A 129,646-nucleotide genomic window follows, 5' to 3' on the forward strand; every position below is an offset into this window, starting at 1 on the left:
TGTCCTTTAAACCGCAATCATTAGGATTGATATGCCTGCTAAGGCTAGGTGACAGCCTCAGGACTTATCCTCACCTTTGGCTTGCGCCTCTGGATATCTGTGGGCCCGCACAGTTGTGTCCACAGGGGCCTCTGCAAGGTACCCACATGACTAGTCTTTACACATCTCCTCCTCCTGCATAAGGATGGAGCCAGGCAATTGTGGCTGGGGGACCCTTGAAGTATCACAATCTTGCCCCATACCTCTGGGGCTTCTTTTGGCCCAGAATTTCAGTGTGGGCCACCCCTGCCTGTCCATCCCTGCTTCTGTGCCGCTGCCCCCAAGCCTTCTGCACAGAGGCAACTGGAGCTGTGGGCTGGGACTCCTGCAGCCTACAGCCTGCCTGAGATCACCCCCCCCACACCCCTCACCCTCCTGCCATCACCACATCGGATCAGAAGAGGCCACTGCCTGGGAGGAGGCCTGGGCAAATGGGTGTCTGTTCTCTCCCTCTCCAGCTGGTCTATCTCCCTCTCTAATTCTGTCTTTCCTATCCTCTGTTCAGCTCTTCCAGCTCTGCCTGGGGCCCACCTCTCTATCTTTTGAAGATCAAAAACAAACTTTACTTAGCCTTGCAGACACACAGGGAACTTTAGATGCAATCCTGGAACATCTCTGCTCCAGCTAGCCAGTCCAGTCTCACCCCTAACCACAGCAAGTTCAGGAGAAGGGCAGCCACAGGCCAGTTACCCAGTGCTCGGGTGCCACCCCACTTCCAGGAGAGGACTTGGCTTTGCTAGAGCTGGGAGCAAAGAGGCTGCCACTTGCCAGGCATCACAGCAGGGTCCAGCAGCAGAGATGGCCCAGTCTTCATGCTTGTCTTTCACCAGGAACAAGGCCAAACTGAGGCCAGGAGTCCTCTGAGGCTGCTCAAGGGGCGTGGCCCAGGGCACATGGCCCCACCCAAGTTGATACCTTGCAGTGTTCCCTGGCTGTGTGGGAAAGAGGCCTTTTAGCAAGGATGGGGTGGGGTAGTGGGAAGTTGGCAAAGGCCAGCGCCCCAGTGTTGCTGACCGTGGCACACTCTCAGCTGCCCCATGGTAGGTGTGCATGTGTGTGTTACCAGGGATTGAATCCAAGGCCTTTGCACTGAGCTGCATCTTCAGCATTTAAAAAAAAAAAAGTTTTAAATTTTGAGACAGGGTTTCACTGTCACTAAAGTTGCCCAGGCTGGGATCATCGCCGTCCTTCTGCCGCAGCCTCCTAAAGTGCGGGGACTGCAGGCGTGCCAGACTGTCTGCGGCAGGTCTTCAGATTTTCTGCTGTACCAAACGACGCTCCAGGGAAACAAGAAATTAAGGCATCTCGAGGCTGCGCCCTGAGGCTCCTGGACGAGGGGCGTGGCCGGTGAGGTGCGGAAGGATGAACTCAGGCTGGAGCGTAGGGCTCCTTCCCCTCCCCTGCCCCGCCCCGCCCCAGAGTGGACCCCGGGACTTGGGGACCGCAGCCTTTGTCCTGCGCAGTCCGGGGAAGGACACCTGCTCGCCACAGGCCAGGGCCGCGGTGCGAGGGGCGGGCGGGCGACACCGTCCCGACTGCGGCTCCGCTCGCACGCGATCCGCGCCTTGCGTGACGACCTTGGCCACAGGAGGAAGCTGGCGGCACGCGATGGGGCTGGGGTGGGGGCAGGGCGGAGCGGGGCCCCTCCTCTGGGGCCACACAAGACGACCCCGGGCGGCTGTGTCCGACTTTGCACTCGGGTGGCCCGCCTGGGGGCACTGTTCTCTGCAGCCCGGGCATTGGGGTCGCAGCACCCGGTTCATCCAGATCCCTCCTAGCTCCCGGAGATACGCGGCGAGGCCGCCACCCATCCACTCCACGGGGCAGTGCAGCCCGGCCAGGGGCATCAGTCCTGCTCCCCTACCAGCGGCTTGTTTCTGCCCAACGGTAGTGGGGATCCATGGGTGGATGCCTCAGACTAAAGCTCCCCGGGGCTATGGGAAACTGGGGACCCTCCCTGGGGAGCTGTGGGGACCCCTGGTCTGTGCCTATTTTCAGGATGGCCCAGCCACAGAAACCCAGTCTCACCAGGGAGACCGGGGTGTGGGAGTGATGGCTCCTGGTGTGTGTGTGGGAAACCCCAGGGGGCAGCCCTCTGTGCCTCTAGTCCTTGTCTGCATTCTGTACTGTGGCAGTGGAGGCAGCAGCCCTGGAGAATGTCTAGAGTGTCCTGTGCACCTGAGGCAGCCCCAGTCCCAAAGGGAGGAGGGTTATACCTATCTGGACCCAGAATATGCAGAGAGGGCCCCCAAATGAGTTCTGCATGTCTGACAGGCTCTGCCAACGCCCAGCAGCGAGGTGTGGCCACCAGGGTGGCCCAAGGAGAATGCAGATCATGCTCAGTTCACATGGACAAGTTGACAGGTTATGGGAGGCCCCTCAGGACAGGAAAGCGTGGGGTCACAGTGAGGTGCAGGCTGCAGTTGTTCAGAAGGCTGCCCAGGTGATGCTGGGGACGCTCCTCCCGCCTGAGTGACTGTGAACTACAGAACTTTCATTCAAGTATTGCTTTTATTTCTTAATAATATGCTTAGCAGCCTCTTCCTCTCCAAAATGTGGTGGGCCATGAGTAGATGCTGAGAAGCTTCCTTAAGCACTCTGGTCCTCACTAGCTTGATTTCTCTGGGCAGTGGAGGTTCTGTGTGCAGCACATCTTGGTCAGGGTCAAGCTTAGTGGGGCAGTGAGGGGTCAGAGGATGCTGCCTTGGAAGCAAAGCTCTGTGACAGCCCTGATGCTTACGGGGACCCAAATCAGTGAAATTGACTACCTCAAGACAGCTGCTCTTGAGTGGAAAAGTTCATGACTAGCTCATTATCCAAAGAAAATGCAGAGTCATATCATATCCCAGGGTGAAAACAAGCAACCGGGGCATGTCTTCCTGAGTGGATGGAGACACTGGACTGGGGTTGCAAGTATCCACCTGCAGCTTTCCTCCATAGTTTGAGAAACAACGGAAACTACCAGGCTTCCTTGGAGGCAAAGCCATGAGGGGCCGTCTGAGCCACCCTGGGGCTCCTGGGTCAGGCCCTTGCTTGGACCCTCTCTTGCCTGGATGGTCCCCACCATTCCACATGCCAATTTGGGTACTCACTGTGGAATCAGGCACCCAGCTGGGTCCAGAAACCAGCACTCAGCAGCTGGGATGGGAACGATGTCTATCTGGACCCTGAGCTCTTCAATGCAGAGTGATCCGGCCATGCAGGGTGGGGAACTCACACTAGGAATCTCCTGTCCTCCAGGGAGTGGATGTCCTTGGGCACCTCCAGCCTGGGAGGGGACTATGGGCAGCTCACACACAGAGGCTGACAGCAGTGGCATGTTGGGTCCAGGTGACTGGGTCTTGCAGGGTGCTGTAAGACCCTAGGGCCCTTGTCATACAGGGGGACTTGGCAGTGCTGGGGAAGATGAGTACCAAGGGTGGTTTCCTCAAGGGAAGGCCCACTTCTGAATTCTGGTCACTCACCTGCTGCCCCTTGCTGACCTGGGAGCTGGGCCTGGCTCCTCCTGCCCCCTCTGTGGAACCACAGGCCCTTTGTGCAGGACAGCACCATGGCCATAAGTACAGCAGTACCTGTGGTGGAGCTGGAAAAATTTTAAGAACTGTACCCTTGCTCACCAGTCTGTTTCTCTCTGACAGCTGTGCAGGAGACGTGTACCCTCTCACCTGGAGACAGCCTGCGAGGAGGGACCCCTGTGCAGGAGGGGAGGCTGCTGCTGGAGGTAAGTGCCACTCACCACTGGGCTCTTACCCCAGCCCTCCAGTTTGCCAGAAGCCAGGACTCCAAGACATGCATGGATACTACAAAGGTGTCCTGAGGCTTTAGCTAGGGACAACAGGCTGCGGTCAGATTCCTGGTACAAAGCCTAGGTGAACAAGGCTGTCCATGACCTCAGCCAGGTCTGTCAGCCTGCATTCTGCATCCTCTAGTTTTACTCCCCCCAATGAGAGAAAACCTGATGAAACATCAAGGCATTTCTCTTCCATTATACCCTGCCTACAATCCACCCTCCTGTGCCCTACCCTCCACCCTCCTTACCTCCACCCTACTGTCTATCCTCCTCACCTCCACCCCCTACACTTTACTCTCCATGTCTCCATCCTTCACTCTCTACCCTTGAGGAAGCAGACCTCATACCCTGCAATGCTCCTGATATTTCTACTTACCAGTCCATTTTCTGAAACCCTGTATGTGCCGGCTAAGGCCATGTCTCTTCCTGAGGCCTCTCCTACAGGCCTCAGGCCTGGAGAAATACCATGCTGGTCCCAGCTGAGCCATAGCGAAGCTTTTCTGGCCTCCCTCAGCAGCTCCTTGGGGCCTGGGAAACCAGAACCTGGAAGTGGGGGATAGGTCAACTGGATTTCCATATCCTGCTGCCCTGCAGCATAAGGATGCTTCTGTAACTTCTCACTTATGGTACTTTCTGGGGAAGTCTTTAGAAGAGGCCCTGGCCTTAAGGTCCCCTGGAGCCTACACCCTCAATTGGGTCCTCAGCCAGCCTAGAACTGTGGTCACCCAACTCGGCTGGAGTTGCTTGGTTCCCATAGAAGTGAAGAAACAAGTTCCAGATCTACCAAATGGGTTCATGGCCCTGTGGTGTTCAGAAGTTTCTAGAAGTTTGCTTACTCATATTTCAGGGCAGAGATTCTCAGACTTCAGGGATCCACATTCTTTCTGAAGTTTAAAAATATCCCCCAACAACAAAATAATTCAGGCAACCCAAACAATCAAATATGGCTTTTACTCCTAGTTTTCAGTCTCTTTAGGACAAACTGGGAAAGGAGAGGTTCATGGCCGGCATCATAAGTTCATAAGAAACTCAGAGCTGGTGTAGGGCCTGAGGGCAAATGTCTGTTATTTTTACATCAAGACAAGAAATTGGACCAGGAAGATAGTTTAGTGGCACAGCACTTGACTGGCAAGTACAAGATCCTGAGTTTGATTCCCTATACCAAAAAAAAAAAAAAAAAAGACCATAAATTGGAGCCTTCAAGATCAAATGAAGGCCGTGGGCCTAGCCTTTCTGTTCTTGATCATCAGGCTCACTGGGCTCCACCTGAGGCCACTACCCTGAGGCTGCCTTGGTGCACACTTGGATACAGGTGCTGGCTGGTGGCAGAAGAGTGACAGATGGGAGGTTGGGAGGGGAGGGAAGGTTCTGGAAACACCCATGGATAGCACTGTGCCATGTACAGCTCTGTCACTCAGCAGAGTGCATCTGAGGTCCATCTGCATCCCTAACAGGGAAGGTTTTATGACGTGGACAAACTGTGTGTGTCCATTCACCTCAGAGGGACATTTGGGTGGTCTCCAGTTCTAGGGTTTCTGGACAGACCTGTGAGGAGCACTCACATGCAGGTTTTCCTGTACACACAGATCTCACTTCCCTTGAGACATTCACCCAAGGCTGTTGCACCCTGTAGCAGGTTTTTCACTGCGTAAGGAATGACCCAACTGTTTTCAGAACTGGTCTACCAATCGTCCTGCACCCTCACAGTGACAGTAGTGGCTCAGCACCTGTGGCATTGCACTTGGTTTTATCTTTTGCCAAAGCCACTGTACTACCAGTAGGTGTGTCCTGAAATTGCATAGTGTCAGCCTGTGTTTCCCCATGACCAAGTATGTCAAGAGTCTTTTCTTCTGTGTTTTTGCCATCCATATGTTATCTTTGCTAAACTGTTTGCATATTTTCCTAACATAAGACATCAGGCTATTTGCCATTTTACTGTTCAGTTTAGAAAATTCTTTATGGATTCTGACACATGTCTTTTTTTAAATGTGTGGTTTATAAAAGTTTTCTCCCAGTCTGTGGCTTATGTTTTCATCATCTTGACTGGGTGATAGGAAAAATGAAAGTGTTTAATTTTGATGAAGTCCAGTTTATCTGTTTCTTTTTTTGTAGGTCATAATTTTGATGACGTGTCTAGAAGCTCTTTACCTAACCTATGTTTACAAAGATTCTTCTTTTGTTTTTTTCTAGTTTAACCTTTTATATTCTCTGTATTCTCTGGGTTGACACTTTCACCAGTATCAAACTGCCAAACTTAAGCAAGTGTAATTAATTTTCACATCAGATAGTTTGAGTCTTATAGTTTTTTCTTTTTCAGAATTGTCTTGGCTACTCTAGCTCCTTTGTCTTTCCACATATATTTTAGAATTAGCTTACTGATATCTACAGAAACTCCCAAGGGGGTTTTCCTGGAATTGTTAAACCAGTGATTTAGGAGATCCACCCACAACATTACGGCCTCAGGATGGTGGTCTGTCCTTTTAGTTAGGTCTTTAGCTATTTTCATTAGTGTTTCTTAGTTTTCCACACATAGATTCTGCATGTTTGTGTTAGATTTGTACCTAAATATTTTATATTTTTGTTTTTTGTATAAATGGAACCTTAAAATTTTTCAGTGTTTCGTTGCTAATATATAGAAATACAGGCTGGGGATATAGCTCAGCGGCATAAGCGCCTGCCTGGCAAGCACAAGGTCCTGAGTTCTACTCCTGGTACCAAAAAAAAAAAAAAGAAAATATATGGAAATACAACTAGTTTTTCTAGGTTTACCATTTATCTTGTGACATTACTAAACTTATTAGTAGTTCTTGGAGCTTTTTTATAGAATCTATGGGATTTTTTACATTGATTAACATGTCATCTAAGATTAGAGAGAGTTTTTTCTTTGTCCTACCCATTGCATCTCTATGACTTCCAGGGCCATCTCAGATTGGTGAAGAGGACATCTTTGTCTTGTTCCTGATCTTAGGGTGAAAACTTTAGTCATTTAATGTTAAGTGTGGTACCAGCTTAGGTTTTTGGTTTGCTTGCTTGTAGATGACTTATCAAATTTTCCTCTATTCCTTATTCTGAGAGTTTATATGAATACTTTATGAATTGGTTTTACTGAATCTGTTGAGCTGATCATGGTTTTTCTTCTTTAGTCTGATAATATTGCAAATTACACTGATTTTCAATTGTTAACCAATCTTGCATTATTAACATAGGTCTCATTTACATGCTGCTGGATTCAATTTGCTGATATTTATGGAATGTTTATGTCGGTGTTCATGAGAAATACTTCTTGTAGTCTTGCTGTAGTATCTCTCTGCTCTTGGTGTAATGGCGGGGCTGGTTTCCCAGAATTGGTCCAGGATGTTTCCTTCTCCTTCTTCAGGAGAGGATTGTACAGAATTGGCATTATTACCTCTTGAAGTGTGTTTGGCTAGTCTTGGTGTTTTTTAAAGAAGATTTTTCAAACTGAATTCAATTACTTTAGCAAGTATAAAACTTTTATAGTGATTTTTGTGTTACTTTTATGAGTTATGTCTTTTGGGGAATGGATCATTTTCGAAAATCTGCCTTGTTGAATGTGTAGGTGCACAGTTAGTCCTGATGTCCTGTGTTAATCTTGGTTTTTTATTTTTTTCTGGGTTAATCTTTGAATGTCTGTAGTTTCTGATTTCTCTCAGTTTTTCTTGGTCAGTTGGTTTCAAATTCTGTCCATTTTATTGATTTTTTTCTAAGAAGCAACTTGTTTTCGTTGAGTGTCTTCATTGCTTTTGTTTCCAGTTTTACTAATATCTGCTCTTATCTTTATTATTTCCTTCCTTTTGTTCAGTTTGGATTTAACTTCCTGTCCCCTTTCTAGTTTTTTTTTTGAAGGTAGCAGTTTAGGTTTTTACATTTGCCACACTTTTGCTTATTGCTTAATTTTGTCTGTTTGTTTTCTGTTTAATTAATTTCCATTCTTACATTTGTAATTTCTTTCCATTGCACTATGAACTTAATTATTTGATTTTCCTTTAGTTTCCTAAGATTGGAACTTAAATAGTTTATTTCAAATCACTTTGACTTTATAAGCATTTAATGCTATAAATTTCTGTCTAAGCCTTTAACTGCATTGCACAAATTTTGACATGTTGTATTTTCGTTTTCATTTAGTTCAAAATACAGGGTTCACCAAAAAATGTTTATGCACATCAGGAAAAGAAAATCTTGTATAAATATTTTAATACTGAATTTATTGAAAGATTATGAGATTAATACAAGCTGCCTTTGTAGGCCTCTGCAGTTACAAGAGGTGCTCAAAGTGGTGGCCAGGAGCTTCCAGATGTTTATTAGCACAGCGACCTGAAGTGTGGATACATGTTTTTGTTGGACTCTGTGTTTTCTAATTTTCTGGTTTTTTTTCTTGCGGTGGGGGCAGGGGCTGTTTCCGGGAATCAAACTCAGGACCTTGCACTTAGCAGACAGGCACTTACGCCACTGAGTTACATCCCCAGCCCTATTTTCTAATTTTCCTCTGGACTTTCTGTTTGACTTATGAGTTATTTAAAAGTATGTTGTTTAATTTACAAATATTTGGAGATTTTCCAGGTATTTTATGTTATTGAATTGTAATTGAACTTCATTATGGCCAGAGAACATACTTTTTCATGGTTTTTATTTTTTCAAGTTTGGGAAGGTGATTTTTTTTTTTTTTTTTATTTTAAAGAAAAAAACCCCCAGAATTTCAAAATAAAATAATGGGAGAGTAAACAATAGTAATATATTATGTATTGTTATCTTCAAAGTAGTTGTTATCTTCAGAGTACAAGATATAGGCATGAAAAATTGTCCAAATGATATTAGTACAAACGTTTCTTTTCAGTGAGCTAAGAGAAATTAGTAATATAACTATTTTATCTATCTTGTATTTTTTTCTTTTCCTGGGAAAGTGATTATATGACCTAGAACATAGTCTCTCTTGTTGGCTGTTTCTACTGCCCTGGAAGAGGCTACGGCTCAGAAGTATTCTGTAGACACCATTGACAGCAAGTTGCTGGCACTGTTCAAGTCTTTTGTATCATTATTAGTTTTTTTTGTCCAGTATCAACCTGATAGAGGATTGTTGACATTGTCAGGTATAATTGTATAGTTTTACATTTTTCCTTTCAGTTCTTTCAGTTTTTACTTTGTGTATTTTGGATTTCTGTTAGGGTGCATACTCATGTAGGTAGTGCTTGGCATTGTTTTCTTCAAGAAAACCTTCTTCAAGGCTATTATTGTTTTCTTCAAGAATTGATCCATGAAAGAAGGCAGGGGCCAAGAGATATGGCAGCCTCTAGCAGCTGGGACAGGCAAGAAAGCGGGTTTCCCTTCAGCCTCCAGCAGGGACACAGCCTGCTCGAACCTTGGTATTAGCCCATGCTGTGGTTTGAATGTGGTTTAGTTCTTCATTCATATCCCCCACAGGCCCTTTGTGCTTGAAGGCTGTGCCCCAATGGTGGCACCTTGGGAAGTGGGCACAGTGGGAGGTGCTAAGGTCAGGGGTGTGCCCTGTTGAGGGGACTGTAAACCCGCATCTCTCTCTGACTTCCTGTCTGGCAGTATTGCTTTCCCTCCACAGATTTGTGCTCCTGCTCACCAGGTGCCAAACCAGGGAGCCCCCATCCCCAGCCTTTCCTCTTTACAGATCAGCTCCACAGGTATCATCATGGTGATGGAAACTCATGAATGCACCTGCATTTCAACCTCTAGCCTGCAGAACTGTAAAAAAATATATTTGTGTTGTTTTAGGCCACTTAGTTTGTAGTGATTTGTTGGAGCAGCAGCAGCAAACTTGGTCAGGTCGTATCCTGGCTGTTCTTCCCAAGTGCTAGGTCATGACGCCTTTTGATCACTTTTTGTTTTGTTTACTGGAATAGCAAGTGCAGTCAGGCCCTTCGTGAGAGCCAGCTCCAGGTCCCATAGTGCCATGTGGGTATCCACACACAGTCTGTTGCATCTGGTGTTCAGCCCTCACTCTTTCACATGTGCAGAGGGGTGAACAGGACTCGTGGAGCTCACATGGGCTATGCACACAGTGAGGTTGGGGAAGGGGTTCCTCCAGTACAGTGGCCATGGGGATAAGGTGGTGGTGGCAGAATTCATGTTTTCCAGTGTCATCACGAATGTTGTCATCTCTGCAGAGGCCCAGGAGAATATGGTGCTGGCTTCCAGGGCTCCTTTCACTGGCCGCAGGCCAGGATGGGACTAAAGCCACAGTGAGATGGGCCCAGTGGGGCCTGAGAGGGAGTGACTCTGTCCCAGGTGGCCAGGAACTGAGCAGACTCAGGGTGAACAGTGTAAGGCATGGGTCAGCCAGGCCACCATCAGCCAGGGTGTGGACAGTGCTGGATGCCCACAGGGTTTGAGTGGCTTTGGTTTCAAATTTCAAGGCCTCTATGGGAGGCTGAGCTGATGGTTTGCATTAAATTGGGGGCCACAGTCATGGAGGAGGTTGAAACAGGAAGGAGCAGGAGGGTGCTATAGCCAGGGCAGAGCATAGACACAAACCCTTTCCTAGGGCCAGACCCAGGGTTTTCTTGGCTGTGCCACACCAAGCACAGTCAGCCACTGTGGAAGGGCAAGGGACCCATTGACTGTTGCCTAAACTAAGAGAGGAACATCCTGGGCACATCAGGCAGGATGTTCCCCACAGATCACATTGTACCAGGTGGCACTGGATCTGGCACATTGTGCTCCTCAGGATGCCAGGGCAGAGATCAGCTGCCTGGGAAGCCAGGGGCCAAGGCTGGCAAGGGCCAGGGCAGGAGACCCAAGGAGTGAGGACACAGGGCCAGCTTGTCTGAGCAGGGGTCGCCAGCAGATCAGGCCTAAGGTGTGCACTGATAGGAAGATGTATGGGTTCAGCTGGTGTCTACCGTGTCTTTGTGATTTTACACTGAGTCCCTAACAAAAGAGAAACAGCAACGGATATCACTGGGTCCTTAGGCAGCTGGGCATGGGAGCTAGATGCAGGTCACATTCTCAAAGGGGACAGAGGAAGCCAAGCATGGTGGTATGTACCTGTAATTTTAGCACTCAGGAGGCCAAGGCAGGAGAATTGCTCTGAGTTCAAGGCCAGCCTGAACTACATAGCAAGACCTTGTCTTAAAAAAAACCCTAAACAAATCAAAGGAAATGAACGAGATCAACATCAAATTATTTGCTGCAAGTACCTTACAGGACAGAGAGACCAGAGACAGTTCCAGCACTGGGACAGAAAAGGACAAAGCCACTAACCACACAGGCCCTGCCATTCTGGGGAGTGTGAGGGTCTGAGTGGCTGGGCAGGACCCTAGCCCTGCAGGACAGTGGACAGAACCCTGGATACAGGCCCAGACTGTCTATTGCCTGCTCCTGGGCACCGACCTGCACCCTGCAGTCCCCTGGGGAGTCTCACCATCCAAGAAGGGACAAAAGATACCCACACAGAGGCCTCTATCCAGGTCCAGTATCTAACCCCCAAGTGGAATGAGGGATCGTGTCACTGGACTTTTTGGAAAGAGGCCAATGTGAAAGACACAAAACCCACACCCAGGATAAAGGCAGCTTGGAGGATGCACAGAGTACTGAATGAAGGAAACAAGAAGACAGAACCATTTGTTGTGAGTACCCACAGAGACACTGAAGGTGTGGCAGTCAATAAGGTGAGGACAAGGTTGCACTGAAGAGGGGATGTTAGGCTGATACAGGCCAATATTCACAAACTGGAGAGCAAGACCCTATAACTCAGTGGAGGCTTTGGGTATTCAAGTCAGAGGAGTCTTTCCAGGAGTAAAGGAAAAAGAAGTGAACATAGAAGAAAGTCAGAAATTTCCAGCCCCAGAGACTGGAAGGCTTTCCTGGCCTCCACCTGTCTTCAGAGTACAAAAAAGTTCCAGAAATACCTAGAAATTTCCAGAGCTGAGGGAGGAGTTTCTGATTGAAAGGTCCTGGGGGATCTCTGAGATATCGTAACTCGGGCACAAGAGAGCCTTAAGTGCTCCCAGGGAATTCAGATGGCTGGATTCAGAGGGCCAGGTGAGAAGCTGGCAAAGCTAGAAGAGGGTGTCCTGCTTGGAGCTCCTATACATGACATCTCCCTCACAGGCGTTCCCATCAACACAGGCTCCTGTGGCTCCCTCCTCGTTCTTTCTCATGAGTTCTTCCCCAGATGCGGGACACAGAAAGGCAACTATGGAACTTAGAACAAGAGGCCCTACCTGGAGGAGACAGATAGGGCCACCAGCCAGGCAGGCATCTAGCAGCCAGAGGGCCCTGGGAAGGCAGAGTCAGCAGGGACCCTGTGGGGAAATTTGGGCAAGTCCTAGTACGTTCTCTGTTGCTGTAACTGAAGATCACAGACCACGTGATTATGAAGAATGAAGGTTCCAGAAGCAGGAGGCACAGGGCAGAACTGCATCGAGGCAGAGCCTTCTCACTGGTAGTGACTCTGCAGAGGTGGCAGGGTCATACACAGCACAGAGGTGCATCCTGGAGACTGAACCACTTCATCTTTCACCACAGACCACGCTGGAGCTAAGCCACAGGTCCCTGGGTGGACTGGTCCACCACCTCTCAGGCTCCCTGGCTCCATCTCTTTACCCTCATGGTAGGGATGCCGTTTAATGGGAGGAATGGGAGGATTTCCAGACCTTAGCAGAGTGACTAGGGTAGTCAGTGCACAGAAACCAGCTCCATATGCTCATTACTAACTACAGGCAGAAAAGGTTGTTCAGGGTTGTTCAGGTTGAGAAGGGCTCTGAGCATGCTCCATCTGCCTGTGCCAGGAAGAGCACAGCAGCACAGTGGTGACCCTGGAGATCAGGGAACAGATGTGCAGATGTGAGCCACCTGCCACAGGAGCATATGATGGTGAGTAGAGGTGACATCAGAAACTGTGAGGGGGCTGGGGCTGTGGGTGTGAGGGGCAGGAACCCTTGGGGCAGGGGACCAGGAGATGCTCATCTTTACTAGGCTTTGGGTAACATGTGACTTTTAACCTTAACTCCTTTGTCCCATGAGTTCATCTTGTCAGATAACAGAGTTGTCACCTGGTTTTCTTGGTTTTGTGCTGGGTGGATCTCTTTCCATCCTATCTAAGACTGCTCCTTTCAGACAATGAAGTGTCCCTGCCTGGCCGTCCCTGGCCACTATCCTGCAGGCCATCATGCCACATAGTGCTGGGGTACACGGCCACATTGTCATACTTGGTAACTCGTGTGGTTTGTCCATAACATTTTGGTCAAGTTTTACTTTGCTAATTTCTTCTGTATCTCCTTAGGCATATTTATCTAGAGTTACGCTGGCTCTGCTCGATGGTCTGGTCCAATACTCCCATGTATGGGATCTCCAAAGCTCCTGTCCAGTGGGCACCAGCTGCAGGAGCTCAGCAGTGGCCTGGGGCCCATGGCCTGGGGGTACAAGGCTGTCCTGGTCTCCACAGTGAGGGTTACCTCTGGAGAGAGGGCCATAGACAGAACCTGTGAGAGGGTGGCCCCTGGGCTGGGCCCATCCCTGTGGGCAGTAGCTCAGCAGCACTGGCTTCTCTCACCTCCAGATTTTTTTTAAGATAGCAGAAGTCAATGTATATATTTTAATTTTTTTCAATAAAAGTGCATTCACTCCTCAGAAGAGACTATACAATATTATCTTTTAAAGATTTAGTAAGTATATTTTCCATAAATGACTAGTAATATCTCTACAAATAGCTAAATACAGTTTGAAAGAAAAAAAAAAAAAACACAAAGAAGGAATGTTCCTTACCAGATGTGAAAACATATATTTCAATCACAATTATAAATCCAGTATGGTGGTGTTATAGAACAAATAAACCAATGGAATAGAACTGAGAGATTAAAAATAGTTCTCCATGCATACATGGGCACTTGTTATATAATTCCAAATGAAATGGAAAGATTTCTCTGGGACATTATGTTGGGAAAACCAGTTTACCAAATAATGAAATAAAGTTGGATAGCAGCCACCCATATACCATCCTGTATGAAATGGTGAATTACAGAAAAATTAAAGATATAAACAGGACAGGTAAAACTATAAAGTTAATAGAAACTAATATGTGTGACCTGTGAGGAAGAACCTGTTAAAACTCTATTCTTTTAACTGTTTTGGGAAGATACCAAGGAAGGGAATAACTGGGTCAAGTGGAACCTCCAGTTTTATACATATATAACACTCCAGGAAAAATTTTGACCATATGAGATTTAAAGGTTGATAGGCAAAAGACATAAATGACAAATTGAGAAAAAAATACTTGCAATATTTAAAGGTAATAAGGGAACTTAATCACCAAAAACTCCCTTAATCACCATGAAAAGAAATGGAAACCTAGTTTTTTTTAAAAAATCAACAAGTCATATATTTATAATAAAGATAAAAGGAAACAATGAAATGCTAGCTATCATTAGCTATCCCCATCAGATTAGAGAAAATTAAAGATCAGAAAATGCTACTGTTAGAACAGGGGAAACAGCAAACCCTATTTCTCTGCTGATGGGAAAGAAAACAAGTATACCTAAACTGGAAAGCAATCAGAATTTCTATACGTCATCAAATCTTTTTTCTCTATTATTTTTAAAATTAATTTTATTGGTACACTTTTGATTACATAATGATCACATTCATCATAGGGAATTTGTACCTGTACATAAATATACCTTGACTCTTTTTTTCCCATTTGCCCCCTCCTTATTTACAAAAGCTTTGTTTCATTTTTTTCCTTTTCCCTTCCTTTCCTCACCCTTCACCCCTTCCTTGTTCCCCTTCCCATTTGAATGTTTTCTTCCTGCTTCCCATTACCTATAATTTATTTGGGTCCTTATTTACCCTTTCAGGTTCTCATGTGAAGAAACAATGTGGTATTTAAACATGTGTGTCCGATTTATTTCACTTAAAAGTACGGTCTCAGGTGCATCTATTTACCTAGAAATATCTCAAGTTTATCTTTCTTAATGGCAGAGTAGTACTCAATTGTACATAAATACCACATCTTCTTTATCCATTCATCTGTTGATGGGCATCTGGGCCGTTTCCAAGATTTAGCTATTACAAATTGTGCTACTGTAAACATGGATGTGCATATATCACTGTGGTATGATGCTTTTAACTCTTTTGGGAAGATACCAAGAAGGGGAATAGCTGAGTCAAATGGAACCTCCAGTTTTATCTTTTGAGGAATCTCCATACTGATTTCCATACTGGTTGTATCAATTTACACTCCCACCAGCAATAGAGAGTTGCTTTCTCCCCACAACCTTACCAACATTTGTTATTGGTTGATTTCTTGATGATAGCCATTCTTTCTGGAATGAAATGGAATTTCAGTGTTGTTTAAATTTGCATTTCTTGAATGACCAGTAATGTTGAACATTTTTTCATATATCTATTTGCCATTTCTACTTCCTCATTTGAGAAGTGTCTGTTTGTTTCAGATGCTCATTTTTGGATGCTCATTTTAGGTCTTTAAATTTGGAAGGTCTGATTTTTTTGAGTTCTTTATATATTCTAAATATTAGTCCCTTGTCTGAGGAATAACTTGTAAAAATTTTTTCCCATTCTGTGGATTCTCTCTTCACTCTGTTGGTGGTTTCTTTTGCTGTGCAAAAGATTTTTAATGTGATGAGATCCTAGTTGTTGATCCTTTGTAATATTTCCTATGTGATCAGGATTTTGTTCATAAAGTCTTCGCCTACACCTATGTCTTCAAGAGTTCTACCTATTCCATCTTCCAGCAGATTTGGTGTTTTTGTTTTCATATTTATAGCTTTGATCCATTCTAGTTTTAGTGTAGTTCACAGTGAGAGATATGGGCCTAGATTCAATTATGGCATGTGCAGAGCCAGTTTTCCCTGCACCATTTATTAAAGTGGCTACTTTTCCTCCAGTGAGGGTGTTCAGCCCCTTTCTGAAAGATGAGGCAGCTGGGTGTGTCTGGAGCTGCTTCTGCATCATCCATTCTGTTCCCCTGATCCCCAAGTCTGTCTTTTGCCTGTACCTCCAGGTCTTGTCCAAGGTCCTGTCCCCATCTGGCTGGTCCTGCCCCACAGGGACAATGCCAGGACCCGGGAGGGACAGGAACAGAATGCTGACATTTCCTCCTTAGTTCTTTGACTGCTTCCCCAAAGTTCCATTCCAGACTATCCACACCTTAACCCCAGGCACTCTCAGATGCCCCAAATCCCTCAGGCTTTCTGGGGACAAACCAGTCATCCCCCAGGTGGCTGCCTCTGGAGGCCAGAGTCATGGTTCTGTGTCTAATGGAGCAACTGAAGCCTCATGTGGAAGTAGCAGAAGTCCTCTGGGTTGGGCCCCTTGCAAACAGGAACATTTGCTGAGTCACCACCCCTCCCTGATGAGGGGACTTTCTCCAGTTCCCAGAAAGAAGCATGCACAGTTTAGAGGGCCGAGTACAGGCTGCCAGCCTTCCTGCGTGGCCTGCCCAGTACACTCACACGAGAACACTTATTGTGTCAGGAGCCATGGCCACATGGCCACAGAGATGGCCACTAAGCTGCACTGAGCCCAACTCAGATTCCTGAGAGGTTTCCACAAGCCAAACGCCTCACATATGTGAGTCAGAGACCTTCTTCACCTTCAGGCTGTGGTTCTTCTAAAGAAAGATCTAGAAACTTCCCATTAGGATTTCAGGTCAGAAAGTTGGACTGACACCTGGTCATGTCCCGTGTGAGGGACAGTGTGTATTGGGTGCTTCCACATGGTGCTTGGTGGATAGTCAGGAGACCAGGGAGAGTAAGGACAAAACTGAGGAGGATGTAAAACCAACACCCAGGGCTCTAGAGTCAGAAAAGGGGATCAGAGGGGCAGAGCAGAGCTGTCAGCGTCAGAGAAACCCTGCAACCAGAAGCAGGGCATCCTGGCCTCCTGGGACAAGGCTGAGTACAGCACATGGAGACCCTGGGCCCTGAGATTAGGGCTGGTCCTTCTGGCTGGGACCAGGTGTGGGAATGGGCTCCTGCAGCCCACCCAGACATGGCACCTTTGGGCTCTTGTGAGGGTTATGGGGGTCACAGGTGGAAAGGGGACATTTCATACAACCTCCACTGTCTCTGACCTTCAGAGTGATGGGATTAGGGGAATGAAGCCCCACAGGCCAAGAACCTAGGCTAGCATCTGACGTGGCAGGGGTGTTTCTGGGGGGCCCTGCTCCTGGGTGACATAGCGTTGGTCAGTAGGTGGCCTTATAGGAGGGCTCTCAGGGGGAGGCACTGGCTGTTCCCAGGTCAGGGTGTCACCCTCCTCCTCACTGTTAGGTTTGATGTACTAGGCGTGAAGAAAGCACGTTGGTCTTGATGTGATCTAATGGACAGGAGCAGAGTGCCTCTTCAGGACCTTTCTGCACCAGCCTAGATCCTGTGTGACCGCTCTGGTGCTCCCAGCCCCATGGGAATCACCCTGCACGGCCCCGTATGCACTCCTACCCACCTCCCCACATTGGTGCTACAGCAGCTGTGAGTCACCCCACCTCCCACCCTCTGAGGAGGGTCACTGGTTCTAGTGCCAGCAACACTATTCTTCTGTGCCCTTGGCCAACCTTGACCCTCCTCATTCCCTCCTGGCCTAGCAGCTTGGGCAGACTGGGCACTGGGCTCTGCAGGGGGTCACCTAGGGCAGGAAAAGGCCCAAAGTGTCCAGCCAGATTCGACCCAAGAGGCCTGTGAGGCTGAGGCTGCCTGTCCAGTATACTCTGGAGAAGGGCCCTGGATTTCAGGGTCGGAATGGCCTGTGGCATTGTAGCTGGCTTCATACAGTGGAGCTGCACCCTGAACCATGTCTGCATTCAGAGCAAGACCCTGTTTTGTACAATTTTAAAGCACCGTTCTCTAGAAAACAGTTTAGCACTTTGGTTTGAAATTGCACTTCTGTTTCATGACAGCGGATGCTGATGCTGGCCCAGGACCAGCCCAGCCCATCCTCCGGGCTGTGGGGAGGAAAGAGGCACAGGGAGAATGACTGGCCAGGGCAACTGTCCTATGGGAACACAGTCTGGCTGGGCTTTTAGGCTGTGGATGGGTCCTGCAGCCATCAGGGATCCAGCTCTACATTCCACATGCCTGTGAGACAGCTGTGCTCTCACCGGGAGGGACCAGGCAGGTTAGCCACAGCGGGTCCACCTGTAGCAGGGAAAGGGAGAGAGCCAGGAAGAGTGAGGGTGTGGCCGAGGGGCTCATCACGGTGGTTCCCACCCCTGCTTGTCACTGAGATACAACTGCAGGGGCCTTTTCATAGTGATCCAGGCTGCCCCCACCTACCTATGGCCTCTCGGGAGCTGTTTTCAAGTGCTGTGGCTGCCTGTGGAAGAAAGTCAAGGCTGCGTTTACTGTTTGTGGGATCTATAAACAGCCAGTCATTCCACTCCCCACAAGAACACTGCTTGCACGCACGCAAGCCCCAAGCAGCGGCCTGTGAGTGATCTGGCTCCAGGAGGCTGGGCCAGCTGCCCTGCCGCCTGCCCGGTGCCGCCTGCTCGCGTGACAGCCGGCCTGTTGCTGCATGGTTGCCATAGCAACTGCTCTCAGGGGAGCCACTCACTCCCCACTTCCCCATGCCAAGGGGGAGTGAGGAGAGGGCTGTTGAGAATTGTTCCTTTTTCCCTCTTTTTTCCCTCTGCTGTGACCTTGACAAAAATAATCTTTGAAGTACTTGCTGGCTATTTTTCTGCCATAGGACTGGAAGAAATCAGGATATTCAAAGAGTTTGCCAAAGGAAGTCCAGCTCTGCAAAGCACTCACCTCCCTCACTGGAGAGGGCTAGTGGGGGCGGCGTTCCTGGGGCAGGGTAGAAAGGGACCTTGCCTCTGGAGATCCCTATCCCTCTAGACCCCTGTCTCTGAGTTCCTTGTCCCTGGAGACCCCCAGAACTGGAGACCCCTGTCCCTGAGGTCCCTGCCCCTGGAGATACCAACTCCTGTGGGCCACACCCCTGGAGACCTTCACCTCTGCAGATCCCCAGTCTAAGCAGCAGAGCTGAGCAGACCCTGGCCCCTGGGACCACTGAGCCCTCCTAAGTGGCAGGTGCAGAGTATCGTGACTTTCGGTAATTGAATGTAGACATGATTTTTCTTCTTTAAAAAAACTAAAGCCTAACCTTAGAGCCAAATCCATGTTTCCATTTGGAAAAGTGATCTCATTTTCCATGTACCATGTTAAAAGAAAATTGTAGGATTAAGCAGAGAGGGAGAGAAAACAAACAAACGTTCACGATGCATATTTTGAAAGATGGTCCCACATGTGTAAAAGTATTTGGCGTGACGATTCTGGACTAGAAAGTCAATCTGATATTGAATCCATATGATTCTACAAACAGCATTTTATGGTCTTAAAATTTTTTTTGCCTTGTGAGTTAAAATTAAGATTGTTTTTGCTTGTGACTAATCTCATAAAATCTTTTTTAAGAAGACATTTATATACTCAACCCTTGAAAATGTCTTTGGTCTTTTAACTATTATTAGCAGGACATCCTCAGTATGTGGCAGCCACTGAGGGGGAGGCCACGTAGGCTGGCCAGCAAGGCTGAGGGTGGCAGTGTTGCTCTGTAGTGCAAGATGAGCTCCGGTGAGGACCCTGGGGAGAGAGTCAAGGTGTAGCACTGGCCCATGCAGCAGCCTTCCTTCCGGTTGTACTTTACCTGTGCCACTGCCCCACTGTGTGACTAGGTTCTCAAATAACCACTGCTGTGTCCACCAGGTGAACACTGTCAGCAGCAGTGGTGTCTCATTTTCTGACTGCCCTTGGTGCACCCCAGCGTTACCCTGTCTGCCTGTGCCCACCAGCAGTGCCAGCCTGCAGGGTCCTGGGTTCTTGGTATCCCCATTCAAGAGCACAACACCAGCTCTTGGGCAAGCCATAGGCCTCCATGGAGATGGTAGCCCATCTCTGAGCCCTGTGGGCTGGGCGCCAGGCTGGGCTTTGTGGGCTGTCTGACCATGACCCCGTCACCTATAGAAGTGGGTGGCACTAGCCCGCTGCTCTCCCAGCCATGGTTCCAGAACCCTGGGCCCCCACTGGTTCCAGCCCAGGCCTCACACCCTGCTATGCCCATGTCCTGCAGAATGTAGGTCCAGGATGCAGGAGCTGTCACACTCTTGAGTGTTCCCCCACGCCGGGACTGAAGGCAAACAGGACTAGGACTCCCAATTCCAAGGAAGACGGAGGGAAGTGTGAGCATGTCTGTGGAAGGCAGGTCCAGGGTGCCAGTGTGCCGTCTTTATTTTTAAAAAGCTTGCCGGCTCTGAGGTGAGGAGAGTGGTATCCAAACTGCATCAGCTTCTAACTGTCGCCTGGGGTTTCAGGGAAGAGCAGTGTTCCGGGTGGCCCATGCTCCTCACCTCAGGTGCTCCCTCTTGAAGCAGGCTGGCAACACAGCTCTTCTCACCCCCAAGCCAGACAAGGGAGCCCCCAAGTGTCCACCACAGATGAATGAAAACCAAAACAGACAAATGGGATCAAACTGAAACTTCAGCACACAAAGGAAACAGCCACCTACAGGACGGGGAGCATGTTTGCCAGCCGTGCTCTTAATGAGTGATTGGTATCTAAAATAAGAGTCGACTCAGCAGCAAGAAAACACATGTTCAGACAACCTGGACAGACATTTCTTGGAAGATGTACACGTGGCCACAGATGCATGAACACTACATCACTCATCATTCAGAGACAGAGCCGCGGTGTGGTGATAGAAAGACCAAAGAAAGGTAACAAGTGAAGCCAGGCGTGATGGCGCACACCTGTAATCCCAGCACTCAGGAAGCTGAGGCAGGAGGATTGTTGCAAGTTCAAGACCAGCCTGGGCTACAAAGTGAGCTCAAGTCCAACCTGAACTGCATAGTGAGACCCTGTCTCAAAAAGACAAAACAAAACAAAACAAAACAAAAAGAACATAACTGCAAAGGTAACAGGTGCCATGAGGACAGGGAGAAAGGTAGCACTGGCACAATGGGTGGAAGATGAGTTGGTACCGCCACTGTGGAAAACAAGACAGAGGTTCCACAAAGAAAAAATACAGACCATATGAGCCAGTAATCCTGGGTGCACAGCAAAAAGAAATGAAATCAGTGTGTCAGGAGGACACCTGCAGCCCTGTCTCACTGTAGCATCATTCACTGAGGGTGAGAAATGGAAACAGCCTAAGTCTCCATCAATCGATGACAGGAGTTTGTTTAGTGGTGCTGGAGATTGGACCTGGAGCTTCGCACTGAACTATAGCCCCAGTTCTTTTAAAATCTTTTATTTTGAGACAGAGTGTTGCTAAATTGCCTGGACTGGGTCTGAACTGGTGATCCTCATGCCCCAACCTCTCAGATTACTGGGGTTATAAGCATGTGCCACTATGCCCAGCTTGACGAATTTATTATTTAAAAGTGGTATGTGTGTGCTCACTTCAGCAGCACATATACTAAAAGCAGTACATGTATACAATGGCATACTAGTCAGTCATAAAAGGGTGAAATCCTTTCATTTGCAGCAACATGGGTAGAACTGAAGAACATTATGCTATGTGAGATAAGCCAAAGAGGAAGGGAAAAGAACTGCATGATCTCACTGTGGAACCTGAACAGGTGGAACTAAGAGAGGTAGAGAGCAGAGGGTGTTGCTAGGGGCTGGTAGGGGTGTGAGAGGAATAGAACTGACACATGCCATACACCTTGGAGACAGGCCAGGTGAGGGCAGCCTGGGACCCAGGATACCCACAGCATGATCACCCTTCCTCAGGGCCCTGGAAGAGTCAGATCCATGGCACAGGTTGGATACATGCAGCGGCGCTGGCATGGGGACCAGTGTTCAGCCAGGGAGGAGTCTGTGTGTGACAATGAAGCATTCTGGAGATGGAGGTGGTGACAGCTGCCCAGCGCTGTGAATGTGCTTGTGCCACAGGGCTGTACATTTGAAAGTGGCTAAAATGGTGAATTTTATGTTTATGTACTTTTTTCTCATAACTTTAAAAACTTTTTAAAACGTTAAGAAACAAATTGTCATTTCTTAAAATGTTGTCTTGATCGGGTCAGTTCTGTGAGCAAGAGAAACGCGTGCTTGGGGTCCCAGCCTCAACTCATGTGCTAAACGAAATGTCCTGTAGAGACTCCTCTGAGGAAAACTGCTCTCAGCCAGGGAGGTTGGTGAGAAGGTCTTCAGTGTCTGGGTGAAATACCTCCACAGGAGGGCAGGAAGTGGTGGGAGACTGTTTTCCCAACTTGGTCAGGGCCTGGTGTCCTCCTCCAGGAAGCCTCTTCCTGCTGGGAAAGGCAAAGGTGGGCCAAGCTGAGGTGGGGGCTGTTGACCCCGTGCCATACTCTGCGGATCAGCCTCTGAGGAATTCGTTCAGTATCATCGAACAAATCTCACATGTTCCAGATCCTTTTCCCCTAAGAAATACAGTACATCTGAGAGTGTAGCCTCTTGGAGACTGGGGTGTAGTTTCATACCTATGGTGCCCTTTTGGATGGGGCCACTGTGGAGCCAGTGTGCAGACACAAGTCACATCAGTCCCTTCTTGCCACCTGGCACCAGTGTTATGTAGAACCAACTTACTATTAAAAACCTGTTGGTGGTGGGGGTAGACAACTGTAATGGACTATCTCTAGATGTAGGCATTATCCAGATGCCAGGCTATTCAGGAAGCTGGCCCATTCTATCTCCACAACCAGCGACCATTCCTGCCCACCCCTCTATTTGCTGTGAAGTGACCAAGGGCTCCCCCACTTCCTCACCCCAGCAGCAGGTGCTCAGATAGCACAAAATGTAGACCCTACTGTGACCTTGCAGACTGTCCAGCTCTAATTAGGAAACTAACACAAAGCAACAATAACAAAATCTCTTCACACAGCCCCATCTTTTTGAGCCCAGTTTTGTTCCTTGATACAAGATGGAACTTTGACCATGATGCTGCCGGGATCTATGTCTCTGCTTTCTCTCCAGCCCACTGCTTCTGCTCTCTGCTCAGGCCCAGGACCACCCTGCTGCAATCACAGAGGTTCCACAGACCTTTTGGTATGGAGTGATGCAATCTACTTTTTTAGCTTTTATGTTCTCTGTGTTTCTGTAGAGGGCACCTCATACTTGTCTTCCATGCCTCGCACAAACCTGCTAGCTCCTTCAAGCTTGGTGTTGTGTTTACCAGGATTGTGACAAGTTCCCAAGTTCACGCAGGGAATGGACTTCGCTGTGGTGCTAAGCCATCTTATCTGTGGTCAAGGGACGCCTTTCCATTTGTTCAAATAGAATTCTGTGTCTCTTGAGATGTTTTAAAGTTTTCTTGACATAGGTTACTGTGCTTTTTTGTCCAGTTTCTTTTTTTTTTTTTTTTTTTTTTCTGGTACCGGGAATCGAACTCACAATCTCACACTTGGCAGGCGCTGTGCCGCTGAGCTAAATCTCCAGCCCCTGTCCAGTTTATTTCTAAGCAGTTCAGCTTCTCTGTAAATAGTTTTTATCTGCTATAATGTACTCTGATTTGGCCATTTCCCTAGTGTATCGATGCTATTGATCTGGTCATTTCCTAGCGTGCCCATTTCTTAGTGAATTCTTTTATTTTATTGCAGATGCCCCATAGTTACCCAGATATACATTCATAACCTTTGCAACAAGAGATTCTTTTACCTTTGCTCACTTCCTATGCCTTCTGCTGGTCTCTCTTGTACAAACCTGTTATGCCTCTAATGCAGCATTAAATACTACAGGACAGGACAGGAGTCAGTAAATTTTTTAAGGGCTTGAGGGAATATATTTCAGGCTAGTGAGCACACTGTTTTTGTCCTGAGTCCCCAGCCCAGCTGTTGCAGGGAGAGAAAATATGAAGCTAAGTGGGTGGTGTGGAGTTCAGTGAAAGCCGAGTGGTGGCCGTGGCCTGCCCGGCTGGTGTGGGCAGTAGTGGGCACCCAGCCTTGCTCTTAGTCTTCCTGGGAACAGCTCAAATCCTTCCCCATTAAGTAAGTTGCTTCCTAAAGAATGAGACACTCACATTATCATGCTGAGAAAGTATTCAACAATTCTGTTTTCTTAACGTCATATCATAGCGATATATGTGCACCCATGTTCATAGCAGCACAATTTGTAATTGCTAAACTGTGGAAGCAACCCAATGTCCATCCACTGAGGATTGGATAAAAAATTGTGGTACTTTTATATAATGGAATATTACTCAGCTATAAAGAAAGATAAACTTGAGGCTTTTATAGGTAAATGGTCACAACTAGAGACCATACTCATAAGTGAAATAAATCAGACCTGCATGTGTAAGAATCATATTGTCTCACTAGTGTAAGACCTGAAAGAGTGAATATAAACTTGGAGGTATGATAGACATTGTGAAACAAAAGGAAAATGCTCAAAAGTAAAGGGCAACTGGGGTGTGGGAAATGAGAAGGGAAAGAAGGGGAAATTATGTAAGTATTTATATGCTTACCAGGCAGGTGCTTGTGCTGCTGAGCTATATCCCCAGCTGGATATTAATTTTAATAAAAGAAAATATTATGCATAAAATTTACCAAGAATGGATTTTCCAGGCCATGGAGTGAATGTGCATTTACTTGTACAAGGAACTGCAACCAGTTTCCTGCGTGACTAGTGTTTTATTCCCACCAGTTGTGCTTCTTGTGTCCCTTGTGCTCTGTTCCTCCAGCTGTGGCTGAGACCACCTTGGCGTGTGAGAAATGGCATCTTCATGTGGCTTTAGTTGGCATTCCCTGATGATAAGTGTTAGGGTGTATATCTAGATGTCCCCCTAAAGCCTCATGCACTCATAGGCAGGGCTTTGCAGGGATGATTGGATTGTGGGGTGCTATAGCTAAGTGTGATGTTAGAAAGTGAGGCCTGGTTGGAAGGGGAGGGTCACTGGGGCTGTGACCTGTGAATCTCCCTCCCTTCCTTCTCTCTCTGATTCCTGGCAGCCGAGAGGTGAGCGGCTTTCCTCTGCCAGCTCCTTCCACCGTGACACTTCTGCCTGGAGCTGGCCAACCATGTAAAAACTGAGGACCTTAAAACAGGATGTTGAGTATTGTGTCTCAGCAATGAGGAAAGTGCCTAAGACAACTAGATAACTGCTCAGAAAGTATCTCAGGTGTACTCCAGGCATGACTGGTGTATTTCATGTGTATTCCAGGCATTGCTCTTTCTCCTTTTGTAAAAAATATGTTTAAATGTTTTGCCCATTTAAAAAAATTGATTGTTCATCTTTTTACTGTTGTTCATGTTTCTATTGTTTGTGAAAGTTCTTTGTGCAGTATACAATAGATAATGTCCTTTGTCAGTATGCTATGATTATTTTTTCCCAGTCTATGCCTCATCTCCATTTTTTACTGGTGTCTTTTAATAAACCCTGATTTATCAAGTTTTTTTCTTTAAGGTTAGTGCTTTCTATCCTGCTTAAATCTGTCTTCCCCAAGCTCATGAAAAGCTCATTTTAGGAGCTCTGTGCTTCTGGGCTAATGTCTGGGTTTGTTGTGTGTCCCACATTGACGTGTGTGTGTGTGTGTGTGTGTGTGTGTGTGTGTGTGTGCATGCGTGCATGCGTGTGTACACTTGCGTGTAATGAGACAGGAGTTGGGGCTTATTTTTCCACACAGATATTCAGCTGTCCAAGCCACATCCCTATGATGCTCCTTCCCTAATGGGTTGACCTTGAACTTGGCTGGCCCTGTGCTCACTGTCCTGATGGCCATGGCTCTGTAGACAGGCATGAATTCAGCCAGCCCAAGTTCCACCACTCCGCTCTTCAGCCAGGCCAAGTCCTCTCCGTTTCCAGTTAGTTTCTACAATAAGAAAAATGAACACTGTGCGTGTGCTTGGGTTGGGTTGTACCTTCAGGTTAATTTGCAGAGCAGCACCAGTGCTGGCGGGTCTGCACCCAGAGTGTGGGGCACCCCAGGCTCATGGGACCTCCGCACTGTTCCATAGCTTCCCACGGGCAGTTCTTGTGTGTATGTTATGAGACTTACTCTAGGTATTTCATGTTTGTTGATATCAGCCTGGAGTTCTTTTTGTGGGAAGGTTTTGGTTAGAAATCCAGTTTGTTTAATAGATATTAAATATTGTTTAATAGATACATCTAGCATGTCTAATACTATTTTGTTTAATAGATATTAGGGTGCAACTCAGATGTAGACCACTGACCCAGTGTGGTGAAGGTCCTGTGGCCAATGCTCAGCACTACAGAAAATAGATATTATAAATTTAGATTTTGCAGTTTATTATTTTTATGTATTTCAAGGAATTTTCCTATTTTACTTAAAACTGTTTAATTTACTGAATATCATTTTTAATATTTTCTTATTGTATCTTTAAAATTTATATGATGTGTAAATTCCTGGCGTCAATAATTTATATTCTTCTTGAGGAAACTCTTTGAGGGGTTATCACTTTTTTTTGTCTCTTTGAGACAGGGCCTTGGTATGCAGTTCAGGCTGGCCTTGCGCTCACTTTGTAGCCCAGGCTGGCCTTGAACTTGCAACGATCCTCCTGCCTCAGCCTCCCAAGTGCTGGGATTACAGGCATGTGCCACCGCACCCAGCTGGTTTACTACCCTTTAATAAAAATAATAAAGAACCAAAGTTGGACTTTGTTCATGATCTCAGCCAATGTTTAGTAGAGAAACAGATCTAACACAAGATATACAAGTATATAAGAATTTCCAAGATTGGCTTACAATGACCACCCACAGAGTCAGACGAGGAAGAGTGCAGAAGCTCTGTCTGCACACTGGAGACCAAAGGGTTCAGTCAAAGGTCTGGAGCTTGCTTGCAGTGTCCTGTATGAATCTATATCAGGAGGCCAATGTGTCAGCAATGGAAGGCTGAAAAGTCTACACCAGAAGGCTGAAAGATCCAAGGAGGAAGCTGAAGAGTTTGCTCTGGAAGCCAGGAGATGATGTCCAAGGTGAAGGTGAAGACTGGAGCTCCCCTGAAGAAACAGAAGCTGATCTGTCCTTCCTCATTTCCCCTTTATACCATCCAGGTGACAAGCCACCCTAGGATGGGACTTCCACACCCTAGAGTGTGGAATTGCTGAACTGATTTAGTTAAACTGCTCTTACTCAAGGTGACACAGTTAATCAATCATCACATGGTCTAATCCATGCATTTCCATTGACTTTTTTCACTCTTACTTGTTCTTTTTGGTTTTTTTTTGTTTGTTTGTTTGTTTTTTGTTTTTTGTTTTGTTTTGTTTTGGTTTTGGTTTTGGTTTTTCTCCGGTACCGGGAACCGAACTCACGACCTTGTGCTTGCCAGGCAGATGCTTTGCCACTGAGCTAAATCCCCAGCCCCTCTTACTTGTTCTTGTACTAACACTAGATTCAGTTAGCTCTTTTTTCTTTAGTTCCTTGAGAACTATACAGTTTTCTTCTGTGCCAGTCTTTCTATGCTCATTGAGATTTGGTGCTGACACCATGCTCATGTGAGATTCCAAGACTGTTGTGCTTTTTGTGTTCCTGTGATAATGAAGGCTTGAGTTGGTGCAGCTTCACTTGTTCTTATTGTTCATTGTTTTTCAGAGTTATTGAGGGGGCTGGGTTTTTGTGGAGCCCTGACCATGGGCTGCCTACAGGTCTTCAAGCTCTTAGAAATTAATACATATGTATAAAGCTTGGTAAGGAAATTAGCACATGACACCTACAGTTAGCCAAAGAAGAAATTGGAGTTCCAATGAATGTGTGAAATGTTTTTCAATCTCAGTAGTAGTCAAAGAAATGAAAAATGTAATAGTAAAATAGTTTATCACTTAACAAATTGGTAAATTGTGGCAGGAGGAAGATGAGAGAGTGGGGGGGGCAGTAAAAATGACCATGGTGCGATAAGCACATGCACCAGCTCCCCAAGATTTTCATTATGTTTTGCAAACATATACTTGTAAAACAAAAAAAAACTGGTGAAGATTTCTAAAAAGGGACGGTGGGTATCTAGCATGTTCAAGAATTACAGAAATGACTGTTATGGTGCTTTGCCACTTGCACATGCTCATGGAAGTCACGGTCTCTGAACACCCTGCTTCAAGGGTACAAACTGAAACATGAATGCTGCTGTGCAACCGACCCCCTGACCCCAGCTTCCATACATCCTGGTGGTGTCCCGGGTTATCAGGGACCCCTGCAGTGAGTCCCCAGTTTCCTACACAGTGTTATGGCACACTGTGAAAAGAAAGAGCAAGAGACAAATAGCAGTGCAGTGGAGATCTGGGATGGCCAGTTATTCACGTGGAACACAGGAGTCATGACGCAGCCAGAACCTCGGTATTTATTGATCCCATTTACATTGAGGAAAACAGGGAGGGGATTATTGGATAAGTCAGAGGCAGTGGTGGTTTTATGCTGAGAAGGCTCTTACATTGACGAGGATCACTTCCAATGACTCAGAGTGTGGGCGGGGACCTTAAACTAATAAGGATCTTATGTTGATGAGGACAGTGGGGAGAGATGGCAGGTTAATAAGTTTGTCCTTTCTCCCAAGTGAAACCTTTTTTTGAACTACTCTATTCTCAAGGAACCAGGATATCTTCAGGTGGTGTAATCTTGCCCTGGGGTGTCACAGCCTCATAGGACCATTGAGGCCTCAACTGTGACCAGAGGCACATGGAGTTATGTTTCCATAGACCATAACTAGTCTGCATGGCAAGATACTAGGCCTTGGACAAGCCCTAATCACAATTTAATTATGAAATGATTTTCCCCCTCAATTATATAGAATGGCCCTCCACACCAGGTGATTTTAGATTGAGTGAGGTGCTATTATTATAATCACAATGATGCAAGAATGCATAGGTAGATGGAGAGATAGATAGAAAGGATATACACGAGATAGGTAGAGATAGGTGATAGATAAATGATAGGAGGGAGAGATAATGGGCAGGTGGAGGGCAGACCATGTAGCTAGGTGGCCCTGATATCTCATGCATCTTCATTGGTGGTGGTTCTGGGAGGCTACCACAATGGGGAGTGTGTTGGTTTGGGGTGGCTTATTTTGCAAGGGGAACAATATAATACAGGACACATACTTTATATGATTATTTATAAGTTACCCAAAGAACAGTATACAAAAGAGTGCAGGGAATCTGTCCACACACTAAGACCAAGGAATCCAGCTGAGGGCCTGGATCCCACAACAATGTCCTACATGAATCGAGCTGAATACCCAGAGCTCATAACAATGCCTCCCACGAATCCAACTGGAGGCCCAGAGCCCATGACAATATCTCATGCAGGCCTGTTTCACGGATCTGCTGGGAAGGCCCAAAGGTCAGTGGTAGAATCTACAAAGTCTATGCCAGCAGGATGAAGGACCTGTGCTAGCTGGCTGAGGGATCTGCACTGGATCCAGGAAGTGATGCTCAGAAGAACCAGAGCTCCCCCAAAAGGTACCACAGCCATTGTCGGCAACAGTGAGGTCCCGAGCTCCTCCGATGATCAGGATGGCTGAGTTCCCATTAGGGAGGCCAACGCAGCAAGCTTTTCCAGGAGGCCGGCAGTGCACCATCTTCCCCTCCGGAACCAGGAAGCTATGCTCAAAGTGAGGACCAGAGCTACCCAAAGTGAACTGAAGCCATTCTCAGTGCCAGCGAGGTCCCGAGCTCCTCAGAGGATGAAAACAGCCAAGTTCGTTGGAAAGCCAGCTCCCCATGGTCTCTTTCAGTTCCCAACAGCCTCTCTCAGCTCCCAACAGCCTGCTTCTTCTTCTCCAGGTCTGCCTCTTATGCTGCTGGCAACAGTCCTCAGGTGGGCCTCCCACACCCAGCACCACTCAGTTCAGCTGGGGGTTATAAGTTGACCACCAGTTATCAATCCACTACAGGGAGAGTTTGATTTTCAAATAAAGGGAGGCTGGCTGTAAGTCAAGCAAGATGTAGCTATCTGCCTGGGACAATCCTACAAGAATTATGGATATAACTGAGATTTAATGGTCATAAAAATATTGTGAACATACTCTAATAAACTTTATTTCTGTTTGTTTGTTTGTTTTTCTTCCGGTACCAGGAGTTGAACTCACAACCTTGTGCTTGCCAGGCAGGCACTGTGCCACTGAGCTAAATCCCCAGCCCCTTCTAATAAACTTTAAAATAAGATGGAATGAATACATTTCTAGAAAATAGTTGGTGTAAGAAAAAATTTTAAAACTTGGATATACAAACAATCATCATTAAATAAATTGATTAACATTAACCAACTTATTGGGTGACTTTTCCACCCAACATTTTCCCCAATTGTGCCCAAACCAGATGATATTCAAGGTGAAATGAACCCAACTTTGAAGGAACATGTCATCCTTATACTAACTAAGCAGACCAAGAAGGTGAGAGAAGAGGGAGGATTCAACTTCAGATGATTGTTACTTGACACCAAAATTAGGGAAGCATAGTCAGTGTTATCTCAGAAATGAGGACTCCTAGTGAGGACTGCCCCACTGCAAGAACATAAAAATCACAATCACCTCAGGTCTGTCCCAGAATGCAAGAAGGATTCATCAGTAGGAAACCTATCAGTTAGAGACTAAGGAAAGACTAGGTGATTGTTTCAGTAGATATAGAAAAAACACTTGATAAAGTTCAATATTTTCTTGATAAAAACTTCTAGAAAATTCAAAAACTGTTCCAGGATAGTGTGCAGAAGGAGGATATGGGTGGGAAGGTCACAGAGAGTGAAATGGAAGTCCCCATCTTCCTTTGTGTTTGGTACTTTGGTATGTCATTGTGATGATGTCGTGTGTCATAAAGCATACATTTAAAGAATGGAGAACAAAGTCTTTAGCTACATGAGCCATGGCCAACTTCTGGCTGCCTATTGGTGGAAGGTACTGAAAAGTCAGGAGGGTGCATTGTATGAATGTGGACAGTGAAATGGGAGTGGCAGAAAATTTACGCAGAAACCTTGCATCTCCTTTTCCCCTATTGGAAAGACAACTCAATTTTCTTGTTTCTTCTAGTCTCTCAATGGCTTCGCTCTGGTTGTGAGTGCAGAAGGGATGATATTTTATGCATCAGCAACAATTGTGGACTATCTGGGTTTCCACCAGGTAAATGAAGCAAAATTGAGCTTTTACTCTGCTAAATGCTGGATCTGTTACCTTTGCAAATGTTTATTATCTTGAAGGTTTAAGAAACATCTAAAACAAAGCTTTTCATGTCACTGAGCTTGCTCTATTTAGAGTAGCCCATCTCCTGGTGTTTGTGGGAGGCACGGCAGTATCGGCCACTCCTCGCAGGCTGGCTGTGTCCATGGCCAGGGAGCCACCACAGCACAGTCTCCAACTGCAGACACTTGGTACATTTAGGACAGAGTTTGTTCCCGAAGTGCCCTCGCTGATGTGCAGGTAATCCATGTGGGATGCCACCAGGCCAACCCAGGTTATAGAGCTCTGGGCCTTGGGGCCAAGAGCTGGCATTGAGGCCCCTCAGACATGGGGACCCTGGAAGGATGCCACTAGGCCAACCCAGGTTAGAGAGCTCTGGGCCTTGGGGCCAAGAGCTGGCATTGAGGCTCCTCAAACATGGGGACCCTAGAAGGATGACTCCACCCAGAAAAGTACAAGAAGACTTTCATCCAAGGCCCAGAAAGGAACAAGGGAACTTTTTCTGCTTGGCCTCTGGAAGAAAATAGAGGTCTCTGGTAGGAAATAGAAAGGTACAGGGCTGGGGATATAGCTTAGTGGCCCAAGCACCTGCCTGGTAAGCATAAGGTCCTGAGTTCGATTCCTGGTACCAAAAAAAAAAAAAAAAAGAAAAGAAAAGAAAAAGAAAGGTGGAATGTAGAATCCAATCCTGTACTACAAGGGAGGAAGGGAAGGCTCCTCAGTCTGGACAGAGGAACTCAGAATCCAGGCCTCAGGCTGCACCGGGACCACCGTCACCATGTGTCCTCTGAAGCTGATCTTGTAATCCAGAGATCACACAGGGGAAGCCATGGACAGCAAGTAGAAGCCAGCAGACAGAATAACAGATTTGGCACCTCCCAGCAGAGCTTGAAACAACAGCATGCTCTGAAAGAGCTAGGAAATAAACGTAATGGAAATAATATAAGATGGTATAAAGAAAGGACAGCATATAATGAAAAAAGAAGATAGAACTTTGGAAAATAGGGGCTGGGAATTTAGCTCAGGGGCACAGCGCCTGCCTGGCAAGCGTGAGTTTGATTCCCAGTACCGGAAACAAACAAACAAACAACAACAAAAAAAAGAACTTTGGAAAATAAAGAAGATAGGATGTTAGTTAGGATTGATTTAGAGTACGGTCATCTCACAGTTTAATATAAGGAATTTGCGCTTGATGACCTGACACTTCAGGTCTGCTGTTGGTGATGTGTCCATCCTCAGGGGAACCTTGGATGGTAGGTTCAGACATGGATTTAGTAATAAGGAGAAAGGGAGCCCCAAAGCACAGCAGCATTTGGAGGAGCAGCAGGCACTCAAGGGGTCCATCCTGGGGACCCTCAAATCTGAGTGCCAGACCCTTGTGGGTGCAGGTTAGGCCATGGCCCTGGTGGTTGAGATCACTGAGGTATCCTCCAGGCTGGCCAGGACTTGCCCTCTGTGGAGGTCAAGAGGGCTTCAGGGAAGCAGCTGGAGGGTGCCCCCATCCATGGTATAGCAGACACTGGAAGGATCCTGCTGGGCCCCTGGGGCAGGACCCTGCCTCACTGCTGCAGCTGCTGCCAGCAGAAGGAAGATGCTCCAGGAGCTGGGATAGGCACCCAGAAGGAAGTGTGGGGCAGCAAGGCAATGCATAGAGTGATTAAAACCAAACCTTGTGTTTGGGCAGAAAGCCAAGGGCTGCACTGCCAAAGGCAGTGAAAGCCAAGATCTGAGTGTGTAGGTCTCTGACACGTTGTTAAAATCTGCCTGAGGCCAGTGGAGTGTTTTATCTAATTTCCAAGAAAACTACAATTTTGAATAGTTTTCCAGAAACTGAAGTAGCTGTGTCAGTTTCGTACATCTGCCTTCCCGCCGCCTGAGCCCATGTCCAGTCCCTGCAGAACCCAGGGACTTCTTACCCCACCGCACAGCTTTTCTATCCTCTGTCTCAGGAGCTGTGTGCAGTGTTGTATGCTCACCCTCACCTGTTCCCTAGTAGCCTCTTCCTCCAGGCCTTTAGACACAGCTCAGCACCAGACCTGAATCAGCCTGTGGTGGAGGGGTGGAAGGTCAGAGGGGACAGCTGTGTGTAGGCAGCATGAATGCTGGCCATTAACCAAACCCCCAGGGTTCCAGCAGCTGCTCTGTTGAGGATGTAGGGGGAAGCAGGATTGGCATTGCCAGCTCTGCAATCACTGCACTGCACTGTGCCTCAATTCCTATGTCCACAGAGTGTGCTGTCTGCTTCCCTAGCTGCTGCTAGGGCCTCATGGAAGGAAGAACTCTTGGTGCCTAGGAAAGGTGCCCCCACCTCACAGAGAGGGTGCCAGCATTCCTCTGACTGCGCTTGATGACCTGACACTTCAGGTCTGCTGTTGGTGATGTGTCCATCCTCAGGGGAACCTTGGATGGTAGCACTGTGTCCTTCACCCCGAGAAGATACCTATCCCGGAGTCCTGCATGGGAATCTGTGGACTTCACTTACACTGTGGAGAGTAGAGAAGACCAGAAAGAGCAGCTGTTTGCTGAGGTTCAATGCCTCCCTTGCTGTGGAGTACAGGTGCCCATGATAGTGCAGAGCTTGGGGATGTGACAGTGACATAAGCAGGCTCCCAGCATGGATAACACTGAATGAAGACTTTGTGGCTGTATGTGCAGGGCCTGCGTTCTGCACGCTCAGTTTCTTTGTTCCTGTCCCTGTCTGCTGAATGGCTCAGGATCCTCATGCAGACAGAGCTGCTTCCTTTAGCTGGAACTGGCAGCTGCACCATGAAGTTTGGCTTTGGGGACAGAGGCAGGTGCAGTGTTAGTGGCTCTAGCTGTGGGTTGGAACTTGCTCACTGGATCTGCTGTTTTCTTGGAGCTTGGTTATTTTACCCCAAGCATTAGAAGTGAAAAACAGTTTTGCTTTTATTATAAAGAAATTTTTTTCAAATGCCATTAAATCAGGGCTTGCCTCAAGTTTATGCAAACATTTCATGAAAGAGTTATGGCAGCTTTGTGCTCTTATGAGCTTCTCCTGCCTGATACTTTGCAGAAAACCAGGAGCCAGTTCCTTACCCTTGCAGCCCAAGCATGCTGTCCATGTCTTTGTGTCAGCACACCTGGGGCAACCAGGCGTGTTTTAGCCACCTTGACACTTACTCAGAAAGCTGCTTATGCCCTCACAGTCACGGTGGCAGCTGTCCCTGAGTGAACCAGTGAGACAGCTTAGTGATCTGAGCAGATGCGACCCTACAGCCGTGAGAATAGATGGGTGCACAGTTTGCACAGAGGTAAAAATGACTGCTGGAATGCTCTGCTGTTTAAGCCAGGAATGCTTTCATTCTGAGATCCACAAATGGTGGTTCAAAGCTGAAATGAAGACTGAACTCACGCAATTAAATAGGAGTTTATTTTACCATCTAAGGAGCCATCCTGCCACTCTGCCTCCCCATCACATGGTCTGCTGTCCTCTTGCTTATTCCTTCTGACATCACTTTGTGCAACCAAGAGATCAGGAAGGATGTGGGGCACTCAGACGGGTCATACTAGGCATTGAAATACAGAACTTTGTTTCCTCAACCTCAGGCTGCCACATTTCACCCCGTCTCCAAATTTGCCTGAGAAATGGATTTTCCAGTTCTACTATACTCACACCTCCATGCCCCTTTCATAACTAATGAGGGTGTGTGGACAAGGGTGAGGCCCTCCAGGGTCCCATGGGCCTTCAGGTCACAGCTGTGCCATAGTTGAGCGGAGCTGTGGGTCACCCACAAGCACTGTGGAGAGAGCAGCACAAGGAGCATTGCCAGCCTCTTGTCTCACTCAAACAGCACAACTGCGCCACTTAGGGCTCACCCCATAGCACATAAATCAAAACACAGGGGGAAGAAAGCTGCCCAAATAGTATTAAAACCCCAAATCCCAAGGAACAAATCTGCCAAATGACATACAGTACCTACACATGTACAAAAACAATTATTTTTAAAGAAATTAAGCCCATACCAGACACACCAAGTGATGTACTGTGTTTATGAATTGGAAACCTCAATATAATTATGAAGATGCCAATTTTTTCCAAATCAAATTGTAGAGTTAATGAAATTATAACAAAAACTGAACAACTTTCTGATGGGCAGGGACATATTAATTTCTAAAGTTTCCATGGAAGTACAGAGGCTGAGAAGACCCGAGGCCATCAGAAAAAGGAGGAAAGGGAAGCCAGTGGTGCTTGTTGGGGCGCTGTGCTGCTGCCAGAAGCACAGCTTCCTGAGACTGGGGACTCAAGACTGGATAACTTGTGCAGCAGACATCTAGAGCCATTGAGCGGGACTGCTGGCCAATACCACTGCTGCTGGGAGAGGGGAAGTATGCTCATTCCGGCAAATGGTGCTGGGAAAACTGAATCCAAATGAGAAAAAAGGAATCTTATCTTCTACCTTACACCATACTAGATTAACTATTGGGCAGATGAAAGAAGTTTCTAGAAGATGGCAGGGTAAGTTCTAACTCCTGTAAGGAAAGATGTCTTAAGCGAGACTGAACACCATGAGTGGAACTGTGCAGACCCTGAGAAAAGTGGGCAGGCAACTGGGCAGTGGGAGATGTCCTTAGCAGAGTGCAGACAAGAACACATGAGCAGGCAGCTCAGTGGGATCCACGAGGATGATAATTCAGCAGCAAGCACACAGTATACACACACACACACACACACTCTCACACACATACATCACAAGACCAAGGAACACATGAACAGACCTCATCCTCATGACAGGCAAATTAAAGCCACAGTAAGATGCCACTGCACATCCACTGAAAGGCTGAAGTGCCAAGCATTGGTGTGCACAGGGAGCGAAGGGGAGGTTACCACAGCAGGCCCAGCACCTGCACCACTCTGGAGACGAACCAGTGATGCAGCAGCCACTCAGTCGTGTACAGGCACAGCAGCTATGGAGTGCAGCATGGGAGACAGCCACGTCCACCAGCCAGAGAGCAGCACTGTGGTGGCAGCAAAATACCACCATGTGGAACTGGGACACTGCTACTGTACATAAGCCAGTCTCATGGCTGTGAGACACAGACGTCAAAGGAAACAGTGTCCTATTGGCATATTAGCCTTTGGTGTGGGGCACGGCTCACCATTTGGTGCAGCACCTTGTGTCCTGGTTGGTAGTCCCATTCTTGTGAGCAGGCGATGTTTGGAGCACAGCTTCTATGTCCTACTTTAGTCATAGAAGTTCATTAAGAAGCCAGGTGAGGGGCTGGGGATTTAGCTCAGCGGCAAAGCGCCTGCCTGGCAAGCACAAGGTCGTGAGTTCGGTTCCCGGTAGCGGAGAAAAACCAAAAAAAAAAAAAAAAAGAAGCCAGGTGAGCAGAAGTATCCAGTTGCGCCATAGGGGCCTCTGCCCCTTGGCCCCACAACCACTCCAGAGCCCTGACCTGGGCAGCATGACCAAGGACAGCAGCTACCCAGCCCCTCTCTGCCTCTCCTCTGAGCTCCCTCTTGACTCTTCTTTTTAAGGGAACTGTCTTAGTTACTTTTCTTGTTGCTGAGACAAAATACCCAATATCCAAGGTTAAAGGAGGAAAGGTTTATTAGCTCACAGTCTGGAGAGATTTCAGTCCATAGTCAGCTGGTTCCAAGGCAAGGTGGCATGGCAGAGGGGCATCACAGAAGAGAAACCATCCATAGCAGGCAGAAGGCAGCAAAGCAGAAAGTAGCAAAGAGCAGCAGAGAAACAGCAGAAGCAGCCCTTATGTTCTACCCAGGATATAAACCTATTGATTAGTGCCACCCATGCCCAGGGTGGGGCACCTTAATTCCAGCATTACACACCCTAGATCCAGCGAGCTCTAAAACTCCCCACCTATGACTGCATGAGGCTTTGGGGGAACGTCTAGATACAACCATCACAGGAACTTTCCCTTACACTAAGGGTGCCAGGCGATGAAGTCCAAGTCTTCGCTATGGCTGCATCCCTTTGCCTGCTTCTGAGGTGCATCTCATTTAACATTTTGGGACCTCATGGGGCTTGTCCAGGAATAATGGGCTCTCTGGAAAAGATGGTGGATCTCATCCACCCTGGTGAGTATATTCATTACATTCTTAAAAGGGAAGATTTTTTTTTGAGGTTATGATTGGTAAGGGACTTTTCCTCCAGTCAGTCCAGAAGTGTTTACATTCAGAGATGGGCATGTTCTGAAGGAGTCCAGTCCCACAGTACTCCAGTAGTCCTTGGCAGATGTTTGGCCAGCTTCTGAATGCAGGAAGGAGCCTCACTCATCAGAGAAGGTGGAGGGCAGAGGAGACCTGCATGGGCTGTCTTGATTTACCCACACCCTCGAAGAACACTTTACCACACCAGAGGAGCTGAGTCCCCCAAAGTCAGCCTTCACAACCCTGGTCTAGGCTCCAACCACCAGACCAGCCTTCCAACAAGGGCCCTGTGCCTGTGGAGATGAGTGTCGCCTCAGGCCCAGTCTGCCCTGAGGAGGTAGGAGGATAGAGGACCAGACAGAGGCCTGTGAGCTAGCCAGTAGCCAAGGCATCTCAGACTCAGGCAGGTTGAGCCTGGTTCCAGGCAACAGGAAGTCATAGAGGACATGAGACATGCCTTGGGGAACACACAGATGCCATAAGATAGAGGTGATTTAGCAAGGTGGGCACCTCAGGCAACATGTATGTGCCAAGACATCCCATCTCTGAGCGCCCCCGTTCAGCCTAAGTTGAGCACCCAGCTGCCGGGGGCTACTGGGGTGCATCTGGCATTGGGCTGGGAGGTCCAGGGAGCCGTGTCTTTGCCTTGTGGTGGTGGCCTCAAGGCCTTTCCCATGGGGCCCTGCACAGGCATGACTTGCTTTTTTTTTTTTTTTTTTTTGGTTTTTCTCCGGTACCGGGAACCGAACTCACGACCTTGTGCTTGCCAGGCAGGCGCTTTTTGCCGCTGAGCTAAATCCCCAGCCCCTATGACTTGCTTTTGATGGAGTGGAAATGCTGTAGTTTACAATGGCTGGAGTGGGTATGCAAATTCAGGGTCAGGCTAAAACAACTGTTTCAATATTGCAGACAGATGTAATGCATCAGAACATTTATGACTACATCCATGTGGATGACCGCCAGGACTTTTGCCGGCAGCTCCACTGGGCCATGGATCCCCCACAGGCGAGGTGTGGACAGCCTCCACACGTGGAGACAGGTGGGTCAGTGCATCTGGAGCTCTGTGCAGCCCTGGATGCCCTGGCTGTCGTTTACCGTCCACACTGGCTTACACATTGGAGTTTGCTTGCTCCAGAGCCAACCTTCCCAACAGGCTATATGGTCCCGCAGCTGGTCCATCCTATAGTGCTGTGAGCACCTCCCTCATGTATCCGTCAGTCCTCCACCACTGTGATAAATACCCAAAATAATCTACTTGTGAAGAGTAAAGGATTATTTTGGGCCACAGTTTTGGCAGTTTCAGACCATGGTTTTGGGGGAGACATGGCTTCTAGGACTCTGGTGGGATGAAGGACCTTGTGGTGCAAAACCACTGAACTCATGACCAGGATGGGCTGAGAGGAAGCAGAAGGATAGGGCTCGCGATTCCCTTTGGTCCCCTTTGAGGATTGACCCCAGGGATCTGACACCTCCCATGAGGCCCTGACTCCCAAGTTTCTGCCACCTCCCAGCAGTACTGTGTTGTGGCCAGGTATCAAGCTTTTAGCACAGTGACCTTGGGGGATGAACATGTGCTTAAGATCCAGGTTCTGGCCCTTTGTTAGAGCTGCAACACTTGGATCTTGGTGTCTAAACCCTTTCCTATCTGCCAGGAAGCCTTTCTGCCAATCCAGATGTACCAAGAGTCTTGACGGCATAGTGCCATTGTGCATGCCTCCCCAGGGAACTGCCTCCCCTCCAAGTTTTTGTTTGCCCCAAGTTTAGCAGGTGTCAAACTCCTGATAGGCAGCAGGTATGGGTGAGCTTGGAGGGGACAGACAAGTCCATGCCAGGGAGATAACATCAGCCTGGGGGTCCTTTGCACAGGGACATTCCCTGGGGTTTCCATACACATCCATGGGCCCCGAATAACTCATAGAGAAGTTTCCACCACAACACCATGGAGCTGCATGATTCATTCACCTTAGTGAGTTGAATGCAAAATCCAGGCCACAGGTGCCTGCATCCTTATCATTTCATGAAGGTCAAACAAGCCAAACTGAAATTCCATGCCTTTAAGTGAGCGGGAGAGAGGGGCAATGGGGGCAAAATCCAGTAGAACAACGAGGTAGGAGGGGCTGTGCACTGATGTGAACTGTGCAGCTGGGGCAGTGTGTTATACACCTTGCACTGGCTGCACACATCCCACTAGATTACTGATGTCTTTCTCATTCTCGGTCATGGCCTCTGCCTCCTTGCCACGCCCCTGCACTGCCATGGCAGCAGAAGACACAGTCTTGAGGAGGCTCCTCAGGGCCCAGGAAGGGGGTATGGGCTCGCCTCCAGAGTACTCAGCCTTCCTGACTCGTTGCTTCATCTGCCGAGTACGCTGCCTGCTGGACAGCACCTCCGGCTTTCTGGTAAGTGAGGGGAGCCCTACATGGGGACCTAGCCCATCCACAAGGCAGCCAGCATCGGGTGCATTGTGCCCTGGGGTAAGGGTGACCCTGCACCTAAGCTCTACCTGCACGAGCCACCAGTACAAGGCCTGGCAACCCCCAGGCTACATGAGTGTGGTGAGTGAGTGGAAATGGGAGACCACTGCAAGCCAAGGAGGTGAGGCAGATGAAATAATTAAAACTGACATGCATATCCTTCAGAGCACTCTCTTCTAGGAAGCAGGGTACGGGCTCCTACTCCTGTCTGGGCAGTGCTTTGTGCCACCTACAGACCCCACTGTTAGGACTGCAGGAATTTTTAGATTTGATTGATTTTTAGGCTGATAGTTTGAAACCAGCCACAGCATGAATATTTACATTAAAATCTGGCAAATACTGCAAACCTGGGATGCTTTTCCCCGGGAAATCTGGATGTTAAATATTCCTAGCATAACATTGCCTTGAGTTCTCCTGTACAAGGTATGTGACTGATGCTCAGTCAGGGCTTACAAATGTTTTGTGTCCTCAATAAACCTATGGAAGGAGTGCTTAGGAGGTGAGTGGAAACCTGGAAGGAAAGACGGAAAGATGAGTGGAAAACTGGAAGGATGGTGGGATGGAGGAAGAGAGGGAAGGAAGAGTGGATGGTCAGGGGGTGAAAGGCAGAAGCTGACCAGGTGGTCCTGAGGCTGTGCTTACAGACTGGGGTGCAGAGCAAGGCTGGTGTCTCCTGAGGGCCCTCTCTGCATGTCTGTGCCTGCAGCTAGCCATCTCACACCCCGAATTCTGCATCCTCCCCAAGCCTCCAGTTCACTCCATCATCACAGATTTCTGTTTTTAAAATACTAGACAATGCAGTTTCAAGGAAAACTAAGATTCCTGCTGGGACAGAGGAAGAAGGCACCATCAGGAACAGCCCTGCCCCCACAGCTCTCATTGTTCTGTACCGTGGTGCCAGTCCTCCTGCCCTCCACAGCAGACATGAAAATTAAGAGCACATATCTGAGGGTGAAGCACAGGACAGATGCGGCACCCATGACAGACGCAAGGTGAGTAGGAACTGACTGCATCCAGTGCACCCGGAGCCTTTGGACTGGCATCCCCTGAGCCGCCTCCCCACCTGCTCGGCTTCCAGAGAGGCAGCTGCACCTTGTCGGCCACTGTAAGAGGCGGCACTCAGCCTGCTGCCCCTTCCTCATATGTCTGCGGTGCCTTGGGATGGTACCTCCGTGCCCACCCCACACCTATCCCTGCCCTGAGGTCCCTGGTTAGAGGCTGGGAGCCAGAGACCCTATCTGTCCTGTCCCTGATGGGCTCCCTGCTGACCAGGTCCAGTGACCAGTTAGCAGCCAGCCTTGGCCTTGGTCTCACTCCCTTGGCCTGCACTTCCTCTTAGAGAGGTCTGCGTGTCTTGCCCAAGCACCTGTCTATGATTTCCCACTTCATAGGTTGTACAGACTGAGTAGGGAAGAAGCCATAGCAGGTCACTAACTCAGTGAGCTAAGCTAGGTTTGAACCTGCTATGGCCCAGGCACAATTTGTCCAGGTTGCACAGATCCCTGAGACAGAGACCTGCTGTCACACAGACCAGACGTGGCATTCAGAGGAGTGCCTAGCAGACTCCCTGCACTGCTGATGGAAACCCTATAACCCCTTCCCCTGGCTGCACAATTGCTCTGATCATGATTTCCAGGTACTTCTGAATCCAGATGACTTTACAGGAACATTCACAGTGTATCAGCAATGCAGTCTGGATGTAGTGTTCTTCTCCTTTGTTCTGAGCACTCTACCTTTAGTAATACCATCACTAGCAGCAGACTGGTCCTGTTTCCTTAAGCTGTGGGTCTGTTAGACCTGTCTGTTCTGGGCTTTACTTTGACTTTTAGTTCTATCTGCACCCCTCAACTCTTTTTTTAACATTAAATCTCATTTGTCAGATTCAAACCTGGGTCAGCCCTGACTGCCTGGTGTGGCTCCCCTCCCTCTGCACGGGCTACTTTGACCTGCCTGCCTCTGTCCTCTGTGGAAACTGGTTGCCCCATGGGTAGTAGGTGTCGGGCCTGTCTCACACCTGACATCCAGATGCCCCTGCTGCAGGAGTTCCCATGTGATGCTGGTGGTTCCCCTAGAAGGTGTGAGTCTACCCCCTCCCACATCACAACTCACCCTCATCTTCCCTGAGCTCCATGTAGACATCAGGGCCATGTGAGGTCCTCCTCTGTGGTTCCACACCCATCATCCCCCTTATCCTCATTCCTGCACTTGCTCAGGTCATCTGCTGGGTCTGCCCTCACTGCCTTGCATGGTATGCATAGTGAATGGAGCTGGCCTCTGGTCAGAGTGCTGAGAAGAGCAGACTGTGGGATATTCTAGGATCAAACTCATGTTTTTAAAGATATAACGTACAAAACACGAAAGGAAAAACACTAAAGGAAGAAGGTACAAGGATAAGTGGCAAAGCCAGTGCCAGAGCTTCACACCTGCCAGGTGGACATCACCTATGCAGAGCTCAGGGTGAGGCCAGGGTGTGAGACTCTGCAGCTGCCAGGTGGGTCCTTCCCAGTACCCTTGATGCCCTGTACCTTTACTAGCTGAGTTTTCTGTTTTTAAAGCTGATTTGGCTGTTTTTATCTGAGTCACAATGAGCCTTCTGCTTCTTGTATGTTTTCCTACCCTAAAATCAAATTGAGGGGAGTTCTAAACAGTCTCCTCCATCTGGGCCCAGGTAGGAAGTGCTACTGGCTGCCCTGGGGCCCAGGTGGGCACAGTGCAGGTCGCTGGTCCCCGACTGCTCTTTCTGTGCTGGATCCCTACCCTTCCTGACCAGGGCTTGGGAGGCACTGGCGCACAGGCATGTGAGGAGAACAGGAGTAAGGAGGGCGGAGAATATGGACCCCCCACCTCACCCTAGGACTGGGAACACACCACCTGCTCTGAAACAAGTTTAAAGCTGGTCTCCACCATGTACCCCACAGTTGGCCGTCCACTTAAGTGCAGCAACAAGGGGTCAGGTTGGAGGCAGCAGCTCCTACAGGAGGGAACATGCAGTGGTCAGGGGAGAGGACATACAGTGAGTGGTTGTAGGAAGCATAATGTAGCTCACAGCTGTCCCTGCTGGCTTTGTCACAGGTGGTTGCTCTTCTTTACTCCAGGAATCTGCTGTGTGATTTTTCTACTTGCTAAAATTTCTTTCTAAACCCAATTCAAGGGCTGGGAACATAGCTCAGTGGTGTAGCACCTGCCTAGCAAGCACAAGGCCCTGGATTCTATTCCTGGTACCAAAAAAAAAAAAAAAAAAAAAAAAGAGAAAAATCCCCCCCCCCCCAAAACCAGCAAAACAACCCCAAATCAGTACTAGCCACAATTTTGTGACTACCCACACGGCATAAATGAGATTTCACTGTACCTCCCCACCAGAGGCCCACCAGATCTCCCTGCAGAGACTGCCCCCCTATGGAAAGGCCCACCAGCTGGACAGGGATTGAACCCCAATTCTGGCACTCCTAGCAGGGGCAGCACCAGGCAAGCCACCTTTTAGTTCTTTTTTTTTTTTGTCTTTTTGAGACAGTGTCTCACTATGCAGTTCAGGCTGGCCTTGAGCTTACTTTGTAGCCCAGGCTGTTCTTGAATTTGTAATGATCCTTGAATTTGTAATGATCCTTGAATTTGTAATGATCCTCCCTAGTGCTAGGATTACAGGTGTGCACCACCACGTCTGGCTACAGAATATACTTTTTTATTTTGTGTTTTTGACTTTTTTTTTTTTTTTTTTTTGGTACCAGAAATCAAATTCAGGACCTTGCACTTTCCAGGCAGGTGCTTGTGCCTATATTCCCTAGCCCCACCTTTTCATTCTTAAAAAGTAAAGTAGAAGCCATAAGAATGATTCAAGATAACACATGGACACTTCCTAATTGTTTGGTCCTTCATGGTGACTTCCTAGAACACAAGAATAGACCATCTTTAGCTGTCCAAGAAAATACATGAGTTCTAAAAACCACCTTATATGCATAATGCATTAATAATATCCCTTAGTAACTGCAGACTGACCAGGCCCGCAATCTCCCAAATGAGTGGACAGCAAAGGCTTAAATGAATGAGTCAAGTGGTATGATTTTAGGGCTCTAGGAGGATCAAAACCCTGTAACAGAATTTGAGATTCTCTGGGGGCTAAGACAAAGGTCTTCTCTGGGAGGCCCTATTTATTTGGTTATCAGAACAAGGGAAGGGAATAATGAAGAAAGGCTGGGATGCTCTCAAGGACTTCTCCAAGTCAGATGTTATGTTAACTTAGGAGAACTACATTATCTCCAGGAAGGCCTCCACCCAGAAGTGAGATGCCTGCATCTACAGTCTTTATGTAGTTAATTAAGGTTGGAGCCAGGTGTCCTTAGCTGTGGCCTTGTCTTATCCTTTGCTTTACTGGCCACTACAGGCTTCAATCAGTAGGGACCAATGACTCACAGAGATTCACTTACTGTGAGTTCACTGCCCATCTCTAGACAAGGGGCCTAAGCTGTGGACAAACTCAGAAGAAAACATGAAAAGCCAGTTGATTAATATTAAATACCGCTCAGAGCCACTGCAGCATCATAGTGGTCTCCATCATATGTGCATCTACATTCTAAAGCAAATTATTTTGCATTTTATTGGCACATAGAGTGACATGATTGAGAATTTTCAGGAATCTGTTTACGAGCTATAAAGACTTGCAAGGTGTGAGCTACTGCTTCTATCTTTGCCTCTCAGGCAGACAGGCCAGCAATGCCGGCCATCATTAATTCCTTCCACCAGTTATTTGCCTATGATCTGTTCTTTACAGGGCAAAATTGACCATGAGTCTGTGTGAATCAGAGCTTCCTGGAAAACCCAGCTACTTAGCAGGTACTGTTTAAAGTTCCAAATCTCATTTTTTTCTAAATGGGTAAAATGGGCATTTGTCCCTTGGAGACCTCTTCCTTGTCCCCTCCCCATACTTTGCAGAAATCCTGAGTATTCCAAGGAAGTGCCAAGTGGGTGGGTCACAGGGTACATCCCAAGGGGACAGCACCTGTTTCTGTCACCCAGGTCCTCTTCAAGCCCAGAGCAGCACAACTCCTCCATTCACATGGTTACTGCTTTCTCCTTTCTTAAACCCCAACAGGAAGGAACAATGGTGAAAACAGCATCTCAGTGTTCAGGGCACAAACAGACGCTGGCCACTGGGCCCGGGTTCCAGCCAGAGCCCGGTGCCCCTGTCTCAGGGGCACGGACCTCATCTTGGATTCCAAGGGGGCCACAGGGTAAGTGGTGCCACACTACCCACCCCTTGCTGGAGTCATCCTGAGGCCACTGTGAAGAGAGGGACCTGGATTCCTACCAGTGCTCCACTGCTGTCCCAGTCTGGACAGCATCCACAGTCTCTCTGTCCGTCCTTCAGGCCACTTGCCTGTCCTACCTCAAGCTGTGCCACTCCCGTCCTGACCAGCTGGTGTCCCTTCCGAGACTAGATGCTGCATGTCATCCTAGTCAATGTCTCTCATCACAGGGGAGCCAGCCTGATGCACGCAATGTTGTGTTGGTCTGCATTTCAGTGTGATACCCCCCTTGTTCCCCAACATTCGCTGTGACCTGTGTGGCTGAGGCCTCCTTGAGAAGTGGCCACTTCCTACAACCCACTGCCCTCTGATCCCCACTAGGCCCTGGGTAAGGGGGTGAGAGGGATGAGGTGTGTGGAGAGGCAGTTCTACACTGCCTCTAAGGCTGCCAGAAGCTGAAAGGGACATTGAGGCTTGGGCCTGGTTCACAGCTGCCCAGCAGATTTAGCCAGTGTTACCCTCACTCCGTACCATGTCTCAGTCCCTCTGTCCTATATCCATCTTCTCTCTGCAGGGACAGGGAAGAAACAGAGCAGGACAGGATGCTGAGTGGCTCCATAGGAGGGAGGACACGGAGGGAGGCACATGTGAACAACTGCCACTCAGAGACACCAGTGCCTGGAAGGTACCCAAACTGGATGACAGAAAAGTGTGGGCAGGATGGTGGCACCAAGCTGAAGCCACTGCCAGGCAAGAACGAGCCCCTCTCCATGTGCACCACTTCCCTGGGCTCCTGCATGCCCCACCCAGGCACTGAGGGCACGTTTAGTGCCAGCAGCCTGGCTACCTTCAGAAATCCTCCAGGCCATGTTCCCAACACCTATTGTAGCCGGATGAGCAGAGCCTGGCGGGATATCTGTCAGGGTCAGCTGCCCCCACCTACCTGTGGCACTAGAATGCAGTGCTTCACCCCTGGGGGCTACTGCACAGAGGATGCAAAGCCTCCTGGCCTGCCAATGCCCCCAGGCACCTCATGCAATCCTGTGCTGCCACTGGAGGTACCAATCAAGATGGAAAATGACTCTGGGTCAGAGGACACAACAGAAGGCTGCACCCCTAGCCAGGTGTGGCTAGGAGCCAGTGACATCGCCAAGAGACATCTGGCCACTTTCCCCACCAGAATGCACCTGAAAGCAGAGCCAGACTGTGGGCACCAGGTCTACAACCAGCCCCTCAGCCTGGGCATGCTGGCAGCCCACCCTCAGAGCAGGGTCACTGCCGGGCCCTGCCGGGAACTGGGCCCATTCTACCCTATGCACAGCACCTGTTTGGAGCTGGGGCCGACGCACCTCTGTACCCTGGGCTGCAGTGAGTGCAGGGCATCGGAGGTAACAACCACTGTCAAGCGTGAGCCCCTAGACTCACCCCCGTGGGCTGCAACTGGGCGGGGTGCTGTACCTGGCATCTTCCCCAAAAGTGCTTCTGCCATGCGGATTCCGCCCAGAGCTGCTGAGGCTCCTTTTCTGCTGTAGAGCTGCTGCCACCCCTCCTGGAGACCACCTGCATCCACACTCAGACCTGCTGTGGCTGGGCTCCCAGCCCCTGGATGGGGGACATGATCTAGTGCCACTCTTTGTAGAATTTCAGGAGTGCAGCCAGCAACTGACCCCACATGGGAGCACGGGCAGAAGTGTGTTCTGAAATTGATATCATGAAGGTTCTTACATACAGCCTATTCAAGTAGGACAGTATTTCTTTGAAGAATTAAAATGTTTGAGGAAGCAGCCAACAGTATCCAGTGCCCAAGAGGCCGCAAGCCCAGTCCAGAGGACTCCCTGGCTTCTCAGCTCTCTGCTGCCCCCTACCTGCACCATGTGGCAGCCAAGGGATGGCAGATGGCAGCATAGAGTAACCAGAGGACCCCGTGAGGGAGGATGGTAGTGAGCCCACCGTGGTACAACCTAAACAGTTCCGGGAGAAAGAGGCTGCCACCCCAGCTCTCATCCTTCCCCACAGTGCTCCCAGTCAGTCTGAGGCCACCCTCAGTATGGAGGTGGACAGGGTAATACCCTGTTCCTTCTAGAAATCTCACCTTGTTTTCCTGACCTGAGGACAGCTCTGGGATGTCTCTGTCCCTGGCGCATCATGCAGTGGAGCTCATAGCATCAGTCAGTGGGCACAGCAAACGGCAGCAGAGGAAAGAGCAAGAGGCCATGCCATCCTCCCTGGCTGCTAGGCATAGCACTTTCCAATGAGGGCCCCACCATCACCCTATGAAGACTTAGGTGTCTGATATGCCTTAAAAATTTTAACAGGAGACAATCAACTCAGGTAATAGGAAACCTGGATTCAAAGAGTGCCTCAGAAAGGAAGGTTGCCATACTCACCCTCAAGGTAACTCACGGTGGCACAGCTCAGGCTCTCCCCATGGGTGCTTTGCCCTGGTTGGTGCAGGGCCTATGAGTAGAGGGAGCCAGCAGCAAGGCTGGGTCCTGCTGCAGCAGCTACCCACCTCCCTCTCCAGAGGTCTTGGGTGTGGCAGGAGCCTGCAGGACTGGGACTTTTGCTTCTCCTCCTCCTCATCTCTTCAGCACAGACTTACTTTCCCCATAACCTGTGACTTTGGGGAGCCAGGCCTCAGCCCCTATTTTCTGTGGACACTGTTTAGCAGATACACATCTGCTTTGTCACAACTTGGGTTGGGTTGGCAGACATTTTCTGCCTAGCTCCTGAGCTGCCTGACTCTCAGGAGGACTCATGGTGGGCCCAAGAGAGGGCTGTGGGTGTTCACACAGGCACCAGTTTGAAAGACTAGTCACTCAGGGCCTCTACATCTTTGCCCAGACCACAGCAGCCTTCAAAAGTGACAAAGAAGCTGTGCTGTCATGGGTGTGACACACATTCATGCCCTCCACCTCCGCCATTGTCTCTCTTGCCTGAAGCAGGAATGGAGATGGTGGCACCTGCCTCACCTTCCCTTCCTGCTGGCCCAGGGTCCGCTTGGACCCGTTTCCTTGCAAACACAACTGACATCTTCTCTCCGAACATTTATGGATTGGGTTGTAAGGGGTGGATTTCAGACTCATCCTTCTTTCTTCCCAGCTCTAACCCAGTGCACCGCTCTGGGCTGTGGAGAGCCCTGTATGCACTCAGACCTGTTGCACCTCACAGAAGGCATGGCCAAGCACATGTGCCATTGTGTGCCCCCTCTCCAGAGGGCTGGGCTGCCTCCCTGTCGTCAGACAGCCTCTGCATCCCAGCCCTTGTTTCTAGGAAGCATCGCTGAAAGGGTGGACAAGGGCAGAGAGCATAGTAGACCAGCAGCACTGCACCTGTGTAACATGTCCAGCACTGCGTGCATGTAACATGTCTGGCACTGCACACACATAACATGCCTGGCAGTGCGTGTAGGTACTATGTCTGGAGTGTTGGGAACTGGAAAAACATGAGACCAGGGAGATGGAATTAAGAAACTTCCTGCACATCTGCCAAGTGTAGCCATGTGACCAAAGGAGAGCTGCAGGCCCCTGAAGCCCAGAGAGCCCTGCTGGCTGGGCCACTCTGCCTGCCTTGTCCCAGCCTTTCACATGTGCCTCATCTGTGTCCCCTGCTGGGACAGCAGACTCAGAACAGGCCATGGGCTGCTTGCAAGCCATGCTTAGTAGACACTGAGCTGGGCATCTGGACCTGAGCTTTGCAGGGTTAGATGCCACATCATACCATGGCCCTTGGACACACAGGACCAGGGCTGATCCTGGCAGCAGATCCCCCAGATCTGCACTTTTGTAGTTAGGTATCATGTGCCTTCTGAAAACTTACATGGGAAGGTGATGATGGGTTATGCAAGGTGCAGCTGTGGTCACTTCCACTTCAGGGTATCACTGTCAGTACTAACTATAGGCGAATGTTCTTCTGTGGTGTATAGCTTTTGCCTAAATAGCTGAATATCAAAATCAAAGTGGCCTGTGGAGTGGCCTGACAGGGAGGATAAATACAAATTATGTTTTATATGTTACAGCTGCTACTGCAAGAAGGAACTTCTCAGTGTCCAGACCTGCCTGGCAAAGTCTTAAGCAGACACTACAAAGCAGCTCTCTGTGCTGTTATCTCAGTGCCTTCAACAGAGCTTCCAGATATATTTCTTTTTTAAAAAGGGGGTCCAGATATATTTCTTATGCTGTGGTTTGTATTAAACTTACAGAATTGGTGTAAAATAAATCATGTGTTCGTATGTGCTTGTGTGACTGGGAATATCTACTTGATTTTCCACATGAAGTCACCTTATCTCCTCAGAGCCATGTTGGATTTAGTCTAAGGCACTCCCTCACCACTAGGCAGAGGCAGTGGTCAAAGCAGAATCACTCAAGCTAAAGATCACTGGGGGAGGGAAACTTACCTGTACCCTCTTGGCCCTCAAGACACTCCAGACTGGAACTACCCCACAGACGGAATGAAGACAGACCTGGGGCACTCTGGGGACCAGGTCACAGGACACGAGTGACAGGTATGTGGAAAGGGGCAGGGTGGCTTTCATTTCCTTTCGTCAAATTGCCCCCTTTACAGCCCGCTTTCCCCATCTGCTGCTGTCAGTAGCCAGTGAAGAGGAGGCCACATCCTCAGGCGTCCCTTTCAGGGAACAATGTCAACAGCCACTCACGTCACACCAGGTCTGCACCCAACATCCTCCAGAGATGGGGCAGAGGGAGGGCTGTCAGGCTAGCTCAGCTGCTCCACACCCAGTCTCCTACCACTGCCACTGACTTGTGGAGATTAGATATCTAAATGGGCCCACTCCACCATCTCCCTGCCTTCTCAGGGGACACTTCCACTGACACAATGAATGCCCCCACCACGTGCTCATGGGGCAGCATAACAGGTGCTGCCTAGCAGAGCTGCATCTTTGGCATCACCCGCCCGACTCCTGGTTCTGGACTTCTGCAGGGTGAATCGTGCACTTCATTCATTCATGCATTCATCAGTATCTGTTGAATCCCTGCTGACAACAGTGCAAACACATTTGGTTTTTTTGTTGTTGTTTTTTGGTACCAGGAATCCAACTCAGGACCTTGCGCTTGCCAGGCAGGTGCTTGTACCGCTGAGCTATATCCCTGGCCCAAGTGCAAACACATTTGGGAGGACAAGCACAGATCAGTGCTGTCCCAGAGCTGAGTTCTGTACATGTGTCCCAGATCTGCATATGTGCGATGTGTGCATCCATGTGTGCATAAGCATGATGGGAGGGGTGCAGACAACTACCAATCACAGGAAATGCATACATTCTGTAACATGAAGAAGGGGACAGGTGAATGTGGCCCAGATATTAGTGGGTGCTTTTATGGGGGAGGTAGGGATGGCTGGAACTGAAGGGCAGAGGGAGGAAAGGACATATATGGAAGGCAGGAGGCAGTTGGTCTGGATGGGACCTGGCAGGAGTGGGTAGAGGTCTGCACCCAACATCTGTGGATCAAAAGCTGCAGCAAGGCTAGGGTGGAGCAAGGGCTAAGGGGTGCACCAGTGGTCCTAGGTTTCTACACCTAGAGTCATGATTCCTGCTGCATTCATTTGCTCATGGGGGTTAGTCTGCAGGAGTTTTTATACTCTAGATAGTAATCTCTGGTCAGTCACAGACATTCCAGCATTTTCTCTGCCTGTGGCTTGTCCTTACATTTAAGGATGCTTTTCTTATATCATACAATAGTTTTTATTTTCCTTTTCTTTTTTTCTTTTTGGTAGTAGCAGTACTGGGAATTGAGACCAGGGCCTTTACACTGAACTACATGCCCAACCCTTTAAAAAAAATTTTTTTTTTGTTTGAGGCAGGGGGTCACTAAGTCTCTAAGTTACTCAGCCTCGGGTTGAACTTTCAATCCTCTTGCCTCAGCTTCCTAGGGCGCTGGGATTTCAGGTGCATGCCACCATGCCTAGCTTCAAGTCTCAGCATGGCAAACTACCCTTTTCTTTATGGCTAATGTGTTTTGTGTCTTCATAACAGTCTCTAGCTGTGGCTTTTGCCAGCAAAACCCATGCTGTCTGATACTAATGTCACCCCACAGTCTTCCTCAGGGCTCATACTCAGAATGTCAACCCCCTCCACTCATAACCCTTCTGTTTATGTTTTAGATGTTCTTAAAAGGAACCATTTCACTGTTTTTAATCATTTATGTTCTGATTATCTGAGCATCTTTCTACTTCTTATGCTGCTTTCAGTCACATATGATCTGTCTTCTTCTACCCTCTCTGGAATTGCCTTTGATCTCTCTTCTCCTTATTCTACTTCTACTTCTCCTACCTACTTGGAAGCTAGTACTTCCTATGTCCTTAATGTGCACAACTGACATCAAGCTACAGCAGCTGTCCTAGAATTAGACCCAGATCTCAGATGCACCTGTCTTCTGTCCAGGTTGAGGAAGGCCCCATGAAGCCTCCTAGGTTTGCTCTGCAGGAAACCTGAACTCTGAGCCAGGCCAGCCTTTGAATCACCACCTGGCTGTAGGAGAAGCTGTTTGGTTTTTTTTGTTGTTTTTGAACAGCCTTTCATCGAGGATGTCCCATTTGGGTATATGGGCTTTATTCAAGAGTCCCTGTCTGCTCTCTACCTGCTGGGAGCCTAAACCTCCTTTCCTATAAAAACCCAGGCCAGGGCCCTAGGCTTCTCACTTATTCCCACCAGCCTGCTCCAGGGCAGCAGACTCTGCCTCCCTTGTCTGCACTAGTCATTGCGTAGGTCCCACCTGTGCACTTAAAAGCATGCTTGCTGTATCACATATTCCTGGGTGTGGCATAGCAGGTTATTACAGTATTTAGTCTGACCAAAACAAATTAAGAAAGATTTTGGTCCTTTTTTAAAAAGTTGCTATGAAGAACTTAAGTCCTTCAATAAAGCATCTCATCTCTAACCAGACTGGTGAACTTAGGAAGTCATGAGGGAGTCCTACTTGAAACTTAACCAGACCTTGATAGTAGGCATCTCCTATATCAAAGGCTACCATATTTTGAGTAACAGTCCTAATACATCATTTCAGCAAACATGTTTTCATCAGCTCCCAAGTAGCTTTAGAGTTTAAATTCCAATCATAATGCTAACTTTTTACATGTCTCCACTGCTCAATTTGTTGCTACATTTTCAGAAGTTTGTAGGTGAAGATGAAATCCTAACATGAGGGACCAGATGTTGGGAGTTAGCCTGGCACTTAAGCACCGCCCTCAGCAGGTAGGCAGGTTGTGGTTGTGGTGTGTGTGGTCCTCTCCTCCCTGTCACCTTCAGACCCTTCCTTCTGTACCATCCTGGCTGATCTTAGAAGCGCAGTACTATCTAGCAGTTGGTAACACAATGGACAACGTCCTTCTCAGCGGGTATGTTAAGGCAAAGAGCGTCCGCATAACAATCCCGAAATCTTGGTGGCTGAGCACCTGCTGTTTTTGCATAGGTAAGGCCCAGTTCTAGTTCCGGCGCAGTGACTCAAGGATCTTCCTGCCTGTGAAGGGTGCCCCATCTCCTGCCCAACAGTAGCCCTCCCCCGCCCCGCTCGGCCCCCTGCAACTCTCCCGCGGGGTCCTGATCTGTCTGCATTCTTAGATTCCAGGTGTCGGTGGGTGGCACCGCCTGGTACCCACGTTGTTCATTCACTTACTGAATGCCCTCCGCCAGCCGCCCGTCTAGGGGAACACCGGGCCACTGCACAGCATGGACATCACAGTATTGGAAGAGCACGGAAGTGGAACACACGAAGTACTGGAGAGGCCAGGAGGAAGGGGCGGAGGGTTAAGGTTAGGCAGGCGCTTGGGGCCGCCAAGAACGCGGGGGAAAAGAGCAGGGCGACCCAGAGCAGTCCCAGAGCAGCGCAGGCACACGGTCCCGACGTCCTCCGGCCCGTGGACAGCGACCCCAGTTCAGGACCGCAGGCAGAGTGCACACCCAACCACAGGAGAATGCAGTTCTCAGGCTGCCCGATCTCCGCCCTTCCGGCCCGCCGCCGGAAACGGAAGTGTCGGTCAGCGCCTACTTCCGGTCGGGACCTGTGTGGCGGCGGTGGCGCGGACGGTGAGGCGGGTCCTCGTTGACGGCCTTTAGTCTCCCGGGGAGCTCGCCAGCCTTTTCTGTTCCCTTCCCGGGCGCCCTCGAGGTGAGGGCGGAGCGGGACCTCGAAGCAGTGTCCTCCCTGGGAGCTGCCCTTCCCCATGTGCCGCCCTAACGGTGGGGTTCCCGTTCCCCGTGAGGCGGCCCAGCGGTGGCGCTTCCTTGCCCGCGGGCTATCCCCGCCCTGGGATCCGCTTCCCTGTGCGGATGTTCCCGCGGTGGGGTCCGCAACCCTGTTTTGTGTCCGCGTTGTGGGGTCGCCCTCCGTTATGTGTCCTCGCGGTGTTCCCCTTCCCAGTGGGGTGACCCCCTCGCTAAGGTCCCCTCCCTGAGCGGCGTCCTCATGGTAGGGTGGCTCCGGAGGAAGGCTCTGCAGAGGAAGCAAACCCTGGCCTCAGAGCCCCGAGTTTGACAGTCTAAAGACTGCGATTAGAACCTGTGCCGTTCTGCCTTCAGATTTTGTTTTGTTCTTTCTGACAGGTTCTTTGTTGGGTGTACTTTGCCAGCTGGCTGGGTGCCACTGCCCCGATTGCCCTCCCAGAGAAGGTTGTAGGAGAGGTGGTGGTCTTAACATTGGGATTGTCAGACGATCTTAATGTGTGTTCACCAGAGTGGTTGGATATCCATTTCTCAAGTTTAACACCCAGGCCTGTGATTCAGAATCACAGCAATTTTAATGTCAGTGGAAATGTTGAGGATGACATGTCAGAGCAGGACAAGAAAGTGAACACGTACAAAGTCATACACACCATGGAATCTCCACTTAGAAGGAAATGTAAAGAAAAGAATTAGGAAACAAGCCCTCTTAAAAGTATTTGCCTCTGGCATCTTTATGTTTTCTGTCCTGCCCAGATATTCTGCACTGGTATACCTGGTTTCATAATCTGAAAAAAATAGAAGAAATAGTGGTTACAATATTATTCATTTGAAAGAGAAGTGAGAAGAGATGCAGTGTGTACAGACAGAGAGGAATTGTTTACTGGAAACTCACCATGGATTTCAGTGTTTTTCTGAAAACTTGTGGGAATGGGGAGTGAAAAGTTCTAAAAGGTGGGTCTTTTTCACATCTATGAAATGAAAGTTAAATAGCTCAAATCAAAGGGAACAAATGTTGGTTGTATCACCACATTTGCCAGATGCTCAGCAAATAGCTCCACAACTAGGATGGTGTTGGCACTGGGATGGTGTGATAGAGAGGACAGGATATGGGAAGTGGTTGGGTCACGTGTACACATCTTCCATGCCCACATCTCCCTTACGGTCAGGTTTTCCCATGCTTGAGTCTCAAAAGTTTGTGCTTTTGTTAAGGAGCTTATAGTCCAAGTTCAGGCTTCTTTTCTGGTTTATTAGATTAAGCATCTCAGACGCTGTTCAGGTGCTCATCTGGCTGTTGAAGGGTAGGTTTAGTGCCAAGGTTTTTGTCTGCCTAATGATCTTCCTTGTACACAGGCTGCCTGGGGTATGACACGTGGGCAGATCCCACCTGTTCATTGGCCATGAAGGAGACAGACCGGGAGGCGGTGGCAACAGCAGTTCAGAGGGTTGCTGGGATGCTCCAGCGCCCAGATCAGCTAGATAAGGTGGAGCAGTATCGCCGAAGGGAAGCTCGGAAGAAGGCCTCTGTGGAGGCCAGACTGAAGGTAGGAGGCCTCTGATGTCATGTGCTGAGTTTCTGGTTCCTACTTGATGTCTTGCGGTAATTTTGCTAAATTAGACTTTGTGATAAAATGGGAGGAGACAGAGCTGCACTTTACCTTACTTAGCAGTTACTTCCGACAGTGTTACCAAGTGTAGATTTACAAAGAAGACTGAGGGTATTGAAAACACCACAGGAACTTTTTCAGTGCTCTGGAAGAGTCAGTTTAACTTTTTAAAACAGTACCTATTTGTTTATTTAAAGCTCTTCTGCAGAGTGCCACTAAAGAGAAGTCTGTTTCGATTATTTCAACACCTATGATAGTGGGCTGACCATGTGCTGGCATTATTATGGTGGAGGAGAATGAGGTGAGGCATGTTTAAGAGTTGTGGTAATGATACTCTCCTGTAGCACCTGTACCCTGGAGGCTAAAGCAAGAGGATTGCTTGAGCTTAGCAGTTCAGGACCAGCCTGGCAACATGGGTAAGACCCCATCTCAAAAATTAAAGAAAAAGCTACTGGTAAAAAAGTTAGTAGATGTAGTAAAAGTTAGAGCACTCTCCTAGTGCCACAAAGCCTTGGGTTTGAGCCCAAGCACTCCTGCCCCCAACACACACACACAGCGTGTGAGAGCAAGACAAAGAAGAAAGTCATTCTTTTTCAAAGTTGTTAACCACTTACCAGTCCAGTTATTCAAATACAGGATACAAAACATTGCATTCTTTCATTAATTTTTATAAGCTAATGTAACAAATATAAAAATGACAATTGTATCACTTTTATTCAATACAAGAATCAACTGGTTGAAATGACAGATGCCTGAGCAACACAAGGGATAGTCAGTATGTAAACAAACTTGATGCCCAAGTAATGCTCAAGGTAAACTGTTAAGTGGTTAAATTAGACAAATTTGGTATAATTATAAGACATTAAAATGACAACCTGCTATCATTGATATGCAGCAGAATATTTTTAGGAGTTTTAGAGACTGCCTTTGAGTAAAGTTATTCTCAAATTGCTAGGCAATGAGTTCTTCCTACTGAAAACCATGCAAGTGCCTAGGGGACAGCAGGCTTGCTGCTGCCGTAGGATTGTTCACTTGGATTAACAAGGTGCCCAAAGACTGCACTAATCTGAGACATTAGCTTTGTGCTAGTTTAAGCAATTGTTTGGACCTAACTGCATTTTTAGCCTGAACTTTTATCTGTTGTAGAACTTGTGAGATTAATCAGCAGTTGTCAGTGGTAGTAGAATTAGAAACTTCAAGTAGTCATTATGATCATATTTAGATATTTCTAAACACAATATAGACTCCTGAATAAGTTATTCCTAGCGTGGAACATGCTGCCTCGTCAGGCCTTGCTTTCTGTTTACCTGTTGCTATTTTTCCATACCCCTACCTGTGGTAGGCATTTCATTTGGCTTGAGGAATGGATCTGAATCTCAAATGTACTGGTCCGCACAGCTGCCACTGTCCTCCAGCTGAGTTTGGTCTGCTAAATGGTAGGAGCCTCCACTCCAAAGCTGATGAAGTCCTGACCATTTTGTCCACCTAGATAAGGCCTGTTGGGAAACAGAGATGCCAGAGGAGATTGGGTGGTGCCCTCTAAAGATACCATTTAGGGTGGCCACATGCTTCCTGCATGCCCACAGTGGTACCCATTATCACAAGGCCATGAGGCTGGACAGGGAATGTTATAAGGTTTTTTCACTGAAGCTTTTTTTTTTTGGTTTTTTTTTTTTGGTTTTTCTCCGGTACCAGGAACCGAACTCACAACCTTGCGCTTGCCAGGCAGGCGCTTTTGCCGCCGAGCTAAATCCCCAGCCCCCACTGAAGCTTTTTAAAGAAAATTTTTTATTGATGCATGTTTGTAGTACATAATGATTACATTTTGGGGAGTTTGTACATGTGCATAACACATCTCCATTCTTTTTTTGTTTTTGCCCTTCTCCTGTTCTAGCCCTTCCTGCTCCCTCCAACTCTTATTCCCCTTCCCATTTGCAAAGGCTTTATTTCTGTTTTTAATTCACTTTTTAAAAAATTGCTTTTCCCTTCCTTCCCTCTCCTCTCCCCTATCTCTTGTTCCCCTTTCCATTTGAAAAAGAGCTCCCTGTTTCTTATTATCTATCTTTTATTTTGCTCTTTATTTATACTTTGGGATTCCCATATAAGAGAAATCCATGTGATCTTTAAATTTGTGTGTCTGATTTATTTAACTTAACATTGTGGTCTCAAGGTGCATCCATTTACCTACAGATGACTCAGGTTTATCTTTTATGGCAGAATAGTACTCCTTATATACATTTTCTTTATTCATTCATCTGTTGATGGGCATATAGGTTGTTTCCAAGATTGAGCTATTATAAATTGTGCTGCTATAAGCATGGGTTTGCGTGTATCATTGTAAAATGTCTTTAGCTCTTTCAGGAAGAGTCCTAGAAGGTGAGTATCTGGGTCAAATGGAATTTCTAGTTTTAGTGTTTTGAGAGATTTCCATTCTGCTAATCTGTGTCTTTTGATTGGCAAATTGAGACTTTTCACATTGATAGTTAAAACTGGTAGGTATTGACTTATTCCTGTCATTGTATTCTTTTCTGCTGCTGATTACCTTATTTTCTCTTTACTTAATTGTTTACCCTGCCTGATACATTCATTCTATTGGGTTTTTGGCTTTGTTAGGTTCATTGTCTCTTTCTAGGACATCCTTGAGAATTTTTGAATTTTTTTGCTTCGGTGGTCAAAAATTTCTTTAGGTGCAGTTCGGAAAGATAATTTTGCTGATGTCTGGGGGATTTTCATAATGATCTCCATAGCGGTTGTAATAGTTTACATTCTCACTATTTATTTGTTTATTTATTTTGTCTTTCTGAGACAGGGTCTCGTTATGCAGTTCAGGCTGGCCTTGAGCTCACTTTGTAGCCCAGGCTGGTCTTGAACATGCAACGATCCTCCTGCCTCGGCCTCGGAAGTGCTAGGATTACAGGCTGCGCCACCACACCTGGCCTCACTAACAATTTAAAAGGTTTTTAAAGGTTCCTTTTACCCTCCATCCTTTCCAGCATGTTATTATTTGATTTCTTGATGATGGCCATTTTTTCTGGATTAAGGTAGTATCTCAGTGTTGTTTTAATTTGCATTTCTGTAATGGCCAGGGATATTGAACATTTTTTTCATGTATTTATTGGCCATCTGAACTTCTGAGAAGTGTCTATTCATTTCAGTTGCCCATTTTTTGATTGGATTTTTTATTTTAGGAAGTCTAATTTGTTTTGTGTCAGTCCTCTGAGGAATAGCTGGAACAATTTTTTTTCCCATTCTGTAGGTTTTTCTCTTCACTCTTTTGTTTCCTTTGAGGTACAGAAGTTCTTAATTTGATATGATCTCATTTCACATTTCTCTCTGCCCCTCTTTATATCCTGTGGGTTTGTGTGGTGATCTCGCTGTTTGAGAGGTTCCCTGTTGTACACCCAATCTATGGCAACTGTCCAAGCTAATACATGTCTCTGCTTATGTTAGTAGACGGGGAAACAGTCAGACTACTGTTCTCCTTCAGATGTAGACAGTGGGGTGGAGGCTTAAGTAGACTGCTGAACTCTATGCCATCACCTTCAGATCTAGCCACCTCTGAAAGCCAGACCTCCTGAACCACTCATCAGATTGGAGGCCCAGTGCCCTTTCCTGGTATGAGCTTGAACTTCCCAGCGGATCTCTGGGGATCTATGTCTAGTCCTCACCCTCTTAGTCTGTCTCCCATGGCTGTCTCTCACCCAGTCACTGTGGCAGAGTAACAGTTTCAGTCCTGGTAGTATAGGTATTCTGTGGCTCAATTCCACACGATCAACCCCTTTCCAAAATGGCAGTTGGTTCTCTCATAGTATGGCAGGGACTGTACTAGTTGTTTTCTCCAACTCTGTCCTACCATGAAGAAGTCACCCTCTGGGAAGAGCCCCATACTTGTTTTGTTTTTTTACACCAACATGTGTTTTTCTTGGGGCTAGCTGTGCTGGCCCATCTGTTATTTTTCCCTGAAGCAATCAGCTCTTCCAGGCTTACTTCTTCTACTGGGCATTGGTCTCTTCAGTCAGGTTGGTTGGTTGTTAGTCATGTCTGTGGCTCTGTGCTTTTCAGTACTGTTTGTGAAAATAAAGTAGCTCCAGTGTCCCAAGGGAAATTAGGTGGCATCCAATCCAGATCTTCTATTCTGGACTTACGCCTTGTCCAAAATCAGGTCCATGGGTTGATTGGTACTTTTGCAGCCCCATGCAGAGGGGAAACAAAATGCAGAGCTGGCTCAGAATTGGCAATAGCCATGACCAGTGCACAGAATCCACGGATGTGGAGCTGGTCAGGGATCTGACCCTGCATTTAGTGGGGCTGTGGGGGATGTGTTTGTTCCATGGAGCATATTGAAACTTTAAAATGCATAATTGCTCTGTTCCCAGGCAGCAGCAAAAGAAAAAGTTACCATGGGAATCAAGTAAATCCTTACGTTTATTTTTTCTGCTGTTGACAAACACCACCTGCATGGTATCTCCCCTTAGGCTGCAATCCAGTCACAGCTGGATGGGGTACGTACAGGCCTAAGCCAGCTCCACAATGCGCTTAATGATGTCAAGGACATCCAGCAGTCACTGGCTGACGTCAGCAAGGACTGGAGGCAGAGCATCAACACCATCGAGAGCCTCAAGGATGTGAAGGATGCAGTGGTGCAGCACAGCCAGCTGGCTGCGGCTGTGGAGAACCTCAAGAACATCTTCTCAGGTGAGTACAGACAACAGGCTGGGGACGCTGGAACTCTCTCAATGATGCCTTCTCATGGTTCACACTTGTTTTCCCTCTAGACGTAGGGAGCTCTGTAGGTATTATAGAGGCAAATCCAGCACTTTCGTGCAGTGCATTTCTTAGGCTGTCCTAGAGTGGAGGATAACCTTCCTGCCTGCTCACCTGCTTCTCTGTCTGAATGTGGGTGGGAAAGATGTCAGGAAAGTGCAGACCAGTGGAGAGCATGCAGTTCTGTGTCAGGACAGAGCATAGGAGTGGACAGCCCAGCCACACATATCAATCCTGTTGCAAAGAGGTAGCTATGGATGAGTGGAACAGGAGAGAGGCAGCCACACACACACACACTCTAGAGAGGTGGGGGCGGGGGTGGGGGTGGACTGAGGTGAGGGTGAGGGACCAACCTGAGGTATGGGGGTAGGAAAGCATCAGGCTCAAGTTGGGGAACGTGGGTGTGAGGGCCACAGGAACAGGTAGGGCAGGGATGGATTGGAGTTCCATGGATTGGAGTGGACCCAGCAGGGAAAGGAGGCAGAGGACTGGCACTTGCAGAGTCATCTCTCTGATCCCAGCTAGTGGGATGCGGTGCTCTCTAGCCTGTCATCAGGCAGTGTCAGGTGTGCCTGCATGCTGGCCCCATAGCATAAGTCAGGAAATGTTACCTCCTCTGTAGTCTGGGAAGGTTTGAGAAGGGTGGAGGTTAGCTTTCTAAATGTTTGGTGAATTCACCGAGGCTGGCAGATAGAGGGTTTTTCTTTGTAGGGAGGTTGTTGATTACTGAATCATTAATCAACAATTTTTCACTAGCTCTGGATCTATTCAGATTTTCTGTTTGTGGTTCAATCTTGGTAGGCTTTGTGTTTCTAGAAACTTGTCTGTTGCGCCTGAGTTCTCTAGTCTGTTGGTGCGACATGTTTTTAATGTACTCTCTTTACAGTTCTCTTAGTTTCTGAAGATAGTTATGTCCCCACTTTCAATTTTGATTTTATCAATTTGAATTTTCTGTGTTTTTTCCCTTGATCCATCTAAAGTAACAGTTTGCCAGCTTCACTGATCTTTTCAAAGAACCCGTTTTCATTGATTTTGATTTTCTTTTTTTTTTTTATTTTGATTTTCTTAATTGCTTTTGTATTCTCTGTTTTGTTTATCTTGCCCTAGTCTTTATTATTACCTTTCTTCTGGCTTTGGGCTTAAAATGGCACTCCTTTAGAAGCTCCTTAGGGGCTGGGATTTAGCTCAGCAGCACAGCGCCTGCCTGACAAGTGCGAGGTAGTGAGTTCGATTCCTGGTACCGCAAAAAAATAAATAAATAAATAAAAGCTCCTTAAGTGGTTAGATTAGGTTGTTGATATGAGATCTTCTTTAGGGAGAGTATCAGGAATCGAACTCAGGATCTCACACTTGCTGCACCGCTGAGCTGAATCCCCAGCCTGAGATCTTTTTTTTGATGAAAGCATTTCTAGATAAACATTTTATGTTTTAACACTGCTTTTACTGCATTCCCTAAGTTTTGATATGTTCTATTTTCATTTTCATTCTTTGTTTTATTAGGGTTTTTTTGAGACGGGGTCCCACTATTTAGCCCAGGCTGGCCTCAAACTTGCTAAGATCCTCCTGACTCAGCCTCCCGAATGCTGGCATTACAGGTGTACACCACCATGCCCAGCTTCATTTTCATTCTTGTTCATCTTTGAATTTCCTTCCTGACTTCTTACTTGCCCTATTAAGAGTGTTGTTTAATTTCCACAAATTTGGATTTTTCAGGTTTCTTACTTTTACATATTTCTAATTTCAATTTTTTTTTTGGAGAATATAGTTTGTATATGTGTCTTCTAAAAAATTCTTCTGAGAACTTAACATGTGATGTAAATATAATCTATCCTGAAGAATACCTGATCGTGAAGCCTGTGTGCTATGTTGGTGCTGCTCCTGTGTGTCATGTGTCTGTTTAGGTGAGATTGTTTGTTGTGTGGCTCAAGTCCTCCATTTTCCTGCTTACCTTCTGCCTGCCTGTCCCATCCATTATTGAATGGAAGTATTGAAGTCTCCAGGTTTCATAAAAATATATACACATACATACATACATATATGTAAGGCATGTATATACATATATTTTCACATTCCCAGCTGTCCTAGAACTCAGTATGTAGCCCAGGCTGCCTCAGTCTCCTTAGTGCTCAGATTATAGGCGTGCACCACCATCCTGGACCCACTTCATATACTTTAATGGTCTGTTAGTAAGTCTGTAGAAATGTCTTTAACTGTTATAATCATGTAATTGTTTGGAACCTTGCTAGATGGAACTTTCTGTCTATAATGGCCTTCTTTGTCTCTTGTTAGCTTTTTGACTTAAAATCTGTTTTGTTTGATGCTACTATGATCTCATATTCTCTTTTGGTTACATTTGCAAGAAGTATCTTTCAGCCTTTTTGTCTCTTTGGCTTTAAGCTCAGTCTCCTGTAGATACATATTTTTTAAAAGCCATTCTTTTGTTTGGAGCATTTAATGTGTTTAAATTTAAAGGAATTACTCCCTGGGTTCAATTCCAAGTACTCAAAAAAGAGAGGATAAAAAAATGAAGAATTACTAATAGGGACTTCTGTAATTTTACTCTTTGTTTTCCATATTAAATATAATTTTTTTTGCTCCTCATTTCCTGCATTAGTCTTAGTGTTTGTTATTTATTTATTTTTCTTCAATCAGATTTTATTGGTACATTTCAAATATACATAATGATCACATTCATCATAGGGAATTTATACCTGTACATGATAAAACTTGATTTTTTTTCCCATTCCCCTACTCTCCCTTCAATCTCTCCTCCCCTCCGCATTTACAAAAGTTTTGTTTCCTTTTTTCCTTCTTTTATCACTTTTTTTTTTACTTTTCCCTTCTTTCCTTTCCCCCCTCCCCCTCTTTGGTGGTTTTGAGGGTTTTGTTTTTGTTTGTTTTTTTAGAAAAGAAACATTGTAATTCCCTTTTCATTTCTTTGGTGTACATTTTTTAGCTATCTTTGTGGTTACTGTGGATATTAACATCCTAAGGTATGTCAGTGGGGTTTGAATTTATATCAGCTTAATCTCAGTAACATACAAAGACTGTTTTTGTCACTTCTCTTCTTTTGGTTGTTGTGCTACGGTATCACATCTTTGCACATTGCATGACCAAAAACAGGCCAGTAGTTGTTTTCATAAAATACATTAAAAGCCAGATGTGGAGTTACAATCCAAAGTTACAGTATTATTAGGATTTAAACCAATTTCAACGTGTTATTCTCTTAAATTATATAGAAAACAAGAAGCTGGGTTAAAAAGTAGGGTTATACTATACTAGAGTTTATAATTGTCATTATATTTGCCTCTGTTCCGATCTGTATTTCTTCATATGCCTTCCAGTTACTGTCCGTTTACTATTTGCAAGTTTCTGTGTTGTCTTTTTATTTCTCCCTGCAGGGTAGGCCTAATGGTAAGGAGCTCTCTTAGCTTTCAGTTATTTGGGACTGTCCTTAATTTCTCCCTCACTGATCTTTTGGTCCCCTTCTCCCAGTGGGGAACATGTTAGGCAAGTGCTTTCCACGGAGCTATACTCTCAGCTCTGCCTTCTGAGTGGTAGTTTTGTTGGTATAAGTTTCTTAGTTACAGTGTCTGTCTTTTTCATTTTGCATACATCATCCCCCTGCCTTCTGGCTTTCAAAATTTATGGTAGAGATATTACTGTACTTAGGAGCCCTGGTATAGGATGAGTTGTTCTCTCTTGCTGCTTTCACAATTTCCTGTTCATCTTTGTCTTGCAGAAGTTTGATTTAATAGTGTCTTGATGTGTCTCTTTACTTGTCACATTGGGAGGTCACTGAGCTTCCTGGATAGTTAATATATTTATGTCTTTCATCAGATTTGGAAATTTCCAGCCATTATACCTTCAAATATTCTCTTTTTCCTGTGGAGTTTTCAGTCTGCTTCATAGATCCACAAGGACCCATGGGCTCTGTTCACTTTTCTTCATTTTTCTTTCTTTTCCTCATATGTGATAATTCTTACTGTTTTTCCCTCATACTCACTGTCTCTTTCTCTGGCCTACTCAAATTTGCTCTGAACCCTTATAAACTTGTTTCAAATCTTGTATTGTCAGTTCCACTTCCCTTTTAAGTTTGCTGTCTCTTTATTGCTGTTTCCATTCTGTTTATACATTGCTTTCTTTGCTTTCTTCATAACTCACTTTAGTTCTTGAGCATCTATAAAAAGTGGTTTTAAAGTCTATCTGGTAGGTTTCCATCAAGTCTTTTTCAGGGATGGTTTCTTTCTTTCTTTTTTTTTTTTTTTTTTTGTCTTTTTAAGACAGGGTCTCTATGCAGTTCAGGCTGTCCTTGAACTCACTTTGTAGCCCAGGATGCCCTTGATCTTGCTCCTGCCTCAGGCTCCTGAATGCTAGGATTACAGGTGTGTGCCATCATGCCCAACCAGGGATGGTTTCTGTTGATTTTTTTTTTTTTTTTTCCTTTGAACTAGAGCATTTTCCTCTTTTTAGAAAGATTTTTTTTTGTTGTTGTTGAACATTTGGCATTTGAATCTAATAAAATGCTGACTGTAGAGACAGATCTCCCATCACAGTCTTTTAAGCCTTTTTTTTTTTTTTTTTTTTGTGGTACTGGGAGTTGAACTTATGACCTTGCGCTTGCCAGGTAGGCACTGTGCTGCTGAGCTGTAGCCCCAGCCCCTTCTTACTTTCTTAAGCCTATTTTTCCCCCCATCACAGTCTGTGGAGGCTCCTATGAGGGCTCCTGAGAGGTGGCACAAGCTGCTCTAGGAGCATCATACAACTGCCTGCCGCAGGATGGAGGTGGAGATGGACAGTGAGTGGGTAATACGTGGAGGGCTAGTATTTTCCAAAATTAGCCAAATTTATGATCCAGGCCTTCCTGTGAGAGTTGCCAGCCTTAATAGACTCCAGAGCTCAAAATAGTAATGCCAGACAGATTCTACCAGTATAGATGCCCAGCCAAGGAGATAGATGTTTGGTTTCTCCCTGAACCTACTACACATGGCCTTTGGTGCACTTTTTATGGTACTAACTTGTCCCTTATCTGTAGTGCCTGAGATTGTAAGGGAGACCCAGGACCTGATCGAGCAAGGGGCTCTGCTGCAAGCTCACCGGAAGCTGATGGACCTGGAGTGCTCACGGGATGGACTGATGTGTGAGCAGTACCGCATGGACAGTGGGAACACACGGGACATGACCCTCATCCACGGCTACTTCGGCAGCACGCAGGGGCTCTCTGATGAGCTGGCAAAGCAACTGTGGATGGTGCTGCAGAGGTCCCTGGTCACTGTCCGTAGAGATCCCACCTTGCTGGTCTCTGTGGTCAGGATCATTGAAAGGGAGGAAAAAATTGACAAGCGTATACTTGACCGAAAAAAGCAAACTGGCTTTGTTCCTCCTGGGAGGCCCAAAAATTGGAAAGAGAAAATGTTTGCCATCTTGGACAGAACCGTGACAACTCGAATCGAGGGCACACAGGCAGATACCAGGGAGTCTGATAAGATGTGGCTTGTACGCCACCTGGAAATCATAAGGAAGTATGTCCTGGATGACCTCATCATTGCCAAAAACCTGATGGTTCAGTGCTTCCCTCCACATTATGAGATCTTTAAAAACCTCCTGAGCATGTACCACCAGGCCCTGAGCACAAGAATGCAGGACCTAGCATCAGAAGACCTGGAGGCCAACGAGATCGTGAGCCTGCTTACATGGGTCTTGAACACCTACACAAGGTAGAACCTCTTTACTTCTTTACATGGAAACCACTGCACAAATATACTGATAGGCAGTTTGCAGAGTCTCCTGAGTCTAGCAGTAGGCTTTGCTTTCTGCTTTGTGGAAGTATTTCTCATCCACTGGTTGGGCACTTACCTGGAAGTCAGGCCAAGCCTTTGGTTTGGATTTGACCTTGTCTGGGTGGCGTCTCTGCTCTCAGCCTCAAGTACCATGATGTGTGTCCTTTGTGTCAGGCTGTTTCTGTGTGTAGACTTCGTTCCTCAAAGTGACACCCTGAGGTATAGGTTCGCTATTCTTCAGTGAGAGTATGTGGCTTCAGGAGGCACTGTAACTTTTACCTAATCATCGGGCTGGTGAGGAGACCATCCATTTTGAGTTGCCTCAGCAGTACACCAGGGCAGTTAGCCTTTCAAAAAATAAAGAGCTCCAAGTCAGGTGCAGAGGAGCATATCCATAGTCCCAGCACTCAGGAGGCTGAGGGAAGCGGATTGCTTGAACCTAGGAGTTAAGAGACGATCCTGGTCAATACAGTGAGATCTGAGACCAACTCAAGCATAAATAAAAACAATGACAAGGATATACAATTCTAGAAGAATCAGTAGTCCTTTTGCATTTTAGCATCAGATTTTGTTACAATCTATGAGGGAACATCAGCCACTTCATGTCCTAACATTTGAAAATTGACCCATTGGTAGGGTCTACTGAAATTTTGTAAGATTAGGTAGTTGAAATGTAACTTAATTTTGCATGGGTCTAGGAATAGGAAACAATAGTAAGTGATATAATCTAATACCTTTATGATTTTTTTTCATACCTTGTTGCTGCTGTGGTGAGATAAAGTAAACATTTCCTTAGCAATGAGGTTTATTTTTTGTGGTTTGTAACTTATAACTGCTGGTAGTAGAGAGTTTATACACTTCAGTACAGAAAGATGTGAAGAAAAAGAAAATTTGAAACAAAATCAGAAAGAGTAGTCATTGTTTCTTAGCTTAATCTTACTGTGTGGCCGGAACGTAGTACACAGTGTATTGTATGTGCTGACAGCCACTGGAGGTGAGAGATGCCATGATTGTCTCCATGGTTAGATGAGCAGTTAGGGAGCAGGATATGAGGTTGGGCTCTGGGTCCTGGCACCAAGTCCAAACCTGGAAGAGTGAGGAGTGTGTGAATGAGGTTTGTGCAGTCTTTGCTGCCACACTGTGAGCTCTGTTCTTACTGTCCACATGGTCCCTCAGTCCGGGCTCTCTTACACGTGATACTGAGATGGAAATATCTCTCATGTGTGTTCCTCAGGCCAGGATTTCTTCTTTGTGTCCCTTGGACTAGGCTCTCTCACATATGTCCCCTGAAGCCTGGCTTTCTGTCATGTATGTCCCTCAAGCTGGTGCTCTCTAAAGAATCTGTGCTGCTCCCTGGAATTCCTGCACAAAGAATGGAGCCTCTCAGCACAGAAATACTCAGGTTAAATGAATTATTGTTGAATAATTGCAGAATTTTTTAAAGCACTTTTCATTCAGGAAGATCTTAGATTCCTTTGTGTGTGTGTTTTTAGGTGTGAATGTGAATTTGGACTTGACCCCAGGGCCTCTCACTGAACTAAAGCTCCAGCCATTTTTTTTTTTTTTCCCTGTCTTTTTGAGACAGGGTTTCATTATGCAGTTCAGGCTGGCCTTCAACTCACTTTGTAGCCCAGGCTGGTGTCGAACTCACAGCAATCTTCCTGCCTCAGCCTCCCATGTTCTGGGATTACAGGTGTGCACCACCACGACTGGCATTTTATTTTGAGTCTTTAAGTTGCCCAGTGTGGCTCAAACTTGCAACCATCTTGCCTCAGTTTCTCAAAGTGTTTTAATTACAGGCTTGTACTAACATGTCTGACCTTGGATTTTACAGGTTGACCAGCTAGTAATAATATTGTTCAGTTTTTCTAAAATGTTAGCTTTTGTAAATTCATTTTTAGGAAATGTACTATGTAAGTTCTCTGAGTAATCAACTTCTAGACATGGTTGTTGTCTCCCCCAATCCCACCCCTTCCGTCTTGGTGATATTCCAGATTGAACCCCTAGCCTTCAAACTGAGCTACGCGGCCTAAGTTCCTCAGGCTGGCCTCAGACTTACAGTCTTCCTGCCTCAGCTTCCATAGTAGCTGGGATTATAGACATGTGCCACCATGCCCAGAAAAACTCTAGACTTTGTAAGAACCAAACTGACACAGACATTGTTTTGCATGAAAATTTTTGCTCTGAAATTTAGTTCACATTTCCCAGCACTCTGTGCAATAGACTGAATGAAGTTTTGCTTTCTTGGTGACCTGTTTTTCATGAGTAATGCCATGTATGCTTTTCCCAGTCTGCCTCCTTCTGCAGAGTTGTGATGGTGACTGCAGGGGCACATTCCCCAGGGTGTAGTCCTGCACATCAGTTTCTTAATAAAGCCAGACTAGCAATGCCTTCTGATTTTGAGGGGCCCTAGAGACACAGTGAATTGGACAGATGGGCCTCACCATCATGACTCTTTCCTGCATTTGAGCCACTGGCACAGAGGGATAAGGCCAGTGTCAAGGTGACATACATGGCCACACAGCCAGTAAGGTGACATCACATACATGTGACCCAGAAGACTCTTGATCCCTCAGCCAGCATGTTGTATGTCAGCCCTGAGTTGTCTCTAAGGTGGTTGAGCATCTGCATGTAAATCAGCCTGCCTAAGACTGTTCTTCCTGTGGTTCACCATTCACACCTGGTTTTCACTGTAGTATGGAGATGATGGGGAACATGGAACTGGCCCCAGAAGTAGATGTCAATGCCTTGGAGCCTCTGCTTTCTTCAAGTGTGGTCTCTGAGCTGCTCGACACATACATGTCCACGCTCACTGTGAGTAGAGCCATTGAATGCATAGGGGTTATCTGAGCGTGACCAGTGCCATGGGAAAGAAGGCCAAGCTACATCTGGGCCAGGCCCTCTGCAATTGTCTTGGTTCTGTTTCTGGGACTTGGCACGTCTATCTGTAGTTGAAGGCTGATGGATCTGAGGTGTCTGTTTTATAGACAGCAGCAGCTCCTGGGCTGAGGGAGCTAGCTTGTGTTGTCCCTGTGTTCAGGCCATGTCATGTGTGTTGCAGCTTGCTGGGCTCTTAGCACTGAGTCCCACTAGGGCATGGCATTTTGGGGCATGGGAGGCCAGTCTCTCTGCAGCTTCATGATCATCAGGCAGTCTCAGTAAGATAGAAGGTCAGCATGTCTCTGACCAGCATTCTGACCAGTGAGGCTCCCTTGGGGTTGGAGAAGTATCTTCTATTGGGGCTGAGGTAATGGGCTGCATTGTCTGTCTTAGGTGGCCTGAGCCTGGCCACATGCCTGCCTTGCTCTTTGGATGTCTGACTAGTCCGGCTGCATCATCCAGCATCATGGCCATCCACCAGGTCTCCTGTCGATTCTCCCCTTTTACCTGCAGGGAGGGTTCTGGTCCATGTCCCTGGAGACTGGTGTGGGCATTGCCCACCTCCTCATGAGGTGCCCTGGCGACCTCTAAGAGTGAGGATTGCATGATGCACTGTGTCTGGTTGGATAGCGTGTGCCACTGTAGCAAGAGTATTGTGTATAACTGAGTGCCCATCTTCCTTTCTCTTCTTCATGATGCCACACCTCTAGTCCAACATCATTGCCTGGTTGCGGAAAGCACTGGAAACAGACAAGAAAGACTGGAGCAAAGAAACAGAACCTGAAGCCGACCAGGATGGGTACTACCAGACAACGCTGCCTGCCATTGTCTTCCAGGTGGGAGCCATGGACCTCCATGGTGTTACCTTGTGGGTGTTTTGTAGGGTCTGTCAGTTTCACGGAGGGCCACATATGTTTCACTCTTTGTTTGCAGACATAAAGTTGTGGGAACTCTATGTCCCACTCTCTCCCTGTGTCTCTTTTTCTCTGGGGTTGAAAAAACTGAGGATCCAGGATTCTGCCTAACAAGTAGTTTTGCCCATGATCACTTTAGTTTTCCCAAGAAATCTTTGGCTTTGAGCTGGGACCTACCTGTATATAAAGGTTGTGCATGATGCTGCCTCTCTGAGTTTGCTTCTTTGACATTTCCTCCTATTGTAAATGCCTATGATCTGCCTTCAGAATGCTGTTGTCTTGGTTACTTTTTTCTTGCTGCTGGGACAAAATACCTGACGCCCAAAATTAAGGAGGGAAAGGTTTATTTCCCTTACAGTTCATGGAAGTCTCAGCCCGTACTTGGCAGATTATCAGGCAGAGTGGCACATGGCAGAGGGCGGCTGCATCTCAGGACGGCAGCACAGCAAAGCTGCCACCACACACACACCAGGCGGAATGGGGGAGGAATGCCCTCAAGCAGCTTCTTCCTCTCCCTTACATATGCAAACTATCCACTCCCGGGCGGGTGCAGCTCTCACACCCATATTCAAACTCTTAACAGCCTGCCCCATTTCCGCATGAGGCTTTGGGGGGACACACAGACATAAACCATAACAGCTGTGTAATTGAGTTTCACCTGGAGAATCTGGGGGAATCCTGTAGCATGTTGAAGGCACTTCCCTGTACACTAACTAATCACAGTGCTGGGGTCTGGCTCACCTTTTGATGCCTTCCCCTGCTGTGCTCTTCTCTCCTGCTGTGCATAGCACTGCGGAAGGTAGGAGCCTCTGGCCAGGCACAGGCTAGACCAGTAGATATGCAAAGGATAGTGTCATGCCTTAGCAAAGAGGATCTGCACCTCTCCTGACACACTCTGTACCAACAGAGCCCAGGGTGAGCTCAGCCTGTGTTGTGTTTCTTTGTTTTTTGAGTCCCAACTCCTCCAGCTCCAGTATGTCTGCCTCCTGATTTTTAGAATTCCATATCCTAAAGCTCTTGAAAGTGGCTGGTCATGAATCACTTTAAGGAGCAGGCTGAGTGCTTAGATCCCCCACTTCCAGCCCATCCCCTGTGACTCACAGACCTCAGCCCCGATCCTGCTCCTGGCCCTCCTCCCTCACCTTAGCATCAGGATATGGTGAGAAAATGTGCATCCCTCAATAGAAGCCTGTCAGCAGGTGACTAGGAGAACATGTGCTTGGTTTCCCACCCACTGAGAAAGATGTTTATTTCACTTATTTTCTTATTTTTCAACTAGTTTCACTTTTTTCTTGGAATTTGGACTTACAACTCCCAGTTAGCAGACAGGGTTTCATTAATGGGGAACCTGGACTATACATTTTCTTGTGAGATTGTGTCAGTATTTATAAGTTTTTCAACTTTCAGATGTTTGAGCAGAATCTGCAAGTTGCTTCTCAGATAAGTGAAGATTTGAAAACAAAGGTATTGGTTTTGTGTCTTCAGCAAATGAATTCTTTTCTAAGTAGGTATGTATTTTGGCTATTGTAATAATTTAGAAATTGTACGTTTTAAAAAATTAATACCAAAAATATGTTGATCCTAATCTGCTGCTTTTAAAAGATAAGATTGTAGAGTCCCCTTTTGTTTTTTAGAAATGCAAGTGGGTTAGATCTTATAACCTTCCTTTTGAGTAGACATTACTATTTTCTTTGGGATCTCTAATCTGAGGTACTGTGAAGTCCTTGGCAGTGTAGTCAGAAAAAGTGATCATTTTGCTGTGGTTAAGAGTGGAAGTGCGTTCATAAGTGTCCAGCACTGAAGCAGCCGTATGGAGTTTGGCACCTTAGACAGTTCCCTGTGACTGGAACTTCCCAGGGTGAGGGGTGAGCCCTCAGGAGAGTGGTCACTTCCCGGAGAGGCCCCCCGACAGATGCAAATGGGGAGGGTAGGCTGTCCCAATGGATTGTTTGAAATCCCTCTGGATTGTTTGAAATGAAGGTTTTCAGACCTAGACAGAAGAGAAAGAATAGCATGAAAAATCTGTTCATCCCAAAGCCACCTTTCCCACTGTCCTATGCTGTGACTGTGGCACCATCAGCTCACACAGATAGGCTTGCCTGGCATTCTTAGGCCTCTGCTGCCCTACAGCCACCCTCTCCTCTTTAGGCTCCTTTGGACAAGATGGGCACGTCATTATGGTGTCCAGGGTCCTGTGGTATCTCTGACTACTCCTCTGATTGCCATCTGCCCTAGGACCAGGACTACCCCAAAAGCTGGCCAAGTTCCTTGTTGGCTTTGCAGCTTAGAAGACATGGGTCGGTTCTACCCTGACAGCTCAGTGCCAACCACCAGGCATTTCCCTGAGTCCCGAGTTCCTCCATTCACTGACAGAGTCATATCCAGACTCCTGTCAGTCTGTCCATTGGTTTAGGGCCCAGATCCTTTTAGTCAGCCTACCACAGGTCACAGTCCAGGTCTTTATTCATTTATGTGAAAAGGAACTTTCCCAGACCAATCTCAGCTGGTTGGTACCTGAAGCACACTTGAACAGAAAGGCAGAATAAATGTTTCTTTCCCTCTAAATGCCAATTTTCAGTTAGCTCTTTTTAACATCTAAAAATATGTACACAGTTCACTGTGCTGCTCTCCTGCTCCAATGTTTGAGAATCTCCAAGATAAGCTAAAAAATAACATATGTGGCATCTGAGTTGTTTTTTTTGATATATCAACAATCTAAGTAGTTTTTCTGTCTATTTCTTTATATTCTTCAGCATTGGCCAACTTCTCTGTTCTCCATGCACATGTTAGCTTTATGTTTAGAGATGTGTCTGGTTCTGGTGGTGTGGGCTCCTTGTCAGGCAGATGTCAGCATGGCACCGGGAAGGCATGGTGCCCCCAATGATATATTTTTTTTCCCCCACTGATATTTGCATGATCCCCAGGTACAGAGACGAGGCCCAGCTGTACAAAGAGGAGCACCTGCGGAACCGGCAGCACCCGCACTGTTATGTGCAGTACATGATTGCCATCATCAACAACTGCCAGACCTTTAAGTATGCTCATGGGAGAGGAGGTAAGTGCTAGTGCCGAGGTGGCTGCTTCCCTGACGCAGGATGTTTCCTTGCAGAGAATCAATCGTCAGTTTGAAGAAGAAGTACTTAAAAAATGAAGCAGAGGAGGGCGTGTGTCTGAGCCAGCCAAGTATGGATGGGATTCTGGATGCCATTGCCAAGGAAGGCTGCAGTAGCCTGCTAGAGGAGGTCTTCTTGGACCTGGAGGTGGGCCTGGCTTCTTCCCTGGGGGCGGAGCCCAGGGGTCTCTGTACTGCCCTGTGGAACACTGTTCCCTGCTTATGGATTCTGTGCATGAGTTAACCCATACTCTATGTCCATATGAAGCAAGAGGCAGAGGGCCTCTGTCTGCTTCATATTACACCAGGTCCTGAGGTACAGCTCAGTGGAGACTCCAAATAAACATCAGACTTCCAGCCTCGGGATGGGTTACCACATAGAGCAAGTATGTAGAAACTTGTCACAAAGTGCTGCTGAGAACCTTTCACACTACCACCTAGACTGCCTCACTGTGGGACAAAGATGCAACATGCACACACATATGTGCAGACAAGGATCCCTTGCGCTTGTGTGGAAGAGTAACGTGCCATGATGCAATGTGCACACACATGTACAAAGATGCCTTACGCTTGTATGGAAGAGTAGCACACATGAAAAAGTATGGCTCATTGTTTTGGGTACTATTGGAAATGGGTCATTTTGGGAGTGATCTTTCTGCTGTGGTTAAGTGTGGAAATGTGTTCACAAGTGTCCAGCCCTGAAGCAATAAGGTACCTGGTATTTTCTCAAAAATGGTCTAGGAATAAAGAAGGAAGTGTTTGTTTTTGTAATGTCTTAGTTACTTTTCTTGTTGCTGAGATAAAATACCCAATGCCTAAAGTTAAGGTAGAAAGATTTATTTAATTCACAGTTTGTAGAGGTTTCAGTCCATAATGGGCTGGCTCCAAGGCAGGGTGGCACATGGCAGAGGGGCAACAGTTCATGGTGGTGGAAGACAGCAAAAGCAACAAACAAGAACAAGACAAGCCTCTTTCTGTCCCTTATATTGTGTCCAGTCTGCCAGGATTAGGAGGGTGCCAATCCAATCAGTGGATTGATTAAGTAATCCCCCACCCTTAATCCCAGCATTGCAATATGAATTAAATCACACATTCTAGGTTCAGCAGCCTTCAGAAAAACCCTATGACCAACTTCATGGAGCTTTGGGGGGACATCTAGACACAAATCATAACAGTGATTTTGAAATTTAAAAAAGTACATAGTAAAAAAAAATACCCCTTCATGAAAAAGACATGCCAGAGTCCTGAGTATAAAACAGCCCAGTTTTATTGATTGTTGAAGAAACACAAATTAAGACAGAAGATTATTTGTTGCTTATCAGGAGATAAGAATTAAAAACATACTGATAGATATTGAAGGCACAAGAGAAGAAGTATGTTCTTATGTTCTATGTAGAGCTGAATTGGTAGTTTTGTAGGGCAGTTTGGAAATACAGTTAACAGTTCTAATTGATATACTTTTGACTGAGGAATTGCATTTTATTTCTCCTGCAAAATTATACAGATTCACTGGAGCACTATTTAAAATTGCAAAATATGAAAAATATTGAAACATCCATCAGTAAAGAATTGAGTAAATAAATTATGGAGTATCCTTTTTATTGTCTTTTTGAGACAGGGTCTCACTATGCAGTTCAGGCTGGTCTGGAACTCACTTTGTAGCCCAAGCTGGCCTCGAACTTGCAATAATTCTCCTGCCTCAGCCTCCCTAGTGCTAGGATTACAGGCATGCGCCACCACACCTGGCCCGAAGTGTCCATATTTAATAAATATATATGTTGTCATTAAAGGTAAAATGCATACGTGTCTGACCTGTCACTTTGCAAAGCTCATCACAAAGGTTGTATGTAGCATAAATCTGTCTTTAAAGTACATAATGTCACTCAAGGTGATGATTTCTGTGACCTGTCTGTGCTTTTCAGCAACATCTGAATGAACTGATGACAAAGAAGTGGCTGGTAGGGTCAAATGCTGTGGATACCATCTGTGTCACCGTGGAAGACTATTTCAATGATTTTGCCAAAATTAAAAGGCCATATAAAAAGGTAAGACCTAGCATGCTGCAGCCTCCCTCACTTCTACTTTAGAATGCAATGTCAGCTTAGCTCACTGGTGATTGTGATAGACTGGGGTGTTGGGGGCAGGTGGCATTGGTATCATGTGGTTTGGTGGTGGGAAGGTGGAGGCAGGGGCTCCTGAGTGACGTGATTGTATTCTCCAGCCCTTCCCAGAACACACTCAGCCTCAGCCTCACACTGAGGGTGAAGGAGGACAGGCAACAGGCTACAGACCTGGAATCTCTGTGGGTGAGGGGACATGGGTAGCTCCAGAGCCCCCCAGAAAGGCCAGTGAGGAGAAATAGCAGCTCCTCTCAGACTTTCCAGCACACTCCTGGCTGAGGCCAGTGTCCCTGCCTGGGAAGTGCAGGTCCAGTGGGCACTCAGGAGCCTGCTGCCAACAGAAGGAAGAACATGTCCAATCACCTGCTGCATGTACAGCCTACACCAGCCTTGGGACTGGGACTCCTACCTGGCCATTGTGGTATCCCCATTTCTGTGCTTTCCTTGTCTAGCCTTGAGTGCCTTAGCTGTTGGTGTTATCAAAAGTGTTACTTTTCAGGGTTAGCTTCTGACTGTTGGTTTCTGGGTTTTAGCGGGAAATGTTTTAAGAGGTGTGCCTCTCCCCAGGCACTTCACGCAGTTTCCTCATTGACCCCTTCTGTCCCTGAGCCCCTTTGTGAGCTATGTTAGCAGTTGTTGCACGTATGAGGCATAACGTTGTGTTCCATCTTCATTTCTGGTCCTTCCACCTTTTGTACTTTTTTCTTGTCCTGTTCCTGATTTTTAAAGGGAAATCTTTGAGCTCTTTGCCATTAAAAGGCGCTTTAAACCGAATGAGCTAATTTGGCCACCCATTGATGTCAGGAGGCCTCTGTCAGAGATTGCGGGGGTGGCACTGGAACCAACCCCTACCTCTAGTTATTAGGACAGTAAAAGGAAACTTCTGGCCAAAATGTACCAGGGCTTGGTGTATTTGTAGCTGGTGCAGAGACCGCCCCAGGGTTCTTGTAACTCTAGTTCTCAGCCAAAGCAGAGATGCAGACAGTTCTGAGGAGCCAGCCCCTACACTCCACTGGTGCATCCTTAGTGACACAGGGACATGAGCCCTCAGGTGCTACTCAGCAGCTTGTGGGCAGAGCCAACTCCTTTCCAGTGTCACTACCTCCCTGACCCCAGGCCATCTAAGACCCTCTCGAATGTCAGCTTCTAACGTGGGTCCAGTGTTCACTACGCCACTGTGGATGCGTCACATATATTTGTGAGCTAGGTCCATGCTACAGAGGGCCTTCAGAGGAGGCAGCTCTGGCAGTAGCCCTGAGGGAAACAGTGGGCCTGCCATCACCTGGTGGTGAAGTCACATCCATCCTGTACCCTGGCCAGAAGGTGGGCCTTGAGTCCAGAGAGAGGCCATATGTATGTGAGTGATGTGTGGATACATTGTATGTATTGTGTGTGCTATATGTGGACATGTGTATATTGTGTGTGTGTGTTCATGTATATGTATGGTATATAGTGTGTTCATGTGTATTGTGTGTATGTGCAATGCCTGTGTATATATTGTGTGCACTTGTGTATGCTGTGTACATGGTGTTTGGTATGTGTATACAAGTGCACATGTGGTATTGCAAATGTGTTTATTGTACACCTGTGTATATTTGTGTGCATGTATTGTGTTTGCACATCTGTGTTATGCATATATTGTGTGTACCTGTGTATATACACATGCTTATGTGTCTGTTCATTTGTACGCCCCCATGTGTATACATGCGTGTTTGCACCCATGTGTGTTGGATTCTGGTTTGGTCATTCCCAGAGCCTCGTGCTTATGTGTCTGTTCATTTGTATGCCCCCATATGTATACATGTGTGTTTGCACCCATGTGTGTTGGATTCTGGTTTGGTCATTCCCAGAGCCTCTCCCTGCCTGAACGTGGCCTGACTAAAAGGTCCCCCACACACACTGGTACAGCTGCAGGCCACCTGTGCTAAGCATCGATGGTTCCAGGCATCCCTCTTGGAGGGGCAGTTTCTTCTGCTGTCAGCATAGCATAAGCATTAGGAATTGGACAGCCAGAGTCAGCCTTGTAGTGCCTTTTGCAGGCGGCAAGATGGTGCAGTGCAGTGGCACACAACAAGTGGAGGTCATGTGACAACTTGGGGCCCTTGCAGCTTCCTCCCAAGAGCACTTTGCACACTAAGGTGGCTGCACACTGGCGAATGTTTTATTTCCTGTGAAATTGTTTGCTTCCTGTCATTTGGCACACAGCAAGGTGAGGCTGTGGTGAACACGCTCCCTTAGGTTGAGAAGACTCCTCTTCCTGACTTTCTGGGACTGATGGGTGTGAAACTTGGTTTCATTTACTATGCTCGGTGGTGTTTTGCTATGTATTGTTTCTGCATGTACCCCAGTGGTTACAGTTCTTTATTCTTGAACTGAACAGAGTGCTTCAAGCTGTTTCTGTGGCTGTGAGTTTGTTGGTGATGGTCTTCTACTCACACTTTATTGGGCCTAGTTGTCCCGTACCCTTCTGGGATTTCCCTCTTAGTTCTTTCTCTGGCTAGTGAGGGAGCTTGCAGTAGCCTAATAGCTGACTTAGAAGACCTACCTCTGCCATGCCTGAGCCTGGCAGAATCTCCCTGGAACTTCAGAATATATTTCTTTCAGTGTGGGTAGATACAGCTTTTCCTGTCCCAGGCACTTCTGTCTTTTTCTTCTTAGAGCTGTTTTGGTCAACTGGATTTTTCTAGGACTTGTACATTTTACTCTTCATGTGTTTGTGGCTGGTTCCTTGTCATCCCCAGCATGAACAGTGTGCTCTCTGATTACTCATGATCAGCTCTCTTGTGAGTGCACGAGACACACAGTCACCATTATGAGTAACTCTCAGCTGACTCCTGCGTCACCAGCACCTAGGTTGAGGTTTTAGTGTGGTCAGGACAGGAGCTCGCTAACCTTTCATTGTGGTTGTTTACCTGTATGTGTTCCCTAAGAAGAGTGTGTGGTTTGGGGATGTAGCTCAGCAAAGGGGCTGGGTGCTACACACACACACACACACACACACAATAGTGGTATCTGTTTTCAAGCTTTACACAGTGAGGTTATTCTGTCCAAACCAGCTGAGAGGGTCATGGGGCATTGCAGCATCCCCTCCTTGCTCTGATGCTGGATGTGCCCAGGCTGTCCCACTAGTGTCCTTGCAGGGGTGTGAGGCTGAGTGCAGTGTTGCCAGGAGATGTTGCCTGTGTCTAGGCATGGATCCTTCTCTGGATAGCAGTAGGTCATTGTGTCTTGTTTGTGGTCACTGGTGATGTCTGGAGGCCTCTTGTGATTTAAATGGGCACCTTGTTATTAATGGGGCCGCAATTTGATTGGTCATTTGGAATTCCTCTTTTATGAGGTATCGTCACAATCTGGGCTGCCTGTGAAAGTTTTGATTCATTTGTACGATTTTTTTTCATTTGTAGGATTTTTGTGTGTGCTCTGAAATGAGTTTCTACCTGGCTGTGTCTATTGTGGCTCTCTTCCCTTCTGTGTCTGTTTCTGTGATTGGCTGAATTATGTCTGTCTCAAAATGTTGAAGCTCTGGCCTAGAATGGGGCTGTCCTGGGAGGTAGTGTTTCTAAAGAAGCAGTTAATGAGGAGAGGCCCAGTCTATTGGAAGAGGAGGCTTCAGTCCTTAGAAGAGAAGGTGAGGACGCAGTTACAGAATGACAACCGTGTAGGGCACTCTAGAGAGAGGTCCCAGAGGAGTCAACCCACTCACTTGTCCTTGGACTTCACCTCCAGAATGGAAGGGTGAGTCTGTGTAATTTGGCCCCTACTGTGGGCTGTGTAAAGCAGTCTGAGATTAGTAGTTTCTACCTCTTTTCCTGATTTTTTTTTGAGGAGTGCTGCCCTTGGTTTTAATGTAGTTAAATGTATCTTCTATGGTTATCCCTTTTTTGTTTCTTAAGAAATCTTTCTTTACCTCAAGATATGAAAATTATGTGAAAGTTGGCTATAAACCTACTCTGGAATAGAATTCCGTCTGCTTGTATTTCAGCAGTTATATTTTTATGTTTAAATTGTAATTTGGTTTTCAAACTTAACCTAACCAGTTTTATTTCTTTTTGCTTGCACTCATTTGCATGGTTTTTTCCTTTAAGTATTTGTATATTGGTTTTTAGTCAGTGTCTGACAACCTTGGGTTGACAGGTACCACCCTGTGTTGGAGCATGGTATCTTGTGCTGACATAGTACACAGGTGCCACCTGCTCCCATGAAGCTTGTTGTGGCACCAACACTGTGTATTTGTGACCTCCAACCATGCTCACATTGGAGGAGGTGTCCCTACATGGACAGAGTGTGCTGCTCCCAACATGGCTTGGCCTTTGCCTGCAGTAGTGCTTGGTGTGTGGTCCACAGCTACCTAGAATGAAGATGTCAGCACAGTCCCCAGCCAGTGCCCAGTACCCTCCCTGTCAGGTTGTGGGAAGTAGCTGAAAGCTCACAGTGACATCTCAGATGTGCTTAATAGATTCTCTACAAAATCCCCCGCTATGTTGATGAAAACATTGTGCTCCAGCTGCTTACCTTGGGCTTATTGGGCCAGTCCTCACCACCAGAATGGCAGAGGTACAGCTGAGTGTGTTTCTTGCTAGAGGATGACAGCCGAGGCACACCGGCGTGTGGTAGTGGAGTACCTGCGGGCTATCATGCAAAAGCGCATCTCTTTCCGGAGCCCTGAGGAGCGCAAGGAGGGTGCTGAGAAGATGGTCCGGGAGGCTGAGCAGCTGTGCTTCCTGTTCCGGAAGCTAGCATCTGTAAGTTGCAGGCATGGCTAAGGGCACTGGAGCTAGTCGTGTGGACACAGAATCCTATGGTCCTGTGGCTGGTTTTTCGTTTCCACCCTGGGACATGCAAATTGGTGGGTGGGAACCAGTCACACAAGGGCCCAACAATAGACTAGTTCCCTGTCAGGGACAAGGGTCTGGGTCCAGAGCCCTCCTGGCCCCATGGATGATAAATGCATTACGAAGAGGCTCATGCTATTAGCAGCAGCTGTTGATTTTTCAGGCAGTAGCCTGTGGCTCTGTGGCATGATACCTACCATCCTGTCCATCCCCTGCCCTTCTCTCTTCTCTTCTGAGATCCTGGTTGCCTGCCACCCAGTGACCTAACTCCAGGCTCCCACTGTGCCCATTAAAAGTCTGGGTCAGGCCTCTCTTCCATAGTGTCAGGGCGTCCACAGGAAAGGCAGGGCACTGGCCAGAAAGGGGCTAGGGAAGTCAGAATAAAGCTGTCCTGTTCATGGGCAGTAGCAAGGCTGCTCCTCACTCTGCTGTTTTCCAGGGGTTTGGTGAAGAGGTGGATGGTTACTGTGACACCATTGTTGCCGTGGCAGAAGTTATTAAGCTAACAGACCCTTCCCTGCTCTACCTTGAGGTCTCAACTCTGGTCAGCAAATATCCAGACATCAGGTAATCACTGTGCATCTTCCTGGTGAGCTGGCCAGGGAGTTAGGAAGATGAGCTGTGTGCACACAGGGCAGGGGGGCAGACCTTGGCACCAGCTGGATATGTGGTGGAGGGTGGCCATGGTGATGGCTGTGGACGTGAGGGCAGCAGCGTGACTTCTGTGCAGTGTCCTGCCCGCCCTCCTATGTGCACAGACCTCTGCCTGAGTGGACAGACATCTGGGGCACAGTCTAATTGCCAGTGTGGGCAGTGATGGGTTTGGTGGAGAGGGTTGGGGTCTGGGAGCAGCTTGGACAGGTGGTAGGAAACCCTGGCCTGCAGTACTTGTGGGACCTAAGGAAAGGAGTCTGTATGCCTTGTATGACTGGGATAGCTTTCCATGTTCATAACCTTAGGGTCCCTGATGTTGGGCTGAGGTAAGGGGAGCTCGTGTCCTCTTGCCCACAGTGCTGGGCCTGGCATTGGCCTGACCTTTGTGATCCTGCCCCTCCTTGAAGGACGAATGTAGCTGAGCTCAGTCTGAACCCACTCCTTGCTACTTCAGCTCTGCTGAGGGGAAGAGTGAGTTCTTGAGCCCTCCAAGTCCCCCTAAAGGGGCTGTCCTTGAATCCAGGGATTCTCAGAGCATGTGTAAAGCCTTGTGGTGTGTGGAGAAATGGCCACAGTAAGAAGAAAATCAGGCAAAAGGTGCCTTTGTCTGCATATCCACACCTGCCTCCCACGGGTCACCTGTGTGGGGATCAAGCAAGAGTAGGTGTGTGGGCTAACGCCTGTGTCCCTTTGTCACAGGGATGACCACATCGGTGCGCTGCTGGCCATGCGTGGGGATGCCAGCCGGGACATGAAGCAGACCATCATAGAGTCACTAGAGCAGGGCCCTACGCAGGCAAACCCCAACTACGTGCCCCTCTTCAGGGAGATTGTTGTGCCCAGTCTGAATGTGGCAAAGCTCCTCAAGTAGCCGGCCGTTTGCTTGTGTATGTCCCTCTGAGGCAGAAGCATATTAAAGCAAATGTCCCTCTCCAGGGCCACCATTGGTGGTCTCAGCAACAACATGCCTATCCTTAGATGTGCTCAAGTATGTGTGGGTGAGGGCTGTGGGGTGGCTTCTGGGTGCCTGGTTCTGTGGGTTTTTCCACCCTGATGTAAATGTGCTTTGTGAGGACGTCTTTGTATGAAGCCTCTCAGTCACTTGTCATGGGAAATGTGTGTGGGTGTCCCTTACTCCCCCATCACGGGCCTCTCTGTCCAGCATGCACACTCAGGACCTCTGCCACCTGATTAAAAGAAGTGAAAGCCAAGTGGCTTCTGCCTGTGATGTATCATTCCCAGAAGTTGCTGGGTTTGCCTTGGCTTTCCTAACTGTCCTGAGGCCAGCTCCTTGTGCCTCATTACAGAGGAGCAACTCACCTGCTGGATGCAGGGAGCCCCACCCACGTAAGCAGAGCTGCCCGGGGCAGTGCCGGCTGTGTCAGGCACGCCAGGATGAGCAGTGCCAGGAGCGTGTCAGTAGAAATGGATATGAATGGCTATTTGGAATATGTTTCAAGATCTGTATGTCATGCTTATTTGTGATACAAAATCCCTAAAATAATTCTTCCCAAACTCAGCCTTGCCTATATAGCATCTGCCTTCGTTGGTAGCATCATTCTGCAGTTATCTTTAACTTCTTCCCTGTTTTTGGGTGATGCTGGGTATTAGACCCAGGACACTGTGCATGCTAGGCAAGCACTCTACCATGGACCTACTCCCCAGTCCTTCTTTTATTTTGAGGCAGGTCTTGCAAAATTGCCCAGACTAGTCTCAAACTTGCAGTCTGCCTCAGTAATGGCAATTAGAGGTGTACACGGCCATGCCTTGCTTAGTAACTTTTAATTTAAGCTACTTAAGACAATTGCTCAAGAATGAGCAGTGAACCCGTGTCCTTGCAGACTCTGTACACCTGTTCAGCAGAGCAGTGCCAACAGCTCCATGAGAGGAAAGATGTGGCCTGTGTCCTTCTGCCCAGGCTCCCTATATACACAGAGGGTCATCCTCCATCCTCAGGACTCTATAGAGTCAATGAGAGGTGGAGAACATGGCAGGACCCATCCTGAGGGATGTCGTGCACTGACGGTGTTAGCTGCGTACCACACGACCACTCTGAGCATGCATAGAATGCTATGTTTTCTATCTTTGAGATGGCACAGTTGATGTCCTGCTCTTACTTCAGCCTCACAAGCTAAGGAAAATTCACAAATAGGCCTTTGTCTCGGAATGGAAGTAAGTGAAACTTGGGAGAGTGATCTAGGAGGTTCACATGAGACAGAGCCACCCTGGTGACATCCAGCTGCTGCTTGTGGTTTGCCTTCTCTGTCTAGCCTGCAGTGGGTGTAACTTAATGGAACTAGAACCCACCATGCTGACGATCATTATTTATCATACAGTACTTTGCTCCTGTGTACGCAGATGTAGGCCATGGTCACCACAGGCCCATGATGATTGAGCTCTGGCTCTGTAGCCAGACAGAAGCACATGCATGTCTGTGCCTTTGGAAGCCAGATGTGCTGGCAGCCATGGGGAGGGCACTGTCTACTTCCTGGCACATGGGTATTATCCATCCTGACACCAGGGGAAGGTCATCTCCAAGCTCCTCTGGAGGGGACACCTGTGTGTAGGCCTGGGCAGGCCCATCCTGTGAGGAAGGTTGGTATCTGCTTCCTGCACAGTGCAGCAGGGGGCTATTACCAGACAGAGAAGCCATGTAGAGGGCAGTTGTCCCTGAAGCCTGGCCTGGAAGCATTGCAGCCCTTCCTGCTGCCTGCAGCCCCACATTCCATGGCTCAGTTCATCCTCCCCAGGCCAGCAGAATAGTGTCTGCCAAGCCAAGAGAGTTCCTTGCTCTTGATCCAGTGAATTTTCCTTCCTGTCTGCTGACACAATGGTAGGTAAGCCCCCTTCTCATGGCTGCCCCACATGGACCCGTGGCCAGATCCAAAGGGAGGTGGAGAAAGAGCCACCATGGCTCACCCTTCCTTCTCACTAGGATGGGCCAAATTGCACCCCCCATGCACCCACACCCTGAAAAGTGGGCTGAGGTATTAACCCCTGGACCTCAAATGTTGCTTTGTACAGAAATGGGATCAGTGCAGGTGTGACTGAGATAAAGTCACATAGGAGTGGGCAGGCATTGTGTGGGGACACAGTGGGAGGGGATGTGTGTTGTAGAGATAGGCTTAGGAGGAGGCATCTACATGCCAGAGATACCAGCAGCCACTGGAGCTGGCAGAGACCAGAGGACCACCCTCGTCACAACTGTGACCTTGTGAGCCTCCTACTAGGGTTGTCACATTCTGGTTCACTGGTTTAAGATGGTTGTGGGTCACTTCACAGCTGTGCCCAGTGGCTTCCTCACAGTGGCCAGGGCCACCCTACAGGCAGCATGGGACACACATCTGTGTCAGTGTTAACTTCAATGCAGAGCAACACCTGCCTACCAAGAGACTGCTCTGTAAATCCTGGGTTTTTCCTTTACAGTTTTCATGCAAAATGCCTTAAAGTGTTTTAATAGAGCTGGGCAAGCAGTTAGTCTTGGAGGCTGTGATGAGCTCCCTGTGCAGATGCTGCCACCGTGTATCTGGAGGGACATCTTAAGGCACATTACTCTGGCCAGTTACACTCACAATTCACCACTCATAAAATCCACCTCAGTGGACAAAATTCTTTAAATTTCTTTTCATAATAGACGGTTGTTATACAGCACATTGAACACTGTAACAAAATTATTTTCAAGAAAAATACAGAAGTGAGAAATAGCAATTTTCTAAATTTGTGTACATTACAGTACCACAAAGTAGGCCAAAGTTCAGTATTAAATAAATAGATATTCTAATAAAAATTTTTACTACAGCTTCCATAAGGAAATACATTCATGGACTGTTTACATTTTTGTTTTACAAGTGACAGCAATAGCAGGGTTCTTCTGTCTGAAACATGGCCACAGTGCCCTCAAAGGGCATGAGGTGGCTTCCCAGGACCAATTGCTTCCTTGTCTGAGCTCTGGTTCCACTGCAGCTGTGTCTAGCCATGCAGTTGACACCTGCCCAGATAAGGCTGTCCCCCCTTAGAGACACCAGCATGAAGTGTCAAGGGGACATCTGTCCCAGATTTGTCACCTAGCCCTTCTGACCCTGCAGTGGGAATCGGACCCTGCATCTCGTGGCTTAGGTAGGTTAAGGCAGCTCCTGCTGTGAGCAGGCTAGCCACTTGGCTGCAGGACTGGTGGGCTGCCCTGCTCTCAGAGCACCCCAGGTAAGGCTTCCCAAGTTGCACCGGCTGTCTATGCTGCTGGCTGGTCTCATCCGTGAGGAGAGCAGCTCCTGGAAACCAGAAGTCCTGCACTCCCCTCAAGAGGACTGAGCTGTGATTCAGTGACAGCAGACAGTTCTGAGGCAGAAGCCAAGAGGCTTTGTGTTGAACAAACTAACTGGTTCCTTTCAATAATGCCATTGTGAAAGGGAAATAGTATGCTTTTCCTGTCCGGGACTCACCATGTGGCATTAACACCAAGTGCTGCCAACCCCTTCTGAACCCTGAGAATGTGAGCTGTCAGCCTGGACCCTGACACATGGAGTTTAGTTTTCCTGAGCAGAGAGCTGGGAGTGGTTTGTTTCCAAATAGCCCCTAGGAGTGCCTTTGCCCCTTCTCAGCCCCTCTGGGTTTTCCTCAAGGATCTGGGTGCAGCAGAACTCTGCCTTGTGCTCTGAGGGTTGGAGTTGGAGGTGGCCCACCTTTCACAGCTCTAGGCCAGGGCTCTCCTTGGAGGCTCAAGCTCCACGTTCCTCCCTGCCCTGGGCCTTACCAGCGAGGATCATGGGAGCCCAGGGCATCCCACAGTGGCTCTGACAGGCTACCTGGGGAACCCTCCAGCCCTGCCCCAACCTGGTCCTCGGCCACTACCTCAGCGCCAGGAGGGACAGAGACCTTGTCTGTGGGGACAGGGCAGCCCCGAGGCCCGGGCACGAGGTCAGCTGCTCTCGACCAGGATAAAGATGGGCCGCCGGAGCTGAGATACCAACACAACAGTTGCCACCAGCCAGAGGGCGACAAGCATCACAGAACCGGCATCGGTGTCTCGGTGCCCATATTCCCGCCTCGCTGGCCACCTCGCAACCCAAAGGTGCACAAGGACTGTTGGCTCCGCATAAGCTGGCGACCTGGTAGCCCGGCCTCCCGAGTCGGTGCGGTTCCGTAGGGCACGGCATCCGGGTCACAGCGGCGTCTCCTCCTGCTCCAGCGCCAGCGGCGGCAGCTCGACCGTGCCCGGTGGCTGCAGCGAGGCCAGCTTGCGCAGTTCGGGGCGGCGGCGCGCGCGCGGCCGCTGGAACGAGCGCCGGCTGTGCACGCGCCGCGCTGCCGCCGACCGCGCATGCGCCCCGGGTCCTGGAATGCGAGCGGAAAGCGCGGGGCTCGTGGGTGGCAAGGGCGCGGGCTGCGGGACTGTGGGCGGACCTCGGCGCGGGGACGATCGTCCGGTCAGTGGCGTGTCGGAACCGGTGTCACCTGTGGGGTACAAGGCGTGAGGCCGTGGTGTCCAGGGCGAGGAAGGTCCCTGCTGTGCCCTGCGACGCGCTCCAAGCCAGCCCTCGATGGCGCCCGCCCCTCTTCGCACGCATTAACCACTCCAAGGACAGAGAAGGACACTGGGGAGGGGGATCCAGAAGAAGAACAGGGACAGGTGGAAGGACAGCAGTGGGCACTCGGCTGCACCGTCCCGAAGTCTCAGTGGCCCGGTTCACGGGGTGCCACAGTGATAGGCTAGGCCACGGCCTCTGCCAGCGTCCACAAAGCAGAACTCCCTCCCTCTTTGAAGTGGGCCTGAAAACTGACGTGGGCCAGGCCCATCCACCCACAACACTAATTTCCATCTGCACAGAGCACCGAAAGGAAAACCTGGAATGACCAAGAGCCTGCCGCCAGAGGGCTCTGCGGCCTCCTCACCTCCTCCTGGGTCCAGCCCTGCAGGAGCTCCAGCAAGGGTGCTGGGCAGCCACTCCTACACCTTCCCTGCACCCTGTGTATAAGAGATAGAAACACTGCCTCTGTCCTGGGCGTGCTCCTGCGCCTGGATAACCTGCAGGGCCCTTTCCTGCACATTGCCCTTCCTGCTTCGTGCTTCTGGGCTGGAGTGAGATTCATGCCGACCACACAGACTCCCCCGTGATCAGCTGATAATCTGAAAATGAATTCTCACTAGGACAACCTGCCAATGCCCTCAAGTCCTCTGGATCCCTATGTCCTAACAGGAGAAGCAGAGACAGACTGGTTCCTCAGCATCCCTTAAGAAATCTGCAACCAATGGAAGCTGGGGATCTAAGAGGAGGAGCTGCTGGAGAGAGCTGGAGAGTGCAGGTCCAGGAGTGCCCTGGAGGAAGCATCAGAGAGAACAGGCATTAGCGGGGTGTCAGTTACATGTGTGTGGATTCAGGAAGGGCATGGGGTCTCTCCTCAGGGGTGTCGGCCAGCAGGAAGGAGTCCACTGACTTGTTGCTGAGGCGGAAGGGTGCCAGGCGGCGGAAGTTGCCGGGAGACTGGGGGATCTGAACACGGGCCCTCTGAGAGGGCACCACAGTCTCCCCAGGGGACAGCCAGGGTGGCACCCTGGCAAGGATGCTGGGGTCCAGGTCCTCATCCGGGGAGAACACAGGGTTGTCAATTCCTAGGAGAGAGGGCAGTGCTAATTAGCCTTGCAGGAGCCCCAGCAGGGTGGGGGCACACGCTGTACAGGCCAACCGAAGCTCCTTCTGTGACTACAAGGTCACTTGTATGGTCCATCCTGTGCCTTTAAGCCTGCAGCCCTCACCCCCATTCCTTCCCTGGCCTGCTGGACCACCTGCCCTGGGGAAGGTTGCCAGGGTAGAGGAAGCAGCACCACAACTGGGGCTCTCTGGCCACCAGCGGTGCCCCCCCATCCCCAGCATCCCTCACCTGCTGGAGAGTCTGAGGCTGTGTCCTTTGTGATGTTGGCCAGAAACTCAATGCCCCCACTGGTCTCCTCAGCTTCATAATCTGGGGCCTCCTCAGGGTCCGAAAATTCCAAATCTTTGGGGCAGGGAACAAGAGGAAGAAACTGGGCTGGAGCTAGAGTGAACCAAGTCCTTGGCAGCTAGTGTGCATCCCAGGGGTTGTCACTGTGGCTCCCATGACCCGGCAGCACTTGCGCAGCCCAGTAGCCCGGGACTAGGGTGGGCTGAGCAGGGGCAGAACCACCCCCTGTTCCCCTGACCCAACTGTGGGAGTGGACACCACTTTGTGGCTGGGCCAGAGAGGATAGGAAGAGAGGGCTTGTCCTTGTGACCCATGGGTTAACACCCTACCTTTCTCCTTGATGGTGAAGTTATGGGCCGGGCTCTCCATGGGCAGCTTCCCATTGGGGATGCTGCTGTTCCTCTGTGGACAAGTTTGAGCCCTTACAGATGCACCCCATATTTAGACCCAGCCCACGCCCGACCCCCTGACCCTGCCTTGTGTCCAGCGCTCTGCTGAACTCAGCTCCCCTCGCTCTGTCCACACTGCTCCCTCACCCGCTTCTGTGCACGGTCCCTCTTGTACAGCTTGGCTGCCTTCTTGTTCTGGTTGATGCCCAGCTTGGCTGACTTGAAGGACTCCAGGCGCTTGCGCATGGTCCTGTGGAAGATTTCCTTGTCCTGCTTTTCAGCCTCGCTAGGTGTCAGCTTGTGTCGGCTGTAGAGGTGCTTATACTAAGGAGAGGTAGCGGGGTAGGCTGGTGGTCAGGAGGAGTGGCCCAGACCCCCTCATCCTGGGGAGGCGAGGACCCCAGTGGAGGAGAAGGGCTGTGCAACCCTGAGCCTACCTCCTGCCTTGGCTTGTACAGGTACTGCTGCAGCGTGTGGTGGGTGACCATGTCCTCTGTGTCACGGATGCTCTTTCGTCGCTGCTCCAGAGACTGCATGTCCAGGCGTACAGCACTCACATTCTCCCTCCTGCACAGACAGATGCTGAGCTAGGACCTGGCCTGGGGATTGCTGCTGTCCTTCACCCCTTGACCAGACCTGGAGCTCTGGTCCCCTGGATGCCTGGCTAGCTCCTCTTCTGCATGGGGCTTTATTTGACTGGCCCTTTTGGAGCCTCCCCACCTTGTTTAAGGTATCCAGCAGTCTCCCTCCAAAACCCCACCTGAGACCCCAGAAGTATCTGCCCACTACTCTCCCCATCCTCAGACCTGCACCAATGACTGGCCAGAGCCAGCCATCAGCTTCCAGGCCAGCATATGGAAATCCCAGACCTGCCCAGTCCTGGTCTAGGACTTCACATCTGGGCACACACTCAGGCCTCAAGCCCCTGCATCTGCTAGCCCCACCCCACCCCTTCCTGCATCTGCTTCACAAGAACATGACCTTGCTGCCTGTTCCAAAAGGTTCACCTGTGTGATGTCAATGCTGGCCCCTCTTTCTGGATCCCTTCACCCTGTGTCCAGGCCAAGAAGCCCATTTAGGGCCTGTAGGAGGAGGTGATCAGGGACCCAAGAGTGTATAGGCAAGGGGTGGCCTCAGGGATACGTACAGGAGGTAGGAGACTGAAGCCTCCACAGTAGATGGGTGAGGCATGCTGAAGTCCACGTTGACCATGTTGTCAGTGCTTGGGGAGCGAATGAAGGCCAGGGACCCACGCCGTTCTCCCTGAAAGAAGTATCTGGTTGACCAACAAAGAAGGTGGGTGGGCAGTACCTCTGACAGGAAGGCCAGACCTGGTCCCTATGCTTGGGGACCCATGGCTCCAGGAGACAGAGATGGAGCCCAGGGAAGGCAAGTTCTTCTCTATGTCCATCCCAGGACAGCCTCCTGGAGGCACTTGGGAGTTTAGGGAAACACGGTCCACACCTGGAGATGAGGAAAATGGCCCCGTCCCCAACAGGTCTCCAAGCCCCAGGCTTCAGGCCCAGAAGGGACTTGGGTCACTTCCCCCCTACCCCACCCCAGGACTTGGGTGGAGGGAGCTGAGCCCAAGGCCGTGATCGTGAGTCAGGATCGGGTTGGGCATAGTTGAGGCGCAGGGCCCTTCCTGGTGTCCAGTCATCTGCATGGAGGTGAGGAGCACCCCAGAGACAGGAAGCAGCAAGCAGAGGGTACCAGAGGCCCTTTCCTGTCCCCTTTCAGACTGCTGCATCTCAGAAGGCTGGGTTTGCCTCTGTGTGAGTTCTGCCCTAGAGGAAGCCTGCCTGGCGCCTGAGGCTGAGGAGTGCTCTGCATGTGGGCAGCCTGGCCCTAAACCTGAGCTTGAGAGCCACAGGGTCCAGGGGACATGGACATGTACCAGTAGTGGGTCACGGATGCACTGGCAACAAAACAGTCACATGTATGCCTTGGGGTGGTGGCCTGGCTTCTCATCTTCTGAGGTGGGGGAGTAAGGGTAGGCTGGGATCTTTGGTGACCTGCCCATCACCTTTATGTCCCATCCCACACATCCTGAGCCCTGAGGGCAAGCTGGGATGGTCAGGTGCAGCGCTTGTGCCATAAGACCCTAGGGGGCCACAGCAGGGCCAGTCCTCTAATTCCAGGAGAGGGATAGATGAAACATTCCCATACCTCAGCCACATAGCTAATGGCATCCTTCAGGTTCAGCTCATGGAAAACATTCAGAATCCGATCTCGAGATTTTTGGGCTGACCTTCTCATGAGGACTTTGCTGAGGATCTTCCTGTCAAAATTGGACCACCTGAGGACAAACAGTCACACCGTCAGCACTCATGGCCTGGGGCTCCTGCCCCACAGGGACCTAGACATAGGGATGGATGGACAGAAGTCTATGGAGCTGCACCTACCACAAGACTGTCCCATTTATCTTGGGTTTCCTGGCCCAAGACACCGTGTGGGTGACATCAGCTGTGCCACCAGTACCATCCCATCACTCTGCTCCCATTCGATGGTGGTATCAGTAGAATGCAAAGAAAACCATCATCTCACATGACTTCATGAGGGTTCCAAGGGCCATGTGAGCCTCAGAGGGTGGCACAAGGACAGGGCTGGCATTAGGGGGCTGTTTGCCCTCTTCCAGCTCTGAGGGAGCATGCCTGGGCTTTGCGCTAACTCTGCTTCCCCTGGTGGAATGTGAATGATTATCTCATACAGCAGGGCCTACGTGTGCGACTCTTTACTTCCTTATTGGAGTTACAGAATTTTAAGTGTCAAGTGTATTTTATAATAAAATAGAAATAGATGATTCTATTTCCTGGGCATATAATTTTAAACTCTGATGGATGCTAACATACCCTTCCTGTGTTCATAGAATAGGGGAGATTATTTATTTTCCTGATTTTCAATTCCCACATAATTTGGCAATTTGGAATTAAGCAGCCATAGTGAAAGGGCATTACTTTCTTCCCAGGAACAAGATCTGTGTCATTGACATGTCCACAGCGCCAGCCCCTCTGCAGGCATCAGCTTCTTCACCTGTGTGCACCTGCAGGTCTAGGTCACACTGACCCTTTCCAGGTGTCCTCTGAGTGGCTGGACCAGACCAGAACCCAGACAGCTTGCCTGATGGGCCTGGCCCTCTTGAATGAGGGTCCTCCAGAAGCTGGTCATGAGATCCTTGGGGCACAGTGACACAATCTACATGGCCCTGTCTAGCTCCTATGTCTCTCAGCCCTATGATCCAGGGTCACCAACTGAAGGAAGAGCAGGAAGCCAACAGCTGAGACCAATGTGCATAACAGGCTGTACCCATTTGGCCTAGGATTTGTCCGGACGGCTCAGGCCACTTACTTATCTCTGAGATAATTGTGCCCGATCTGTCCCGAGATGTCCTCTATGGCTGAGAGGATGTGGTCAAAAGCCTGTTGGAGAAAAGGATTGATCAGAGGCCACAGGATGGCCCAGCCCCTCTAGCAAGCAGGGGCCATGCAGGTGACATGGTGCTCCTCCCTCCCGTCCTCCCCCATATCCCCACCCTACCCGGCCATGCAGCTTCTCATTGAGCTTGGGCTCCCTCTGCTCGCTCCGCTTCACCTTCAGCCACTGCACCAGGGGCTTGATGGTCAGGCCCTGGGAAGCAGACAGCCTTGCTGACCCACAGCCAGGCAAGCCCCACCCTGTGTGAGGCCACAGTGAGCCCCAGTCTACCCTGTCAAGCAGCATGACACCAGAAAGTATTAACTGGGCCTCTGCACATCCACCACCTGGGAACCACACTCAGGACAACTGGGCTGCATCCCCTGTGGAGCCACATGAAAACCTACAAAGTTCTCCTAGTTACTAAAATTACAAACTCCAATTTGGGTCGGAGCCTGGAAACACTGGTCCCACAGCACCTGGGGCAGGGATGGGGCCGCCTTGCAGCTGAGCTGTACCTGAAAGATGACTGTGAAGAAGACGACAATCAACGTAGTGCTGACAAACAGTTTCTTCTCTTTGACCTTCTTCTCATCCAGAAGCACAACCAGGGCATAGGCCACAGCCCCTCGCAGGCCACCATAGGACATCACCACCTGGTCGATGGTCTCCAGCTGCACCATGCGGTACCGGTTCAGGATCCAGGTCTGCAGGACGACTCCTGCAATGGGGAAGGAGGCTCAGCTTTGTGGCCCCCACCCTGGGTCAACTCAGGTGCCTTCAAGCCACATGCCCTGCAGGGGCCCTGTGCCCTGAACCTGTCCCCCTTGACCCTCAGACAGCACCTCCATCTCAAGGCTGCGAGGAAGCCTGGACACTCAGGGTTGGTGGCCAGGCTGGTCTTCGGGGTGCTGCCCTGGGCCCCAAACCTATCGCCCCTGAATGTCCCAGTCCTCACCAATGGCCCGGTACACGGAGATGAAAAGCAGCGTGAGCAGCACGAAGGCCGTGTTCCAGGTCCAGATGAGAGGGTCCACGGCAGAGATGCCCAGGAACATGAAAATGATGGTCTCTGCTGCGCTGGCCAGCATTTTCATGGTGTAGCGCACCGTGGTGGCTGACTGCTCTGAGATGTTGGCCTTCACATACTTCTGGCAGCAGATGCCACAGAAGGTGATTCTGGGGGCAGATGGGAGGCCATGAGTCTGTCGCTCAGTGGGCTGCCCCTGGGGACTGGACTCTTTCCAAGGCCCAGCCCTGACCATCCCTCAGCCTGGTGGTGTCATAAGCATCACAGGCAGTGTCTGCATCCTGGACCAACATCCTCTCACTGATCAGCCTTGTACCATGTGGACCAACTGGGCTTCTCTTGGGCTGGTGCCCTGAGCTAGGTGTTTTCTGCTGCCCTCTGCCCCCTGCCTAGGCCTGGGCACTCAGAAGTACAGTGATCTGTTCCTGAACCTCAAGTGATAGCCTCTGCATCTATCCATGGCCTCCACAGGCTATTGGTGTCTTTTGGGCCATGCTAACCTTGAAGGAACCCTGTCTGGGCAAAGGGCTGCATGCCTGAGCAGATGGCCTCAGCCCACAAGATCACATGTGAACCGTCTAGCCCCAACTACTCCCCAGCAGGCTCTGCCACCGCAGACAATTCGGCAGAAACACCCAGCCCTTATTTAAAAATAAATAAATAAAATTCCTCAACCCACACAATAAATTTCCACCCAGCTCAGGGACCAGGCAGCTGGAATGTGTGCTCTAACAGTTGAGCCCATGGAGGGCAATGTGGGTCCACCCCATGTCCCCTGCCATGGGGGCTGAGTATGAATGGCTGGGCATGAATTTGCCCACACTGGCTTTTAGGGAGTGCCCTGGAGTCCTGGCCTCTGCCCAGCTGCCTGCAGGGCTGCTGCTTAAATTCCAGGCTCCATGCACACCCAGGGACTTACGCCAGGATTGCAGACAGGGACAGCATCTCAGATGTGAGGTAGGACAAGTAGGAGATGACGAAGACGAAGCCGGGTTCAATGATACGCACGTGCTTGGTGAAGCGGGTCACCAAGGACAGCAGGAAGGCGAAGACCACTCCCACTAGCGTGCCCCCCAGGCTCACCACGAAGAAGGACACTGCAAGGGACAGGGTGCAGCTAAGGCGCTTGAATGGCCCTTTGTGCAGGGTGTGGGCGAGGCCATGCCGCTTGGGCTTTCCTCCCCAGCATTTTCTTGTGGGGGTTGCCTGGCAACTGCCCATGGAGGTCCAAGAGCTCAGGAACCGGCTGGTCCCTGCTCTCCAGGGAGAGGGTCCCATCTTCGAACCAGCTTCAGAGCAGAAAGGGGCAGAGGGTGGCACCTCGCCCCTGGGAACCCCAGACCCCATGAGGAAACATCACCCAGATGCAGCCCTGTGGCCTGGGCCGGCAGCCAGGACCAGACACCATGTTATCTGATACTGTCCATCTGTCCTTTCCCAGGAACTCCAGGATGACTGTTTCCCTACCCAGAGAGCCACCCAGAACCCCTCTGGACCCGCACTGTGTTTGAGGTATCTGAGAAAGGGATGTGCACAGGGCTCAATTCTGCAACTGTAATGGTTTGATCTAAATTGTGCCCCATGTCCTGTGTGTTTGCAGGTGAGGTTTTGGAAGGTAATTGGATCACAGGGTGAAAACCTCATCTACTTATGAACCCATCAATGGATTCACAGCTGAAGAGCTGTTAAGAGAGGAGCCTGGGTGGAATACGTGGTCATTCGGTGTGATCTGCAGTGTGTCTTGTCCCCAGCTCCCCCTCCTCTCTCTTCCTCGGGCTCCTTCTCTCCCTCTACTTCGTCCCTCCTTCTTCTCCACTTCCTGGTTGCCATTACATGAGCAGCTGTCCTCTGCCAGGGCTTCCACCATGCTGTTTCTTCTCGGAGCCAGCCCATCATGGACTGACCCTCTGAAACCAGGAGCCAAGTGAACCTCTCCTTCCCTAAGCTGTATTTTCCCCTGACAACAGAAATCCAGCCAACACAGCAGCATGGTAGAAAAGCTTTTTTCTGTTGGGTCTGTGGGATGAAGAGTGGCAGAGGACAGGCCTGAGGCTGGGGATGCAGGGCCTACCAGCTACATACCTATGCCCTTCACGCAGTCCACACCCGTCACTTTGTCACCACCCAGTGTCACAAAAGACTCAAACACATTGTACAGGACCTGAGGGACAGAAGATGTAACACATTTGGTTAGCGCGTGCTCACAGCTGGCCTTTCCTCCTCCTAGTGCTCAGTCTCATGGATTTGGATCCTGTGTGGAGCGCAGGAGAGCAGATCTTACAAAGGAGGCTGTCAGTAGGAAGAGAGTAGAAGATGAGCATGGATAAATGGATGAGAGAATGTTCTAGAAATGGCCAGAGCTGCTGGCTGAATTCCTGAGGTCTCAATGGGTTCCCAGCTGCCCCAAGAGCCATGCAAGCTCTGGTGAAAGCAGTGAGGGCCCTGTGTTGTCCTGGCCTGGCCTGAGGGGATGCAGGAAGTCAGCATTCAGGGTCACTGTGAGCAAACACATGTCCTCAGGGCCTGTGTCCACTATCTGCAAAGTCGCCCCCCCCCACGCCAAATCATCCACTCTGTCCTCCCATGAGGACAACCTGGGGATGGGTGTGAGACTTCCCCTGCACCCCAGCTGTGAAAGGCAACAGCTGCTCCTCACCTGCAGCTTGTGGCACACAGCACTTGCCACCCACTCCCTGAGGAGCCATCTCCTGGGGAAACAACTTACAGAAATGGCAGCTTTGGCTTCCTTGACTGCTCTGAGGGCTGAATGTTCCCCTACTAAATTCACTTGTTGACTCTTGACACCAGGGTCTCAAAATGTCTCTGTTTGTGATGATGGGGCCTTTGTAGAGATGACAAAGGTAAAAATAAAATAAAATAAAGGGGTTACCTGGTGGACCTAACCCACCCTGACTGGTGTTCTTAAGGAGAGGAGGTCAGGGCACAGACATGCTGGCCCTTCCGCATCCTTGTGAAGACATAAGGAGGAGATGGTGTCCCACATGCCCAGGAGAGATGCAGAGGAGCCAGCCCCTGCACCCTGACCTCAGGTTTCAGCCTCCAGGACAGTGGGAAATAGGCCTCTGGTTTAAGCCCTGGAAGCCCAAGCAGACAATGTAATCTGTATGAGATTTTGTTGTTTATTCATCTACTTTGAGGAAGTCAGGAAGGGGTGGCACCAAGTGTGGGCCACCACTGACATCCCTTGCTGTGGGGACTGTGACTGTGGGATAGCAGCCATGTGACCCGACTTGGAAGGCTTGGATGGATGGATCCACAGCGGTGAGAAAGTGAAAAAAAGGGAAGGATCAATGTATCAGAGCTCTGAGTTAGGAGGGAGAACAGGCTAGGTCACCCATGCGCCACACACTGGGTGCTACTAGCAAGAGGGATAGCAAAGCACCTGCTCAGAGGGGACGTCCTGGGCTGCTGCAGAGCCGAACAAGGGGTTGGCTGTGCATGGCAGATCCCTCAGTCTTGCTTACTGATCCCAGGGATGGGAGTGACAGTCACTGGGCCCCAGGTCCCTGGCCTTGCTGTAACCTTAACGGATACACTCTGTCTGGGCCTCAAGGGCCTGCCTGTTGCTCACCACAGTCACGGCATCATTCAGCAGTGACTCCCCAAAGACGATGATAAACAGGACCTCATTGACATGGACTTCCTCAAACACAGCCAGGACAGCCACCGGATCCACAGCAGCGATGAGGCTGCCAAACAGCAGGAAGTCCAGGAGCCCAATCTGCAAGTCACCTGCAGGACAAATGGGCAAGAGTGAAACATGACTCCTGCCCGGAACGAAAGCCAGGAAGCCAGGGCAGGGGGTCCTCAGCCTCTGCTACCAGCCCCAGACCTCACAGCCCCAGGGAGAGGTGGAGGGATGGACACCTGTGGTGCCTCAGGCTAAGGGCTAGTGATGGGGCTGGGGACCCTCAGGGACAGCCAGAGGGAGCCCATGGCCGGACATCCGCAGGATGCCAGGGCAGCTGGGTTCTCACAAGGGCTTCACTCTCCCTCCTGGCTTGAGTCAGACTCCCCTGGGGTCAAGGTGCAAGGCTGGCTGGGGGAAAGCGTATACGTGCTCACCCAGGAAAGGCGAGCACCAGGAACACAGATGCACTGGCCAGCCCCTCAGGCTTCTTCTCTGCTTGCAACACAACCTGGGATGCCACAGACATCACCTACCTGTGGTGGCTGTCCGGCAAAGGCAAGTGTGACCCTCATGGGCTGTGGGGATCAGTCCAGGAGTCCCTGAGCCAGCCCTGAAGCAGCCATCATCATGGGTGCCCTGACCATGTTCACCACCGCCTGTGATGGAGGACCCGCACACACACACCCACCAGCCACACTCCCTGGTGGTTCTCTGAGAGGGGCTAGACAACAGGGGCACTTGAGGGAGCACCTTGTGAGGGGACACCGTCCTGAGGGGTGGGTGTGCCCAGAATGACTCCTTTCCCTGTCCACGGTCTCCGGCTCAAGGCAGTGTCCCCCACTGATCAAACCTCGAGACACAGTGGGGGACCCAGGGGGCACTGGACCTCATGCACCCCGCCTTGGCCTCCGCATCTGCCCAGCGTACTGGCCTCCTTGCTGGGGACTCACCCATCAGGCCACTGCGGAAGACGCCGTAAAGTGACAGGCCTGTGGTGGCCGCGTTCCACACGGTGCCAATAACCGCATACAGCAAGATGGTGCCCAAGTTCCCGAAGAAGAGTCGGTTGGGCATGAAGTAGCCAGCGTCCAGCACAATGGGGGGCAGCAGGTAGAAGAAGAAGACCGTGGGCGTCATTGTGAAGGAGGCAATGTGGTCGGCTGCCCAGACGATGCCCCCCAGCACCAGGCCCAGCACGATGAGCAGCGCACTCTCAGGCACGACGCTGGTGACCTTGTGGGACAGGTGGAACACTGCGGGCAGGGGAGCAAGGTCAGGGGTGTGGGGGAGAGGGGAGGGGACCCACAGGGAGGACAGGGCGCCTGATGGGGGCCAGGTCCCTCCCAGGGCCACACCTGTGGAAGCAGGGCCAGGTCCCTCATTCCAGGCCCCTGAGGCACCTGCAAGGCTCCTCCCTGTCCCCAACCCAGGCACTTCAAAGGGCATGGGGATGATGATGCCCATTCAAAGCTGGCATCTAAAGATAGGGCCCCATAGGCCAGTGTCTCCCTCATGTACAGAGGGAGGGATCCTAGGATGAGGGAGGGATGACACCACAGCCCCAGGGGATCCAACCTAACCTCTAGGGGTCCAGCCCTACACCTACCAGTTACCCTCTTCTGCACCTGGGGCTTGTCCCCTCCCCTGGAGGCACAGTCCTTTCCCCAGTCACAGACCCCAGGAACAGGCCCTGAGGAAGGGTCTCCAGGTCTCACAGGCACCCCTTGGTCTCCACATTCAAGCTTTCAGGGGCTGCCAACGGCTCTGCCCACATCCAGCTCTGCATGGGCCACACCTGTCTGTTCCATTTGGACGTGAGAAACAGGAGAGCAGCATTCCTGTCTTAAGCTGGATTGCAAAACAGCTGGGGTGGTGACATTTGAGGATGACTCCCCCGGTTTAAGCAATGTATGGCCTAGTATCTCTCAGCACTGCAGTCTTATTATTGACCTGACTTCTTTGAGCCTGAGGAAGGTTGTTCTGAAACACCAAGACCCCGGCTGGGCCCAGAGCAGTAGGAGGAGCAGAGGGACCCTGCCTGGATAGGAGAAGGGGTAAGGTGGGAGGCAGTGGGCTCATGGGGTGGGTCCCAGTATTATAGACAGTTAGGTTCGGTAGAAACATTTTAGGCAGTCAGACAAGGCTCCCTCCAGGGAGTACCTGGAGGGAGTCAGTGCAGAGAGTGAGAACACAGCACAACTGTGACTGCATTTGTCAAAGGCCAGGCTTCAAATAAAGATGGAATGACCAGATCGACAGGCCTCCCTGAGGGATAAGCAATAAATTAAAGATTATACCTCCTGGCCCGATAAAGTCTAGATAAGCATCAGTCCCCCCAGTATGTGACCAGGACCTCCCGATCCACCCCTTCCTGAGAAGGTCCTTGTCCTCTCATGTGCACTTGCTCTGTGACCGGCTTCCCCATGGACCAGCACTACCTAAGTGGCAATGCTTGAAATCTTACTGGTTGATCATAGTTTCGTCCCACCTTGCACCTACCTCGTGATTTTGGTCTATAAAACTTCCTCTGGAAGGTGGGGTCCACGGCAACCCACTTTTAGGCTCCCTCATATCTCAGGAACACACTGTCTGTCTGTCTGTCTCTCTCTGTGTCTGTCTGTCTCTCTGTGTGTCTGTCTCTCTCAATAAGGTTTTTGTACTCTTAACCTCCATTGTTCTTTAGAATCCATTCTACAGTTTTGGGGAACATGCACTCAGCATATCTGACATCCAGCAGGTTGAGAGTTACATTTTTCCCCTGTATCACCAGGATCCACCCATCCTCACCAGGTGGCCTGCACTGGGTTTCCAAGCCTGCTTCTCCATTTGTACTTGGGGATGACTGCTGGGAATAGATGACCCCACACCTGGGGGAGGTACCCTGGCAACTGTTGGCTGCACACAGCCCCACATCAAATGCCAGAGCTGCCCTCCATGAGCCTGGGTGAGAAGCATGGCACTGGGGAGTCTGTGTGCACTGCCACAGCCTTTGACCCTGTTACCAGGGCAAGGCTCAGACTGACACACTCTCGCTCACTGGCCTGTGGTCCCCATTCCAAGTTTGGAAATTCTGGCAGCAGAGGCAGATGAGCCCCCTCAGCCTCCAGCAGTGCCCCATGTTGATTACCCTTTGTGCAGTGACTGAGGCTCAGTTTCCCCTCCCAGTTCAAACCCTGGGAGCCAGTGTCACATGGATGATGACTGCTAAACATGCTGGGCACAGGAGAAGAATGTGTCACAGATAGTGACTACCTGGAATGACGGAGGCTGGTTCCCTGGAATCCTCAGGGTCCTGCTCATGGCTCGCAGGGAGAGAGGCCACCTTGTGGGAGAAGAGGCCCTGCCCCAGGCCTCCAGTGCCACTACCTGGACAGATAGCCGAGAGCTCACAGGCCCAGGCGGTACCCAGCTCAGGAGTCTGCATTCAGGAGTCTGAAGCCTGGAGTCATGCTGTAGACCCTGAACCCAGGGCAGCATGGCTGGAGGAGGCCAGGGCACATGCTCCCTGCTCCAAGCCTCCTGATTCCTTATCAAGCCCAGAGATGGCCCGATGGTGCTATGCTCTGTTTTTCCCAAACCATGATGCTGGGCTCAGTGTCCGCAGCTGTGCCCAGAAAACCTGAGGCCCTGTCCCAAGCCAACACCCCTTCTGCAGCTCCCACATGCCCCAGGGTGGAGTGGCTCCTTTCTCCTTGACAGAGGATGTGTGACCGTGGCAGTGTCCCTGATCCCCAGAGCCCAAGCACAGCACCCGCTAGAGGCTGTGCAGACCCCACCCAGATCTTCTCCATGATGCTGCGTCTGCCTTTCTTCATGCCCGAGTTGGCAGGGATCACTTACACTTGTGACAGCTGAGTCCCTGCCGTGACCCCCGTTCAGGGCCCCATGCTTTAGGGGGCCTGCTCTTGATGCTCCACAGGTTAGACAGCAGAAGGACCAGCGACCTTGGAGCTCCAGCTTCAGCCCCGCTGGGAGGCAGCCATGCAGACATCTGCACAGGACTTGGGTCCTAGACTGCGGGGGGTTCGCAGAGATTGCACCTTCAGAAAGTTCAGGGAGGCTGTGAGGCTGGGCTTATCTCAAAGCAGCAGCATAACACTGCCCTTTGGGAGCTCTGGTGACATAATACTGCACATTGATTCTCCTCATGTTCAGTGTGGCAGCTGATGCCTGAAGATGGTCATTCATCAAGAGCTCAGGTGGATGGAGGGTAGGCTGGCTCCACAACAGACATACTTCAGTAGGTCCTGAAAACCCGCAGAAAAAATAATTGCTCTTTTGACTCCCCAAGAAGAGCAGGTACCCACATGCGGTGGAGATGGAAGTGGAATGCTTGCAGCCCTTTGCCATCCCATCTCCCACCAGCATCTCCAGGGGACAGAGCCAAGCCTCTTGCACTCAGCGAGGTCTGGCATCTTCTTGTGTGTAGGAGGCATGTCTTTCCTGTCCTGTGAGCTGTTTATTTGTAGATGTTGCTGGCTTCTTCATCTTCACTGACACATGGCTCTTCCTGGGCTGAGACCTCTGCCCTAGCCAACATGATGTCTGTTGGGTTACCCCATACCCGAGGATGGCAGGACAGTGGGAGTCCTCTGGTGCTCCATCTGTCAGGCCTTCCTGTGTCCATCTTCTTCTGTCCTCCTCCGACCAGGGTCAGGCTCTCCTGGACACCAAGTACCACTTCCCTCTGACCTCAGCCTCTGCTCTGGAGCCACAAACCCCAACTCTGTCCTTAACTGCAGGCCCTGTCCTATGCTGCAAAAATGGGCTACACCACCTCCAAAGCTGGGCCACGTGGCTACTAGGCTGTGTGGCTTGGGCTCAGGGGATACCACCTCTGGGCTACAGGAAGGGCTCCACCAGCTGGGCTCTGCCTCTTCCACAGTGGTGCTGCTTCTCTGTTTTTCTGTCTGGGTGCCAGAAGTTGCTTCTCACCTCAAAGACAGCCTGGTTGCAATCAGGGAGCTCCACACCACAGTCATGCCCCTTTCAGCTGAGGCTTTGCTCTTCCTCCCCTTCCTAGGATGTCTTGGAGCTCTGGACCACACAGCTGTGCCTGTGTACATCTTCCCTCTGGAGCTTGGTCATCTCAGCCTTTTCTCCAAGCCTCTGCCGAGCATGGTGTGAGCTCTCACTGCCTGCTCCTGAGCCAGGACAGGTCCTGGTGCCGGTGTAATTGGGGCACCCCCAGCCTGGGCAGTGGTCTGGCCCTGTGACCGCCTCTCAGGCACAGTTTGCATTGTAATTAGATACTTAAACGGAAGATTCAGTGGTGTTAAGTGGCCGTCTGCCAGTGGCTCAGCAGTTGGGGGCATGGTGGCATTTCAGGAGTCGGAGCCCGTTCCTGCCAGGTGGCCTGCGGTGAACACCCACAGCTGGCTGCAGGGCTTAACGGTGGGGACAGCCACAGGCACTGGGCTGGTTCCGACTTGCTGCAGTCTGGCATTTGGAGTTGTGGTTTGGGAGATGCAGGTTGCTGGGCACATCCCCGCCCCTGTCCATGTCACAGATGGGTGACATCCTTCCCACACTGAGAATTAGTCACTGCTATTCCCAATCATGTGAGTCTTCAGTGTGTGAGAGGGTCGCAGGGGTGCCTGCGACCATCCTTATCTGCACACAGCGCCCTCTCACATTGCTAGGCCCAGGCTTGGGGCCATGAAACACCAGCACAGTGTGAGCACCCCAGGAAGGAGCTACTGCCTTGGCCTGCAGCCTATAGGGCCCAGCTACCAGGCCTCTCCACGCTCTGGTTCTCAGTCAACTGAGGTCGCTGGGGAAAGTGCAACCCCATAGGCTGGGGCAGATGCCGGGGTCTGAGCCTGGCGGGTCCCCGAAGGCTATGGGCAAAGGTGCGGCGGGGGGGGGGCTCTGGTTGGTGCTGATGGGGGTACACCCTCAGGAGACAGGGCCTCGTGGGAACCCTGTCTCTATCATTTTCTTTTCACCATTGCCATGAGGTGTTTGCTCCATCCACACTTGCAATGTGCTATGCCACAATAGCCCAGAGCAGCAGAGCCAGCCATCAGGGCTGGAACCTCCAGACCAACAGAGCCAGGTTAACCTTCCCTCCTGCTGAGTGACTGTCTCAGGTGCTCAATGCAGTGACAACAGCTGGGCACATGGCAGAGGGCATGTGGGGGTTGCACAAACATACACAGGTTGGAGCCAGTCTCTAAGTATGACCTGGAAGAAACCAGCAATAGTGGCTGGAGCGGGGAGGGCCTTTCGAGGACAGCAGAAAGCATCGAGGGACCAGGGATGATGAGGCCAGGAGCAGTAAGGGACAGCAGGACAGGAGGACAGACATCCAAGAAGCCCAGGAGTGAGTGGCTGGAGGGGCGAGAGTCACAGGTAATTAAGCACAGAATGGCACAGTCACCAGATGGTGACAACAGGGCAGGGTGCTTTAGCTCTAATTACAAACCCTCCGGCTGAAGGTGCCTGGCCAGCCAGGGAGCCTGCCGAGCTTCGCTGCCCCCAGCCTGGTCACCCGCTGCCAAGGATGTCTCAAGGTGACAGCCAGTTTAGCTGAGTCCACGCAAATGCAGGGCACAGTAAATCCCCTGGTTTTACTTTAACATGCACAAGCCACGGAGAATCAGACTTTCTCTAATGAGCCAAGTGGACCGGAAGGGGGGAGGGGGGAGGGGCAGAGAGCAGGCCAGTGTAGACACTGGCCAGGCACACACATGGGCACAGATGCAAGAGGACATGTGGTCATGTTCATGCACACACACATACACACACAGCACAGAGAGACAGGGACACATGCACAGTGACACACATGGACACACATGGATGTACCAGGCACATACATTCATACTAAGATACACACAGACACACCCTGACAGAAGGTTCCCTGGTGCTGTCCCAGGACAGGGCTAGCTTGTCTTCTGGGCCCAGCCCACAGCTGCAGACCTGTCCCTCTGACCTCCACACAATGGCCCCACACACCGGCCCTGGCTGTGCAGACTCGGCTGTGAATGGACTGAACTGCCCCAACCCTGCTTGTGTCTTAGCCTGGGCAGGCTGGGCTCACACTCCAAGAGGCAGTGACTCTTGTTTCCTTGGAGCGAGGCCTGCACCCACATCTGAAAGGTGCTCTTGGGTAGTCACTTGCAACAACCAGCAGAACTCACCCACATTTAAACTGGAAAGGAAACCATGAGGATTTCCCAGGGAAGCACAGGGGGCCCTCACCCTGGTCCCTGGTCCTTGGCCTACACAGAGACACTGTGCATCCTCCTGTGCCTTCAAGGCCTCCTCCCTTCGGAACCACGGAGCAACTGCTTGGATTAATTCACACTCTCACCCAACTCAGCTCTCCTGCTCAAATAGGCTGAGTGCAGCCCTAATGCCTCACTTCCCTGTAAGTTCTGCCACCCACAGGAGTGTCATTGGGCAAGAAGGCTCATGGGATGGACACCCACCCCTGGGAGCTGGGGGTCAGAAAGCCACCTGGTCTCATGGGAGCTCCCACATCTGGATCCCAGCAGTGTAGGGAGAAAGTGGTGAGGTAAAGCCTGGAGCTCTGGGGTTGGCTCCAGGCACAGGGTGCAGCCTGGGTACAACTGAGCCAGGAAGAACACTCACGTATGTGCGAGTCCAGTGCAGGGAACCGCACATGGAGGGGACCACACCAAGGTAACTGTGTGCTTTCACAGCAACATAGCCACCAGTTCCTCAGGAGAACTGACCCATGGGGGCTTGTGACTGTGGGGACCCCAGAAGCCATGGACAGCCACTTGTACATGTCCTTGGTGCAGCACTGACAGCCACTCAACTCCTGAAGGCCACCACTTACAAAGCATGGCAGGATTCTAGGTTTGCTTTCTATGACCAAATGATGGCTGGGACTAGATGAAAATGGGCACAGATTTTACAGTCTCATTCACAGGAAGAGACAGGGGGGAGCTCCTATTAACATGCTTCACCCGGAACAGAAAAGGAACTCTGAAAATGTGTAAACACAGACAGATAAAAGGGACCAAGCACGGAGTAGAAATCCAACCCTGAAAGGAGGCACCTGGGAGACACCTGCTCCTCCGCTGTCTTTTCCCAAATGCAGGTGCTGCTGCTTGGATGTAGAATGTCTCGGTGACCACTGCCTGCATGAGGGCAGACCTCTGGAAGGAAAGAGCCACAGTGGGAAGTCCTGAGTTCCCTGTGCCAACAAATCTCCAGCTGCTTCCTATAATTCCCTGTTGACTTACAGAAGAGCAGGGCAGGTCTGTAGTTCCCAATGGAAGCAGAAGGAACCGAGCAGAGATCACAGCTGCCACCAGCACAGGGTGACAGCTGCTGGGCTGCTGTCCACTCTGGCCAGCTGCCTGGTAAGACGGCAGCCACCACCCAGATCAGTCCTTTCCAGAGGAACTTAACCAAGTGCAGAGTCCCACTGTCCATCCCATGCCCTGGACGCTATCAGTGGTAGCAGACACATGAAGAAACAGGAAATGGACCAACCCATTGGTCAATGACAGACCTCAGCCAACCCAGATGTGAATTAGCAGGTAAGGACTTCAGCACAGCTGCTACAATTGTGCTCATGGGGGAAGGAAAGGAAAACACGATTGCCATTCATTTAAATGGTCAGTGTCGGCCATGGAATAGAACAGGGCTTAACAAATTTTCTCTAAGGAGCAGGCAGTCGCCCTGTAGATGTGTGGGCTGCACACTGTAGTTCACAAGGACACACACACAACCACAAGCTAAAACCCCGCGTGCAGGGAGCAGGTAGTCCTAGTGAGACACTGCTGTAGAAACAGGGTCAGCCTGTGGGCCCTTGTTTTCTGAGCCTAACATGCAAGTTATCAAAGGAGCCAGGTAGAAGTCCTACAACTGAAGAATGGAGTGTCTGAAATGAAAACTCAGTGGCGAGACTTAGAGCCTAGAAATGGGAGGAGAGACCAGGAACGGGAGACAGAGCAATGGGAATAATTTAATCTGAAGTGCAGAGAGAAAAGCAGATTTTAAACTGAAAATGATGAAGCTGTAAATAGTTTGTGAGGCATCAAAAGTCTTAGCACCTGCAGGTGATGTCCAGAAAAAGAGCAGTGGGAGAAGGCAGAAGGCATTTTGAGGGAATAATGGTAAAAAATGGCCTCAGTTTAGTCAAAGCATCAATTTATGGATTTTGAAAATTCTGCATGTCCCACGCAGGATAAATAAAAAGGTCACGTCACAGGCACGTTGTGGTCCAACCACGGAAAATAAAATGAGGAGGTCCTGAACCTGTCCAAGTTACCAAGAAAGCCTTTCATTCTGCTGTCCCCCTTAAGGGCAGAAAAGGAGCAAGACTCACAGGAAACCTCCCACTGCTCTCCCTAGGCTGTGGACTGCGTCTGGGGACTGGAGGTTTTGACTAGCTCTGGACCATGCTGTCCCACCAGAAGTCCTGTTTCTCAGGACCCCTCCATTTTTACTGTCTCTGCTGTCTCCTGTCCTTGTGTGATCTTGATGAGTGAGAGACAGGAATTATGAAAGGTGTTCTAGCTCATCACAGAGACTTAGCACTTTTGTTTCCATCGGGTTTATCAACAACCCTTGAGGGCCCCGCCCAGCTGCATACCAACCGAACAAAGTCCTGCGTAGGGGCCTCCAGCACTGCTCCGTCCCTAGGGGTCCATCCTGTTACCAGGTGTTTGAACATGTTTCCAAAACTGGCCAAAGGCAGGGCAATGTGGGGACTCAGCTGCAGCTCTAGACAGGCTGAGTCCTGACCTCGCCCTGCTTGCCCATGGGTACTGTCCCAGGAAGTGTGATCTGTCCTTCCCCTGCCTCAGTTTTGCCTCTAGAGCAAGGGAGACCAGCCACCTGTGGTTTGGCAGCATCCCAGGGTGTAGTGTCCCACAGTAACTGGGCCCCAGGCCCTACAGGGCCTACTGCAGAGGACATGATGTGTGCTCTCGAGAGGTAGCAACTGGCCAGTCAAGGGCCTCCCTGAGTCCACAACACTGGTCCCCAGGGTGCCCACATGGGCCCTGTGGACACCTGACCCCTGTTCTCAGCACTGACAGGGACCAAGAGACAAGTGAAACCTATAGATGTGGCCATGGTGGGTTAGCCCAGAGTCTCTAACCCACAGAAGTGTTCTCAGGGAGGGTCCCATCCCCTGGATACACAGGTCCTGCTCTGTCCCCAGTGTTCCTTCTGCCAAGGTCATCCCCTGACCATCAGCTCCCAAAGGCAGGGCTTGCTGGGGTCTCTGATGGAGAAAGCCTGAATCTGAGGTTCCCCGAGGGTCAGTGGCACGAAAGGGTGGAATACGGGGCAGGTGGACCTAGGAGGGAGCTCAGTGTGGAGGGCAGCATGGAGACAGAGGCTGTGGAGGCCCAGCTGTGACACTGGCACTGCATGGAGAGCCCTGACACAGTGTGGAGAGGGCAGGAGGCTGGGCAACTGTGACCAGCACCTTCTGCAGAGCCCTGAGCACAGACAGTCCACCACAGAACAGGAGCCGCGAGGGACAGGCTGGCTTGAACACCGGGACAGCAGTCACGTGAAATCCACGCTAGGTGGGGGCCCAGGGACTCGGAGGCTTAGAGAGCTGCAGGCTTTGTGCAGGGATTCTCCAGGGAGGAGTTCTCAATCTTGCTGACCTTTGAAGCTTCACATGAAGAATCCCAGCAAAGCTACTTCCCCTGAGGACTTGTGGCAGATAGACTGTGGCTGTAGCTACCACCATGAGGGAGCTCCCAGTTTGTCCCTATTACCAGGACTTTGTCACCAGCTTGGCCCTGGGCACAGAGCAGGAGTGTGACATTCATGGGCCAGCAGAGCCCCAGGGCCCTCACAGGGCTGGGTCTTCACAGCCCTGTCACCCACAGGCCACCTAGCAGCAGCTTTGCTTCTGATGCAGCAAGGTCAAGGGCCAGGGCTTTGAAGCTCCTGCTGCCACTCCTTGCTGTGGGGCTCCCCTGGGGCCAGCAGGGCACAGGCAGCCCCTCTCTGTGGGGCCAGAAGTCCACAGTCCTGGTGCCGAGGGATCCCTGCTCCCAGGGACCTGTTGGGCCACTTGGGAGCAGGTGGTTTCTTGTCTTGGACTTGGTCCCCCGTGTAAGATGATAATCTTGCTTTTCTGGGCTCCCTGTGCCCAGGTGGGCTGGCTTTGTTCTCTAACCGGAAGAAAACAAAGGGGGTGGGTACTAGTTGTCTTTATCTTAGGGGCTCTGGCCTGGGCCAACAGGAGGGAGGGTGAAAGGTACTGGGGTCCCTGTCTCCCATGGACATCACAGCTGGCTTGCAGCCCAGCCTAGTTCCCATGGGGCTTGATGCCCCCAGCACATGGCCCACCCAGATCCAGCTGTGGGATCTCAAGCAATGGTACAGAGCAGAAAAGCAGGAAAACAAAAACAAGAAGCAAGCATAGTTGAGGAAACTTGAGAGGAAAGAGCAGGGCTTCCAGACTACGTAGCTAGGGGCCCGGTTGAGAAGCTACCCAAGTCAGACATTGCACAGAAGAAGCCAGAGCAGCTCCTCCCCATCCGTCCCTCCCAGCTGTCTCCCACACACCATGGAGTGTGGCTGCCAGGGCCTCACTGCACAGTGCATGGGCCCATCCCAGAATCAACAGGAGAAGGAGAGCCTGGGCCGTGTGCTGAGGGCAATCCCAGCACTCTGGAAGGCTGAGGCAGGAGGCTTGAAAATTCAAGTCCTACATGGACACCTTAGCAGGACCCTGCCTCAAAAACAAAGTGCTTAGATTTAGCTCAGTGCAAAGTCCCTGGGTACCAAGAGATAAAGAAAAAGAGAGGGACCCCAAGATAGCTGGGAAGCAAGAACAGGCCACCCAGGGGCAGGTTGGGGCCAAGCAAACCTGTTTCAGGAGAAACTTCAAATCTCCTGAAGAACAGAGGCACCTCAGCCACAGCCACCTGTGGGGTCTGGGCAGAGTCACCTTCATTAATGACGGGTGGAGAGGACTCACAAGCTGTCAGGGCTGCAGGGAAGGTGTGCACCCAGAAATGCAGAGCCCACTGTCAGTGGGAAACACCAGACCATGTAGGGGCTGGCAGCCCGTGCAGGTCCTGGACACACTGGGCAGAGGGACCAGCAGGCACACAGGCTGCCACCCAAGCCTGCCTTAGCCACTCAGGGAGCAGGACACGGATGATGGTGGGGCCTCTTTCCACAGCAACCCAGCAGCACCAGGTCTCAGTCTGGGAATGGTGATGGAGAAGAGGAAAAGGGCACACTGGTGATGCTCAAGAAGCTCTCCTAGCAGGTGGGGCTGCCCAGGACGTGGCACGCTGAGGAGGTCACCAAAAGCCCCTGGCCCCAAGTGGGGCAGATGCAGCCCTGGAATGCCAGGCCTAGTGGGCTCAACAAGGCCCAGGGCAAGAGAAAACAAATGTAGAGGAGCATAGAAAGCCAGGTGTGGTGAGGCGGAAGGCTCTTGGCAGCAGGCAGGTTCTTCTAGGCTCTGCGATGCTCTGGGACCTCCATGGCTCCCATATCCCAGACCTGTGCCCAGTCAGCTGCGTCTTTCCTGCCTAGAAGCCCCACAGTGAACCCAACAACAGTGGCCACTTGCCCCATGCATCTACCCAGCGCACAGCCTGCATGCCAGGCATGAGGCAAGGTGAACTTCAGTCCTTGTGACCATGACAAAGCTTACTTCAATGCCAGTCATTTACAGCAGGGGGACAGCAGTGGCCACAGGGAATTCTGCACAGTCTGGTCAGTTATTCTGTACATCTAACCCTTTACCAAAAAACGAAGCCCATTGTTTTGCTTCACAGAACTAGGGATTGAATCCAGAGCCTAAGCAAGTGCTCTCACCACTGAGCCCAGCCCTAGCCTTGTCCTTGTTTTAAGTGGCAGCACTACTGAGGCAGAGGGTGCTCCCCTGGGGTGGCCCGTGAGGGGCCAGGTCAGAGCAGTGAGGTGACAGAGGTGCTAGGACAGCAGGGAGGGCACAGGCTGATGAGGCCATTTGTCAGCCTGTGGAACTGAGGATGGAACTGCAGGCTGTGACCAGCTGCTGACTGCAATTCCACTTGCTGGCTGTGTCTTCAGCTTTCACAAAAGTAGAACCATTAAAAGGCCCACATTTCACTGGAAAATAACAGGAGGAAACAGTGCAGGTGCTCCAAGGTGTCCCTGTGATCAAACCAGAAGAGCAGGAACTCAGGCCTGCCAACTCCTGCCAGGGGGCCGGAGGGCTGGGAACCTGACGCAGGGCTGGTGGATGTGGGCTGTGCCCAGGGCCTTCCTCCCAGGCCAAGCCAGAGCAAGCAGAGAAGTAGGCACAAGCATGAGTGTGCAGGGCAGGCCTGCGTGCTGTGGGCAGAGCAAAGCCCCACTCAGGGCAGTGGCTCCAGCCAGGGCCTTCTGGAGCCCTCTGCCCTCAGTGGGGGCCAGGCAGGAGGGGTTTCACCTCCACAGTCTGTGCTGACTGCGTGGCCCAGGCACGGTGGCCACCTGAGTTGCTCTGTCCACACCCACCTCACTGCCTACAGCTCCCACAGGGCCCAGGCTCAGGGCAAACAGTGGACAGGAGCCGAGAGCTGCGTGGGGGTGATGCCAGAGGTCAGTTGCCAGGTGCACAGGGCAGCATGCCTGTCCACGCCCACAGCCAGTCTTGAGGGTCCTGACCACGGAATCCCTGGCCCTCAGCCACCGCTAATGTCAAGAGTGACCTGTGAGTTCAGTGTACCCTCAGTGGCACTCCCTGACCTGAGAGACCCTCCAAGCTATGCGCACATATCACTGCACGCACACCACGGTGCTCTCACCGTGTGCACATCCCCCCACAGCATGCACTCCCCACTCACAGCTGCCACATCCCCTCCACACAACTTGTGGCGTTAGCATCGTCATCCACACAGCTGTGGTGGGTGGGTGGTGGCCAGGGCCAGGCTGAGGAGGACACCCTTCACCTTCCCTGGGACAAAGATAAAGACAACAGCCACCACTGGTGTGCTTTGAGGTGCAGGAGCCTGTCCTGGGTGCGTGGGTGAGTCTATCTTGTGTGAGTCCTGGGTGCCTGGGTGAGTCCATCTTGTGTGACCCCTCACAGGGGCTGTGGACACCTGCTATGGGTTTGGGTGAACAGCCACGTACAGCTTGGTGACCTGGGCAGTCCCCAGTCTGGTGACAAGCTATGCCCTTGAGGCCTGCTGTGGGTGGCATCACACCTGGACTGGGGTACCTTAGTCTGGACAGGAGCCCAGGTTATGTAGGCTACAGCTGTGGGCTCAGTCTCTACCTCAAGAAGGCACTAGGCCCTGTCCAGGACAGATGACTTTCCGTCAGTTCTCCCTACACTGGAATTAATCTTCAGCTCTTGAAACACCAGGATCAAACCCAGAAAGTCCCAGGGATGGGGACCCTGGCCAGCATCGAGGGCCTTTCCCAGATAGCGACCAAGAAGTCAAACTGGATCAGGACACCTACAGAACAGTTCTCACCAAGGGCAAACACAGAGGAGGCAGAACTGGGGGTACAGCCCCAGGCTTACCCTGCAGGACCCAGCGCTGCCCTTGTAGAGCACCAGCCCTCCAAAGGGCTGCCACCAGCACCTGCCTGGGAGTGGGAGTTGGCAGTTGTGCCATGCAGGGGCAGCCCTATCCTCACAGAACCCAGGTCCTCAGTATGGCCCCTGCCAGCCATCCCCACACCTTACCTGGGGACATATGAGTCTGGCTGGCAGCCTGGGAGGAGCCAGAGGGGCTGGGGTACCGCACCTTGCCCCATAGGCATAGGATTCTGCCCCACCTCCCAGCCTGTCAGATGCCATGACGTGGACCAGCCTGCTCCAGGAAGGTGACATCTGGAGCTCTTGTCCTGGCCCAGGCTCACCACTGGGATTCTAAGTGGGTACAGCTGCCCAAGGGACACAGAACCACAGGTGTCCCAGTTCCAGGCTGCATGTGAAGCAGAGGCCGAGATGGACACTGTGTGCCCTGCCCAAGGCACCTGGCCCAACCTGGAATGGAATCAAGATGGTGTCACTGAAGGACCCCAAAGGAGGAAGGTCCCAACACAGGGGTCAGGGCCTGCACTCACTGAAGACACCAGCTGCCCCCGACAAACCTGAGGGCCCAGGGTTTGCGGGTGACAGAGTCCCAGGCCTCCTGCTCAGCTCCTGGAGCTGGGCAGAGCCTCTGCCATCCCTCAGAGTCAAGGGACAGCTGAGGGGCTATGACAACAGCTGCCCTACACCCCTTACTGCCTGGGGAGCCCATTTTCTCCTACATGCAGCCAGAAGTCCTCCCAATGTGGTCCACCAGGCCAACACACCCTCGAATGTGTGAGGGTGACTATGACATGACCATTCAGCAGGTCCACTACACCTCACCGCCATCCCTCTTTACCCACAGGTCCCCAAGGGGTGGCCAGGCCCAGTCCACCACCTCACAGAGGGCTTAGCCCCATAGGCTCAAACCACAGAGCCACCACTGAAGGGCAGGGCAAGCGTGCACACACACCACACACTTGTGCACACATGCATCACAGGAGCACACATACACAAGATTGCATATGTGCACTCGATCACATCTGGACATGCACAGGCACCCTCCCCTACAGACATGCAAATGCACATGCATGTGCTGCATGATCACACACCTCCACACACCTGTGCACACCCACACAAGCAGCAGCATGTGCACTCCAGTCATGCCCAGCAGTCATGTGTACAGCACACACCTGCAGTGCTGGCACACAGCACACTTCTTTCTCCCAGACCTGCAGGTTCCTGGCGTCTACCTCACAAGGCTCCTTCCACATCTGTTCTGCTCCCTTCCTCTGTCCCATGTGACCAAGATGAGCCCTGCTGCCCCATCCTGCTAGCACAGCCCCCACCCTGCCTCATCCTCATCATGGTCCTCGCTGTGACAGGAGTGGATGGCAGACCTCAAGAGGATGAAGCAAGTGGCCACACCCAAGGGTACAGTTGTAGGGCCAGCACAGCCCTCAGCAGCTCCAAACTCAGAGCAGCCTCGCCAAGTTGGTGATGCCTACTCTTGGCATGTTTCCAAAGGCTCCTAGCACAGGCATTTTGGCCTGCAAGAAGCCCTTCCCCAGGGAGAACTCAGCCCATGGACTTTGCTCATCCGCTCTGCAGGTGGTGAATTCAGATTTCCTGATTCACCCGGATGAGTGACCAGCCCAGCCCCCACCTCCCTGGAGGGGGAGCCCTGCACCCTGCATCCTCAGGACCCTAATTTTGTCCCTGGCCAGGGTGGCTCCCACAACTGGGCTGTGGTCCCCCCCAGGAGGCTGAACCAGGCAAGTGCTGACCTAGTCCCTCCCTAGGGAGAGCTTCTCTGGGGGATGCAGAGCTGATGTGGCTCCTCCACCCCGGGGGAAAGTCCACCACTGCAGGCCTAGCTGCCTGACCCCTGCTCCCTGCATGTGCCCCCATGGGTTCCTTATGTCCCTCCCTGGGCCCCCCAGGCTCTCTCTGCTGCTCTGTGCCAGATGGGAGCCCCCTCTGCTCCCCTCACTACTCTGCCTGAGTCCAGCTTGTGCTCTTCCTGGGCAAATGGCCCTGAGTGGTGGACATGGGCAGGTACTGGAAGCCCCCAGAAAGGCCACCATGGCCAAGCTTAACAGCCCTCCGCCCAGCCCAGGAGCCTCTCAAGATAGCTGGCAACTATCCAGATGCTCACCATGGCTGAGCACAGCCAGACATCCTGGCCTGGTAACCAGGGATCAGGGGTGGCCTGTGCCCCCAGCCCTCACCGCTCTGCGTCACCCCTGCGCCCCCTGGGCCTGGACCAGCGCGGGCTTTTTCCTATGTCTCAGCATGGACGCTGAGCTCACACGGTCGTCTCTGCGGAGCATTTTACCAGTAGAGCCACACGAAGCAAAGGGATGTGCCAACACCACACCTCCGAGCAGGCCCATCCTCAGCCAGGGCACCCAGAGCCCCGAGCTCTGTCTGCACCCAGCAGCCCTGCTCACCACGCAACGGCCAGAGCCACCTGGGAGCCACCTGGGCCAACACTTCTCAGCCCAGAAGCCCCTGGGGCCTTTCCGGACTCAAACAGTTGGTCACCCTGCTGGCCACTCTGACTTTCCCCCAACACTCAAATACTTCCACAGTGCTACCCTGGGACCTCTTCACTGCCAGTCTCAACCTGAAAGGTGCTTCCCCTCCCCATGGAGCAGGTAGGTTTTGCCTTCTTCCATTCGCTGCGCCATTCACTGAGCATGATATCTGTCTTGGACCACAGGACAGCTACACCCACAGTGATTTCAGTTCAGTTTTCCTAAAGCTACTTAGCAGGGCTGACACATGGTGGGCAGGAAACATTTATTGAATGAAAATTCAAGTCTGGAGCCCAGGACTGTGTCAGTAGAGCAAATCTGACCACTCAAGCCCCGAATGTGACCACTGTGCTTTCGTGTCCTGGGAGGGGCCTGCATGGGACTGGTCCAGCAATGAATGACAGCGCTGAGGGTGTCTGCAGCTCTGAGGCCCGAGGATGAGACTGGAGGGGTCTATATCATTTCTGAGGCAGAACTAAGGTGGTAGCAGGTTTCAGGTGGGGGAACTGGACACCCTAGGGGAACCTGAGTGGGCACTGACTGGTCCCCCAGACCTGATATCCATAATGCCCCAAGCTGGGGCCACAATGCTGGTTTGAGGATCCATTCTTTGAAAGGCTCCCCAAAGTGTGGCAAAAGTATGACCTGCAAGCAGCTGTGGTATTTCTTCTGCACAGACACAGCAGTCCTCCACCAAGCCAGGTGTCCAGGTGCTTCATGGACCCGTGAGGTGGGACAGTGGCATCTGTTCCATGCATTGATTTTCATCCAGTGTGGCCACATGCTCCACACCTCCCCTTCTCCCTCCCCTGCGTGAGTGCACCTATCTGCTCACCCCTCGTGCTCCCATGTGTGTCTATCCACTCTCAGCTCTGCTGGAGCCTGCAGGCCTGCAGTCACAGGTGCAACCAGGGCAGACATTGCCTGCACTGGGCTCTGGCCCCCCAGAAGAACCTGGGGCTGCAGGCTGGAGCACACAGGTGGGCAGGGGTGGTGCTGGGAAGGAGGACAGGACAGGTAGTGGGCTCGACACAGAACCAGGCAGGCAGAGTCTGGCTTCAGCTGGAATGGGTGAGGTCCTGGTGCTGAGATGTGGCCAAGACCTATTGCCCAAGAGTGGCCACCAGGAGACCCAGCTCCCTGTGGCCCAGGACCCAAGACCAAGCACCCTGATGCCCAGAAGTCACTGAGCTCCAGGGCAAGGCCCATGCCACAGACAGGACAGAGCAGCCCCACTGGTCACCACCGAGACTTGGAGATTGTACAATCAGTGGGACCCACTCTAAATACACTCCAGGATCCAAGGCTGGGGACTGAGCAAATTCACAACCACAGAGACAGAGTATGAGGCCCAGGCCCCAGGAACATTGCTGCAGTGGGTACCCACCTGGGCAAGGAACACATTGCCCATACCACTATCTGTCAGATGCCTCAGCTCCAAAGTCCACAGGGTTTCACAGCCTGTGCTCATGTCCAGCTGCAAGAGGAGACTTCTCACCTCCCTCCTCACACACACTGCAATGCAGACCCAGAAGAGCCACGGCTTCCGGGCCTCAGATACATGTTCCAGCTCCAAGCCCACCACCTCACCTCTCCTGGGCCTGGGGTCTACCAGGACCCACTGACTCCACCTCTCCTGGAAGGCAGGTCCACTGGGGGTTTGGGTTCACTCTGGCCTTCCCTAGGCCATGCTTGCCCTAGGTCCTCTCCTACTTTCCTCCAAGGACAATCTAATCCCAGAGAGCGTGGGCCATGTGGCAAGGATGCCAGAGCCCAGCAGAAATGCAGGACAGGCCTGGACCATCACAGGCACCCCTGTCCCCAGGGCCAGGGCACACAAGATAAAAACCTCAACCCTGTTTCCAGCCCAAACATCCCCCCATGGCCCAGCAATATAAGGCAAGTGTTGAACAGAGACTGTTCTTGGAAGAAATCCTTGTCTCAGGCAGGAACCTGGACAGAAGTCACATCTGTGACACAAGGCACCCTAGGAAGACCACCATGGAAAGCCAACCCCATCCCATGTCTAAGAAGGGACGGAAGCCACAGAGAGCCCGACCTCCCATGCCCCGACCCAAGTAAGAAGGAAGCACTAATGAGCCAGAAGCAGAGGACTGGGGTTCAGAGCTGTGCTCCTGGAAGCCTCTTCCAGCACACGGAGAGACCCCAAAGAGGGAGCCACTATGTTCAGGGTCAGGGGACAGTGATACCACTCAATTGTTGGTCCTGCCATGTCGTTCCCTCTAGGGGTCAGGGCAGAGCCCAAACTCCAAAGCAGACCCTGTAAAAGCTGAAAGGACAGTAGAAACACCCCTGGGGTGCAGAACACAGCAGTGGGTGGTGACAGGGACCATAGCCACTCACAGCCATGGATCCTGCAGGCCAGGGTTACCCTCTCCCAGTCCCAGCTCACACTGCATCCCTGCCCTTCTGGTGACCAAGAGGGGTCCATGAATACTGCTGACCACAGGGATACGCACTACCTCCCCTCAACAGCCGCTCGGGTAGTAAGCACTGCATACAGGACTCAGGCCACAGTTCAGTGGCCTGGGCACTTTCAGGGCCTGTCCCACTTCCAGCAGGACCCCTCATTGATTCTCTCCAGGAACCTCATAGGTGTCAGGTTCGTCCCCACCCTGCTGTAGAGACTGCAGTGCCTCAGTGCCATTCTTGGGGCCTCTGGAGGCTGGAGCATTGGTCAGAGCCCAGGCCTGGCTGGCTCCCACCCTCTGAACAGTGTTGATGGTGGCAAAATCATCAGTGGATTTGACAGGGCCTCCACCCCGGCCTCCCTGCAGCCTCCCAGGCCTTGCTCAGCTCCACGTTCCAGCCTCCCTCTCTGTCCAACACAACCTTCCCTGGAGCAGTTGGGATCCCCCAGGAGCCTCCTGCCCCGAGTGGCTGTGGTACAAGGTGACCTGCAGAGCTGGGCACCAGGCCAGTCATCAACTTTGGGGAGGCCCAGAACGCTGTGAACCTCAGTCCAGGCTTCCAGTCCTTACAGGACAAGACTAAGTTTGACAGGTATTGCTACAGATTTGGGCCCCAGGAGCCCTGGGCTGGCCAGAGGACACAGTTCTCACCCTCCCAACTCCACTGAAGAACCTGACCTCCACCCCCTGACCTTGTGCTGCTCCCTGGCCCCAGGCGCCTGCCCTCTCCATTGTGTCCATGGTCAGAGTCATCCCCTACCCTGATCATCTTAACCACAGGCTGGGCACAGGCATTAGGGACACTCAACACATTTAGAAAGGCCACGTGAATCTAGCCTCTCCTGCTGGGAGAGTTTCTGAGGGCACCATGAAACTGGAAGGATCTGGTCGTCTCCATGATGGTGAAGGAGACACAGGGTAGACAGCAGGATCAGTGCCCTGAGGCTGGAAGGGGCACCTCCCACCCCTGTGTACAGGAAGAGGGTGTACAGCAGGAAGGCAGAGAAGCTCTGGTAGGGTTAGAGGGATAGGTGCCCAAGGTCGGCTGCCTGTGGAGGCGGCTGGGAGTTTCTGAGGTGTGGGCGGGGTCAGCAGGGGTCTGAACAAGTCCAGAGTCCCTCAAGGAGAAGGAACTTTGAGGAGGGGCTGGTGTGGCATCTCTGCCCTCCACAGCTGGACAGTGGCTCTCCCTCTTCCTGTCCTGGGCCACTGAGGGTGCATGGGTGGTGGCACCTGTACCCTTAAGGCTGTGACCATCCCTCAGGGCCCCAGGGACTCAGTGTGAGCAGGAGGCTGCTGGCCAGCTGAGCTGACATTGAGCAGGGTGGGGGTCATGAGGCCTGTGGACTGAGGTCTACTCAGGAGGCCCGAGGGCCGAAGGTACGCATGTGTCTCAGGGGACTCAGACACAAGGTGGGCTGCAGGTGCACATGCAACCTGCAGTGTAGTGTGAGAAGGTGACTCTCAGAAGAGGGACCTGGAGGTCAGCTCAGCAAACCCTGGCCCCAGAGGTCAGAAGTAGGTGAGGATGAAGGGTGGAGAGAGGCCAGGCTGGGCAGTGGCTTCCTGTTTAGAATGGGGGAGGCCCCGCCCCCTCACCAAGCTGCCTGTTCATGGGTGAGACCCACACATGGCCTCCAGAGAAGAGGGGTGAGACCCACAGTTCCTCTGTCACACAGAGTTCCTCCCAAGAGCCCAGGTCCCCTGTGCTGTCCTTGGAACCACCCCTCCTCCAGGGTAAGCAAGGCCGGCGGCTGGTCCCTTGAGCACCCTGCAGGTCCTGCTCTACACTGCCCATGGGAGGACAGCTGGAACAGGACCACCCCAACCCCTGAGGCGCCCTCTCAGGACCAGTCCCAGGGCTTGGAGACCCACAGGGCTGGGCTCTTCCTAGTGAATAACACACTCGACTGGCAGAGCCCAGGGCAGAGTGCAGCTGACCTGCTGGCCAGTGCCCGGGTTGCCAGGCTCCAATCCATCAGCCTGGTGTGGACACGGTGTTGCCCCCACTGGCCCAGAGACACCTAACATACACATCAAGGAGCGTTACGAAAGGGGTCTCTGAACCCCACGACCAAGCTGGCCATGCCTGCCTGAGTAAACAGCTCAGGTAAATTTCCCCACAGCTGCTTGGAAAGCCCAGTGGACACAGCAAGGAGACCTGGCTACCAGCAGAGCCCAGAGCTGAGGCACACGGATCTGGAAGAGCTTCTAAGAGACACAAAGTAGAGTGAAAGGGACTGAGGGGCAGAGGCATGGGTACACACAGAGGGGAGGGACAGCAGGAAGCCAGCCCTCTTCTGCTAGATGCAGGCGCATCTGTCTCAACAGTCTGAGTCTAGGGGCCCAGGAAAGGGTCCAGAGGGGACAGTCACAGGAAAACTGTGGGCGTTCTCGGGGTTTCACTGGACTTCCCCATGAGCAACATCCTTTTTTCTTTTCTACTCTGGAACCAGCATCACCCCGGGCACCCCACTGGGCATTCCTCTCCAGGCAATAAAGCCAGGGAAGTCGGGTGTGCTGGCGCATGCCTGAAATCCCAGCACTCGGGAGGCTGAGGCAGGAAGATCCTTGCAAGTTTGAAGCCAGCCTGGGCTACAAAGTGAGCTCAAGTCCAGTCTGAACTGCATAGCAAGACCCTGTCTCAAAAAGGCAAAAATAAATAAAGCCAGAGAGCTCCACACCCAGGCAGACCCGGGCAGAGACCCAGACCCAGACAGGAGCTAGGGGCATGCAAGGCTGTCCCTGCCACCACTGCTCGGTGACCACCGCGACTCTGCCTTCACTCTCGTCCGGATGGACCCTGCTCCTTGTCCCACTGCGGCTCCCTCCCCAGGCGGAGGAAAGGATGCAGAGGCATCCGCAGCGGGGGGGCGGGGGCAAGCCTTCCGACTGCAACCACTGACGACCGGGCAGACACTTACCAATTTTGGCCAAGCTGGCCACGAGGATCCAGAGCGCGATGATGTACGGGTCCTGAACATGGTGCCACTTGAAGGTGACGATCTGGAAGCCCTGGCTGGCACCGTGCGCACCGCCAGGCTGCTCCTCGACGGCCCCAGCCCGCGGCAGCGCCAGCGCCAGCGCCAGCGCCCCGAGCACAGAGCACAGGGGGCCCGCGTGCCGAGACATCGCCCCCTGCGTCCGCACTGCGCTACAGACCTGACCGCCTCCCTTGGCCTTTAATCCCGCACCCTCCGCCCCGGGGCGGGGCCTCCCCGCCTCCCCGCCTCCCCGTCTCCCCGCGCACACGTGAGCGCGGGCTCGCCTGGCCCCGCACACTGCTGCTGCCAGGCGCTCGCGAGCCAGTCCGAGCCCACAAAGATTAGGCGGTTCCTGGTGGGCAGCGGCCGGGTCCCCACCGATGCGACAGTGGGTGGGCAGTTCCGAGGTAGTGTTGGCTGTCCTGCACAGCTGCCCTGAGGGCCAGGGGCCCCAGGACCCTGAGCACAACCGTAGCGTACGTACCCAGGAGGGCTGACAGCAGTCGCGAGCGGGCCGGGCTGTGCCCTCTCTCCGCGCTCCTGCGGCCCACTGACTGTCCCCGACTCCAAGCCCCACCAGGAGTTCAGAGGGCTCAGGCATCTCGGACCTGCTAGGAGGAAACCTTCCCAGCGTCAGCTGAGATCTCCATCCTCTGCCCTTCATACCTCCGGGTCAGGGCTGCAAACTGGGCGCTTCCCTGCGCCCACAGGCTTCCCAAGACAAGCACAGCTCCTATGCCACCCTTCACCACAGTGCCTGGGTGGTCCAGAGAAAGACCCAGCTCCATGGACTCATCTCCTTTGCTGACCTCCCCCCCTGGAGTTTCCCACCTGGACGACTTCCTCCCTCCAGCCTTAGTCCGTGTCCTGTGCTGGCCCCCTGGGCTCACAGCTGTGATGCTGAGCCCTACCTGGCTCTTGGCTCAGCTCATCGGCTCAGGCCATCTGCTGGCCATGCCTGCCCTCCCCGAGGGACATGTTCCCAGAGAGAGCAGCTTGTCCCGGGGCTGGTGCAGTGCCTGCAGGCAGTGATACACATGGTGGGCAGAGGACAGGTGGGGCATCTGCCGATGACGTCTCAGCACACTTTGGAGCTCCCAGGAGCCCAGGGACAGTGCGGATTTGGAGGCCTTTTCCCTGAGGCTCTCATTTCCTAATGACAGGAAGTGGTCTGTGTGGCAGAGGTGGCTGGGTGCTGAGCGGCGGAGGGGCAGGACCGAGCCCACACAGGGTCTGGCGCACAGTACCACAAGTATGTGACCAACCCCGAGCGTGGCCCTGGGTGTTGCAGCTGCTGCCAGCTCATGTGTCCCCAGTCCCCAGAAAGGCTCACTGGATGGGAGCAGGCTGACTCCAACCCAGAAGATCTCTTTGCTGTTTCCCTGCACTCCTGGGGGCCAGGAGGAGGGTTGTCCTCTTGGCACCGCTGCTCCTGGGCACAAGAAGGGACTGTGCTGTCCAGAGCCTCCGGTCACCCTGCCTGTCTGGCGCGGGGCCTGCAGCGGGGCCTCTGGGAGCCACAGCAGTTCAAAGGGCAGAGAGCAGGGTGCTGCATGAGACACAGGTGTGAGCCTGACTGAGAGGGAAGCAAGGAGCCCCCACAAGGATGTGGGCAAAGGGAGCCCAGTGGGGCATTTGGCAGGGCCTGCAGAACATGTGCCCTGGGCCTGGTGGCTGGAAGCTTGGGGCTGATGAGTGTTGCCCATGTTGTGAGGACACCCCTCAAGGCAGAAGTCTGGCTAGGGGTGTGCTGCACACCCGGTGGTGGCTGGGGCTGGGCAGGCAGCCCTTTGCCTCCTTCCTCTCCAGGCTGTGTCTGCAGAGGCAGGCTGTGTGAACAGCGCCCCCTGGAGCTGGGCAGGGTGCAGGGGTGATCTGATGGTTTGTCTGCCATCCCTGGAAGGCTAGCCTATAGCCCCCAAATAAGGGTCATCTGTCTAACCCTCCACAAGCACCTGTACTTCACAGGAAATAGAAGTGAAAAAATGTAGTCTATCACTTTTGTTTCTGATTCTGTGTTTCATTTGTGTGGTTTGTGAATAAAGAGGCAAAAATTTAGACAGCTATGTATCTGCTGACAGGTATGAGTTGAAAGTCAGTTTCTAATAACTTTAAGGTACTTGAACACCTCCCTTTAAACCACTAAGCCAATGCAAGCCCCTCTTGAGCTTCTCACACTGAGTACGGGACACACCCTACTCCTCACCTGGTCTCTGGAGCTCATGGGATGGACAAATGGGAATCAGCCCTAGAGCTGCCTTCCAGATCCACCCCCAACACCAAGGTGGGTTTATCTGAGTGTCAGCGCTTCTCCTTCTGCCTGCTGATGTGCTGGAGCCCAGCACCCAGGCAGGCCATGCAATACCCAGCCCTCCCGAAGGCACAGGGCCCATACCACCCCAGGGATTCGTTTCTCCAAGTTCCCACGGCACCCAACATTTGCATCACCTTTCCTTGGGTCTGGGGCTGCACTTGGGGCAGCAGTCAGACCCTTTGCAGAGCGGTTGCCACAGTCTGAGCAGCAGCTCGTCCTGGCGGAGGGGTGGGGTCAGGGTTAGGGTTGAGCTGTACAGTGGTCATGCTCGTGCTAAGAGCAACCAGGACTGGAGTGGGGCTGGGCCATGTGCACACACTCAGGACTGTGTGGGCCAGGGCAAGTGCCACACCGACCCTGCCACCACCCAGACCTGCCTGGGTGCCCATGCCCCAGCCTGAGCCACTCTTACAACCACAGCTGCCTGGCCCTGGAGAGGTTACACCTGTTGGCCCTTCTGCCTGTGGAGACAAATGGCCCCTCTGTGCTGTGACCCCTCTCACTCCACTGACTGTGCAGGCCTCTCCTCCCACATGGCCTTTTCCCTTCTCTCCGCCTGATCCCATGGCTGCATCTTCCCAGGACACCTCCTTTCCAGTGCTCCTCTCCTTCTCAGACAGGAGAAGCTCCCCTCCGCCTTGCTGGACCCCTCTTCCTGGAGGGGCCGAGGCCATGGGCTGCAAGCCCCTCCCCAGCATTCTTGTGGCCCCTCTCTGGGTAACTGGCACCATCCTTTCCAGGGACAGAGCTCCAAGGGCTTGGATCCCTCCAGCAACAACAGCACCTAGCGTGGACTCTGCTGTGGGAGGACTGAGGGCCCTGTAAAAGATGGGACCTCTACTCCAGTGACTCGGGCGGCATGGCCACCGGTCCTGCACCCCAACTGCCACCAGAAAGGACAGAGCCTGGAGACACAGGATACCACACCAGCCCAGCCTCTCAGAAGAGAGACATCAGGCTTCACTGCAGCTGAGAAAAGAGGGCCATGCTGGTCTTAAGACCCCAGGGATTTGTCACCCCCAGATCACCAGATTCCATCAGCTCCCAAAACCCACAGTGGCCCCATCACTAGTGGGTTTTAGGAAGGTTTCTCACTAAATGGACATCAAGGTGCCTGCTGCCCATGCTCTACCCACAGAGACAGAAAAAGAGTACACAGTGTGCAGTTTGGAAAGGAAGAAGCAACGGTAATGTTAGTACATAAGATTTTTTCTGTCGGATTCCAGAAAGCACTTCTGACAAAGCACAATCCCTTGGGGCTCAGCAGCCACCCCTCCCTCATGGGCCCAACATACAACAGTGGTCCATGAGATTTTTTTTTTTTTTTCCGGTACCAGGAACCAAACTCATGACCTTGCGCTTGCCAGGCAGGTGCTGAGCCACTGAGCTAAGTCCCCAGCCCCAGGTCCATGAGATTTTATCCCTGGTGATTTCACAGTCTAGTTTGAAATGAGGACAGTGCTCTCACAAGGATGGAATTGTCAAAGGGTTCTTTTCCCAGGGCATGTCCTTGAGTAGTGGTACTGTGTTACAGTGAGGAAGAAGTTAGCAAGGATGTGGCTGCAGCATCAACCTTCTAAAACCAATTACATCTCTATATGCTACTGATAAATGTTTTAGAAAATGAAAGTTAATTTAAATTCTGTTTACATGATATCAAAAATATGAAACAACTAGGAAAAAAATCTACCAATAGCTGTGCAAGGCATTGATGGAAAAATTGATCAGTGGGACTATCTGTGTAGGCATTCACAATTTGCTTTGTGGAAAGATGTTTCAGACTTAATATCTTCAATAAATATCAGACTCCTCAGCCTTTCTTCCTTCCTTCCTTTCTTTCTTTCTTCATCTTTCTCCTCCTTCCTTTTTTGGTACTAGGGATTGAACCTAGGGTGTTCACGCTGAGCTATATCTCCAGCCTTTTTTTAAATTTTTGGTTTGAGACAAGTATCACGAAGTTCCTAAGTTGCCTGGCCTGGGTTTGAGCTTGTGAGCTCCTGTCTCAGCTGGGATTACAGGTATGTAGCATCATACCTGACTTCACACATTTTTTGGTCAGATTTCGCAAATCCCATTATTCAAAGAGTCTGCTCCTCATACCCAAACTATCAGGTTTATTGATGTAGGCTGTGGAATATTCTTTTAATATCCTTTTATGTCTGTGAGCCCCAGATCTCTATTCTGCACTTTGGTAGTTTTCTCTCTTTCTAAGGCTAATATTGCTGGAGGTTTATCAACTTTATTAATCCTGTCACAGAACAAGATTTTGCTCTTATTGATTTTCTCTGTTATTTTTTCTACTAATGTGGATTTTTCTACATTATCTCTGTCTTCTGTTTAATGAACTCCATTATTTCTTTCACCTACTTCCTTCATCTTTATTTTGATGTTCTTTCCTTACCTTCTTGAACCGGAATCTTAGGTCACTGATTCTCAGCACATCTCCTTTGTAAATATCTTGCTTTTCCAGTAAGCTATAAATTTCCCTTTGATAACTAGTTTTGTGCATTTCAGTTTCTTTAGTTGTATTTTCCTTGTTCAGCTCAAAATATTTTCTGTCTTCTATTATGATTTTGCTTTAACATATGTTATTAAGAGGTCTGTTGCTTAATTTACAGTTGCTTTGTTTCCAAATATTTGGAGATTTCCCTATTATCTTTCTGTTATGAGATCTAATATGACTCCAGCATGGCCAGACATCACATACTGTGTAATTTCGATCGTTCTTGGTGTTTGTGGTTAAGAATCTGGCCTTCTGTGGTAAATCTGGCTCCAGTGAGAGGGCACATTCTGCAGGGTCAGGCTCTGTACAGGTCCATTTCAAGACGTCACTTGATGTTGTTCCATCCTGCATTTCTAGAAAATTCAGTAACTGAGAGAGGTTGAAATCCCCACCCACAAGGCGGTGGCTTTGCCTGTGCCTTGACCTGAACCCACTTTTGCTTTCTGTGCCCTAAACTGCATTATTAAGTGCATCTAGTTGCACAACTGCGATGTCTCAGCTGTCCTGGCCTGTCACTGTGGAGTGCCCTTCCACCTCTCATCATGTCTTGCCTAAGGGTTACTGTGATAGGAATATTCCCATACCCACTGTCTTGTGGTTAGTGCATATAAGGATATCATTCTCCATTCTTTTATTTTCAACCTATATCTATCTTTGTATTTAAAGTATGTTTTGTTTTCTTATTGAGTCTGACAATCTGTATTTTGCCTTGAACTTGTGATCCGCCTGCCTCAGCCTCCTGGGTGGGGTTATGATGGTAAAACTGGAGTGTCACCTTAATTGGCTTGGGGGCTGGCTAGGAGATTCATGGATCACACCTCTGTCTGGGAGGGTCATGGGGGTCATGTGGCCTTGGGAATGACGTCTATTCCTGGCCTCCTTCTCTGGCACTGGTCCCTGTTCTGCTTCTTGACTGCAGTGAACTAGGGAGCTTTTCTCCTCCATGCCCTTCTACCATGCCTTGGAGCACCTAACCGTGAACTGAACCCTTTAAAACTGTGAGCCAATGAACCTCTCCTCCTTTAAATCGTGAGCATCAGAAATCATTTTCCAGGAACAGAAACTGCTACTCCAGCTGGGGTTTCAGGTGTGTACACCGCACCCGGCTGCAGTACGTATTCTTGATCAGTGGCATACAAACATCAGTCTGTACATTCTAGGACTGGATGTGGTCACTGGCCTTCCTCCTATTCATGGAAGCAGTGGGCGTGCATGTCCCCTACCCAAGATACAGTTCCCTTGGTTCTGTCCCTCTCTTGGTTCTGATGGCTCTGTTGAATGCTTTTTCTTGCCTTTCAGATTGGATTAATTTCCCTAAGCATTCTTTTTATAGTTCACCTACCTTGAGTGAACATTTGCCTAGACCATGTCGGGTTCTGTGCAGCACCAGCCATGAATGGACCCCATTGGCCCTGTGGGCCTCAGGTGCAGGGGTGCCAGAGAGCCATGTAGAACATGCACCTTGTCCTGCCATCTTGGCTGGCTGCCCCTGCACGACTATGTTCCAGGCACTGTTCGTATGGAGTTCACACTAGCAGGTGTCTCTGAGGTTGTTCACACTTGGGTAGCTACCCAGGGTCCTCCCAGGCCCCACAACCCCCTGGGGCTCCACGGAATCCTGGCCAGACCCGCCTGGTCAGCAGCCTTGCATTTGCAAAGGCCTTGTTCTGGCCTAGCCCTCTCCTGCCCCTCAGCCCACTCTCGGTGAGGCTGGCTCACCCGCAGGCACAGCCTCAGCCCTCATATCAACCTCAGTCTCCCCCATGTTGGCATGGTGCTAGGTGTGAGTGGCTCCAATGAATCCACTGGTTGGGTTGCTCTATGTTCACTGGCTGTGCATCTTGGGGGGTTCCCGAGACTCCCACATGGCCAGAGTCAACCAGTGCCAGCCTGTGCCTGAGCCCAGGGCTCCGACAAAAGTAGCATGCAGCCCTCACGGCAGGTGAGGGGCTTCAGGGGAGCACAGCCACCACTGCTGCTGGACCCGGGCCAGGGCCAGGGCCAGGGCCAGGGCCAGGGCCAGGCTGCCTCACCTAGAGATCAATGGTCTTGGTCCCTGAGGGCTGTAGGACAATAGGCCGGCAGAAGAAGCTGATGGACTTTGTCTGGTGCCTGATATGATGTGTGCAGAGGATTTAAGGAGGCGCCACTCTAGAAAACAACGTGCAGAGAGACCCTGTTCCTGGGATGAACAAGGAGTCTGGCCAGCAGGATGTGCCCCATTCGGAGGGGGGTGGGCACAGCTTTGTTTCCATAATCACTCTCGACAGTATCTCTTCTCCAAAGAATCCAGGAGATTTCCCTAAAGAATAGCAGTTTTGTTTTCAGGATAAGTTCCAGCTCCTACTAATGTGCAGTGAGAGCGTCGGCCCTGTCCCTGCTGAGGTGCAAGCAGGTGAGCTTGGGGTAGGGTTAGGTTGGGAGACCCTGTGGTGGGAAGGCTCTATCTTCACAGGTTTTCAGGGTCTGATGTGAGCCTCAGGTTTCAGCAGAGCCCCTGAATGTGAGCAAAGCTGTGGGATGGTGGCTCCTTTGTCAGCTGGGGGTGAGTCAGGCCAGGTTCCTGCAGGCACAACCTATAGCTGCTGGAAGCTGAGGCAAGGTAGCCCAGAAAGCAAGGCTGCCTACAGGGCAGGACAACTGCAGCCTCTTCCTGTCCTGCCTTGCCGAGGGGCATGGGAATCACCCCAGTGCAGCCAGCCCCTGGTTACCCCAAAGGCCAGTGCTGTCAGAGTGGGAAGCATGCTTGCCTTCAGGGGGTCAGGTGGGGACAGAGGCCTTTCCCAGGCAGAATCTCTGACCCATAGCTCGGCCCAGTACACAGGCTGGCAGATGCTCCTGGGACTGTGTTCCCCATCAAGGGTTCTAACCTCCTGGGAAGACCACACAGGCAGAAGCAGGACGCTGGGCCACCCTCTGGAGAGTGGAAAATTTTCGCTGCGAGGAATGCCTGTGCTTGTCTAAAGGGAAGTCCTGGTACAGCCAGAACTCAACACACATTTGCACAAATTAGCCTTTCAGATCGGAATGTCACTCATGCCAGACCCTGGGACAGAGGCCCCCAGGGAGGACTCTGTGTCCCTCCTGACTACAACCTCAGCCCTTAGAACCACAGCCTCAAGCCCAGCCCTTCCCTGGCTCAAGGACCACAGCAGGGATGGAAGGCCGGTCACATGCTCTTCTTGACTTGGACACTGGGGTAGGGTCCAGTGCCAAAGGGAGGTGTGCTGGGACTCACAGGCTGGCTCAGGTCAAGCTGGGCTGAGAGGGGACATGCGCCCTTACTGAGAGGCAGGGGCCACATGGCCAAGCTCCTCTGCCCTGGGTGTGGGGACTCAGGCTGGAGGGCCCCTCCCAAGGCTACTGCACCCCTGCCCCAGACCTTGAGGAGGACTCCCACCCACGAGCTCCGTGAGTACAGACTGTCCTGGGCCAGCCCTGTGGAGGTCAATTGGGCTGTAAAGGAGATGTGGTCGTGCTGGGCATAACCCCGACTATTCCCAGCAGCAGGAGCTACCGGTTTATGGAGGGTAATCCCGAGGAAGGATTAGGATGCCAGCAACACCTGAGTCACCTTTTAGTGGCCTGGAGAGGGCGTGGGAGCCGCGCCCACAGGCAGCCTGCCTGGCCCGCAAGCCCTCTCTGGGATCAGGTGGAAGCAAGACTGTGGTCCTGCAGGAGTGCTTCCCCGAGCCCTCAGCCAAGCCCTGGGAGACCCAGACCAGTTCTGGGGGCCCAGCAGCCTGGCAGCCAGGAACACCAGCCTCGAGTTTGGGTTTCAGGAATAATATTTTCAAAGCTCAGTCTCACACTGCTCTGTGAAAACAAGGGTGTTTTCCTTGGATGCAGGCATGAGGTGCTCCCCGACACACTCAGCTCCTCCCCACCACAGCTGCTCCCCAGCCCAGCCCAGCCCAGCCCAGCCCTCCCTTCCCAGCCCCCAAGTGCCGGAGCATGTGCAGTAGAGTTCTGGTTCCAGTTCTGGTTCTGGTATAGGACACAGGTGGTATAGACCTAGACTGTACCCCTCACCTGCTGAGGGCATCTCCATACCCTGGACCCCATGGTCATCCTCCCAGCTCAGAGCAGGGCTTCTTTTCCTCAAGAAGGGTCGGATATACCCTGTTATGAGTACCCCTGGGCCACCATGGGCTCCTGACACTGAGTGTGGACCGCCCCACACCACCTGCACTTGAGTGCACTCTTTGTTCTGCCTTGGAGTTTCTCTGTCTAGAGACTGGGTATTAGAGACCCAGAAAAATAACAGCCCACTGCTCAGTCCTCGTGTCCCTAGTCAGACTTCACCCGATAGCCGTGGGAATGCATGCCCCAGGCAGCAGGCAGCCCAGCTCACAGGTGCTGCTAATCCCATTTTAAAGCAAGGAAAATGAAGGCTTGGGTGCTGGCCCAGGGCCACAGATCAAAGAGCCATGTCCTTGCACCCTGTCCAGCTCTGCTGTCCCCCAGTCTGTTGGACAGCTTCCTGAGAGGAGGGGGACTGAGGGCCCAAGGGTTGGGGGGATCCTGCACCAACTCCACCACTGCTCACTGTGCTGGCTCTGGGGAGTCATTCAACATCTCTGTTCCCAAGTTCTACCTCTGTCAGACGGGAGATGACAACCTTTCCAGTGCCCACAGAGGGCCAGGGGGTCCACATGTGCACAGAACACCTTTTGTGTTTGTGGCTGGGAGCCAGCCCAGAGCTTGGCCAGAACGCACCCTCAACCCCTGAGCTGGTCATGCAGCAACCAAGGGTGAGCGACAATGCTGACACCAAACCAGTTTGTTTTCCCTATGGCCAGGGAACAGCATTCTGCTCACGGCCAGCCACTCACTGACCTCATCATCATCCCAGCCTCAGCAACCCATGCCCACAGGCCCCACTGTGGCCTGAGGGACTCCAGAGGCCAGTCAGCTCAGGACAGAACAGGGCCCAGGTGCCTGGGGGGCAGGGCAGGGTGTGTGGGGTGAGGTCCCAGGGACCCCAGTGTCCTCAAGCAGTACCCCAAGAACTGTGGAGGATGAAAGGGAGCCAACTCCCTCCATGCATGCCTGCCTGCCCACACAATGCTGCCACCCGATGCCCAGGGCTCCCTCAGCCTGGTGAGAGACGGCCGTGTGGGGAGGCAGCGTCTGCCGACCTCACTCCAGTTCTGCGTGGTCAGGTGATGCCAAGTAATCGCAGAAGAGCTCGGCTGTTTTCCGTGAATGCTGAGAGCACCCAGAGCTGTGGTCTCCTGTGTGGTGGCCGCAGCATAGTTGAGAGATGCAGGGCACTGGCTTGTGGCTGCGGTTGGCTGGAGGAGGCAGTGGGCAGCTCGGAGCCAGCCTGGGGGGCCTTCTTTCCAGCAGGCTTTACCAAGCCCAGGAGATGGCAGGGCAGGGCTGGCGAGACTCAGCCACATCTGTGTGGAAAACTGTCCTTTGTGGGACCAAATGTTGGAGCACAGCTGGGCTGGCTTGTGTTCATGTCAGACATGCATGACCTGGGGCAGGGACACGAACCTCGTGACCTTGTTCTTGGAGCGAGCCCTTGGGAACAGGCTGGGTCTGTGTGGTGCCCTTCTCTGGCACCATCTGAGCACCTGTGATCACATAGCCTCCCCTTTCCTCCCACCTGACCTCATCTGGAGGCTCTGTGCTCGATAGGGGACCAGGGTTCACATCCTGCTCTGCCTGTGACTCCAGGAAGGAGGTCAAGGACTCCTGCTTGACACTAAGCCGCCGTATGGATGGAGTGAAGAGGGAGGAGGGCAAGGTTGGGGAGACCCTTCTCTTTTTCCTGAGATGATTCCTCTGTACCCTTGGAAGGCCCACGCCCACTCAGAGTCCTGACCTCCCAGCCACATAAGCCAGGGATCACTCTGGCATCTCCCTTACCCGCAAGATGGGCTGGGAAGGGCTGGTTTATGGCAGGGCATATTCCTGCCTCTGCCTCCTCCTTGCCATAACTGCCCACAGGAAGGGAACTCCCAGCTCTCTTGCCAGTGGCTTGGAGCACTGCCTTTCCCCTGGTGCAGCTGTCCATGAGCTAGGAACAGATGGCTACGGGGCAGGAGGGCCCCTGTGCCATGCAGATGAGCTCTTGCTGTGCTGGAGTCTGGTGGACAGAGGTACAGACTAAAGACAGCTCTCCAAGGCCAGGGAACTCTTAGTAGATGTATACCTCTCATGCCAGTACTCTGGGAAACTGAGGCAGGAGGATCACAAGTCTGAACCCAGCTTGGCAACTTAGTGTCTTAGCAGAAGAGGGAGGTTTAAGGATGCAGGTCATCGCAAAGGTTCTGGGCTCACTCCCCGCACCACACACATACACAAAGGAGATGTAGACTGAAGCTCGCTCTTGCTTCCTCCCTGAGTGGAGCAAGTGCAGGCACTGGGTACTAGGGCTGGACTGCAGAGTCCCTGCAGCAGGGTTATTGGGTCACATGGGGTCACTGGCTCTCCTCCCAAGACCTTGTCATCTCAGAGGAGAGAGGTTCTTATCGATGCTTCCCCCCACCTCCTCCTCATGAAACCCTTATCGAACAATAGCCCCAGCACGGTGTGATTCTGCAGACGTGGAATTATACATTAACTTCACTAATTAATGTTTATGGCACAAGGCTCTGCAGGCTCCAGCCACAGCCACCGCCACCGCAGTGGCCTCCCCAGGGCTGGCCACTCTCCCAGGCCCCTCCCCACAGATGTAGCCTCCTCCACCCTGCCCTTCACCCTAGGGAACTGCCCCGAAGCCTCCTCACCGTTCCCTCTGAGGGCCGTGGGACAAGGGACCACACCCTGGGTCAGGCCCAGTCTGCACTGCCACGCCCATTGCCTTGCCTGAGTTGGGGAGAAACCCCTGACACTCTGGGTCTCTGACCTGCAGCCGTCCCCTCCCTGCCAGCCAGCAATATCCAGCCTCCACCTCTGCTTACCAGTTCTTAACCTGCCAGGGAGACCGTAGGCGTCCATCCTGTCTCCTCCCTCACCGGGGCAGTGCTTCAGCCCTCCACTCCTTCCTGACCCTTCCCTCCCACGCATGGGGCACCTCAGTCCCCTTGACCTCTGGTCCCAGTACAGAAGCCTCAGGGTCCTCTTTCCTTGGGATCATCCCAGCCCCCACAGTGTGACATGAGCTTGTGGGCAATAGTGACAATAAACAGTAGTCCTGCTGTGGGCAGAGGACTGTGGCCTGCAGTGGCCAGGTCCTTGCCAGAGCCAACCGGGTAAGGATACAGAGCCAAGAGACCTGCTGGCACCAAGTGGTCTACTGTCTCTGCAGGGCGCCATGGCTTGCAGCGCTGTACAGGACAGAGCCTCCAGGGGGCTCAGGTGGAAGCCAATAGGCTGGCTAACGCTGGACAGGAGGAGCCCGGAGCCCAGTAACCACCACTGTGACCGGGGGCCCTAAGGGCAAG

At 50.7% G+C, this 129,646-nt stretch overlaps 3 protein-coding genes across 9 annotated transcripts in view; 2 read left to right on the forward strand and 1 right to left on the reverse strand.

Annotated features, from left to right (window-relative positions):
• Ahrr (aryl-hydrocarbon receptor repressor) overlaps nucleotides 1-48,858 on the forward strand; it is a 70,133-nt gene extending 21,275 nt beyond the window's left edge. Inside the window, exons 4-11 of one of the 3 annotated variants that reach the window (XM_013505865.1) lie at nucleotides 3,678-3,760; nucleotides 30,756-30,845; nucleotides 37,948-38,077; nucleotides 39,301-39,437; nucleotides 40,305-40,504; nucleotides 44,278-44,339; nucleotides 44,599-44,737; nucleotides 45,327-48,858. In XM_013505865.1, the coding sequence (XP_013361319.1) occupies nucleotides 3,678-3,760; nucleotides 30,756-30,845; nucleotides 37,948-38,077; nucleotides 39,301-39,437; nucleotides 40,305-40,504; nucleotides 44,278-44,339; nucleotides 44,599-44,737; nucleotides 45,327-46,284 (1,799 nt within the window). In that variant the 3' untranslated portion in view covers nucleotides 46,285-48,858. Of the gene's footprint in view, nucleotides 1-3,677; nucleotides 3,761-30,578; nucleotides 30,624-30,755; nucleotides 30,846-37,947; nucleotides 38,078-39,300; nucleotides 39,438-40,304; nucleotides 40,505-44,277; nucleotides 44,340-44,598; nucleotides 44,738-45,326 lie in introns of those variants that run through there. The other 2 variants (XM_005406993.2, XM_005406995.2) reach the window with 2 other exon arrangements.
• Nucleotides 48,859-52,729: 3,871 nt separating this feature from the next.
• Exoc3 (exocyst complex component 3) lies at nucleotides 52,730-80,799 on the forward strand. 4 transcript variants are annotated; one of them, XM_005406998.2, is made up of 14 exons: nucleotides 52,746-52,875; nucleotides 53,682-53,879; nucleotides 54,279-54,469; nucleotides 59,008-59,227; nucleotides 64,332-65,013; nucleotides 67,773-67,890; nucleotides 68,667-68,792; nucleotides 70,278-70,378; nucleotides 71,795-71,905; nucleotides 71,965-72,130; nucleotides 73,905-74,027; nucleotides 78,683-78,844; nucleotides 79,374-79,501; nucleotides 80,288-80,799. In XM_005406998.2, the coding sequence occupies exons 3-14, from the start codon at nucleotides 54,326-54,328 to the stop codon at nucleotides 80,457-80,459; spliced, it is 2,253 nt and encodes a 750-aa protein (XP_005407055.1). In that variant the 5' UTR covers nucleotides 52,746-52,875; nucleotides 53,682-53,879; nucleotides 54,279-54,325; the 3' UTR covers nucleotides 80,460-80,799. The 4 variants fall into 4 exon arrangements, with proteins under 4 accessions (XP_005407054.1, XP_013361351.1, XP_005407055.1 ...); XM_005406997.2 differs by lacking the exon at nucleotides 53,682-53,879 and having other exon boundaries at nucleotides 52,730-52,793; XM_013505897.1 differs by lacking the exon at nucleotides 53,682-53,879 and having other exon boundaries at nucleotides 52,731-52,793; nucleotides 71,980-72,130.
• A 2,379-nt stretch (nucleotides 80,800-83,178) lies between these two features.
• Nucleotides 83,179-117,619, reverse strand: Slc9a3 (solute carrier family 9, subfamily A (NHE3, cation proton antiporter 3), member 3). 2 transcript variants are annotated; one of them, XM_005407000.1, is made up of 17 exons: nucleotides 117,370-117,619; nucleotides 95,960-96,262; nucleotides 94,950-95,110; nucleotides 93,440-93,518; nucleotides 92,277-92,454; nucleotides 91,286-91,506; nucleotides 90,846-91,048; nucleotides 90,451-90,540; nucleotides 90,262-90,332; nucleotides 89,083-89,212; nucleotides 88,061-88,176; nucleotides 87,351-87,480; nucleotides 87,061-87,237; nucleotides 86,854-86,926; nucleotides 86,465-86,578; nucleotides 85,949-86,195; nucleotides 83,179-85,039 (listed from the first exon to the last, which is right to left on the reverse strand). In XM_005407000.1, exons 1-17 carry the CDS (start codon nucleotides 117,575-117,577, stop codon nucleotides 85,036-85,038), a joined length of 2,505 nt encoding a protein of 834 aa, XP_005407057.1. In that variant the 5' UTR covers nucleotides 117,578-117,619; the 3' UTR covers nucleotides 83,179-85,035. The 2 variants fall into 2 exon arrangements, with proteins under 2 accessions (XP_005407057.1, XP_005407058.1); XM_005407001.2 differs by having other exon boundaries at nucleotides 83,179-86,195.
• Nucleotides 117,620-129,646: the final 12,027 nt, after the last annotated feature.

Source organism: Chinchilla lanigera, unplaced genomic scaffold (genome assembly GCF_000276665.1).
Source record: "Chinchilla lanigera isolate Chin_1 unplaced genomic scaffold, ChiLan1.0 scaffold00103, whole genome shotgun sequence".
NCBI classification, from domain to species: domain Eukaryota; kingdom Metazoa; phylum Chordata; class Mammalia; order Rodentia; family Chinchillidae; genus Chinchilla; species Chinchilla lanigera.

What these genes read in the sequence shown, in the direction of transcription:
- Exoc3 (XM_005406997.2), top strand. Translation starts at nt 54,326, where the DNA reads ATGAAGGAGACAGACCGGGAGGCGGTGGCAACAGCAGTTCAGAGGGTT. An exon ending in TGCCTGCCATTGTCTTCCAG is followed by an intron (nt 68,793 to 70,277) that starts GTGGGAGCCATG and finishes TTCAACTTTCAG; the next exon opens with ATGTTTGAGCAGAATCTGCA. An exon ending in TTAAAAGGCCATATAAAAAG is followed by an intron (nt 74,028 to 78,682) that starts GTAAGACCTAGC and finishes GTTTCTTGCTAG; the next exon opens with AGGATGACAGCCGAGGCACA.
- Slc9a3 (XM_005407000.1), bottom strand. Translation starts at nt 117,577, where the DNA reads ATGTCTCGGCACGCGGGCCCCCTGTGCTCTGTGCTCGGGGCGCTGGCG. An exon ending in ATGAGAAGCTGCATGGCCGG is followed by an intron (nt 90,333 to 90,450) that starts GTAGGGTGGGGA and finishes TTTCTCCAACAG; the next exon opens with GCTTTTGACCACATCCTCTC. An exon ending in CTTCACCATCAAGGAGAAAG is followed by an intron (nt 86,579 to 86,853) that starts GTAGGGTGTTAA and finishes CCTGCCCCAAAG; the next exon opens with ATTTGGAATTTTCGGACCCT.